The following is a 144,179-nucleotide window of genomic DNA, read 5'->3' on the forward strand; positions in this document are numbered from 1 at the left end:
TACCCATTGCCCAGCAGTTCCAGTGGTTCTGGTTCACCCTTGGCTGGCCTTTCACAATCCCACCATTGATTGGCGGTCAGGGGAGATTTCTCAATGGGGTGCCTTCTGTGATAAGGAATGTATTTCTTTTCCAGTCAGAATAGCTGCTGCAATTCCTGGACTCATTCAAGTGGAGTACCAGGAGTTTGCTGATGTGTTCTCCAAGGGCAATGCAGACCTTCTGCCTCCCCATCGGCCTTATGATTGCGCCATTGAGCTAATTCCTGGTGCCGCATTGCCAAAGGGAAGGTTATATGCTTTATCCGGGCCAGAAACTGCGGCCATGAATGATTATGTTAAAGAGAGCCTAGGGAAAGGATTTATCAGGTCATCTAAATCTCCTTTAAGTGCAGGCTTCTTCTTTGTGGAGAAAAAGGATGGCTTACTCAGACCTTGCATTGACTATAGAGCCTTAAATAAAATCTCAGTTAAAAATACTTATCCTCTGCCGCTGATTTCTGTCCTCTTTGATCAGCTGCGTTCGGCTGTGATTTTCTCCAAAATCGATCTAAGAGGAGCGTATAACCTCATCCGAATCAGGTCCGGAGATGAGTGGAAGACAGCCTTCAGTACTCAGTCGGGTCACTACGAGTACCTAATGATGCCGTTCGGCTTGTCTAACGCTCCAGCAGTTTTCCAGGACCTCATTAACGATGTGCTCCGTGACTTCCTAGGGAAATTCGTGGTCGTTTACTTAGACGACATCCTGATTTATTCTGACTCTATTGAACAACATGTTACCCAGGTGCGTCAGGTTCTTCAAAAGTTACGTGAGAATCATCTATATGCCAAACTGGAGAAATGCGAGTTTCATGTCACGGAGGTATCTTTTTTAGGATACATTATTTCCCCTCGGGGATTTTTCATGGAACCAAAGAAGCTTCAGGCCATCCTTAGTTGGGCGCAACCCACCAATTTAAAAGCAATTCAGCGCTTTTTAGGGTTTGCGAATTATTACAGGAGGTTCATTCATTCCTTCTACGACCTGGTTGCTCCCATTGTGGCCCTGACAAAGAAAGGAGCGGATCCTACCAACTGGTCGCGTGAAGCGGAGTTGTCCTTTCGGGCCTTGAAACAAGCTTTTGTCTCGGCTCCAGTCCTTAGACATCCCAATCCAGGATTGCCCTTCGTGGTGGAGGTTGATGCCTCGGAGGTTGGAGTAGGGGCTATACTATCTCAAAAGGATCCAGAGTCTCAGGAACTACATCCTTGTGCCTTTATGTCTAGGAAATTCTCCTCCGCTGAATCCAACTATGACGTTGGTAACCGGGAACTACTGGCAATAAAATGGGCTTTCGAGGAGTGGAGGCATTGGCTGGAGGGAGCAACACATACCATTTCAGTATTGACTGACCATAAGAATCTGCAATACATTGAATCAGCTAAGCGGCTGAATGCCCGGCAGGCTCGTTGGGCTTTGTTCTTTACTCGTTTCAAGTTTATTATAACTTTCAGGCCAGGTTCCAAGAATACCAAGGCAGATGCTCTGTCACGCAGTTTTCTTCCGGTTCATGATAACAGTCCTGTTACTCCCATACTTTCATCTTCAGTCATTTGGGCAGGCCTCACACAAGATTTATTTACCCAGTTAAAACAGCTTCAACACCAAACTCCTAGAAAAACTCCTGCTGGTCGTCTTTACGTCCCTGAGTTCCTGAGAGCTAATGTTTTGACTGAGTTCCATGATAACAAAGTTTCCGGGCATCCAGGGATCTCTAAGACATTGGAGTTAGTCTCCCGCTCAGTATGGTGGCCTGGTCTTTCTAAAGACGTTAAGGAGTTTGTTTCTTCATGTCAGGTTTGTGCACAGCATAAGGTTCCCCGTTCCTTGCCTATCGGGCAACTTATGCCTTTGAATGTCCCTCTCAGGCCATGGTCTCATATTTCCATGGATTTTGTGGTGGACCTTCCCCTTTCAGCTGGATGCAGAGTAATTTGGGTGGTAGTAGACCGTTTTAGCAAGATGGCTCATTTCATTGCCCTTCCCCGACTGCCATCTGCCCAAGGATTGGCAGTGTTGTTTCTCCGCCATATTTTCAGACTTCATGGGTTGCCCACTGATATTGTTTCTGATCGGGGTCCACAATTCGTTGCACAATTCTGGAAGTGTTTTTGTGCTTCATTAAAGATGAGATTGTCATTAACATCTGGTTACCACCCACAGTCCAACGGGCAAACCGAGCGAGTTAACCAATCATTGAAACAGTATTTGCGTTTGTACTCAGCCAAACTCCAGAATGATTGGTCCGAGTTTCTTCCATTACCGGAGTTTGCTTACAATAATTCTTGTCATTCCTCCACCAACGTGTCCCCATTCTTTTCAGTTTTTGGTTTTCACCCCAGAGCTAATTCTTTTTTTCAACATTCCTCAGTTTCCTCGCTAACCTTAACCTCCCATCTCAGAGCCATTTGGAAAAAAGTGCACCTTGCTCTCAGAAAAGCGGCCTTTCGTGAGAAAAAAATTTCTGACCGGCTCCGACGTCCTTGCAATTTTAAGGTGGGAGATAGGGTATGGTTGTCGACTCGTAACATTAGACTTCGACAATCTTCAGCTAGGTTGGGACCCAAATTTATTGGACCATTTCATATCATTAAAAAAGGTAACCCAGTTGCTTTCCGGTTACGTTTACCAAAATCTCTTCGGATTGGTAATACGTTTCATTGCTCCCTGTTGAAGCCATACATTTCTACCAATAAATTTCCTCGGAAGATCTCTCAGGGAAGATCTCCAGTGGATGTACAGGGACAACAGGAGTTCCTGGTGGAGAAGGTTCTCGATTCCAAGTTGTCCAGGGGCCGGCTTTATTTTCTGGTTCACTGGAAAGGTTATGGTCCAGAGGAAAGGTCCTGGGTCCTGGATAAGGATCTTCATGCCCCAAGGCTCAAGAGGGCATTTTTTCGGGAGTTTCCTTGGAAGCCTGGCTTTAGGGGTTCCTTGACCCCTCCTCAAGGGGGGGGTACTGTTAGGCGCCGGGGTCCGCTCGTCGGTGCGGCCCGGCGCCTAGCAACCAGGGACGCCGTATGCGGACAGCCGCCGGCTCCCTGGCAACGCTGGACGCCGGGCGCGCTGAGCCGCACGGACCCTAGCAACGGGGACGCCACTGGCAGACTGTGTTCCCCGTTGCTAGGTTTTAAGAGTTAATGTATTCTCCTGCTCTCTGGCCATGCAGCAAGGCAGCTGCACGGCATTTATTCTAATCAGCCTTTTGGCAGCTGATTGGAGGACTCCTTGTTAAATACACTCCCAGGGCTTCTCACAGACGCCGGTAATAGCTTCCTGCATGCTGTTTCTGTTTGCTGAGAGTCTGTTCCAGTCTTGCTGTATCCGGTCATTCCAGTATTCGGAAGTCCTGAACTCGGAAGTTTGTCATCTTATTCCTGGAGTCCTGACTAATCACCATATAACATCCAGTGGTGTTCGTGAGTCGCGGCCTTGCCGTGTGTTGCGGCTTGTCCGCTTTATTATTTATTATTTGTGTTTTGGAGCATTCTGCGGAGGGTTCCGCTTCCACAGGTCCACTCTGGTATCCGGCGGTGCTGGGTAGGAATATTGGACAAGTGGATTTTGGTTGTCCTTTTCCCTGGCGGGTTTCCGCACATACTTCTGTTTTTGTTAGTTAGCTTGTTGCCCCTGGCCTGTTGTCAGTCAGAGGTCCTCTTGTTATCATCCTGCCTCGGATTTCCCTTTGTCTCTCACTAAGACCGGGGGGCCCCGGAGTTGGGCAGACATAATCCGCCCTTCAAACGTGGCTGCCAGGGGCTCAAGAAACCATAGTCTCGCAGGGGATTTCCGATAGCACGGGTGAGACAATAGAGTTAGGGCGCCAGGGGCAACTAGTCTTCCCTGCTCCCGTTACCTGCATTCCATTCCAGCGCTCTGGTCCTTGTTATAAAATCTCCTCCGGTCAGGAGTGCTGGAATCATAACACCTGGTGGTATATGTTTCCGTCCGCAGTCTGTAACTATCTGCAGCCGTGGTCACATGATCCCACTGCACTCCTTATTTTACATTGGCTACAGAAGCCCTGTAGGGCCAGATTAAAAATGGGGTGGATGGAGCTCCAGGCCTCCACATAAAAACAGTCACCAGGACAGCATGATGATGACCAGCCATCAGCTGGCTATATATCATAAGGGTTAAAATTGCATTTCTATTTTCCACAGAAAACGGTGCAATTTTTGTACTTTTATATATTTAGGGAGACATTGTGCTTATAGTGTATGGTATCTACTTGCCTACATGGCACTGGCCTCGCCTCTGCTTCTCACAATAGGCCCTTGAACATTTTCAACCCCACGAGTATAAGGCCCCTCATCTGGCCCTGCCTGTAGGTCCACAATTAGCACCAAAGAAAGTGACGCAAACTCGCAATACAGCCCTACTGCCATGCATAGGCGGTGACACCCACCCCTCAGAGTAGAGATCTCTGATGTCCCCCCTGTGTACCGCGGATGGTGCTCGTTGTTAACATGCTTATCCTAGACTTGATGAGAACTCAATCAGGAACTGTGGGCTGGCAGCTTTCGCTTCTGGAGTGGCTAAAAGACTAGAACTGGGACAGGCTAGGGATGTTATTCTGTCTGGAGTGGTTAAAGGCTACCAGTAGCAGTTCCTACAATTTCATGTGCAATGCATCTAGCAGGGCTCGCGACCAGCGCATGTGCACAAACATCAGCTTCTGGGGACTGCATTGGCTGCAGCTCCTAGAAGCCTAGTACGGCTCACAAAAAGGCAGGGAGTGGCAGTCCCAAAGGAATAAAACACCTCCCCATAGGACTCCTGTCGGACAGAGATTAGCAGGCAGTGCTTCTAATAGGAAGTCACTGACACAGCCAGGAAAGTTTTACTGGGGGTTGTGGATTTTAGTGGGGTAAAATCCACCACTGGTTCAGGCTACAGTTTCTACTGGATTGTTCAGGATCCATACTGGAAGAGTGTTTGATCATAGGGAATATCTTGGTGCATTCCAGAGGAAACAGGTCTCAGCAATATCAGTTACAACCTGCCAGCTGCCGAAAATACAATTTATACCATACAGATGGAGCGTCCCTCATCGTTCAAGTTTCTCCGCCTAAACGGAGTATTTGTTGCGCCTTAGCTATAGCTAAGGTTGTTGAGGTGTTGTACGTAGAGGCTAATTGAGGTGCAACAATTTACACAGTATGCAATACACATCTTCACCACTGGGTGGCTAATGCTCCACTAATCCAGTATTGTAGAGTGAATAGCAGCGGATGAATATACAGTACAGTAATCGTACAGTAATAGTGTACTCTTCGCAAGCCCTGGCAAATGGCCAGTGACAACTGTAATGTTATACACACAGACCGACGGAGAGAGTCAATCAGGAATTTGAAGTGTATAGCGTACTGTAAATAAAGGGACGCTGTAGATAATATTCATTCTCTGTTGGGACCAAAAATAAATCAATCAATAAATAAAAAGTGTATAGATGCAAATTAACGTGTTAAAGCAATGGTCCATTGGCGTTAGTGTTATGTGAGTGTCCAAGTCCCGTAGACAATACATGTATGTGTTAGAACACAATGTGAGGTGACATTTTTGAAAAGTGCAGGGTGGCAAAACATGTGCTCTAATGTTACTATCGTAATCAGATGTTTCCTTTTCATTTATGAACTATGGGGGTCATTCCGAGTGATCGCTCGCTGACGTTTTTCACAGCTTACAGGTTACTACTGCGCATGCACCGCAATGCGCAGGCGCGTTGTATGAGTACAAAGCGGATCGTTGCTGGGCGATGGATTTAACGAAGAATCCATTCGCACAGCTGATCGCAAGGAGATTGACTTGAAGAGAGCGTTTGTGGGTGGCAACTAACCGTTTTCAGGGAGTGTTTGTAAAAACGCAGGAGTGTCCAAGTGTTTGCAGGGTGGGTGTCTGACGTCAATTCAGGGATAAAAAAGACTGAAGTGATTGCAAGGGCTGAGTAAGTCCAGAGCTACTCAGAAACTGCAAAAAACTTTTTTGTCCTGCTTGGCTGCACACATATTCGCACACTTGCAAAGCGAACCCCCCCATGGGCGGTGACTATGCGTTTGCATGGCTGCTAAAAGTAGCTAGCGAGCGATCAACTCGGAATGACCCCCGATGTTTTATGAGATAACCCCAATATGCATATAAACAGGATTTTAATTACCTACCGGTAAATCCTTTTCTCGTAGTCTGTAGAGGATGCTGGGGTCCATATTAGTACCATGGGGTATTGACGGGTCCACTAGGAGCCACTGGCACTTTAAGGGTTTAAGAGTGTGGGCTGGCTCCTCCCTCTATGCCCCTCCTACCAGACTCAGTCTAGAAACTGTGCCCGAGGAGACGGACAACTTCGAGAGAAGGATTTTACGCAGATAGTGGCGAGATTCACACCAGCTCACACACAAGGCAAACCAAGCTAACTAGCTTGAAATATCAGCAACGGCTGAACAAATAGGATTTTAATTACCTACCGGTAAATCCTTTTCTCATAGTCCCAGCTCTTCGTGATCCTGCAGTGGTTACTTAGGGGGTCATTCCGAGTTGTTCGCTCGGTAAAAATCTTCGCATCGCAACGATTTTCCGCTTAATGCGCATGCGCAATGTCCGCACTGCGACTGCGCCAAGTAAATTTGCTATGCAGTTAGGATTTTTACTCACGGCTTTTTCATCGTTCTGGCGATCGTAATGTGATTGACAGGAAATGGGTGTTACTGGGCAGAAACAGGCCGTTTTATGGGCGTGTGGGAAAAAACGCTACCGTTTCCGGAAAAAACGCAGGAGTGGCCGGAGAAACGGAGGAGTGTCTGGGCGAACGCTGGGTGTGTTTGTGACGTCAAACCAGGAACGACAAGCACTGAAATGATCGCAGATGCCGAGTAAGTCTGGAGCTACTCAGAAACTGCTACGAGGTGTGTAATCGCAATATTGCGAATACATCGTTCGCAATTTTAAGATGCTAAGATTCACTCCCAGTAGGCGGCGGCTTAGCATGAGCAAATCTGCTAAAATCCGCTTGCGAGCAAACAACTCGGAATGACCCCCTTAGTTCAGTACTGCTTAGTTCTTGGTTAAGTACTGTTGTTACTTGGTTAAGTAATATTTCTCCTACGTCCTAGAGGATGCTGGGGTCCACATTAGTGCCATTGGGGATGTACCAAAGCTCCCAGAACGGGAGGGAGAGCGCGGAGGCTCCTGCAGAACTGATTGACCAAACATAAGGTCCTAAGCGGCCAAAGTATCGAAATTGTAGAACCTTGCAAATGTGTTCGACCCAGACCAAGTAGCCGCTCGGCAAAGCTGTAAAGCCGAGACACCCCGGGCAGCCACCCAGGAAGAACCCATCTTATGAGTAGAGAGGGCCTTAACAGACGTAGGACACGGCAATCCTGCCGTAGAATATGCATGCTGGATAGTGAACTGGATCCAGCGAGAGATCGTCTGCTTAGAAGCAGGACACCCAAGTCTTGGGATCTTGGGATCATACAGGACAAACGGAGAGTACGATTTGCTGTGACGAGCAGTCCTCTTCACGTAGATTTTCAGAGCCCTTACAACATCCAAGAACTTTGATGAAATTGAGGAGTCAGTAGCAACTGGCACCACAATAGGTTGGTTGATATGAAATGTCGACAACTTTCGGAAGGAACTGCTGACGTGTCCGGAGTTCAGCTCTATCTTCATCTTACAAGACAAAGCCCCCAACTCTGACACAGGTCTAGCAGAAGCTAAGGCCAACAGAGTGACAGCCTTCCACGTGAGAAATTTGACCTCAACCTCCGGTAGAGGCTCCAACCAATCTGATTGGAGAAACTGTAACAGCACATTAAGATCCCAGGGCGCCGTAGGCGGCACAAAGGGAGGCTGGATGTGCAGAACCCCTTTCAGAAAAGTCTGAACCTCAGGGAGGGAAACCAACTGTTTCTGGAAGAAAATGATAGGGCCAAAATCTGGACCTTTACGGATCCCAACCTCAGGCCCATATCCACACCTGCTTGCAGGAAGAGGAGAAACCAGCCCAGTCGAAGCTCAACCGTAGGAAACGTCTGGGACTCACACCAAGAGACATGGGGGGGTCATTCCGAGTTGATCGTAGCTGTGCTAAATTTAGCACAGCTACGATCTTCTTCTCTGACATGCGGGGGGACGCTCAGCACAGGGCTAGCCCGCCCCGCATGTCAGTCCGGCCCCCCTCGCAGAAGTGCAAAGGCATCGCACAGCGGCGATGCCCTTGCACTTCAAGAGTAGCTCCTGGCCAGCGCAGCTTTAGCATGCGGAGGAGCTACTCTGTCAATCAGGCAGAGGCGATCGCATCCCTGCTACAGCCATCGGCCGTCTGCGCCGGTGCATGCACAGCAGGGACCCGTTCGCTCTGCTGCGTTAAAACGCAGCGAGCGAACGGGTCAGAATGACCCCCATAGGGTGTAATTCAGAGTTGATCGCAGCAGCAAATTTGTTAGCAGTTGGGCAAAATCATGTGCACTGCAGGTGTGGCAGATATAACATTTGCAGAGAGAGTTTGATTTGGGTGGGTCATATTGTTCTGTGCAGGGTAAATACTGGCTGCTTTATTTTTACACTGCAATTTAGATTTCAGTTTGAACACACCCCACCCAAATCTATCTCTCTCTGCACATGTTATATCTGCCCCCCTGCAGTGCACAGGGTTTTGCTCAACTGCTAACAAATTTGCTGCTGCGATCAACTCTGAATTAGGCCCATAGTTTTTCCAAATACGATGGTAATGTTTAGACGTTACTCCTTTCCTAGCCTGTATCAGGGTAGGAATACCTTGTTTGGAACGACCTTCCGAGCTAATATCTGGCGTTCAACCTCAATGCCGTCAAATGTAGCCGCTGTAAGTCTTGATAAGTGAACGGCCCCTGCTGCAGCAGGTCCTCCCGAAGAAGAAGAGGCCTCGGCTTTTCTAGCAGAAGATCCGCCTACCAAGTCCTTCTTGGCCAGTCCGGAGCAATGAGGATCGCCTGAACTCTTGTTCTCGTTATGAGTTTTAGAACTCTTGGAATAAGTGGAAGCGGAGGAAACAAGTACACCGACTGGAACACCCACGGAGTCACTAGGGCGTCCACCGTTATGGCTTGCGGGCCCCTTGACCTGGAACAATACAGCTGAAGCTTCTTGTTGAGATGAGAGGCCATCATGTCTATTTGAGGTACACCTCAAAGATCTGTTACCTCTGTGAACACCTCCGGATGGAGTCCCCACTCTCCTGGATGGAGATCGTGACTGCTGAGGAAGTCCGCTTCCCAGTTGTCTACTCCCGGAATGAAGATTGCTGACAGCGCCAACGCGTGTTTTTCTGCCCAGAGGATGATTCTTGTTACCTCTGACATTGCAGCTCTGCTCTTCGTTCTGCCCTGTTGGTTTATGTAAGCCACTGTCATTACATTGGCCGACTGCACTTGAATGGCTCGATCTCGTAGAAGATAGGCCGCTTGGAGAAGACCGTTGTAGACGGCTCTTAGTTCCAGAATGTTTATTGGAAGGCTGGATTCCAGGCTTGACCACCGTCCTTGGAAGGATTCCTCCTGAGTGACTGCGCCCCAGCCCCGGAGACTTGCATCCGTGGTTAGAAGGACCCAGTCCTGAATCATGAACCTACGGCCCTCCAAAAGGTGAGGTAGTTGCAGCCACCAGAGGAGTGAAATCCTGTCTTTCGGCGACAGACGTATTCTCTGGTGCATGTGTAGATGAGATCCCGATTACTTGTCCAGGAGATCCAGTTGGAAGGACCGAGCATGAAACCTTCCGTACTGTAGAGCCTCGTAAGAGGCCACCATCTTCCCCAGAAGGCGAATGCACTGATGAACCGAAACCCGGGCTGGCTTCAGGACATCCCGGACCATTGTTTGTATCACCAACACTTTCTTCTCCGGGAGAAACACCCTCTGCACTTCCATGTCGAGGATCATTCCCAGAAAAGACAATCTCCTGGTCGGCTCCAAATGTGATTTTGGAAGATTCAGGATCCAACCGTGATCCCTGAGCAGATGAGTCGTAAGAACAATGGACTGCAACAACTTCTCCCTGGACGATGCCTTTAGCAGCAGATCATCCAGATATGGGAGTATGTTCACCCCCTCTCTGCGGAGGAGAACCATCATCCCTGCCATCACCTTGGTGAGCACCCTCGTGCTGTGGAGAGGCCGAATGGCAGTGCCTGGAATTGATAGTGACTGTCTAACAGTGCAAATCTGAGATAAGCCTGGTGAGGCGGCCAATTCGGAATGTGGAGGTTCACATCCTTGATATCCAGGGATACCAGAAGCTCTGAGAGACTCCATTTTGAATTTGAACACCCTCAGGTAAGGGTTCAACGATTTCAAGTTCAAAATTGGTTTGACCGAACCATCTGGTTTCGGTACCGCAAAAAGGTTTGAATAATAACCCTTGTTTTGCATAAGAGGTGGAACTGGGATAATGACCTGTGACTTTTATAATTTTAGGATGGCTTCCTGTAGGATAGCCCGGTCAGCAAAGCTGGCAAACCTGATTTGAAGAATCAGTGAGGCGGAAGTTCTTGAAACTCCAGTCTGTACCCCTGGGACACAATATCCTGTACCCAGGGATCCAGGCCGGATGACACCCAGACGTGGCTGAAACGTCGGAGTCTCGTACCCACCAGCCCGTCCTCCAGGCTTTGAGGTCCACCATCATGCTGAGGATTTTGAGGAACCAGAAGCAGGTCACTGGTCCTGGAAGCCTGCGGGTGCAGGCTTTTTGGATTTTGCCCAACCACCTCTAAAGAAAGTGGTAGAAGGCTTGGGATTTTTTGTCTTAGCGGCCCGAAAGGACTGCTGCACAGCTGAAGTAAATGGTTCCTTCGTAGAAGGAGTAGCAGAGGGAAGGAAAGGTGACTTACCCGCGATTGCCGCGGAAGTCCACGCATCCAACGCTTCCCCAAATAGAGCCTGACCTGTGTAGGGTAGGCTCTCCACACTTCTCCTGGATTCTGTGTCTGCAAATCATTGGCATAGCCAGAGTCCCCTGTGAGCTGATACTGACATGGAGGATAGCCGTGCAGTCAGCGTACCCAGGTCTTTTATGGATTCCACCATGGACGCCACAGAATCCTGTATGTTATGTAAATACAATTCAATGTCACTACTATTCATTGCATCCAAATCCTCTAGTAATGTGCCTGACCACTTTACTATTGCTTTAGAAATCCATGCACAGGCAATAGTGGGCTTTAAGGCCACTCCTGAAGCAGTGTATATGGATTTGAGCATAGTGTCAATCTTACGATCAGCCGGTTCTTTCAACACGGTAGAACCAGGGACAGGTAAAATCACCTGTTTAGACAGTCTGGAGACAGATGTTCCATTTTCTCCTATCTTCCTCAGGGTAAGGAAAAGCAACCAGAACTCTTTTTGGGATCTGGAATTTTTTCTCCGGTTTTACCCAGGATTTTTCAAATATAGCCCTTAAATTCTTTAGACGCGGTAAAGGTTAGAGGGGCTTTCTTATTATCAGTGAAGTAAGCCTCCTCAACCTGCTCAGGTGTAGTGTCATTATTGTTTAACACATCTCTAATGGCCTTATCATGAGCTGCACCCCCCTTTGCAAGGGATGCCGCCCCCCTCAGCACGTCCCCATCACTGTCTGAAGTATCAGAAGCGGTATCAGTGTCATCTTGCATAATTTGGGCAAGTGCACGTTTCTGTAGGAACAAGCTAGGGGATTTCGCAGGAAGAGGGACAGAGCCTGACCAAACTGCCATAGACTTCTTCAACACCTGAGTTTCAGTCTCAGTATTAGCTTCAACAATAGGGATCTGAGACAAAACATTACAATCCTGTGTACATGGAATGGATCCCTCCTGAGAGGAAACACCTTCTGCAACATATGACACACAGTCCCTAGACATAGCTATGTGAGATAGTAAACACCCACACACACACAGGGAAATGTCAGACACCGTTTCCCCCCAAGTATGCCAGAGAGAGAGAGAGAGACAGACAGAGATTGGAGCCAACCCACACACAGCACTTTTTAAGGTAGAACTAATGACACTACCAGCGCTGTCTGTGTACCTTAATAGACTACACAGACTTTACACAGCCTCCCCCTCCCTTCTACAACCCCCTGGTACCGTACAAGATAGCTGGAGTTGACTTGGAGGGACAGCTCTCCATGTCAGCGCTTCTGCAGGCAGGAAGATGGCGCTGAACGCTGCTGGGTCGGCTCTGAGAAGCTCCGCCCCCTTTCATGGTGCTGCTTCCCGCTCTCCTGTAGTTTATACTGGCCTGAGGAATTGTGCTGGCAGCGATCCTGGGACCCTGACAGGCTTGTTGGACAGTGTAGGGTGTAGGCGCTGGCTCAGGGCGCCCCTCACAGCGCCGCACCATGTACCGCTGAGCCCCGGAGCGCAGTTAGTACAGCGCTCCCTACCCTGTTGCCGCTATCTTCACACCGGCTCCCCGCTTGCCAGGGGGGGCGGTGACTAACTCACCACTTAAGTCTTCTGGCTCTGTAAGGGGGTGGCGGCATGCTGCTTAGGTGACCAATCCCTTGTGGCGGCGAACTTTCGATCCCCTCAGGAGCTCAGTGTCCTGTCAGCGGAGATAGTGGCTCAGACCCCGCAGGACGGACACTACTCCCCCCCCCCCCCTTAGTCCCTCGAAGCACGGAGGCTGTTGCCAGCAGCCTCCCTGTGCCTAAACTCTAAAAAAACTAAATAAAACTAAAAGAACTCCTATGGATCTCACCTAGCTGTGACCGGCTCCTCCGGGCACATTTTCTAAACTGAGTCTGGTAGGAGGGGCCTAGAGGGAGGAGCCAGCCCACACTCTCAAACTCTTAAAGTGCCAGTGGCTCCTAGTGGACCCGTCTATACCTCATGGTACTAATGTGGACCCCAGCATCCTCTAGGACGTAAGAGAAATACCGTTTGTTGAGAGGTTATCTGAATTGGTCCCTGATTCAGATTACCTGTACTTGGAGGCACTGTTGCCCATCTCTGGGACTGATAAGTCTACCCACTCTTCATTCTGCTCAAGCATCCAGCAGTCATTTACGACCTCAGGCCTTGCACTCAGACTCCGTTTTCCTCTATTGGTCCACTCTGTGTAACAACTGCCACCCTACAAATATTCACCATTGCAGCCACTTTGCTAATACTCACACAGCTGCTACGAGCGCAAACCATCCGCACTCAAAGTCCATCAGATTGTGTAATTTACCCTTTATTTCACGAGTGATATACTTCATTATTTTCTGCATACTGTACCTCCGCCTTTCTGGTCTTATACAGATCCAGACAGTCTACGTCAGCATTATCTTGATGAGCTAATTGTATACAATGACACACAAAACATACAAATTGCTTTACTGTACGTTATGCAGCAAGTTACTGTTGCTTTTGGACTGAGCTCCATGTAACATTTTATTCCTTGTACTAAAGTGATCATTTATCTTGAAGTCACTCTGCCGCTGAGGTCCAAGGAGGCTAATTTAAGATCATCTCCTGCACTTTCCTTCTATTTGGCCATTAATATCATATCTAATCCTCATCATTTTATACATTCCCAGACTGTGACGCAGACAACATAGGATACTTACTTTGATCCTTCAGCAGAGCGAGAAAGAGACACAAGTTGGAGATTAATTAGTTGGGCTGCTGATCGCTCACTTCTAAGAACCCAGCTGGAGACCAGAATTATTTCAACGGCATGCCCCGTAGCTCAGGTAACACTTAAATGAGATATACTGTACTACACACATCAACATGTTAATACTGTAGCTACAAGGATATTCCTACGACTTTGCTCACAAGTGATTCCTCGTTAAAGCAATTATTCAACCGTTTTCCACACTGTAATAATAATGATAATGATAAATTTGGAAAAACTGTTGGAATTTTTTCACCCCATCAAATACATGGGAGATAGTTACGTGACCGGCGGTCACAATACCCGCCCCCTTACAGCCCCGACAGTCGGTATGCCGACTGACAGGGACTATTCCCACTCGTGGGTGTCCACGACACCTATAGAGTGGGAATATAACCTGTAGGCCCCACAAGGGGCTTCATTGCTCTAGCCCTCCCCCCGCCGGCCATCTAAAAGCTGGGATCACGTCATTGGCATGATGACTGGCGGTCTCCTGACCGCCGGTCACGCATACCCAACCCAAATAAACCAGAGAGTTGTGCAGAACCTTTGAGTGCTGATTATATCAACAACTTTAGGATTGTTATTTAAATAAGACACATTCGTATGAAATATACAGGATTCCTCTTTATTGTTAGGGATACAGTTTAGAAGTAACTGCACTGAATCACTGACACTCATTTAGGTAGTGAAAGTTTATTGTAGTCGTAGACTTCTTCTCTCAGATATGAAAGTTCTTCATGTTTCCATGTCATTATTCTTTGCTTTTAATTACTGGAAAGCAGAGTTTTCACACCTTGTATTTCTCTTTGCCTTTTTCATTGATGATGCATATATGCTGCAAAACAAATTATGAAAATGTTGTGAATATTCATTGGTTATTATATAGATCATAAACACGCACATAATCCATTCACAAGATCATCCTTGGACAGGGGCGTAAGTAGTCATTTGTGGGCCCCATAGCAACTTAGTAAGGGCATCATGTACAGCCCAATGGCATAGAGCTCAAATAGAAACATGGGACAGTCACAGAAGGCAGGTCCCATCAGCTGTGGGCCCCATAGCAGCTGCACCTGTTGTATTGATGGGCCCTTTTTTCACTGTACAGTGTCTAGGCATCATACAGTTACCTCCAGCTGCCAGGTTTAATTGCAGTCAGCAGTCACATTTCACTACTATTGACCAGTTTCACTGTAACCAAATTATAGGCACTGGCAGTGCTCAGTGTGCAGAAATTTGCACTGTCCCTGAAGCAGGCCCCTGAGGATGCCAACATCCTCCGAGTCTCTATTCTACAGCTGCTCCTCACACTGCCATTCAGCTCCTTGCTGTGACACTGCAAGTTGCCTGCTCCTCCCCTGGGTTAATCCCAAATAGGGATGGTCATTGACCATCAATATTTGTAATATATTGATGGTTGAAAGCCGATGTCAGATAGTTTTGCCATCGATGGTGGAGAACCAATGGTTCTCCGCTATCAATGTTTTTGTTTTTAAATCTTAACGACGGGACACAAAGCCTAGCTTCCCCCAACGCACCAGCAAAGCCCTGCCCCCTGGTTCATATTTTTATTCATTGCTAATTGGCACATTGTAACCAATATAGTGCGCCCAACATTGCTGCCTTAGGGGGTCATTCCGAGTTGATCGCACGTAGCAACTTTTTGCTGCTTGTGCGATAAACTAGACGCCGCCTATGGGGGGAGTGTATTTTAGCATAGCAGGGCTGCGATCACTTGTGCGGCCCTGCTATGCTAAAAAAGTTTTGTGCAGAACAAGACCAGCCCTGCAGTTACTTACCCCGTGCAATGGATCCAGCGATGAAGGTCCCGGAATTGATGTCAGACAACCGCACTGCAAACACCTGGGCACGCCTGCGTTCGGATCTCCACGCCCGGAAACCGGTGAATATCCGCCCCGGAATGCTTCCCTGCTGTCAATCTTCTTGCGATCGCGCTAGCGATCACTTTCTTCTTTCTTCTGGTCTTTGCCCGGCGACGGCTGTCGCTGGGCAACGACGCGTGAGCGCATTGCGGCCGCCGCGAATGCGTATTTCCGACCCATTAGCACCGCATCGATGAACCGCACCGAGCAAATGGGTCGGAATGACCCCCTTAGCCTGATGTGTAGAGTGAACAATGCATAGTCCTGATGAACATGCAAGGATCTTGCGGAGAATGCTTATCTCTCCTATTAAGTGTCATCTATTCCAGAACTGGACTATTCTGCTCAGGGTAATCCTACATAATGCACCTAAAATGACTGCCTTACCTGGACCCTGTATGGGAAGGATGAACAATCCTGCAACTGATGACCCAAAATGGCTGTCACAGCCTTTTTGGTACAGTATCTCCATGCTCTCTGTGCCTACGGAACCAATTTATTGTTTTCATTGTTTGTGTACTGTATTATGTACTTTATTATGTTCATACTGTCTGTTAAGTGCCTTGAGTCCTATGGGGGAAAAAGCGCTATATGAACAAAATTATTATTTTTATATTATTAATGTTCAAATAACGGAGTTATGCTTCAATAAATCATAACTCCCACCACATACAGAATGAGAACACGAACAATAACCTATGGCAATCGGACCATAATGCATTCTATTTAATAAATGGCTAATGCTGCTCCTCACATCTATGGGGGGTATTCAAGTGTTTTGCATTGACATTACTGTTATGTTGTTCCGTCATGTTGATGGGGTGGTAACTAGTTGAATTATAAGGGGATAAGAATTATACAACGTTTGCTACAAATGAAAAGAATGATTAGACCCAAAGTCCTATCTTGCAGGACCTATGGAGGGGTGGGTCACAGTTCCTTCTACAATGCTGTTCTTGGAGAAGAGCTGGCTGTGAGCAGTGGGCCTGCTGTCTCAGGTCTGCTCGTATTGACCAGTGGGTACGACAGCCCCAACGGTAATGGCCCATCAGGAACACTTGGAATATTTTGGAGCTTACTCTCAACACTTCTAATGGGAATGATGCTGTTGCACCTGTGGAATTAATGCAGCACTAATCTTCTAATCCACAGGTTCTCAAACTCGGTCCTAAGGACCCCACACGGTCCATGTTTTGCAGGTCACCTGTAGATTTTTAAAATGTGACAGTTGGTGATACACAGTGTACCTGTTAGGTGACATGGAAAACGTGAACCGTGTGGGGTCCTGAGGACCGAGTTTGAGAACCACTGTTCTAATCTATCTTATTATACTTTGCCACCCAAAGCACAAAGTCTCACCACTGATGGTTCTCCACCAATGTTATTTTTTTTCCTAAGTGCTAAGTTTCCCTGTGAATGGTTTAATACCATTGATGGTAAATTCATCAATGGTTAACCCACCGATAGCCACTCTTAATACCAAAACCTCAGTCTGGGCCAACTATTGTGCATTTGGTGACACGGCTGCTGACTGCCCCATGTCCTTTTTGAGTCAACTGACCAGACCCCCTCTGAACGCTGCACATAGATGGAGCCAGATGTTACCGCAGTCACTCCAAAGCTGGGATCCTGCTTTGAACTGATGCAATGACCCTGCCGTGATCTGGGTGTGGTACTGAAGACCTAGACAGTCTAGACATCCCGTCATTAGGTCAACATGCATTAGGTTAACAGGGATAAAAGGTCTACAGGTAAAAGGTAGACAGTGGGTAAAGGAAATAAGTGATTAATCAGTTCTGAAAGTCAGGGTGCTGGTGTCGGTCATGTGACTGCTGGCACCCCAACTGCCGGACACATGTATTATACCCGTGCGAGGTGCAGGGGGTAAGATGGAAGTATGTAGTGAGAGGTGCAGGGGGTAAGAGAGGAAAGGATGAAGCAAGAGGTGCAGGAAGTAAGAGTGGGAAGGATGAAGCAAGAGGTGCAGGGGGTAAGAGAGCGAAGGTGGGTGTGAGAGGTGCAGGGGGTAAGAGAGGAAAGGATGAAGCAAGAGGTGCAGGGAGTAAGAGTGGGACGTATGTAGCAAAAGGTGTAGGAGGAAAGAGAAGGAAGGAGTAAGGGAGAGGTGCAGTGAATGTGAGAGTAAATAAGGGAATGAGAGGGATGGAGGGAGTGAGGGCTGCAGGAAGTGAGAGGGAAGGAAGGAGGGGTATGAGAGGAAAGGAAAGAGTCAGAGGTGCTGGGGGGGGGGTGTGAGGGAATAATGAGGTGAGAGGTGTAAGAAGTGCAGAGGGTAAGAGGGAAGAAAGGAGGAGTGAGAGAGGGAAGGAAGGGGAAGAAAGAACAGGTGATGAGAGACCAAAGAAATTATTTTGGGTGTAAAATAGGGGTACATGGGATGTGTGATAAGGGAAACAAATAAGAAAAAGGAGAAGGGACACATAGAAGGCATAAGGAAGTGGTGCAGGATAGATATAGGAACATGTGAGACATGATTAAGACAGGAGCATATGGTGAAGAGATGGAATGACACACGGTGGATAGCCTTACATCAGAGAATATGTCTCATATTATACTACAAAGCGCTGGCAAAATTACCCTATTGTCCTGGGCTCCTGGAAATGTCACAAAGAAAAATTCAACAGGCTGTCGGGAATTATGGTTTAAAGCGGATATATGTTTTACGCTATTTATAGAGCACAAATCACAGAGCTAGACCACAACTTCCAGCAGTTCTCGCGATACTAAGCGACGCGCATCCAAGCTGTAATAGCAGCTATGCTGTACTAGAAGCCTCGTTGTCATGGTGTTAGTGTTCATGAGCTATAACCATACACTACATAAAAATAGGAGGTGACAATCTGGTTCTTGGTGTTAAAATGCACAAGCGAGACGAGTGAAAAATAACCTTATTTTAATAACACACACTTAAAATACTCCATCCATTTGGTTGAAAAATTTGCTCATAAAAATAAAAAAAAATAAGATTTTACTCACCGGTAAATCTATTTCTCGGAGTCCGTAGTGGATGCTGGGACTCCGTAAGGACCATGGGGAATAGCGGCTCCGCAGGAGACTGGGCACAACTGAAGAAAGCTTTAGGACTACCTGGTGTGCACTGGCTCCTCCCACTATGACCCTCCTCCAGACCTCAGTTAGGATACTGTGCCCGGAAGAGCTGACACAATAAGGAAGGATTTTGAATCCCGGGTAAGACTCATACCAGCCACACCAATCACACCGTATAACTCGTGATACTATATCCAGTTAACAGTATGAAATATAACTGAGCCTCTCAACAGATGGCTCAACAATAACCCTTTAGTTAAACAATAACTATATACAAGTATTGCAGACAATCCGCACTTGGGATGGGCGCCCAGCATCCACTACGGACTACGAGAAATAGATTTACCGGTGAGTAAAATCTTATTTTCTCTGACGTCCTAAGAGCTGGGACTCCGTAAGGACCATGGGGATTATACCAAAGCTCCCAAACGGGCGGGAGAGTGCGGATGACTCTGCAGCACCGAATGAGCAAACTCTAGGTCCTCCTCAGCCAGGGTATCAAACTTGTAGAATTTTGCAAATGTGTTTGACCCCGACCAAGTAGCTGCTCGGCAAAGTTGTAAAGCCGAGACCCCTCGGGCAGCCGCCCAAGAAGAGCCCACCTTCCTCGTGGAATGGGCTTTCACTGATCTAGGATGCGGCAGTCCAGCCGCAGAATGTGCAAGCTGAATCATACTACAGATCCAGCGAGCAATAGTCTGCTTTGAAGCAGGAGCACCCAGCTTGTTGGGTGCATACAGGATAAATAGCGAGTCAGTTTTCCTGACACTAGCTGTCCTGGAAACATAAATTTTCAGGGCCCTGACTACGTCCAACAACTTGGAATCCTCCGAGTCTTTAGTAGCCGCAGGCACTACAATAGGTTGGTTCAAATGAAAAGCTGATACCACCTTAGGGAGAAACTGGGGACGAGTCCTCAATTCTGCCCTATCCATATGGAAAATCAAATAAGGGCTTTTACATGACAAAGCCGCCAATTCTGACACATGCCTGGCCGAAGCCAAGGCCAACAGCATGACCACTTTCCACGTGAGATATTTCAAATCCACGGTTTTAAGTGGCTCAAACCAATGCGACTTTAGGAAATCTTACACCACGTTGAGATCCCAAGGTGCCACTGGAGGCACAAAAGGGGGCTGAATATGCAGCACTCCCTTAACAAATGTCTGAACTTCAGGCAGTGAAGCCAGTTCTTTCTGGAAGAAAATCGACAGAGCCGAAATCTGGACCTTAATGGAACCCAATTTTAGGCCCATAGTCACCCCTGACTGTAGGAAGTGCAGAAAACGGCCCAGCTGAAATTCCTCCGTTGGGGCCTTCCTGGCCTCACACCACGCAACATATTTTCGCCATATGCGGTGATAATGGTTTGCGGTCACTTCTTTCCTAGCTTTAATCAGCGTAGGGATGACTTCCTCCGGAATGCCCTTTTCCTTCAGGATCCGGCGTTCAACCGCCATGCCGTCAAACGCAGCCGCGGTAAGTCTTGGAACAGACAGGGCCCCTGCTGCAGCAGGTCCTGTCTGAGCGGCAGAGGCCATGGGTCCTCTGAGATCAGTTCTTGAAGTTCCGGGTACCAAGCCCTTCTTGGCCAATCCGGAACAATGAGTATAGTTCTTACTCCTCTTTTTCTTATTATCCTCAGTACCTTGGGTATGAGAGGAAGAGGAGGGAACACATAAACCGACTGGTACACCCACGGTGTCACTAGAGCGTCCACAGCTATTGCCTGAGGGTCTCTCGACCTGGCTCAATATCTTTCTAGCTTTTTGTTTAGGCGGGACGCCATCATGTCCACCTGTGGCCGTTCCCAACGGTTCACAATCAGCTGGAAGACTTCTGGATGAAGTCCCCACTCTCCCGGGTGGAGGTCGTGCTTGCTGAGGAAGTCTGCTTCCCAGTTGTCCACTCCCGGAATGAACACTGCTGACAGTGCTAACACGTGATTTTCCGCCCATCTGGGAATCCTTGTGGCTTCTGCCATCGCCATCCTGCTTCTTGTGCTGCCCTGTCGGTTTACATGGGCGACTGCCGTGATGTTGTCTGACTGAATCAGTACCGGCTGGTTTTGAAGCAGGGGTCTTGCCTGACTTAGGGCATTGGAAATGGCCCTCAGTTCCAGAATATTTATGTGTAGGGAAGTCTCCTGACTTGACCATAGTCCCTGGAAGTTTCTTCCCTGTGTGACTGCCCCCCAGCCTCGAAGGCTGGCATCCGTGGTCACCAGGACCCAGTCCTGTATGCCGAATCTGCGGCCCTCTTGAAGATGAGCACTCTGCAGCCACCACAGCAGAGACACCCTGGTCCTTGGAGACAGGGTTATCAGCCGATGCATCTGAAGATGCGATCCGGACCACTTGTCCAACAGGTCCCACTGAAAGGTCCTTGCATGGAACCTGCCGAATGGGATTGCTTCGTAGGAAGCTACTATTTTTCCCAGGACTCGCGTGCAGTGATGCACCGACACCTGTTTTGAGAGATGACAGCTCCTTGGCTTTCTCCTCCGGGAGAAACACTTTTTTCTGTTCTGTGTCCAGAACCATCCCCAGGAACAGTAGACGTGTCGTAGGGACCAGCTGTGACTTTGGAATATTTAGAATCCAACCGTGCTGTTATAGCACCTCCCGAGATAGTGCTACCCCGACCAACAACTGCTCCCTGGACCTCGCCTTTATCAGGAGATCGTCCAAGTACGGGATAATTAAAACTCCCTTTTTTCGAAGGAGTATCATCATTTCGGCCATTACCTTGGTAAATACCCTCGGTGCCGTGGACAGACCAAACGGCAACGTCTGGAATTGGTAATGACAATCCTGTACCACAAATCTGAGGTACTCCTGGTGAGGATGGTAAATGGGGACATGCAGGTAAGCATCCTTGATGTCCAGTGATACCATGTAATCCCCCTCGTCCAGGCTTGAAATAACCGCCCTGAGCGATTCCATCTTGAACTTGAATTTTTTTATATAAGTGTTCAAGGATTTCAAATTTAAAATGGGTCTCACCGAACCGTCCGGTTTCGGTACCACAAACATTGTGGAATAGTAACCCCGTCCTTGTTGAAGGAGGGGCACCTTGACTATCACCTGCTGGGAATACAGCTTGTGAATTGCCTCTAGCACAGCCTCCCTGTCTGAGGGAGTTGTTGGCAAGGCAGATTTGAGGAAACGGCGAGGGGGAGACGTCTCGAATTCCAGCTTGTACCCCTGAGATACCACTTGAAGAATCCAGGGATCTACCCGTGAGCGAGCCCACTGATTGCTGAAGTTCTTGAGACGGGCCCCCACCGTACCTGGCTTCGCCTGTGGAGCCCCAGCGACTTTTGTTCCTGTGAACTGGCTGTATGCTGCAGCTTTTTCCCTCTACCTCTGCCTCTGGGCAGAAAGGACGCACCTTTAACCCGCTTGCCTTTTTGGGGCCGAAAGGACTGTACCTGATAATACGGTGCTTTCTTTGGCTGTGAGGGAACATGGGGTAGAAAAGCTGACTTCCCAGCTGTCGCTGTGGAAACGAGGTCCGAGAGACCATCCCCAAACAACTCCTCACCTTTATAAGGCAAAACTTCCATATGCCTTTTAGAATCTGCATCCCCTGTCCACTGCCGAGTCCATAACCCTCTCCTGGCAGAAATGGACATAGCACTTATTTTAGATGCCAGCCGGCAAATATCCCTCTGTGCATCTCTCATGTATAAGACTGCGTCTTTAATATGCTCTATGGTTAGCAATATAGTGTCCCTGTCAAGGGTATCAATATTTTCCGACAGGGAATCTGACCACGCAGCTGCAGCACTGCACATCCATGCTGAAGCAATAGCCGGTCTTAAAATAATACCTGAGTGTGTATATACAGACTTCAGGATAGCCTCCTGCTTCCTATCAGCAGGCTCCTTCAGGGCGGCCGTATCCGGAGACGGTAGTGCCACCTTCTTTGACAGGTGTGTGAGCGCTTTATCCACCCTAGGGGATGTTTCCCAACGTGACCTATCCTCTGGCGGGAAAGGGTACGCCATTAGTAACTTTTTAGAAATTACCAGTTTCTTATCGGCGGAAGCCCACGCCTCTTCACACACCTTATTTAATTCATCAGATGGGGGAAAAACCACTGGTAGTTTTTTCTTCCCAAACATAATACCCTTTTTTGTGGTACCTGGGGTAACATCAGAAATGTGCAACACATTTTTCATTGCCTCAATCATGTAACGTGTGGCCCTATTGGAAGTTACATTAGTCTCATCGTCGTCGACACTGGATTCAGTATCCGTGTCGACATCTGTGTCTGCCATCCGAGGTAGTGGGCGTTTTAGAGCCCCTGATGGCTTTTGAGACAGTTGGGCAGGCACGAGCTGAGAAGCCGGCTGTCCCACATCTGCTATGTCGTCAAACCTTTTATGTAAGGAGTTGACACTTTCACGTAATTCCTTCCACAAGTCCATCCACTCAGGTGTCGGCCCCGCAGGGGGTGACATCACATTTATCGGCATCTGCTCCGCCTCCACATAAGCCTCCTCATCAAACATGTCGACACAGCCGTACCGACACACCGCACACACACAGGGAATGCTCTGACTGAGGACAGGACCCCACAAAGCCCTTTGGGGAGACAGAGAGAGAGTATGCCAGCACACACCAGAGCGCTATATAACACAGGGATTAACACTATAACTGAGTGATTTTCCCTTATAGCTGCTTATATGTATACTACTGCGCCTAAATTTAGTGCCCCCCCTCTCTTTTTTACCCTTTGTAGTCTTGAAACTGCAGGGGAGAGCCTGGGAGCGATCCCTTCCAGCGGAGCTGTGAGGGGAAAATGGCGCCAGTGTGCTGAGGGAGATAGCTCCGCCCCTTTTTCGGCGGACTTCTCCCGCTTTTTTATGGATATCTGGCAGGGGTATTTTTCACATATATAACCTCTAAGACTATATTATGTGAGTTTTATGCCAGCAATGTGTGTAATATTGCTGCTCAGGGCGCCCCCCCCCCCCCCAGCGCCCTGCACCCATCAGTGACCGGAGTGTGAGGTGTGCATGAGGAGCAATGGCGCACAGCTGCAGTGCTGTGCGCTACCTTGTTGAAGACCGAAGTCTTCTGCCGCCGATTTCCAGGACCATCTTCTTGCTTCTGGCTCTGTAAGGGGGACGGCGGCGCGGCTCCGGGACCGGACGACCGAGGCTGGGCCTGTGTTCGATCCCTCTGGAGCTAATGGTGTCCAGTAGCCTAAGAAGCCCAAGCTAGCTGCAAGCAGGTAGGTTCGCTTCTTCTCCCCTTAGTCCCTCGTAGCAGTGAGTCTGTTGCCAGCAGATCTCACTGAAAATAAAAAACCTAAAAGTATACTTTCTTTTCTAGGAGCTCAGGAGAGCCTCTAGTGTGCATCCAGCTCAGCCGGGCACAAGATTCTAACTGAGGTCTGGAGGAGGGTCATAGTGGGAGGAGCCAGTGCACACCAGGTAGTCCTAAAGCTTTCTTTAGTTGTGCCCAGTCTCCTGCGGAGCCGCTATTCCCCATGGTCCTTACGGAGTCCCAGCATCCACTTAGGACGTCAGAGAAATAAAAAAAAGCTTCAGGGCCCCTCCAGGACTAGGGGCCCTGAAGCTTCATTAGTTTCATAGTAGATCTGCCCCTGGGCATTGGTCTATTAATTTTGGGTATAAAGTTTTTGCATAGGCGACTTGTGGATGACCCAGGTATGCAATCAGGAATGCCAAGAGGGGGCTAGGCTAATATGGGATTTACCCAGGTGTGGGCTTGTCTGGTACCTGGGCCAGCCATTGATATAGGGGAGGAACGCCCTCCTCAGCCTGCCTCTTTGCAAAGCACAATCTTTATAGTTAATGATGGTCAGAATGGATGTGCCCATGTTCCCATGATTGTCTACACCCCATAAAATAATGGGGCCCTGTCAGCAATGGAAACACAGGTCATAGTAATAGCTTCTCCCAAATGACAAACCACTGGCAGATTCTGACAAAGCCTGTATTCAATAGTATAATAGTACGCAGTGCACAACCACATCGTTATAACATATGGATAAAGTGGCCGTCATCATGAGAAGCTCTTGAGAACTCTGAGTTAGACCACTGGATTGCCAACCCAGATTTTTGTAGCATCAGAACTGTGCCATTTTATTTTTATTATTGATTTCTATGTTTTTATTGTAATCAATGGGTAAAAATCTGATTATTTGTTACGGTCTTTAATGCGACAAAATATATCGGCTGCAGATAGGACTGGGAGGATGTTTGCAGAATAGACCCTTTTGGTTTAGCTTATACATATAAAACCTAAGAAGGTTCAGCCCACACCTCCAGTGCATACACATTCCTCTCCCTGACAGACAGTCACAGGTTCCAGCTGTGTAATATATATTTATACTGTAATATCCCAGTGCTCTAATTGGCTTATACAGAGAAAACTGTGAACCGAACACAGGCAAATTAACCACAAACCTTTTGGTGATGATTAAATCAGATACTTGTTATAGACATTTTTCCCAGTTGCGCTCAGTTTCCAAGGCAATTCTCAAATGTCAGCACTTACAGCCATAATTAAATACTTTTAACATATGGATGGCTGGAATTGCTTTATCTGTATCGCTTGGGTTTATGCTTCATATAAACACAGCAAGTGAAAAATCAAATAAAAATGTAACATCTAAAGTATTTATGACAAGTCTATATCCCTATGTCCAACTCTCGCAGCTTCTGGCCTAAACTGGATTGAGGGGGTCATTCCGACCCGATCTCTCGCTGCAGTTTGTCGCAGCGCAGCGAACGGGTTGGGACTGCGCATGCACCGGCGCCGCTGCATGGCAGCCGTCGGTGCCTAGCGAGCGCCTCCGAGACAGAGGCGGTCGCTGGGCAGGAGGGGGCTGAACGGCAGCGTTAAGCCGCCATTTAGGGGGAGCAGTCCGGCCAATGCAGGCGTGGCCGGTCCATTGGGGTGGTGGTCCGCGGCGGCTGCGTGACGTCACACGCAGCCGCTGCGGGCCGGGAAGCGACTAGTTGCTCCCGGCCAGCACGTTAAAGCTGCGCTGGCCAGGAGCTACTCTTGAAGTGCAAAGGCATTGCCGCTGTGCGATGCCTTTGCACTTCTGCGTGTGTGGGGGGGGGGGGGGGCGGCACTGACATGCGGGGCGGACTAGCCCTGTGCTGGACGTCCCCCCGCATGTCTGTGTGAATGATCGTAGCTGTGCTAAATTTAGCACAGCTACGATCAACTCGGAATGACCCCCTTAAATCCTTTCTTTTCTGGTAGTTTATTTTTAAGTGCTGCCGTCTCTAATAGACTATAGAGGCAGCCTCATAAATGCCACTAGATACTGGTAAAATGACAGGCTGCATTCTCATGGCTACAGAATGGCTGCCTCCAGTGGCGTTAAGGGGCCTACACACTAGCCGATTTCTGCATAAAAAAATAAACAATTAGGAGATTTATGTCGTTATTGTTTATTTTTAGCTTGAAATTGGCCAGTGTGTTTGGGGGTCAGATTGATGAACGATGCGCGCTCCTGCACGTCGCTCAGCAGTCATCAATATTGAGCTCACATGCAGCTAAACCCGTCAATGTCGGGTTGAGCTGCATGTTTGGGAATGGCGGCGATGACATCACTGAACGTTATCATTGAATGATAACGTTCAGTGTGTACTCGCTATATCGTTCGACGATCTAGTTGTCCATTGCCGTCGTTCCACCGTTGGGTAGTGTGTACCCGCCTTATGGTACACTGTCAAGAGAACCTGTCAGCAAGGATTGATGGTCATCGCATTTTTTCTATGTATAGGAGTAGACTGAAGATGTGTCTAATACACCATTTGATCTAGAACCCCAAGTATGTGTGTACACTGTACTTAGTACTACTGAATCTATATGGAGTGTGTATAATTGTTTTTCTGAGAAGGCCCAGTGGAAGAGTGATCAAGAGTGATGGATTATATATATAACAAACAGTCAATATGTGGCGACAAGTTCGCTACGAGGGTGGGATATCTATTCCAAAGCATTGTTAGAATTAAAATATGATTGTACTTTGCATTCCAACTGTTCATAAAGTAATGGGAATCATACTCTGTTTTGTCAAAAAATGATAATACTTGTACTAATAGCATTCATTAACAATTGTCATAGCTAGTTGAGTAGTGCCATTACAACCTACTGCCAGCAGATGGCACTGTTTCAATAACTTCCAGACAATGTAGGTCTAAAACTACTACAGTATATGATAGAGAATGAGCATCAGCACTGACATTAAAAAATTAGCATACTGTACCATACATGGTTAAATTACATTTCATTTAACCTGTTTAACTGCTACAGAAATAAATAGTGGAAAACTGCTACAGAAACCTGGAGTAGATCATTGTGCCCGAGAGAAAATGGATTATACCAGGAGTTAAGCTATCCTGTTGCTTGCATTGCTATATGAAATCTCTGAAGTTTTCACTGGTCCTTTAGTGGATTATTAGATACATTTGTAATAAAGTGAAAGGATTTTACTTTGTGTGTTTTATACTCGTAGTGCCTAATTCAGAGATATACCCAAACCTGATGGAATACATACATCTTCGATGGCGTGAGATCTGCACGTATGCTGATCTCATTCTGTGAAATCGGTCTCAGTGCCCCAAACGCAGCAGCCTCTCAATCATAGGCAGGGAGGCGGCAGCGTCAGGCAGCGTTACAGGAAATGTGTGTGTGTGTGTGTGTGTGTGTGTGTGTGTGTGTGTGTGTGGGGGGGGGGGGGGGGGGGAATGTCTTAGCCCTTTTTATTGGGCATGCTGAAGCCAGTGACCGGGTTCTTGGACGCTGCTGCAGTGGTTTCAGCAGCGTGAATTTCCCTGTCATCCTGAAGCTTACTCACACAGGTGATCCGATGCTGCACCCACAGACGTAGCAGCAAATCAGAGGAGCCGGCAGGAGACCTCCTGCGGCATTAGCATATTATCTCATAGCCACAGTGTACTAAGACACATCTCAAGTAGGCCCATAGTCTATAAATTTGTAACACAAGCTTTAAAATGTGTAATTGTGTTTCTAACATCACTAAAGTCTCTGGATGTGGCAACGATTAAGATCTAACCCTTCTTGTCAGCAAAGTGCACTCACCTGAAGATCTCGGAAGTGTTCATTGTAGTCGAGGGCATAACCAACTACGAATCGATTGGGAATTTCAAATCCGGTATCTGTAATAAAATGTTAAAAGTCAGTGGTAGATTGTAATACTGGTATAATCATTTTAAAACAATTGGACTAATTACTGGTTCTTTCAATAGGAAACTAGACAAAAAAAATGAATAAAAAATTGTGCAGTTATTGTACACTGTTGGGCACAAATTGGGTGCAATTGCAAATATATAAGATCTCCCCAATAACACAGTGGCGGTTCTAGGGGTGAGCAAGCAGGGCAGTTGCCCGGGGTGCTGCGTTCTGAAGGCGCAGCCAGAGTTACCCTGCTGGAGCCATCTAATTTGATGGTGCCCACCCACTCTTGCCCGCCGCTAACAGCCACTACTAGTGGGTGCCACACTGCCACCTAAGGCAGTTACTACAACTGCACGCCAGGTGGTAGTGATGTATCAGGAACTGCCGTGGCCAAATACATGTCAGAGACGGACAGGAGCCATAGACTCACTGCCTCTGCCACACCTGAAGTGTTTGTGCGCTGTGCAACCACCCATGCCGCAGGAAAAGGGACAGAGTGGAACATTTCCATCACACTAGGGAAGACAGAAGTACAAGTAGTTAGTGACTGTTCCATCACTCAGCAATCTGTTTGTTTAATTGTGCCATTGGTCCCTGTGCAGTCTGTGTGTGCATATAAATAGCTCTACTGTGGTGTAATGTGTATAAGGTATAAGTGATCCTACTGTGGTATAACATGTATAAGGGGCTCTACTGTGGTGTAATGTGTATAAGGTATAAGTGATCGTACTGTGGTATAACATGTATAAGGGGCTCTACTGTGGTGTAATGTGTATAAGGTATAAGTGATCGTACTGTGGTATAACATGTATAAGGGGCTCTACTGTGGTGTAATGTGCATCAGTGATCCTACTGTGGTATAACATGTATAAGGGGCTCTACTGTGGTGTAATGTGTATAAGTGATCCTACTGTGGTATAACATGTATAAGGGGCTCTACTGTGGTGTAATGTGTATAAGTGATCCTACTGTGGTATAACATGTATAAGAGGCTCTACTGTGGTGTAATGTGTATAAGTGGCCAAAGGAAACTTTCACCCTGAGAGCCACAAGCTCTAGAACACACACATTTTGCTATAGATATAAGTCATAACCAATTCTGCATAGGCAGTGTAGCCAACTGCATTTCTTTCAGGACAAATTTTACATTAGTAATTACTTGCTTCTTGCATCTATCTATTTAGATCCAGTAGTAATATACTTACCTACTTTAATTAAAACCCCCTCCTCCTCCCAGATGGGGTTGCCAGGTTGGCACTGCATGGGGGGCATAGCACAGCATAGATGGGGGATGCGCAGGTGTGATGGTGCAATCACGTGAACATGGCCCATTATTCAATACAGAGATTACAGGCATTGCCATCCCTTAGTGAAGTGGACAGCGCCAAAGTGACGCGGGTAGCAGCAGCTCCAGTCCAGGAGACTTTAATACTCTTATGGACAGCAAGAGCACCACCCGAGATTCAGTAGCCTCCTGGCCAATACAGGAGAGTAGGCAAGCCTGCACTTATGACTGCCTGTGCCTGAATGGGCAGTATGAGGTGGTATGCAGGCTTTCTAATGAAGGCTTGAGTACAATAATAAGAATTTACTTACCGATAATTCTATTTCTCGGAGTCCGTAGTGGATGCTGGGGTTCCTGAAAGGACCATGGGGAATAGCGGCTCCGCAGGAGACAGGGCACAAAAAGTAAAGCTTTTCCAGATCAGGTGGTGTGCACTGGCTCCTCCCCCTATGACCCTCCTCCAGACTCCAGTTAGGTACTGTGCCCGGACGAGCGTACACAATAAGGGAGGATTTTGAATCCCGGGTAAGACTCATACCAGCCACACCAATCACACCGTACAACTTGTGATCTAAACCCAGTTAACAGTATGATAACAAAAGGAGCCTCTGAAAGACGGCTTCCTACAACAATAACCCGATTTTTGTAACAATAACTATGTACAAGTATTGCAGAATAATCCGCACTTGGGATGGGCGCCCAGCATCCACTACGGACTCCGAGAAATAGAATTATCGGTAAGTAAATTCTTATTTTCTCTATCGTCCTAGTGGATGCTGGGGTTCCTGAAAGGACCATGGGGATTATACCAAAGCTCCCAAACGGGCGGGAGAGTGCGGATGACTCTGCAGCACCGAATGAGAGAACTCCAGGTCCTCTTTTGCCAGGGTATCAAATTTGTAAAATTTTACAAACGTGTTCTCCCCCGACCACGTAGCTGCTCGGCAGAGTTGTAATGCCGAGACCCCTCGGGCAGCCGCCCAAGATGAGCCCACCTTCCTTGTGGAATGGGCATTTACATATTTTTTGCTGTGGCAAGCCTGCCACAGAATGTGCAAGCTGAATTGTACTACAAATCCAACGAGCAATAGTCTGCTTAGAAGCAGGAGCACCCAGCTTGTTGGGTGCATACAGGATAAACAGCAAGTCAGATTTCCTGACTCCAGCCGACCTGGAAACTATATTTTCAGGGTCCTGACAACATCCAGCAACTTGGAGTCCTCCAAGTCCCTAGTAGCCGCAGGCACCACAATAAGCTGGTTCAGGTGAAACGCTGACACCACCTTAGGGAGAAACTGGGGACGAGTCCACAGCTTTGCTCTGTCCGAATGGACAATCAGATATGGCTTTGTGAGATAAAGCCGCCAATTCTGACACTCGCCTGGCCGAGGCCAGGACCAACAGCATGGTCACTTTCCATGTGAGATATATCAAATCCACAGATTTGAGTTGTTTAAAACAATGTGATTTTAGGAATCCCAAACTACGTTGAGATCGCCCAGTGCCACTGGAGACATCAAAAAGGGGTTGTATATGCAGTACTCCCTTAACAACTTCTGGACTTCAGGAACTGAAGCCAATTTCTTTCTGGAAGAAAATCGACCGGTCGAAATTTGAACCTTAATGGACCCCAATTTGAGACCCATATACACTCCTGCTTGCAGGAAATGTAGGAATTAACCTAGTTGAAATTCTTCCGTGGAGCCTTCCTGGCCTCACACCATGGAACATATTTTCACCTAAGCGGTGATAATGTTGTGCGGTCACCTCCTTCCTGGCTCTGACCAGGGTAGGGATGACCTCTTCCGGAATGCCTTTTTCCCTTAGGATCCGGCGTTCACCCGCCCTGGCGTCAACGCAGCTGCGGTAAGTCATGGAACAGACATGATTCTTGCTGAATCAAGATCCTTTCTAGTATCTCTTGAAGTTCCGGGTACCAAGTTCTTCTTGGCCCAAACCGGAACCCCGAGTATAGTTCTTACTCCTCTCCTTCCTATCATTCTCCATACACTGGGTATGAAAGGCAGAGGAGGGAACACATACACCGACTGGTACACCCACGGTGTTACCAGAGCGTCCCAGCTATTGCCTGAGGGTCTCTAGACCTGGCGCTTCATGTGGGACGCCATCATAACCCCCTTTGGTCTTTCCCAACGGTTTACAAACATGTGGAAACTTCCAGATGAAGTTCCCACTTTTCCGGGTGGAATTCATTTATGCTGAGGAAATCTTCCTAGTTGTCCACTCCCGGAATGAACACTGCTGACAGTGTTATCACATGATCTTTCGCCCAGCGAAGAATCCTTGCTGTCATTGCCCTCCTGCTTCTTGTGCCGCCCCGTCTGTTTACGTGGGCGACTGCCATGATGATGTCCTACTGGATCAGCACCGGTTGACTTTGAAGCAGAGGTCTTCCTAGGCTCAGAGCATCGTAAATTGCCCTTAGCTCCAGTATATTCATGTGGAGAGAAATCTCCAGACTTGACCACACTTCCTTGGAAATTTCTTCCTTGTGTGACTGTTCCCCAGCCTCTCAGGCTGGCATCCGTGGTCACCAGAACACAGTCCTGAATGCTGAATGTGCTGCCCTCTAGAAGATGAGCACTCTGCAGCCCCCACAGAAGAGACACCCTTGTCCTTGGAGACAGGGTTATCCGCTGATGCATCTGAAGATGCGATCCGGACCATTCGTCCAGCAAATCCCCCTGAAAAGTTTTTGCGTGAGATCTGCCGAATGGAATCGCTTCGTAAGAAGCCACCATTTTTCCCAGGACTCCTGTGCATTGATGCACTGATACTTGGCCTGGATTTAGGAGGTTTCTGACTAGGTCGGATAACTCCCTGGCTTTCCCCTCCAGGAGAAATACCTCTTTCTGGACTATGCCCAGAATCATTCCTAGGAACAGCAGACGTATCATCGGAAAACAGCTGCGATTTTTGGAATATTTAGAATCCACTCGTGCTGTCGTAGAACTACTTTAGATAGTTCTTTTCCGACCTCCAACTGTTCTCTGGAAACTTGTCCCTTTCAGGATATCGTCCAAGTAAGGGATAATTTAGATGCCTTTCTTCTTTTAAGAATCATCTTTTCGGCCATTACCTTGGTAAAGGCCCGGGGTGCCGTGGATAATTCAACGGCAGCGTCTGAAACTGATATTGACAGTTCTGTATCACGAACCAGAGGTACCCTTGTTGAGAAGGGCAAATTTGGACATGGAGGTAATCCTTGATGTCCAGGGACACCATATAGTCCCCTTTTTTCCGGTTCTCTATCACTGCTCTGAGTGACTCCATCTTGATTTGAACCTTTTTATGTAAGTGTTCAAAGATTTCAGATTTAGACTATGTCTCACCAAGCCGTCTGGCTTCAGTACCACAATATAGTGTGGAGGACTAATACCCTTTTCCTTGTTGTAGGAGGGGTACTTTGATTATCACCTGCTGGAAATACAGCTTGTGAATTTTTTCCCAATACTGCCTCCTTGTCGGAGGGAGCCGTTGGTAAAGCAGGCTTCAGGAACCTGCGAGGAAAAAATGTCTCGACTCTCCAATCTGTACCCCTGGGATAATACTTGTATGATCTAGGGGTCAACTTGCGAGTGATCCCACTGCGCGCTGAGACTCTTGAGACTACCCCCCCACTGGTGGAGGGCTTCTTTTCCTGGGAAGGGGCTGCCTGCTGCAGTCTACTTCCCTTTCCTCTATGTCTGGGCAGATATGACTGGCCTTTTGCCCGCTTGCCCACATGGGAACGGAAGGATTGAGGCTGAAAAGACAGTGTCTTTTTCTGCTGAGATGTAACTTGGGGTAAAAAGGTTGGATTTCCCAGCTGTGGCCGTGGCCCCCAGGTCCGACGGACCGACCCCAAATAACTCCTTCCCTTTATACGGCAATACTTCCATGTGCCGTATGGGATCTGTATCACGTGACCACTGTCGTGTCCATGACATCTTCTGGGAGATATGGACAACGCACTTATCTTGATGCCAGAGTGCAAATATCCCTCTGTGCATCTCGCATACATATATATAGAATGCATCCTATTAAATGCTCTATATCAATAAAATATTTTTAGTCAGGGAATTCGACCAAGCCAACCCAGCACTGCATCTCCAGGCTGATGGCGATCGCTGGTCGCAGTATAACCACCGTCTGTGTGTATATACTTTTTAGGATATTTTTCCAGCTGCCTATCAGCTGGCTCCTTGAGGGCGGCCGTATTTGGAGACGGTAACGCCACTTGATAAGTGTGTGAGCGCCTTATCCACCCTAATGGGTGCTTCCCAACGAGCCCTAACTTCTGGCGGGAAAAGGTATAACGCCAATATTTGCTATCGGGGTAAACCCACGCATCATCACACACTTCATTTTATTTTATCTGATTCAGGAAAAACTACAGGTAGTTTTTTCACTTCCACATAATACCCTTTTCTGTGGTACTTGTAGTATCAGAAATATGTAACAGCTCCTTCATTGCCCTTAACGTGTGGCCCTAATGAGGAATACGTTTGTTTATTCACCGTCGACACTGGATTCAGTGTCCGTGTCTGTGTCTGTGTCGACCGACTGAGGTAAATGGGCGTTTTTTATAAAAAAAAACCCTGACGGTGTTTCTGAGACGCCTGGACCGTTACTAATTGTTTGTCGGTCGTCTCATGTCGTCAACCGACCTTGCAGCGTGTTGACATTCTCACGTAATTCCCTAAATAAGCCATCCATTCCGGTGTCGACTCCCTAGAGAGTGACATCACCATTACAGGCAATTTCTCCGCCTCCTCCAGCATCGTCCTCATACATGTCGACACACACGTACCGACACACAGCACACACACCTGGAATGCTCTGACAGAGGACAGGACCCCACTAGCCCTTTGGAGAGACAGAGGGAGAGTTTGCCAGCACACACCAAAAAACGCTATAATTACATAGGGACAACCTTATATAAGTGTTTCTCCCTAATAGCATCTTTATATATATATTTATATCGCCAATTTGTGCCCCCCCTCTCTGTTTAAACCCTGTTTCTGTAGTGCAGTGCAGGGGAGAGCCTGGGAGCCTTCTCTCCAGCCTTTCTGTGAGAGAAAAAATGGCGCTGTGTGCTGAGGAGATAGGCCCCGCCCCTTTTACGGCGGGCTCGTCTCCCGCTCTTTAGTGAAGTTTGGCAGGGGTTAAATATCTCCATATAGCCTCTGGGGGCTATATGTGAGGTATTTTTAGCCAGTATATAGGTTTACATTTGCCTCCCAGGGCGCCCCCCCCCAGCGCCCTGCACCCTCAGTGACAGCGTGTGAAGTGTGCTGAGAGGAAAATGGCGCACAGCTGCAGTGCTGTGCGCTACCTTTAGAAGACTGTCAGAGTCTTCAGCCGCCGATTCTGGACCTCTTCTAACTTCAGCATCTGCAAGGGGGCCGGCGGCGCGGCTCCGGTGACCATCCAGGCTGTACCTGTGATCGTCCCTCTGGAGCTAATGTCCAGTAGCCAAGAAGCCAATCCATCCTGCACGCAGGTGAGTTCACTTCTTCTCCCCTCAGTCCCTCGTTGCAGTGATCCTGTTGCCAGCAGGACTCACTGTAAAATAAAAAACCTAAGCTCTCTAAGCAGCTCTTTAGGAGAGCCACCTAGATTGCACCCTTCTCGGCCGGGCACAAAAATCTAACTGGAGTCTGGAGGAGGGTCATAGGGGGAGGAGCCAGTGCACACCACCTGATCTGGAAAAGCTTTACTTTTTGTGCCCTGTCTCCTGCGGAGCCGCTATTCCCCATGGTCCTTTCAGGAACCCCAGCATCCACTAGGACGATAGAGAAATGGGGGTAATTCCAAGTTGATCGCAGAAGGATTTTTTTTAGCAGTTGGGCAAAACCATGTGCACTGCAGGGGAGGCAGATATAACATGTGCAGAGAGAGTTAGATTTGGGTGGTTTCTTTTATTTATGTGCAGGGTAAATACTGGCTGCTTTATTTTTACACTGCAAATTAGGTTGCAGATTGAACACACCCCACCCAAATCTAACTCTCTCTGCACATGTTATATCTGCCTCCCCTGCAGTGCACATGGTTTTGCCCAACTGCTAAAAAAAAAATCCTGCTGCGATCAACTTGGAATTACCCCCTATGTGCGGTAACATGCAGATCCGGAATAAGACGCACCTTACACCTAGGAAAACTGTATTATTGGCAAAAGCTACTGTTGCTCACTGCATTGCATCTCAGCCTCTGTCAATGGGTGGGAATACACCATTATTACAGCCAAATCCTTATTATTAACTAGAGTTACTTATATAGCACCAGCAAATTCCTTTGTGACCCCATAGTCACAGTGAAGAGTGACATATACTAGTAAACAATACAGTTTCCCTTGTTTTTACATTATGCTCTCTACGAATACAGGTGCATTTTTTTTAAATCTGTGTGTCCCTTTAAATCCCCATAATTAAAATTTACAGTTTTATATTAATAGATGAAATGTATGAAGAACCCTCCTTAACAAATATGGTTTTGATAAATTGAGAGGAGTTTTGTTATTTGCTTGCTCTGATAAAATCATCTTCTGATGGAAGTAAAATATGCTGACGGCGCGCTAATCTCTCTCCTTCCTCCGCTGCTTATAAAAATGCCACTACCAGCAATACACAGTTCTGCCTTGAGGGCAAATTGCATGACTAGAGCTAGGACTGGCCCTGCATTTACTAAGTAAGCCAGCAGTTTGGCAGTGTGTGCGTCTGGTGGCTTGGGGGAAAACAGAAAGCATATAATAAAATCATTGAAGAATGATTCAGTGGAGATCGCATTACATGTTTCAGTATAATGTGTTTTATACGGCTACACGTCAGTAAATCTATGGTGCTACTACGTTTTCACAAAAATATTTCACTCAAAGTTATTGCACATATCCTACCATGTTGTATCATAATCTGTCCACATGGGGCAATGTTCCATTGAAGCCTAAAGTTAAAGTTTCACATTGCACTGCCCAATATTACATATTAATTAAACAATCTGCAGAAAAACCCTCCTGGGGTGGTGTTTAGGGCTAACCCTCCCCCCTAGTACCTAACCCTAACACCCCCCCTTCCCCCTCCCAGGCGCTAACCCTAATAGTTACCCCAATACTTAACCGGCGGGATGTCGGCTGTCTGTGTTACGGCACCGGGTTCCGGTGTCAGTCACAGGACCACCGGCATCCTGTCCATCGGGATGCTAAACACATCCGTGAGAACACACCAGTCACCCATGCAGTAGTATGAATGGAAATATTCTAATGGACAGAAAATGTATCCATGGAATTCTTGGTATGTCTTTTTTCCCCACTGAAATAAAGAAAATAATAATAACAGCAAATCTATTATTATTTTCATTGTTGGAAACTGCTCTGGCTGTGGGGAGTACAGAGCTTCCAGCCAAAGTATGAAAACAGACAAGAGGAGCGAGTGTGGCTCACAGGGGATACTAGGACTTTAGCTAGGGAGTAATAATAATAGTAATAATTTTATTTATATAGCGCTCTTTCTCCAACAGGACTCAAGGCGCTTTACAGATATCAAAAACAATGCACATGATACAGAGGATTTGAGTAATACAACAATAGATAAGCCACACAGACATAAAAGAAAACCTGGAGCACACAGAAAGCATAATGCAGGATTGGTGTAGGCATTTTGGGTAATAACTTCCAAGAGTTGTGTATTCCACCCTCATAAGGTACCAGGTGCGGCAGCCATCTTGGGCGCTCAGCGTAGGATTACCCAGGGTGGAATAGTCCACCCCTAGAAGAGATGACACAAAATGGGGGCGATTTCAGAGTCCTACAGTTCAGAGTAGGGTTCCATCAAAACCATCAGGCCTATGTATTTTTCATCCCATCCACAAGTGTACCATATGGGGCAGCCATGTTGGGCGCACTTTGAAGGTTACACTGTGGGAGGTGAGCCATGCAAGGGCCAAGTTCATATATGGGAAAACTGATGCTTATGTAGTAGTATGATGTACCCTGCATGTAGGGCACAATGGAAAGGTGTGCAATCAGTGGAGGTAAACAGTAGAGTAAGGAGCATAGATAGGGGTAGGGTAGGTTCTAGTAGATGTGGGTTTTCAGAGAGAGTTTAAAGATTTAAAGGTCAACGTAGGGGTATATTTACTTAAGTGCAGGTTTATAGAAGTGGAGATGTTGCCCATAGCAACCAACCACATCTCCTATATAATAGCCCTATTCTGTGACCTTGTGATTCATTTTCTAACGCTGGGCGGAGTTACAACACTGGGCGGAGTTAGTCAAATGAGTCACAGAGATCTGGCCAAATCTACAGGAGACTAGGAGCAGAAGCAGATAGCATGGGCATTGGGCATGGCACAGGCAGGGGTGCATACCTCCCAGCTTAACGCAGGAGCTTTCTCCAGGCAGAAGGAGGGAAATACACTCGGCGAAAAGGGGGCGTGGCTTCACGGGAGGGCCCCGTTTTCGTCAGTGAGGGGGCATGCCCAGCGCTCTGTGAGCTGCTGGCATGCTCCCAGGGGCTGATTATGAGTCCGGGGGGCACAGGGCACTTGTGACAGGGGAGCCCTATCTCATTGCTGTGCCTGCTGTGGGTTGGGGGCGTGGTCTAATCGCGCCCGGGCGGCCACGCCCCCTTATGCAAATTTCGATTTTTATTTTTTTGATGGGATTTTGGCCCCTCAGCTAGGGCTACATCCAGAGGAGGTGGTCGCTCCCCCTACACACCCGCACAGGGAGAAGAAAGCAGGGAGACTGCTGCCTCCCTGCAACACCACAGACCTGCCAATACGCAGCAGCGTGTGCTGACTGTAGCACAATGCTGCTGTTGCTGGCAGGACGGGGGAGCTTCTGAGCTGGAACAGAGCTACTCGAGCCAGGGGGCCCCCTAAAACTGTGGGGCCAACGGTACGTACCCCCTGCCCCCCCCCTCTTAATCCGGCTCTGCTGCTGGGACCCCCCCCCTTAATCCGTACCCCCTGATGCCCCCTCTCCCTCTGTCTCCACTATTCACCGCTGCACTGCTAAGCAGAACAGCGAGTACAGGAGCTTTCCAACTGACCCTCCCCCCCATCCCCCCCACCACCGCGGGACACTGCGACCCGCGGGTGGGACAGCGGGACAGACCCCAAAAAATGGGACTGTCCCGCGAAAATCGGGACATTTGGGAGGTATGGGGGTGTGTGAGGGGTATGTCATACAGACAGACGGGCACCGGCTCACTGTGTGCTTGACCCCCCACATCGGCATACTCAGCATGGTCTCTTTGGTGCGGAGGAGCGTCACTTTCTGGCACACTCCACGCTTCTTAGCTGCAGTTTAGTGAAGCACCTGCCGCTGTGCAGGTTCCGTACTGCCTCTGTTATCTCCAGCCCCAGAAACCCCACCGCTAGCTGCAGCACTGCCACCCGCAGTGAGGTGCGCCCAGCTCCTTCACACACTTTAGCTGGCGGGTAGCGCTGCAGAAATCCGAGCTGCTTGCAGGCTCTGGCCCACTCTTCCCTCCAGCCGCAGCGTCTCCTGGGAGCTAACCAGTCACTCCCAGTCTTCCCTTACCACAGTGCCCGGAAGCCGTGAGGTCCGCGCCACGTGCATGCTATGACCCCCTCCTCCCTCCAGCCGCAGCATCTCCTGGGGGCTCATTTCCAGTCTCACCTTACCACAGTGCCCGGCAGCTGCGCGAGTTCTGCGGTGTGTGACTGAGGAGGGGGGGAGGGATGCGGACGGGCAGAGGAAGCAGGAATCCAGCCTGAGAGAGTCAGCCATGCCAAGTCTCCAGCAGCAGCAGATCCCAACAGGTTGGAGTGGAACAGCAGCAGCCAGCAGCAGTGACTCCGGTAAGACACATCTGTCTGTCACCACTGTTTTGTCCCTAATACCAATCTCTCCCGTGCCCTGTGTTCTGTCATGTCCCTGTCACCCCTGGCCTTGCCCTGCCACCCTTATCCTGGCCCTTTCACCCTTATCCTGGCCCTGTCACCCTTATCCTGTCCCTATCATTTCTGTCCTGGCCCCGTCACCCCTGTCCTGGCCCCGTCACCCCTGTCCTGGCACCATCACCCCTGTTCTGACCCTGTCACCACTGTCCTGGCCCCGTCAACCCTGTTCTGACCCTGTTACTGCATACCCTCCAACTACCTTTTATGGCATATACAGTACCCGCAGCGCCTCCAGACCTCTCCCCAATGCACCACACCTCCACACCTTCCCCTCCACCACATGCAGCACTCCACCCCTCCCCCACATGCTGTGCCTCCAGACCCCCTACACCACCCGTGGCTCCCACTCCTCCACCCCTTCACCACCCACAGCACCTCCAGGCCCCTTCCACCATTCACCCCCCTTATATGTCTCCCCCCACACCTGCCCCCCTCCACCCGCAGCATCTGCAGACACCCTCCTCCATCAGCGGTCCCCCCCTCACCCACCCCTCCCCCACCAATGGCACCCCCGCACCTGCCCCTCCACCACCTGCAGCACCTCCGGACCTCCTTTCCCATCCGCCGCAACACCCGTACCTGCCCCTACCCTACCCATGGTGCCTGCGGTCCCCTACCCCACCCCCGGCACTCCCGTCCCTTCCCATCCCACAGCACCTTCGGAACCCTTCATCCATCCACAACATCCCCACACCTGCCCCTCTCCCACCCGTGGCACCCCTGCCCCTCCCCCACCTTCAGTGCCTCCGGACCCCTCCCCCATCTGCATCCCCCACTCCTCTGCCCCTCCCCCACGCGCAGCACCTCCCGAACCTTCCCCATCCGGGCCCCACCCCCACTTCTGCCTCCCCTCCACCCGCAGCATCTACAGACACCATCCGCAGTCCCCCCCGCACCCGCTACATTCTGTACATCGTGCCCTGCAGGTGCTGTTCACGCCGTCGCAAGGGGCTGCGCCTCCTTCACCATCGCACGCCCTTTCATTGTGCAATATTTAACCACTAACAAAGGAATGCAGGTAATACTCCATATAATACAAATATTGAACCCCAGAAAGGCATGCAAGGGTTAAGGGGGCGTAGCCCCTTGCGACGGTGTGAAGAGCGCCCGTAGGGCGCGATGTAGCACCTAGTTCTACTTATTTATCTAGCACCTTCTAGAATACAATAGCTAGAATCTGATTAGTTGGCATGGGCAACATCTCCACTTCTTTAAACCCGCACTTTAGTAAATATAACCCTTAGAGTATTATCAGTAGGGGTTTGGTATGGAATCTAAGAGTATTTGTTATTTATTTATTTATTACCAGTTATTTATATAGCACACACATATTCCGCAGCGCTTTCCAGAAAATATTTGGCCATTCTCATCAGTCCCTGCCCCAGTGGAGTTTACAATCTATATTCCCTATCACATGTTCACGCACACACATTCACGCTAAGGTTAATTTTTGTTGGGAGCCAATTAACATACCAGCATAGTTTTGGATTGTGGGAGGAAACCGGAATACCCAGAGGAAAACCACGCAAGCACGGGGAGAATATACAAACTCCACAGTTAGGGCCATGGTGGGAATTGAGCCCATGACCTCAGTACCATGAGGCAATAATACTAACCATTACAATGTCCGTACTGGTGATTCAAATATCTGCAAAGGTGGCAGAGCAACATCACTCCATATACTATGGTGGTGAGAGGTAAAAGGCGCAATTCTGTGCATACTATGTGCTGACGTTACCAGCGTCCCTACGCCATTCAGACGACATATTATGACCACTGTTAAGTGATTGGGACTGAGCACTACAGGGAGTATTTTGAGATGAGGTATGAGATGTATGAATTTATTGTGTAGCTGAGAATAAACCATTTACATTGGATTCTGAAAGATATGGGGAGCTGTGTAGGATGCTGAGAGACGAGAGATCGGTCTTGCCGCTGCACAGGATGGACTGAGCTGGGACAGATGGGTGTGGGGAATGCCAAGTAGGAGAAGGTTGCAGTAGTCAAGGCGGGAGAGGATGATAGAATGGATAGATATGACTGCATCTTGGGAAGGAAAAAGGCGTACTCTAGCACTGCAAGAGAGATTGTACTATATGTTACTAAGCTGGCTCCTCACGTTGTGATAAGCCAATGAATTTGTATAAATGGTAGACACACTTAATTTATTTTTGTGGGTGTCATTTTGTATGTTTCATCATATGTGACAACAATCAGTGGAAACGTGTACTCTCGCGGCCTTGTTTCGCTCTCCACGCTTCAGGCAAGGTGGCTCGCTTCGCTACAGCTGCGCTCGCCACAGGTTACTAATCCCAATCGTAGTCCACGTGGATGGGAAATCAAGCAAAAGTTGTGAAAACGTGTAAAAGAAAACAAAATAAAAAAAATTGTGTCAACAATTTGTGCGGCGAACACTGTCACGTTCACCCTTTGAACCTGGCGACCATAATGCACGTCGACCTTTCATCTCACAAACTTTTGTACCTGTTGACCGATCATCCGGATACCATACTGAATGGCTATCCATGTGTGGTCATTGACTCATGTCACCTGTAGCCACCTACAAAAACCAATCATGTTCTGCGGTCAGGTGTTACTGTTAGGCGTCCACCTGTTACATTGTATTTAGTAGAAGTCCTTCTGGCCGGCAGTTATGTGCCCCTGGGCACTATATCAGTGCCTCCTAATATTTACACCTATGCAGAATAAACAGACACGAAGTACAAGGGAACGGCACATTCTGTGTACAAATGATCTCTTTGGAAATGACTCACAGTCTGGTCTGTATTTGTTGTTATCTTCAGATCTTTTCACTAACAAGCTGGAAGCAAAACAGATGACAGAGAGAGTGATTAAATAGGATACGTTTCTCATATAAAAAGCAAATAAACCCAACAAATAAAAAAAGAGTGCTTAATGGTTAGTAAAGAAAGACTACGTTTTCTGAATGCACTGGAGACACATCTATTTAAAACATGTCATTGTATTATCTTATTTAACATGTTCAATCTATTTAGACTTCTCAAATAAGCAAAACGTAATCAGATTAAATAAATCATTGTAAATCCTGCTGGAATAAAAGCTTTATCTTTAATAATAAAGCCTGATTACAGTGTACATGAACAACATTCTACGTGTGGCGTTTGAAGAAAAAAAAGATGCCTTCTGCCAGTATCACAGATCCAAGTGCTGTTTCCGAAGAACAGGGCCGGATTAAGGGAGGGGCGACAGGGGCAGCCACCCCGGGCCCCCCACACATTAGGAGCCTCCGACACTGCTTTTTCAATCGGAGAGCAGTCTGCCTCCGGCGGCTCAGCTCCTCAGTGTACAGTCCGTGTCATGGGATAGTGAAGGGAAATCCAGCATCTGCTGCTCCAACGCGCTGTCCCTGCTCAGGCTGCTGCTCCGTGAAGTGTGTGTGTGTGTGTGTCGCGTGGAGGGCAATCGGGGGGCGGGGGCTTTGGCAGCAATTTTAGTAGTGGAAGCCCCACCCATCCATTGCCCTGGACCTCCACTAGCCTTAATCCGGCACTGCCAAAGATATAGCATCAGTTCAGCATCAGTTGCAATGGCCACAGTCGCGTCGCCCATCTGAGCAGTGCCGGCACTAGCCGCTCAGCAAGGTCTGCAAAGCAGGGAGGCGCCTGGCACTAAAGGCGCTCTTCCTGCTCTGCTACTGTACCTTGCTGATGCGCAGTGTTGGTGCCAGCTGCCGCAGCCTGCGCCTTTCACACCATGTGACATGCAGAAGCGGTGCCGGCAGCATGAACACAGGATCCTCGGTCTCCTCCTGTGTCAGAGCCCTCCCCCTTCCCTGTCCGTCTTGCTCCTCCCCGTTGCACATGTCAAGCTGGGAGGAAGGAGTGTAATCCCCACCTCCTCTCTTTGCTCCCCTCTCACAGCAGTCTTCAGCAGCACCGCCCCTCCCCTGAGTCCCCTCTCATCAATGGTGGATTCAGGACCAGGTAGGGAGAAAGGGCATATTAGTGGGTGTGTAAAGTGACATTTTACTGTGTGCTGGGGAGGGGAGGATAAAGTGAAATATTACTGTGCACTGGGGTCGGGGGGAGGGGAGGGGAGAGGAGAGAGAAAGGGAGGGAGGGGAGGATAAAGTGGAATATTACTGTGTACGGGTCGGGGGGAGGGGAGAGGAGAGAGAAAGGGAGGGGAGGATAAAGTGGAATATTACTGTGTACGGGTCGGGGGGAGGGGAGAGGAGAGGAGAGAGAAAGGGAGGGGAGGATAAAGTGGAATATTACTGTGCACTGGGGTCGGGGGGAGGGGAGAGGAGAGAGAAAGGGAGGGAGGGGAGGATAAAGTGGAATATTACTGTGTACGGGTCGGGGGGAGGGGAGAGGAGAGAGAAAGGGAGGGAGGGGAGGATAAAGTGGAATATTACTGTGTACGGGTCGGGGGGAGGGGAGAGGAGAGGAGAGAGAAAGGGAGGGGAGGATAAAGTGGAATATTACTGTGCACTGGGGTCGGGGGGAGGGGAGAGGAGAGAGAAAGGGAGGGAGGGGAGGATAAAGTGGAATATTACTGTGTACTGGGGTCGGGGGGAGGGGAGAGGAGAGAGAAAGGGAGGGAGGGGAGGATAAAGTGGAATATTACTGTGCACTGGTGTCGGGGGGAGGGGAGAGGAGAGAGAAAGGGAGGGAGGGGAGGATAAAGTGGAATATTACTGTGTACTGGGGTCAGGGAGAGGAGAGAGAAAGGGAGGGAGGGGAGGATAAAGTGGAATATTACTGTGCACTGGGGTCGGGGGGAGGGGAGAGGAGAGAGAAAGGGAGGGAGGGGAGGATAAAGTGGAATATTACTGTGCACTGGGGTCGGGGGGGGGGGATAAACTAGTATGTTACTGTGTGCTGGGGTGGGGGGGATAAAGTGGAATATTACTGTGTACTGGGGTCGGGGGGAGGGGAAACTGGTATGTTACTGTCTGCTGGTGTGGGAGGGGGGAAGATATTACTGTGTACTGGGGTCGGGGGGATAAAGTGGTATGTTACAATTGTGCTGGGGTGAGGGGGATAAAGTGGAATAATAGGATTTTAATACCTACCGGTAAATCCTTTTCTCTTAGTCTGTAGAGGATGCTGGGGACACTTCAAGAACCATGGGGTATAGACGGGTATCCGCAGGAGACATGGGCACTTTAAGACTTTGAATGGGTGTGAACTGGCTCTTCCCTCTATGCCCCTCCTCCAGACTCCAGTTATAGGAACTGTGCCCAGGGAGACGGACATTTCGAGGAAAGGATTTATTGTTAAATTAAGGTGAGATACATACCAGCTCACACCACAAACACGCCGTACAACATGGCATTTAACAGAAATCCAGTCAACGCCATGAACAATGTCAGCAACAGGCTGACTACAACAGAAATACAACCTGTGTGTAACATAACCAAAACTTAGCAAGTAAGAACTGCAGAGTCCGCACTGGGACGGGCGCCCAGCATCCTCTACGGACTAAGAGAAAAGGATTTACCGGTAGGTATTACAATCCTATTTTCTCAGACGTCCTAGAGGATGCTGGGGACACTTCAAGAACCATGGGGTTTATACCAAAGCTCCAGAACGGGCGGGAGAGAGCGGATGACTCTACAGCACGGATTGACCAAACATGAGGTCCTCATCAGCCAGGGTATCAAACTTGTAAAATTTTGCAAAAGTGTTTGAACCCGACCAAGTAGCAGCTCGGCAGAGTTGTAATGCCGAGACTCCGCGGGCAGCCGCCCAAGATGAGCCAACTTTCCTGGTAGAGTGGGCCTTCACTGATTTCGGTAACGGCAATCCAGACGTAGAATGGGCCTGCTGAATCGTATTACAGATCCAGTGTGCGATAGTCTGCTTGGAAGCAGGCGTTCCAGTCTTGTTGGCAGCATACAGGATAAACAGAACTTCCGTTTTCCTAAGTTGAGCCGTTCTGACGACATAAATCTTCAAGGCCCTGACAACATCGAGAGATTTTGACTCCGCGAAGGCATCAGTAGCCACTGGTACCACAATAGGCTGGTTCATGTGGAATGATGAAACCACCTTCGGCAGAAATTGTTGATGAGTCCGCAACTCTGCTCTATCTTCATGGAAGATTAAATAAGGACTTTTGTGAGACAAAGCCGCTAACTCAGACACCCGCCTTGCGGATGCTAAGGCCAATAGCATGACCACTTTCCAAGTGAGAAATTTCAACTCAACCTTCTGTAATGGTTCAAACCAATGTGATTGAAGAAAATGCAACACCACGTTAAGATCCTATGGTGCCACTGGGGGTACAAATGGAGGTTGGATGTGCAAAACTCCTTTCATGAAAGTCTGAACTTCTGGAAAGGAGGCCAATTGTTTTTGAAAGAAAACAGATAAGGCCAAAATTTGTACTTTAATCGAGCCTAACTTTAGGCCCGCATGCACACCTGCTTGCAGGAAATGGAGAAAATGCCCTAGCTGAAATTCTTCCGTAGGAGCCTTCTTGGATTCACACCAAGACACATATTTTCTCCAAATACGGTGATAATGTTTAGACAATTACTCTTTTTCTAGCCTGAAGAAGTGTGGGAATAACTTCACTGGGAATACCCTTTTGGGCTAGGATCCGGCATTCAACCGCCAAGCCGTCAAACGTAGCCGCGGAAAGTCGTGGTACACACACGGCCCCTACTGTAACAGATCCTCTCGTAGAGGAAGAGGCCAGGGATCTCTTCTGAGTAATTCCTGAAGATCTGGATACCAAGCCCTCTTTGGCCAGACTGGGGCAATGAGGATCACCTGAACCTTTGTTCTTCTTATGATCTTCAGCACCTTTGGAATGAGTGGAAGCGGAGGGAACACGTACACCAACTGAAACTGTTATGCACACCAGTGCCAGCAGGAATGTACTGGTGTCTGAACGGAGAGGGATGCAAAACAAATGAACTCACAGACAGACTGGGAAATATGACATTACATACATAGAAGGTGATAGGGTAACAAAATAAACACAAAGTGAACAAAGGCTAAGAAACCTAGTATTAGGAATGCTCAGATGGAAAGAAGCGAGATGTTGTGATTTAATACGTAGAGAACCCGAAATGCTGTTGCTAAGGGCAACAGCAAAACCCTAAAGGGTTACCAACGGGTGTGGCAGTAAACTCCTTGGTCAGAGATGGAATAATAGACATAAGGAGAGTCTCCACAATCCTATACTTCCTAGTATTAGGAATTAGGAATGCTCAGATGGAAAGAAGCGAGATGTTGTGATTTAATACGTAGAGAACCCGAAATGCTGTTGCTAAGGGCAACAGCAAAACCCTAAAGGGTTACCAACGGGTGTGGCAGTAAACTCCTTGGTCAGAGATGGAATAATAGACACAAGGAGAGTCTCCACAATCCTAGTCCTCACTTGCAGTGCACTGGTTCAGCTTACTGCCACTAAACTGACACCTGAACACCTTGCACAGTGAGAAAGGATTTTGGCAGGCAAGTCTGAGAATACAGCCGCAAACTTGCTAGATTCACAGAGTAGCAAAAGAACCCCAGCAGGTTAAACGACTGACTCCAGTCTTACTGCTAGGTCTGGATTGGCAGAGTGTAATACCAAATCCCACGGCCTATTTGCAGTAAGCAACAAACAAATACAAAGTTTACACAGTACTACGGTAGCTAGCTTTCAGGAACTGACTAACCAACAAAGATTCAGCAGCATCTGCCTAACCTGAGAAGAGGGTTTATATAGCAGGTGCTGTCCACGCCCCACTCAGACCTCACAGACTGTGAGCACAAAAACCAGCACCGGATCCCCTGCCGTGCACAGAGCCTGTAACCACTGCACAGCAAAAGACCCGAACCGGAGTATCAGCTACGCTCAGGTTACTCCGCTAGCACTTGTCTCCCGGTTGCCATGACGACGTGGCAGCACAGAGCAGGAGACCCTAACAGAAACACCCATGGTGTTACCAGCGCGTCCACCGCTATTGCTTGAGGGTCCCTCGACCTGGAACAATATGTCTGAAGTTTCCTGTTGAGGCGAGACGCCATCATGTCTAGTTGAGGAATTCCCCAAAGACTTTTCACTTCTGTGAAGACCTCTTGATGTAGACCCCACTCTCCTGGATGGAGATCGTGTCTACTGAGGAAGTCTGCTTCCCAGTTGTCCACTCCTGGAATGAAGATTGCTGACAGAGCGCTTGTATGTCTTTCCGGACCAGCGGAGAACTTTTGTGGCCTCTGCCATTGCCGCCCTGCTCTTTGTTCCGCCCTGGCGGTTTATGTGCGCTACTGCTGTTATATTGTTCGACTGTATTAGGATGGGCAGGTTGCGAAGAAGACGTTCCGCTTGAAGAAGGCCGTTGTAAATGGCCCTTAACTCCAGAACGTTTATGTGTAGACAAACTTCCTGGCTTGACCATTTTCCCTGGAAGGTTTCCCCCTGTGTGACTGCTCCCCAGCCTCGGAGACTCGCATCCGTGGTTACTAGGATCCAGTCCTGGATCCCGAACCTGCGTACCTCTAGGAGGTGAGAGCTGTGCAGCCACCACAGGAGTGAGATTCTGGTCTTGGAGGATAGGATTATTTTCCGGTGTATGTGCAGATGGGATCCGGACCACTTGTCCAATAGGTCCCACTGAAACACTCTGGCATGTAATCTGCCAAACTGAATGGCCTAGTAGGCCACCACCATCTTCCCCAGCAACCGAGTGCATTGATGAATTGATACTCTCGCTGGTTTCAGAATTTGTTTGACCAAACTCTGAATTTCCAGAGCCTTCTCTTCGTGAAGAAAAACTCTCTGTAATTCTGTGTCCAGAATCATTCCAAAAACAACAGCCGCTTCGTCGGATTCAACTGTGACTTTGGCAGGTTTAGGAGCCAACCATGTTGTTGCAGAACTGTCCGGGAGAACGCAATGTCCTGCTCCAGCTTGTCTTTGGATCTCGCCTTTATCAGGAGATCGTCCAGGTAAGGGATAATTGTGACTCCTTGCTTGGGAAGGAGAACCATCATTTCCGCCATTACCTTGGTGAAAATCCTTGGAGCCGTGGACAGACCGAACGGCAATGTCTGAAATTGGTAATGACAATCCTGAGTAGCAAACCTCAGGTAAACCTGATGCGGAGGATATATGGGGATGTGTAAGTAGGCATCCTTTAAGTCGACCGACACCATGAAATCCCCTTCCTCCAGACTGGAGATCACTGCTCGGAGAGATTCCATCTTGAATTTGAATTTTCTTAGGTAAAGATTGAGGGACTTTAAGTTCAGAATTGGTCTGACCGAGCCGTCCGGCTTCGGGACCACAAACAGGCTTGAATAGAAGCCTTTTCCCTGTTGTGGCAGGGGAACCCTGACAATAACTTGATTCAGACACCTGTTCGGAAGAGAAGCTGGTAAGGCTGATTTGAAAAAACGTTGAGGGGGAACGTCTTGGACACTATTTCTAAAATCCATGGGTCTAGGGCCGAACGAGCCCAGAATTGACTGAAGATCTTGAGACGTGCCCCCACCGGTGCGGACTCCCGCAAAGGAGCCCCAGCGTCATGCGGTGGATTTGGCAGAAGCCGGGGAGGACTTCTGCTACTGGGAACTTGCCACGGCCGGAGATTTTTTACCTTTTCCTCTTCCTCTATTAAGGTTGAGGGGAGAAGAAGAAGAGGAAACTGTATGGTTGACGCACTGAAAAAGAATGCTTTATTTTAAAACGTAACCTTTATTAGATATATATTAAATTATGAATTATTACTCTGACTACAGTGAAACATAAGAGTTAAAATCAGACAAACTAACATATATGTGAAACCTTAAAGATAGGAAATTGTGAATAAAGAAATTTAAAAGGCGTGTCCGCGTGTATTCTGTACGTATGATACTGATAAGTTTATTAAATCTATTCAAATGAATCCGAGAGGGTCAGTTTTGTCCTATGTATACCTGTTCAGCCACCAAATTTATCTCATAAAAATTGGCCACAGGTATAGAAACTGTGAATATCACTCGGTGTATGTGTACACATTATTTGCACTAGAGAAGGGGTTAGATACTGTATATCATTAATTATCCCCGTTATGTCTCAGTATATTACATTCGCGAACCAGGCTCGGCTGGGGAGTGGGTATCTCTTTCAGGCAAGGTAAGTATTAGCTCGCACTCACTGTCTCAGCTGAAGAGTAGGTATCTCTTTCAGATAGAGTGGATATTAATTCACACTCATTATCTCTATTCATGCACAAATACACATTCCTGGGGCATATGTGAGGGGAAAGGTTGTATTAGGGAATGTAGCAGTCCCAATCTCGTGTGGATCTTTAAAGGATGTGGAAATCCCTAATTTTTATCCAATTCCACATGTATTAACAACCTAATTATATTTTACATATTCCATTATACCAGACCAGCTTAAGATCTTTCTCTATTAGGATATTCTATTCATAAATATACAGCTGTGTCATTCAGGGAGATTGCGCTCCTCTAGGAATATGTATCAACCCCATATAACGTGACCCTTATAGTGTTTCATAATATAATTGTGCAGATGGTAACTAATATCTTAACACAGTGGTGCTGGTAAAATTTGTAGCCTCCACAATTACCACACTCTCCCAATAATATTCACTGCTTTTCAATTCAGTATTATGTCTAATCAGATAGCCGTCCTCTGGTTGTTAGATCTTCCCAATAGGAATCAGTCAATACCAGCGTATAATATTTAATACATCAGTTGCTATCAGTATATGATACTTAAAGTATCTGTTGCAAACTCTAGTGTTTATCAGCATATAGTGTTCAGAACAGCAGCTGATGTCAGTTTAAATGCTTGGAGTCTTTATTTATAGACTCTGCTAGTAAGTATCTTATTCTCAAGTGTGTCATATTGAGAGCATCAGCGGCTGTCAGCAGATGGTGTTTGAAACATAGTTGCAATTTGTGTTACTGAGTATCCTATCTTCTAATACAGACAGCCGAATACAGTTTCTCTAGTGGATAACCACCCTTATAATATGAGTATCACTACGAACTATAACATAAAATATCTAATGCACATTGTTTTATAACATGTCTAATACACGCGGGCACGCTCAGCCCTACACGCGTGTTTCACTGCACTGAACGGCAGCTTCGTCAGGGAGCAACCTGTATTCGGCTGTCTGTATTAGAAGATAGGATACTCAGTAACACAAATTGCAACTATGGCCCTCATTCCGAGTTGTTCGCTCGCAAGGCGATTATAGCAGAGTTACACACGCTAAGCCGCCGCCTACTGGGAGTGAATCTAAACATCTTAAATGTGCGACCGATGTATTCGCAATATTGCGATCAAAACCGAGTTAGCAGTTTCTGAGTAACTCCAGACTTACTCTGCCTGTGCGATCAATTCAGTGCTTTTCGGTCCCGGCTGACGTCATAAACACACCCAGCGTTCGCCCAAGCACTCCCACCGTTTCTCCAGACACGCCTGCGTTTTTTCCGGAAACGGTAGCGTTTCCTGCCACACGCCCCTAAAACGCCGTACATCCGCCCAGTAACACCCATTTCCTGTCAATCACAATGCGTTCTCCGGAGCGACGAAAAAGCCGTGAGTAAAATTACTTTCTTCTTAGTAAAGTTACTTGACGCATGCGCAGTGCGAACATTACGCATGCGCACTAAGAGAATTCTCACTGCGATGCGATGAAAAATACCGAGCGAACAACTCGGAATGAGGGCCAATGTTTCAAACACCATCTGCTGACAGCCGCTGATGCTCTCAATATGACACACTTGAGAATAAGATACTTACTAGCAGAGTCTATAAATTAAGACTCCAAGCATTTAAACTGACATCAGCTGCTGTTCTGAACACTATATGCTGATAAACACTAGAGTTTGCAACAGATACTTTAAGTATCATATACTGATAGCAACTGATGTATTAAATATTATACGCTGGTATTGACTGATTCCTATTGGGAAGATCTAAGAACCAGAGGACGGCTATCTGATTAGACATAATACTGAATTGAAAAGCAGTGAATATTATTGGGAGAGTGTGGTAATTGTGGAGGCTACAAATTTTACCAGCACCACTGTGTTAAGATATTAGTTACCATCTGCACAATTATATTATGAAACACTATAAGGGTCACGTTATATGGGGTTGATACATATTCCTAGAGGAGCGCAATCTCCCTGAATGACACAGCTGTATATTTATGAATAGAATATCCTAATAGAGAAAGATCTTAAGCTGGTCTGGTATAATGGAATATGTAGAATATAATTAGGTTGTTAATACATGTGGAATTGGATAAAAATTAGGGATTGCCACATCCTTTAAAGATCCACACGAGATTGGGACTGCTACATTCCCTAATACAACCTTTCCCCTCACATATGCCCCAGGAATGTGTATTTGTGCATGAATAGAGATAATGAGTGTGAATTAATATCCACTCTATCTGAAAGAGATACCTACTCTTCAGCTGAGACAGTGAGTGCGAGCTAATACTTACCTTGCCTGAAAGAGATACCCACTCCCCAGCCGAGCCTGGTTCGCGAATGTAATATACTGAGACATAACGGGGATAATTAATGATATACAGTATCTAACCCCTTCTCTAGTGCAAATAATGTGTACACATACACCGAGTGATATTCACAGTTTCTATACCTGTGGCCAATTTTTATGAGATAAATTTGGTGGCTGAACAGGTATACATAGGACAAAACTGACCCTCTAAGATTCATTTGAATAGATTTAATAAACTTATCAGTATCATACGTACAGAATACACGCGGACACGCCTTTTAAATTTCTTTATTCACAATTTCCTATCTTTAAGGTTTCACATATATGTTAGTTTGTCTGATTTTAACTCTTATGTTTCACTGTAGTCAGAGTAATAATTCATAATTTAATATATATATCTAATAAAGGTTACGTTTTAAAATAAAGCATTCTTTTTCAGTGCGTCAACCATACAGTTTCCTCTTCTTCTTCTCCCCTCAACCTTATTGTTTACATACTGTAATTGACAGAACCCCCTTGCCATACCAAGCATTGTCTCGTATAGGGGAAAAGGGGTTCAGACCAGTGATGGTATGATGATGATTCATATACACTCACGATATTAGTAATATATAATTGAGTGTGCAGATACCCAACCTGTTTCTCTTCCTCTATTAGCAAGGAAGGAATAACCTCGGCCTTTTTTGTATTTATTCAGCCGAAAGGACTGCATCTGCAAGTGGTGAGCCTTCTTTTGCTGTGGAGGAACATAAGGCAAAAATTACGACTTACCCGCCGTAGCCGTAGATACCAAATCAGCGAGGCCTTCACCAAACAATACACTACCTTTATACGGTAGAGACTCCATAGCTTTCTTAGAGTCAGCATCAGCATTCCATTGATGGATCCATTATGCTCTTCTAGCTAAGACCGCCATGGCATTGGCCCTTGATCCCAAAAGGCCAATATCTCTCGCAGCTTCCTTTAGGTAGGCTGCAGCGTCCCTGATATAACCCAGCGTTAAAAAGAGGATTTTGGTACTTACCGATAAATCCATTTCTCTGAATCCTCTAGGGGACACTGGAGTCTTATACAGTAGGGGTGTGAAGCTTGCAACCGGAGGTGTGGCACAATCTAAAAATTAGCATTGTCTGCACAGCCGGCTCCTCCCCCTTCACATCCCTCCTCCCTCAGTTTGGAAAATTGTGACAGAGAATAGGACATGATACTATAGCACCTGGCGAGGAACCGAACCGTACAACAGATCAAACAGCATCCAAGAAACTCTTAACAGTAAAACTAACGCTGTTTGCATGAACTGTTTGAACAAGAACTTTGAACACAGCAGGTTGACAGCACCGAGGCGGGAGTCCAGTGTCCCCTAGAGGATTCAGAGAAATGGATTTATCGGTAAGTACCAAAATCCTCTTTTCTCTTTCATCCACTAGGGGACACTGGAGTCTTATACAGTAGGGGACGTCCCAAAGTTATCCCCCAGGGAGGGAGTGCTGTCGGTGGCCTGCAAAACCACATGTCCGAACTTAAAGCCTCCGGACGCAAAGTTATCAAATTTGTAAAATTTCGCAAACGTGTGGGCTGAGGACCACATCGCCGCTCTGCAAAGTTGAGTAGTGGAAGCACCTCTGGCAGCTGCCCCTGAGGCACCCACTGATCTGGTGGTATGAGCACCCGTCTGAACCGGAACCTGTTTGCCACAGGAAATATAAGCTTGCCGAATGGCAAGTCCAATCCATCTAGACAAAGACTGCTTAGATGTTGGCCAACCCTTCTTTGACCCATCATAAAGAACAAACAAATGGTCTGACTTTCTAAAGTACGACCTAACTTGTACTTATACCCGTAAAGCTCAGACAAGATCCAAGGACACGTCCCCATCTGCGAGTCCCTGGAAAGATGGGACCACAAATGGCTGGTTTACGTGAAACCCCGAAACAACCTTAGGAAGGAAAACTGCTCTTGTACAGGGTTCTGCCGTATTCTCATGAAAAATTAAAAAGGGATTCCTACGCGTTAAGGCGCCCAACTCAGAAACCCTCCTGGCCGAAACCAAGGCAAGTAATAACGCGACCCTCCAAGAGAGATATTTCGGGTCTGTTCTTGCTAACGGCTCAAAAGTTTATGATCTCAAAAAATCCAACCCAAATTTAAGTCCCACGGCGCAGTGGGAGGACGAAAAAGGGAGTAGTATCCTCAGAACCCCCTGTAAAAAGGTTTGAACCTCTTGCAAGGATGCTAACCGCCGTTGAAAGAGGATGGAAGAGCCGAGATTTGAAACTTCAGGGAGCCCAGCCTCAGTCCTCCATCTAGACCGGGAGAAATAACTGAAAGATACCTTTATGAGCATCATTCAATCTTCTCAAACGTGAGTCGGGTACGCTCCACTAAGAGATATTCTCCACGCTCTCTCTATCTTCTTCACCTGTTAAAATATACCTTTATGTGGGGATCCATATAGGTACCTATGTAAGTTGGGTACGTTTGGGAACCTTCCAATTGTCCCTATAGTCTCCAGTTATTGTCATAACTCACTTCCCACACACTGGTTGAAACCTATTACACTATTAGTGTCTCTACTGTTTATATTTCCGGGTCCATATGGGAGATCGAACATTGACATGAAGAGGTTCCATCCAAAGGACATCCATTGAACAAAAGTCCCAACCGGAGAAAGAAACCTTTATGAGCATTGAACAGCCTGCATCCACGTGAGTACGGTGTGTACCCCGTGAAAATCTCCTCTTTGTTTTCAAGAATACTCCACTCGACCTTTCATCATATCGAACTATATATATATCAGAACTTTTGAAATATCTGATCTGAAATATTTGTTTGGGAATACTACTTTGTTTACCATTTGTGATATCACAGTTTTTTGAAAATTATTCCATCCCTACCTCATGTATTGTATTGTGTTGGATAGCGCAAAAAGGTGGTAGAACTTTTTTCTTCTCCATCTAGACCGGCCTGAAGGAAAAGTAGAAGTCTGGATAAGTGGAAGTGTGACGAATTCCACCCACGTTCCTTACACCAGTCTATGTACTTCTTCCAAATCCTGTAGTAGTTCATGGCTGTGACCGGCTTCCTAGCGGCAATCATTGTAGGAAAGGCCGTTCTTGGTATCCCTTTGTTTCTGAAGATCCGGGTTTCAATAGCCACGCTGTTAAACGCAGCCTGTTGAGGACTGGGGTTAGGAACGGTCCCTGAGACAGCAGGTCCTCTTTCTGAGGTAACCACCAAGGAACCTCCGCAGGTCTGAGTACCAACTCCTGCTGGGCCAATCTGGTGCGATTAGAATTGCCCACACTCATTCTCGTTTCACCCTTTTTAGAACCCTGGGTATGAGTGGGAAAGGTGGAAAAATGTAAACCCTTCCGTAACACCAAGGAAGTGTCAATGCGTCCACTCCTTCTGCTGCTGGATCGCTTGTCCTGGACACATATCCAGGCAGCTGATTGTTTTGCTGAGACGCCATTAGGTCCACTTGAGGTAGACCCTATCTCCTCACCACCATGTCGAAAATTCGTGGATGTAGGCACCACTCTCCCGGATGCATGTCCTGGCGACTGAGATAATCTGCTTCCCAGTACTCCACCTTGGAATGAACACTGCCGAGAGGATGATGTTTCGCCTTTCTGCCCACAACAGGATCTTTGTGGTTTCCTTTAACGCCATTCTGCTCTTTTTTCCACCATGTAAGATGACGTTGTGACATTGTCCGACTGTATCTTTATGTGTTGACCCATGACTAGGTCTCCGGCTAAGGGCAGCGCATTGCAAACTGCTCTCAGTTTGAAAATATTTATGGGTAGAACGCTCTCTTGTGGCATCCAACTGCCCTGAAAACTGACGGTCCACTAGAACGGCACCCCAAACTCTGAGACTGGCATCCGTTGTAAGGGTCCTCCAATTCTAATTACCGAATCTCCTGTCTGCTGCGAGATTTCAGTGTAATGATCATCAAATCAGCGAGGTACGGACCTGTATCGACCACCTGAGTCCGTGATTTAGAGGACTGTGTGAATCTGTTCCCTGAGCAATGAGGCTTTGGAAAGGTCTGGAGTCAAGACTGCCGTAGTGTAGTGTCTCAAAAGACGCCACCATCTTCCCGAGAAGCCGTACTCATAGATGTAAGGACACCGTTTGGTTTCTTAATACCTGATCCACCAGCTTCCTTATGTCCTGGATCTCGTTCTCTGGTACAGACCTCCTCAATTGTAATGAGTTCAATATGAGACCTAGAGACTGAATCCTCTGCGTTGGTCTCAGGTTGGATTTCTTAAAGGTGACAATCCAGCCGTGTGGAATAAGAAATTGATGAGCCATGTGAGCATCTCAGATCAGCTGTTCCTGCAATGGGGCCATGATCAGCAGATCTCCAGGTAAGGTACAAACGTAGTACCAAACGCTCTCAAACCTGCGACCATTATTTACCTTGAACTGGTAGTGATTTTTCTCCAGTGCAAAACGCAAGTAGGCTTGGTGAGGGGTCCAAATTGGAACATGAAGATATGTGTACAGATGTGGATAAATCCACAGGGAACCAGCGCTCAAACCCTATTTGTAGTGGTGAATGATACGGTTATAAAGTGAAACTAAAATCAATAATGAAAAAGCAGGTGATATACTTAAGGTTGTTTATTCTAAGATGCTGAGATACTTTCTTTCCCAACAGGTATAAATTCGGTTTAAAAGTCAATCAGTGATTGGGGCACGCTCCTGGTTTGAGCTTAAATTCTGAAGTGCAAGGTTCAATTGAAAGAACAAATGCTGTAATCTTTGTAAAGTCGAAAAAAAGAAAAAGAAAAAATGCCACAAAAAAATATTAATGATAATATGTACTAAAGTCCAAACGGTTTACAAGTCTATACAGACAGCGGCGTCCCGCTAATCTGTGCTCTGAAGTGAAGGATTCTCTTGTGAAGTGATGAACAGTTGACAGCGGTAGTGTATGCTTTGGTTAGAGTGGAGAATAAGGACCCTGGACTGGCGCTATTCCTCCTGCAGCACGTCCCACAGTAGAGCGCCCGAATCAGGCCCGCTCTGTGGGGCCGCTGACCTGGGGTGTGCGCCTGTCACAGAGACGAAGTGGACCCGGCCGGAGCTCTCCGAGCGGCTGGCCGCGCCTCTCCTCCTCCTACAGGGACTTACCTTCTCCCTTCCCCTCCGCCTTCCACTCTCCGCTGTCTCGGGCTTCTTCCGTCGCCTGGCAACCGGTTGCTTCCGGAACTCCGGATCACGTGACCGGATGGTTTGCGGAAAGGATTAGCAGTACTGTCCTTCTTTGTAGTGAATATTCGTCCTCAGTCCATTCGTCCTCAGTCCAATGTAGTATAGATGGGTAGCTCCAACGCGTTTCGACCCGTTAGGGTCTTCCTCTGGGAGTCAATGACAATCCAGCCGTGTGGAATAAGAAATTGATGAGCCATGTGAGCATCTCAGATCAGCTGTTCCTGCAATGGGGCCATGATCAGCAGATCTCCAGGTAAGGTACAAACGTAGTACCAAACGCTCTCAAACCTGCGACCATTATTTACCTTGAACTGGTAGTGATTTTTCTCCAGTGCAAAACGCAAGTAGGCTTGGTGAGGGGTCCAAATTGGAACATGAAGATATGCATCCTTTATGTCCATAGACACCCTGAACTCTTCTTTGCTATAACCGACTGGATTGATTCCATTTTGAGTCTGGAAACCGTTAGAAACTGGATTAAAACTGTTAAATTGAGGATTGGTCTGACCGACCCGTCCTGCTTTGGTACGGCCAAAAGATTTGAATAAAACTTTGTTTGTCCTCGAGAAAACAGGACTGGCAGAATTACCCTTGTGTGGTAATTCCTGAATTGCCCTGTGTAATGCCTTCTCCTTCTGAGGGCACCGAGGCAACTTTGTAGTAAAAAACTGACTGTGATGACGCTTGAAAATGTATCTAACCACCTGTGCACCCACCAGGGGAACCCCAGGTGGTCTGGGAGACCGTATGCCCCTGTTCTGTCAGCCAGCTTGAGGTCTTGCATTTTGGTCTCTGGGAACGATCTCTACCTCTTGACTCGAAAGGACTGTGATCCAAATGAATTACCACTCGACCTGAGTAACCTATTCTAACCTGTGGAGAGGTACTCGTCTGTTTGGTATGTGAAATCCACTTGTCAAAGTCAGGGCCAACTAACCTTTCTCCCCCAAAGAGAAAAACCTCTACAACTTTCTTGGAGTCAGAGTTCATCTGTCATTCTCCGAGTCCCATAATCCTTCTATACGATATGGCTGCCATTGTTGTGTGACGCTATTTTGCTAGCATCCTTTGAAGCCTGGCGCATATATGTAGCCGACTCTCGGATATTCTCCGCTAGGTGAGCAATGTCCTTCTGGCTATTCTTCTTTCAAAAGTCTGTACAATATATCCAGTCCATGCTACTATGGCCTTGTTTACCCAAGCACTGATATTGTAGGCCCGTGATGCACCTGCCGTCCAAATTAGTTTCAAGTAATTTACCTTCCATTGGTATAGGTAAAATAGCTTATGATAGGCTTACCGAGATAGTGTTTGACCTGCACTCTACCAACTGAACTAGGCAGTCTGCCCTGGAACGTGAAAGCATTTATCGGGCTGCTTCCATGCTACCCCCATCTGAGCTGGAGAGCTGGAGGAATTGGAAAAACTGCCGACAGCAGTATCTTGTTTTTTATTTTTATTTTTTCGAATTCGAATAAATCAAACCTCTCTGGTTCCTTAATTTCTTACTCTTTGAAATTGAGGACTTCAATTACCAAAACATTTCCCCTCCTCCTGTTGGATGTAGAGGGGTCTCATAACCGCCTTACGGACATTTTTTTATAAACTGCCTGTGTAGGTGGGGTTAATTTGATCTGAAAATTCCTACACCTTCTTGGAAAAAGATCCCACAGCTCCTTTTGAATGCTGTTTGCGAGATTCCGCCATCTGAAAATATCTGCCAGGGCATGTTCCCATAAACCAGATGGAGTACCGCTCTCGGGTTGAGCATCTTTGTCATTTACAACATGGATCGCACACCCCAGGGCAGAGCCGGATTAAGATCCCGGGAGGCCTGGGGCACTAAAGAGCAGGGGGCCCCCATGGACTAAAAAAAATAATATATATATATATATATATATATATATATATATATATATATATATATCCACATCGCTCTAAGAATCCCTCCTCCTTCAGTTCAGCGTGCGGCACGCCAATGACTGAGCCGCAGGCTTGCTGAGCCGGACAGCAATTGGACAGCTGAGCCGTCGCTCAGCTGCCCTGACTACAGCTGTTAGAGCACGCTTCTTAGAGCTGTAGTCAGTGCAGCTGAGCGACGGCTCAGCTGTCCAATTGCTGTCCGGCTCAGCAAGCCTGCGGCTCAGTCATTGGCGCGCCGCACGCTGAACTGAAGGAGGAGGAGGGACAGGGCAGCGGGGAGCCGGGGCTCGTGAGCGCAGCACCGCAGATCGGATTGAAGAGAGATCCGATCTGTGGTGTGGCAGGGGGCCCTTTTGGAAAGGGGGGCCCGGGGTACGTATCACCGGGAACCCCCCCTTAATCCGGCTCTGCCCCAGGGCCTTTAACGTTCATATTACATTTTGGGCAAACGTAATCTGTTCTAGAGGTCTAGGCTGGTGCTTTAAACTGGAACAGCACACACAGACACACCGAACAACTCACCGGTACTTTCCCCCTTTAAAATAGGAAGAGAAAGACCGTGTGGATGGTGGAAGCAAAGGTAAACTTTACCTGGCTGGGTTATTGAAATATATATATTGCTAAAAACAAAACAAAAATTTTTAACAAAAAATATAAGTTTACACCAGCCTTCTTACAACCCTCGCACACCCAACTGTGATTCAGTTTTGATGATCGGGGTTGATCTTCAGTCGCTTCTCTTTATTTTCTCAGGATCTTTTAAATAGAAGTCCTTGAAAATATAAAGCATAAAATGCATCATTAAAATATTGGAGGATCCTTTGCAGCAGAGACAGCTATTCACCAGAAGAGGGAGCAATTACCACGTTCTATCAGTAGAGGGAGCAAATCATCTATTTTAAATAAGATCCCTCCCTCTGTTGTGACTGGCCAAAATATCAAGTCCCCACTAAGAGGGGAGTGTTCTGTTCACATCTAGATTCGGCGCCTTTTATTTCTTGAAAAATGGCAGCCATTGAAAAATTTTAGAAACATCCTTTAAACTCCACCGGCGTTCTGGCCGCTGGAGCCCCCTTACTGTCCCAGCGCTCGTTGGTTAAGCTGCTCCCCGGCTGTAAACGCTGGAGCCCTCGGTCGGTGCTGCTCTGCCGTGACCTCGCAGCGCATCCCAGTGAGACGCTGCTGCCGTGAGTCACCCCCTGCCGCAAATGTAATCCTCTCCCCCGGCCTTTCTAATGCACTCCTCTACTGAGCGTGGATCTGATTACCGGGGGGCTGGAGGTCTCCTGCACCGCTGTGAGCGCTCTATCGCCGCGTGCGCCATCGGAGGAAGGAGGGAGTAGTGGATGGCTGCGGCTTGGGAGGCTAGAATCTCTATGTGCTGGCGGAGGGAGGGGGGCAAGCAGGGGACACCCCCCGCTGTCTGAACGCTGCTGCCGTGTCTCTGCATAAGCTGGGAGCCGGGAGTAATAATCTTAGCACCGCAGTTTTTTTTGTTTTTTTTATTTTTTTAATCCCTAACCTCTTTCTGAAAGGAAGGACATCGGTGTTAGGGAGGCGAGGGGCAGGATTGCAGTTATTAGAGAAATGTGCAGATTGCAGGATTCTTAAACTAGGGCCCTTTTGTACAACCAGTACTCACTCTGCCCCATTACACCATGGAACCCTGCCTTGCTCTGCTGCTCCGGATCTCCTGTAGAGAGATGCAGGTCCCCTTTATTAGGGACCATTGTCTCTCCAGTCTTAAGACTTTTGTCCCCCTTTTAATTAGGTTGACTCAGTCTCATTTTCTTTTCCTTTTGAAAAGGAGCAGGAGCTCCTATCTGTACTTGCACTTCCTAGGCACAATTTTTCAAACTGAGGGAGGAGGGATGTGAAGGGGGAGGAGCCGGCTGTGCAGACAATGCTAATTTTTAGATTGTGCCACACCTCCGGTTGCAAGCTTCACACCCCTACTGTATAAGACTCCAGTGTCCCCTAGTGGATGAAAGAGAAAGGATGTTATCCCTATCTAGGGAATCTATATCAGATGACAAGTTATCTGCCCATTTTTCGATAGCACTACTCACCCACGCAGATGCAATAACTGGTCTGAGTAGTGTACCTGTGGTGACATAAATGGATTTCAGCGTATTTTCCTGCCTACGATCCACAGGATCCTTAAGGGCTGCCGTGTCAGGAGACGGTAAAGCCACCTTTTTAGACAAACGGGACAGCGCCTTGTCTGCAACGGGAGATGACTCCCACTTTCCTCTATTCCCAGAGGGGAACGGATACGCCATTTGAATCCTTTTGGGAATCAGAAACTTTCTGTCAGGATTTTCCCACATTTTTTCAAAAAGGGCATTCAGTTCATGAGAGGGAGCAAACGTTACCTCAGGTTTCTTTCCCTTATACATACAGACCCTAGTATCAGGAACAGCAGGGTCCTCAGTGATGTGTAACACGTCTTTTATTGCCACAATCATGTACTGAATGCTCTTTGCCAATTTTGGGTCTAACCTGGTATCACTATAGTCGACACTGGAGTCAGAGTCCGTGTCGGTATCTGTGTCTGCTAACTGCGCAAACGAACGTTTATGTGACCCCGAGGGGGTCTGTACCTGTGATAACACATCCTCCACGGATTTTTTCCATACCTGGTTCTGAGACTCAGATTTATCTAATCTCTTATTTATAAGAGCCACATTAGCATTCAAAACATTCAACACATTTACCCAGTCAGAAGTCGGCGGTGCCGACAGGGTCACTCCCACAGCCGTTTCTGCCCCCAACACAGTCTCCTCCTGGGAGGAGCACTCCGCCTCAGACATGCCGACACACCTGTACCGACACTCACAGACAGACTGGGCCAAAAGGGGGACAGACCCACAGTAAAGCCTGTCAGAGAAACACAGGGGGAGTTTGCTAGCTCACAACCCAGCGCCTTCCCCGGTTCTGAAACGCTATTATAATGCCTCAGACCCTGCAGCGCTTTATAATCACTTATATTGCACCAAATATGCTGTGCCCCCCCTGGTTTGCACCCTGTTACTTGTTTTATCAGTGGTGAAGAAGGACCAGCGTCTCTGCATGCTCTGGAGAGAAAATGGCGCTGATGTGAGTTGTGAGGGCTAAGCCCCGCCCCCTACATGGTGCGCTTCAGCCCGCTCGTTTTTAAAAAATTATGCCGGCGGGGGTATGAATTTAGTGCCCAGACACTTACATTTCAGTCTGCCAGCCTAAAAAGAGGTTTATAATGCTGCCCAAGGCACCCGCGCCCCCCCCCCCCCCTGCGCCCTGCACCCTACAGTGCCGGTGTATAGGAGTATGGCGCGCAGAGCGATCGATGTGCGGTACCTCAGAAGCCGTCACTGAAGTCTTCTTTCACGATGCAGGGAGACCGTTGCCAGCAGCCTCCCTGAAAATAAAAAACCTAACAAAGTCTTTTCCGAGAAACCCAGTAGAGCTCCTCAGTTGTGCATCCAGTCTGCCTGGGCACAGATTCTAAACTGGAGGAAGGGCATAGAGGGAGGAGCCAGTTCACACCCATTCAAAGTCTTAAAGTGCCCATGTCTCCTGCGGATCCTATCTATACCCCATGGTTCTTGAAGTGTCCCCAGCATCCTCTAGGACGTCTGAGAAATTACTGTGTACTGGGGTGGGGGGAAGGGGGGGATAAACTGGTAGGTTACTGTGTGCTGGGGTGGGGGTGGGGATAAAGTGGAATATTACTGTGTACTGGGGTCAGGGGGGGGGATAAACTAGTATGTTACTGTGTGCTGGGGTGGGGGGGATAAAGTGGAATATTAGTGTGTGCTGGGGAGGGGGGTGGATAAAGTGCCATATGTGTGCTGGGTAGTGGTGGTAGTGTAGTGTATGCGGGGACTGGGCTGCAGAGTAGCTGTGGTGTAGCGTGTGGGGAGGGGGGAGTAATTGCTTAATTAGTCGTTGGGGGGAGGTAGATGAAAAAAAATCCCTTATAAGCCATGTCTCGCACAGCCTTATCAGGGCTAATTGAATAGCCCCCTGGAGACACAATTACCCGCGATCAATCACCGTGGGTAATAGGATACCTCCATATATTGTGTAAAGGTCACTAGGACTGACAGATTTTACTTATGGACTACAGGGCTGCATCCCCCCAGTACAGTCTGCCACCCGCAGGGACTGCCTAGTGTTTCTCTTCATGGGACTGTAAGTCCGGACTTGTTATGTTCCTATTTTTTTTAAATTTATGTTAAATGCAGTTTCTCCGCTGCCTGCCACCCGCTGCCTCTCCACAGCCGTCACCCACTCACTCTCATCCTCTCACCATCACCTCTCTCTCCAGTCACACTCTCCCCGTCAACCTCCCTCCACATCACCTCTCTCTCCTGTCACCCTCTACCTGTCATCCAACCCTCTCCCCGTCACCTCTCTTTCCTGTCACTCTCTCCCTGTCATCCAACCCTCACCCCGTCACCTCTCTCTCCTGTCACCCTCTCCCCAGAGCCGGATTAAGAGGGGGTTTAAGTACCCCAGGCCCCCCTATTTAGAAGAGCCCCCACTGCCGCCACAGATCTGATGTCTAGTCCGATCTGCGGTAATGCGCTTCCGACTCCCGGGAGCCGGTGCGGCGGCTCCACATGCAGAGCACCTGAGCTATGGCTGTCCTCAGTCCCTCGGCGGCTCAATACTGCATTAAAATGCTGGCGGCGGCGCCGCACGCAGGGAGTGTGTACAGGAAGGACAGCTGAACGACGGATCAGCTGCCCAATTATCTGTTGAGTAGCAGCCTGTGGCTTAGCCATTGGCTGGGCGTGCAGGCTGCAGGGAGCAGGGAGGACAGCGTGTGGAGCCAGCCTACGCCCAGCCAGCACCCCTAAACATTAGATGGTGACCTACAAGCATCAGAGCAATAGTAAGAGTTGTATTAGGTTCTGGGTTATTATTTTTATTATATATATATATATATATATATATATATACACACACACACACACACACATACACACACACACACTGTATCCGGAGGTGTGGCACTCCTGGCGGCTTGGAAAATGACTTTTATTCTGTCATTTTCATCAGGTATGAAAATGACGGAGTAAAAGTATTTGAAACGTTGTCTTCACATGCTGCTATACGGACTTTTTTCTCCAAGCTGCAAGGAGTGCCGCACCTCCGGATACTGTATGTAATATATTGTGAGGGCACCTGATGCATTTGACTGCTTATTGGGAGAGCCGGGCAATATGGACATATATATATATATATATATGTATATATATAGAGTGTGTGTGTGTGTGTGTGTGTGTGTGTGTGTGTGTGTGTGTGTGTGTGTGTGTGTGCCCTCCAAATTGGTAGCAACATTTGAAAAGAGACAAGGCGGCACTCAGAATCTTTAAAGCAATTCACAAAAGGTGTATTAAACACTCATCTTATACACCGACGTTTCCGGGCTTCTCGTGCTGCCCAGTCGCCACCCTCAGTCCTTCTCTGCACCTCCGCCTCCTCCGCACCATGCCGGCCACAGCCTCCTCATCCACCGCACCACAGACCACAGCCTCCTCATCCACCGCACCGCAGACCACAGCATCCTCAGCACCGCCGCTGATAAACACTATAGGTAATCTTACCCTGCTGCCTTTCTATCTCCCTAGTCCCTACTGTATGCCCTTGCTGTCCCTCTCCCTGTCCCTATGTCTCTGCTGTCACTTTCCCTGTCACTCTCCCTGTCCCTGCTGTCACTCTGTCTGTCCCTATGTCCCTGCTGTCACTCGCCCTGTCCCTCTGTCACTCTCCATGTCCCTATGTCCCTGCTGTCACTTTCCCTGTCCCTCTGTCATTCTCCCTGAGTTTTCTCTCATTCCATGTGCTATAATGTGAATTTTGGCTCATACCGTGTGCTATAATGTGAATTTTGGCTAATACCGTGTGCTATAATGTGAATTTCGGCTCATTCTGTGTGCTATATTGTGAATTTTGGCTCATACCATGTGCTATAATGTGAATTTTGGCTCATTACCGTGTGCTATAATGTGAATTTCGACTCATACCATGTGCTAGGTAGTATAAGGGGTCCTACTATTGTGGTGCATAATGTGTATAAGGGGTATATAGTGTGGTAAACTACACTGAAGGACGCACTTTCTTTTGAGTGGCCACGCCCCCTTCCCTAGAGGCGCTTGCATAATTGCAACCTTCACTTTTCCATACCCCCACTTCAAAATTTCCGCTTCGACCACTGTACATATGTAAATATATATATATATATATACACACACACATACACACACACTGCTCAAAAAAATAAAGGGAACACTAAAATAACACATCCTAGATCTGAATGAATTAAATATTCTTATTAAATACTTTGTTCTTTACATAGTTGAATGTGCTGACAACAAAATCACACAAAAATTATCAATGGAAATCAAATTTATTAACCCACAGAGGTCTGGATGTGGAGTCATCCTCAAAATTAAAGTGGAAAAACACACTACAGGCTGATCCAACTTTGATGTTATGTCCTTAAAACAAGTCAAAATGAGGCTCAATAGTGTGTGTGGCCTCCACGTGCCTGTATGACCTCCCTACAATGCCTGGGCATGCTCCTGATGAAGTGGCGGATGGTCTCCTGAGGGATCTCCTCCCAGACCTGGACTAAAGCAATCGCCAACTCCTGGACAGTCTGTGGTGCAACGTAGCGTTGGTGGATGGAGCGAGACATGATGTCCCAGATGTGCCCAATTGGATTCAGGTCTGAGGAACGGGCGGGCCAGTCCATAGCATCAATGCCTTCGTCTTGCAGGAACTGCTGACACACTCCAGCCACATGAGGTCTAGCATTGTCTTGCATTAGGAGGAACCCAGGGCCAACCGCACCAGCATATGGTCTCACAAGGGGTCTGAGGATCTCATCTCGGTACCTAATGGCAGTCAGGCTACCTCTGGCGAGCACATGGAGGGCTGTGTGGCCCCCCAAAGAAATGCCACCCCACACCATTACTGACCCACTGCCAAACCGGTCATGCTGGAGGATGTTGCAGGCAGCAGAACGTTCTCCTTGGCGTCTCCAGACTGTCACGTCTGTCACATGTGCTCAGTGAGAACCTGCTTTCATCTGTGAAGAGCACAGGGCGCCAGTGGTGAATTTGCCAATCTTGGTGTTCTCTGGCAAATGCCAAACGTCCTGCACGGTGTTGGGCTGTAAGCACAACCCCCACCTGTGGACGTCGGGCCCTCATACCACCCTCATGGAGTCTGTTTCTGATCGTTTGAGTAGACACATGCACATTTGTGGCTTGCTGGAGGTCATTTTGCAGGGCTCTGGCAGTGCTCCTCCTGTTCCTCTTTGCACAAAGGCGGAGGTAGCGGTCCTGCTGCTGGGTTGTTGCCCTCCTACGGCCTCCTCCACGTCTCCTTATGTACTGGCCTGTCTCCTGGTAGCGCCTCCATGCTCTGGACACTACGCTGACAGACACAGCAAACCTTCTTGCCACAGCTCGCATTGATGTGCCATCCTGGATGAGCTGCACTACTGGAGCCACTTGTGTGGGTTGTAGGCAGGTCATACAGGGACGTGGAGGCCACACACACTACTGAGCCTCATTTTGACTTGTTTTAAGGACATTACATCAAAGTTGGATCAGCCTGTAGTGTGTTTTTCCACTTTAATTTTGAGGGTGACTCCAAATCCAGACCTCCATGGGTTAATAAATTTGATTTCCATTGATAATCTTTGTGTGATTTTGTTGTCAGCACATTCAACTATGTAAAGAACAAAGTATTTAATAAGAATATTTCATTCATTCAGATCTAAGATGTGTTATTTCAGTGTTCCCTTTATTTTTTTGAGCAGTGTATATATATATATACACATATACACACACACACACACACACACACACACACACACACACACGTATATATTATATATACATGCATGTGCTCCCTATATGAAAGATTCTTTCAAATATACCACCGAATTGTAATTTTCTTTGTAGTAATTAAAGATGTTATGATTTTAATTTTAGATTTTAGGGCCCCACTGTCTTAAGTACCCCGGGCTCCCCGAAACCTTAATCCAGCTCTGCCTCTCCCTGTCACCCACCCCTCTCCGCATCACCTCTCTCTCCTGTCACCCTCTCCCTGTCACCCACCCCTCTCCGCATCACCTCTCTCTCCTGTCGAACTATCCCTGTCACCCACTGATTCTCACCCTTTCCCTATCACCTCTCTGTCCTGTCACCCACTGACGCTCACCCTCTCCGTCATTCTCTTTTTTCACCCTCTGCTTGTCACCCTCTCATTGTCACCTTCCGCCTCTCACTGTTGCCCACGGCCTCTCCCTAGCTTCACTCAGTGCCCATCTCCCACTATCTCTCACTGTAGTTACCCTCTCCCTGTCACCCACTGACATTCCTGTTACCCACTTACTCTCATACTCTACCCATCACCCTTTCTCTCCTGTTATCCTCTCTCACACACCCGTGATCCATACGATCGCATGGTGTGTGCACTCCCACTAACCAGATGCAGCTAGTCGCAAGCACAATGTGGCTGCTTGTGGGTAGGATGAGAGCGGAGTAGGAGGACGCAAAAGTTAGAGTTTGCAGGAGGGTGCCGAACACCCTAGCACCGGCCCTGCATCTGAGTACATCTAATCTTACTTAGAATGGGCATCTGATCTTCTCTTGCCCGGGCCAGAAAGTCTGGACATTACCTTATTAAAAAATGTGTCATATAAAAGATAAATTCACCAAATGATGATGTTCTGTCTACTCGTGATCACATACACCCATTCAGGACATGATATAGAACAGTCATGTTTTAATTATATCCTCTTTTTTTCCATATGAACCACCTGTCAACAATTTTGAACTCTGATGGAGATCGCTTAAGGTGCGTACACACTGGTCGATATATTGTGGGTCCGTCGGCCAGAGTGTACCAGCGATATGTTCTAATGAGGTCGTTCACAGACAAATCGCGTTGGCCCCGCAGCACAGCTGATGGGCGATATATCCAAAAAGATACTGGCGCATCGAGCTGTGTGCATGGGCGGTCAGCAAACCGCCTGTACACTCGCTGCACAAGCCAGACGTGATTGACAGCGCAACTGGGCGGTGCATGCAAATGCCCGCCCAGTTTGTGACGTCAGTCACAACGGATCAGGCAGCGTGCATGCACAACACACTGCCCGGTCCGTCTGTAGATATATCTGTAGATCTATTAATCTGCAGATAAAAGTGTGTACCCAGCATTAATCAAGATTATTGAATTATCATATGTGTCATTATATATGTATTATGCTTTTGTTATGTTAGCAATTTTTTATCCTGTTCATTTCATCTCCACAGTGAGATTATTACACTTTCTAGGCAGCGCCAGTAAAATACAAACCATTCTGTTGCTAGCAAATTACAGACATCTATTCTCTCAAAACAGCCAAAGAAAGAAAGAAAACAACTTCAACCGTAGAAACTTTCCCATCCTTACATAAAATAGTACAGCAGTAATGAGCGAGGTTGCCATGGACACGAGAATCTTTTACAGATTTGATTTATGATAATAATATGAGTTAAAATACTGTGCTATAAGTACCAACCTTGCCACCTTCACCATCTTTGGTTTGTATATTTCCAACTGGTCGAGGAGAGCTTTTATTGTGCGTCCAGTTCCTATAACATCCTACAAATAAAGAGATAGAAACATTAGCACATATACTGCAAATCTCCCTCAGCCTTGGGGGTATATTTACGGGTTTAGCCTTAAATACCGATGCTCGGGATGCCAGCGGTCAAAATACCGACCACAGCATCCCGATTGTTAGAATACAGACGGGGTCGGGAAACAATTTTAACTGACCCCGTCTGTACCCTTCCTTCCCGCATCCTAAACCTAACCAACCCCTTCCCGCAGCCTAAACCTAACCAAACCCTTCCCGCATCCTAACCCTAACCCTCCCTCCCCCACCCTCTGCAGCTGAACCTTAATCTTTCCATGATGTGCCTAACCCTAACCCCACTCCCTGCTGCCTAACTCTAACCCTTCCCCGTGGCTTACGTCTCCGGCATTCCCTCGATCAGGCTGTTGGGATGCCGGTGCCGCCAGTCCTATTTTGCACTTAATTTCAGTGCCACATATATATTGTGAGGTAAAACCTGTCAAGAGGCAGCGGCTTTTGCTTTGGAAATATAGTTGGTGAATAAACGTATTGTCACTGAAACAACAAGGAGATGAAATACAGCACAAGTCTCAATAAGGTAAAGCACAAGTATTGTGCATAGGAACTAACCTACAGACAAAATGGGCCCTCAAACTGTAATATGCAAATCCCAACTTGTTTTGCTATATAGATTAATTTAGCATAAAAGGATATTGTATTTGATGAAATCTTAAAATGTGGATTTTTTACATATTTACTAAGAATACATCTTTTGGGTGTGATTTTGGGTCCGATTTTAGAGCAGAGCAGTGATTTGAGTAATACTTAGTTTTTGTATGAAAGACAGCATTCCTCAAAAAATGTATCTCTACCACTATGGGGGTGGAGGGTTTTTGAACATGGAGGAGAGGAGAGATTAGCAGCCACACTGCATGCTAATGATACATCTCATTGCCATGCTTGTGTGTCCTAACTGTGCCCTGACTCCTCCTTTGGGTATATCTCTCTCTGTATGGGCACACAGAGGCTGTGAGGAGGTAACTACGAAGCAAGCAATGAAGTGAAACGCGTCACTCTTTCCTACATATTTGCAGTAATTAACAAACCCCTTTATTTGCTGCTTATATTGTTTATACATAATGTTATTCCTTTGCAGTTTAGTTTGTACAGGACTAGGAGGGGTCAGTCCGAGTTGGACGCTCGCTAGCTAGTTTTAGCAGTCGTGCAAACGCTATGCCGCCGCCCACTGGGGAGTGTATTTTAGCTTAGCAGAAGTGCGAACGCTTGTGCAGCCGAGCTCTGCAAAAACAGTTTGTGCAGTTTCAGAGTAGCTCTGAACCTACTCAGCGCTTGTGATTACTTCAGTCTATTCGTGTCCGGATTTGACGTCATACACCGGCTCAGCGAACGCCCAGCCACGCCTGCGTTTTTTCAGACACGCCTGCGTATTTGCAAACACTCCCTGAAAACGGTCAGTTGACACCCAGAAACGCCCCCTTCCTGTCAATCTTCTTGCGCCCATCAGTGCGAAGAAATGCAGTTTTTTCACCTGATTGCTGCGCTGCGAAAATCGGCAGGGAGCGATCAACTCGGAATGACCTCCTAGGTGCAGATGTTAGGACGGAGATCTATTTGGTCCTTTTATCTTGCGTTGCCGGACTATCTGTTACTATATGATGGCTGATTGATCCCTCTGTATAAGCTCTTCTATCTACTCACACAGGAAGAGATATTTCAACCATACTACAGAGCTGATCCATAGGTGATGCCCCCTACAGTAAGTACCCCGATAAATGGCTACAGGAGGAGTATATTTACTAAAGTGCGGATTTATAGAAGTGGAGATGTTGCCCATAGCAACCAATCAGATTATGGCTATTATCTTCTAGAAGGTGCTAGATAAATAAGTACAATCTGATTGGTTCCTTTGGACAACAACCCAACTTCTATAAACCTGCATTGTAGTAAATATACCCTTAGGAGTGTGACGTAATGAGGGGGTGAACGTCCTTTCAAAAAGGTGAACAATGTTTAACGAAAGCCAATACTTGCATCATCAATAAAATGGCATTTTAAGCAGGCACACAAAAACTGTATTATTTGCCTGGATCACGTAGACAAGCTAACATGCAACACAGAACTTTATGCTCCACTGTCAAACAGTACATGCAGTTGCAGTCACGTTGCTATTACAGCGATAAAAGCTGCTAATCTGCAACCAATTCAACACCTGTTTTAGCTTCACTCCATATTGGTCTACACTCCCAGAAGTTATTTTTTGGGTAACCCCACGCACCCCCAGACGAGGAGGATGTTCTATATCCAGCTTACTTCCTAATGCAGTGGGCAGGATGGGAAGATAATACAGGGAATTTCGGGTTCATAGGGAAGGGGTGGGGCTACAAATTGTGTAATTTTTGCCCCACTCTCTACCCGCGAAACGCAGCATTTTGTCATGATGGGGGCGGTGCCTGAGGACGTGACTTCTCATGGAGAGGGAGATCAATAAAGCAGGCAAGTATGCTTCATTTAAAAATCTTAGCCTTAGTAAATAGACCCCTTAATGTCCAAAGATGGAAATAAGAACTTCAAATACATCATATTACTGTACTTACCTCTACAACCAGTACATTCTAAGAAAGAACAAAACAAAAACAAAAAAACACAGAGAAATAGAGAATGTTACTGAAGTGGCTGAAATAGACATTTGTCTCACAGGAAAACTACCAATTAAAGAATAAGATGGTTGCTATGGGCAACACCTCCAGTTATACTTTTTAGATGGTTTTATTAGATTCAGTAAAATAAATGTTCACACTTGGCTGGCAGGAGGGTGTGACACCAAAAGAATGGGGAGGTGGGCGGAGTAGGTTATGGGGTCTCTGTAGTCCCTTGAATAATAACGTACCCCGTCGGAGGAATGTCCTTGGTAGTAAATAGCACTTTACAAAAAACCCTAACAAAGTTCAAAGCTGCAAATATGCAGTAACCTATGGCAACTAACCAACAATATTGTCCTTTATTGACTTAGGGTGTAATTCAGGTTTGTTAGCAAACCAAAAAAAGTAAACAATTGGGCAAAACCATGTTACACTGCAGGTGGGGCAGATGCAACATGTGCAGAGAGAGTTAGATTTGGGTGGGTTATATTGTTTCTGTGCAGAGTAAATACTGTCTGCTTTATTTCTACACTGCAATTTAGATTTCATTTTGGACACACCCCACCCAAATCTAAATCTCTCTGCACGTGTTACATCTGCCCCACCTGCAGTGCAACATGGTTTTGCCCGGTTGCTTACATTTTTGGTTTGCTAACAAACCTTAAGAACACCCTAAGTTAGAAAAAAGAAAGAAATTGTCTGATATTTTTGTTTCTGTATATTAGCACTAAACTACTGTACTTTACACGTTTTGAGAAAACGACTAACATGTGACAAGTACAGAGCAGACGGCCGCATCAGTCAATGGAAAATGCTCTTAAAATATTCTTGTGTAGCTGCTGATGGATGTGACAGGTCTGGTCTCCTGAGCTTGTCTGACAGCTGCCTTCGGGACTCACAAAGTTACAGCTGCCCTCACTAGTTTTGCTAATATAGCAAACTGCTACTGCTGGGGGCCACCCAGCACAGGGAAAAACTGCCCAGAATGCTAATGGTGGCCAGCAATGCGGTCGCAATTCAATTGTGATCACATCGCTGAATAAGGGAAGCTCTCCTGCCTGTGCAGCCTGGCTGCGAAGGCAGTCAGGCCGCCGCCATTTTCCCCATTGCAGCGGCCGCCACAAAAGCGGAACAGACCCGTCCCCGTCAACATAATGCTGAGTTACCATCATTTTTAAAGTTACAGTGCAATGCTTTAACTAACATTGCTATTGTGTCGGCATACTGTGCACAACATTGCGCTGCTGAAAATGTGACGGCACATAATATCGATTCTCTAATAACTATATTTAATTACTAGAGGACATTATGGTTACCACCCTCGACTAAGGTTAAATTAGCAACTGTCACAGTAGAGCATAACCTAGCACATGGCTCTCCAGCGGTTGTGAAACTACATATGCCAGCATGCCATGCCACAATTTTAGCATTCCCTAATAGAAAGCCTGCTGCAGGACATGCTGGGACTTGTAGTTTCACAACAGCTGGAGAGCCACAGATTGACCAGGCCTGCCCTAGAGTCTTGTTGTTTCCTAGGTACCAAGTCATTAAACTGGTGAAACCATATAAGTGGAGTCATTTCTTGAAAAGTCAGTGATACATTAAATACCTTTCCGCTCAGTTTTGACAGGTCCTCCCCTCCAATTATCTGCAGGTCTTCTGTGGACTTGTCATTCTGAAGAATTTAAGAAGGGGGGGTGTGGGGGGATAAGTGAGAATTACAGGTACACTCACACTTTTGTTGCATCAATTAGCCACTAAGATTTCCCAAATGTAACATTTATTTAATCTTACTAAAAAGTGAGAATAGAATAAATTTTTCAAAAAATAGTGAACAGCAGGAAATTAAGGGGGAGATTCATCAAGCCTTGGAGAGAGATAATGTATCAACCAATCACCTTCTAGCGGTCATTTTTCAAGCACAGCCTGTAAAACTAAAGTTAGGAGCAGATTGGTTGGTACTTTCTCTCTCTCTCTCCAAAGCTTGATACATCCCCCCTAAATGAAAGCTACATATGTAATACAACACCTTTTAAAATGATAAATTAATCCCCGGCAATTCTGCCAAACAAGAACCAGGGGGGTAATTCAGACTGCGATCGCTGCCGGGCGCACTGCGCATGTGCACCCCGGGAGCACAGTGAGATGCTATCAGCATCTCACTGGTGCTATCGCCTCTGACTGATTTACAGGTAGAGGCAGTCACGGGGCGGGAGGGGGCGTGCCAATGGTGTTAGAACGCAGTTAGGGGGGTCGCGGTCAGGAAAACGGAAACATGTCTGGACTGTTGGGGGGGCGGACCGCGGCGGCTGAATAACATCACATGCAGCCTATGCGACCCGGGACGCGGCAAGTAGCAGCTTGCCAGTGTGCAGGAGCTGCGCTGGCAGGTAGCTACTCGTCAGGTACAAAAGTAACTTACACAGTAACTTCTCAGCCTGATGAAGTCCACTCTCATGGAGATAAACCTTTCGGAATTCCGGCTGAGGTTCTTGATGTGTTCTACAAGATCAGTACAGAATCTGTATCCTCCCTTCAGCACACAAAGGACGGTAATGCTATTGTCCCCAATGTCTTTCATTATGTCACTGGCCAGTCGTTCTATCCTGCAACACATACAAGTGAAAGGTCTGTGGATGCAATAATCTACCCATCCCAGAAGTAGTAGGAGATAACTGGTCATCAGTGGATGCTATAAACATTAAGGGGCAGATTCAACCAGCTGCAAGCTCCCTCTAGACTCAAGCCGTACGCACCTCCGCATATTACAGTATGTAAAAAATTTCACTATACGGCGAGAGCAAAATTTAGGCCTATTTTTTACCTACACTATCCCTTTGAGTGTCGTGGAGCAAGGTTCTGTACGGCCAATTGATTCGCCCTCCTGTATGTGAGCTACATGTAACTGGAATATATCACAGTTTTATTCTAAGAGATTAGGGGGGAGATGTATCACGCCTTGGAGACAGAGGAGGAGTTGGCAAAAGCAACCAATCAGATTCTGTCATTTATCCAGCACAGTCTATTAAATGACAGCAGCTGATTGGGTGCTTTGGTCATCTACTCCACTTTATCTCTCTCCAAGGCTTGAAACATCTAGGGTAGATATATCAAAGTTACTCAAGAGTGGAGAAGTTGCCAACAGCAACCGATAAGTTTCTAGCTGGCATTAACCAAGAACATTCAATACATTTCTTAATGATTACTTGTTATGGATAACTTATCCACGTCACCTTTTTAAAAGCCTTAATAAATCTCCCCCCTTAAGCAGCTTCTTGAAAGAACATCAGAGCTCACTATTATTTCCCCAAGAGATCTCCGCCAAAGTACATTAGTGTATGGAACAGAACTTTGCACAGGTGGAAGGGAGTAGTGTGCTGACAAGAGGATGCTCCCTGCACAGTGCGGAGCTGTGCAAAAATAAAATGTCCTTTTACAGAGCGTAATGGACATGGGATAAAGAGGTGTAGAGAGAAGTCTTCACAGATTGCTCTACACTGTGTGGAGGGGTGTACGACCATTTACACTTCATATAATGGAACTGAATTATTGGCAAAGAGATTGCTCTTGTTATTTTAAATGTAACTCATTTTACACCTCCATATTGCGCTGGGCAGAGAGGCACTGTTATAGGCGCACTCATAGAAATGTCATATACAAAGTGCAATAAAGCGACATGTATAACAAAATAATAAGTGTAAGAAGTTTTATACACTGTAACTAATCAAAATGTCATCTTGCACTCATGATTAAGTCAAGGGATCAAAGTTGTACAGGTAAGACATTCATTTGATTCCACTGAGAATTCTGTTGGCTATGGGGGTTATTCAAAGATGAACGCATATGGCTACATACGCAGATAGATCTGCGTTCATCTCTGCGCATGCTGGGGGCCGCCCAACACAGGGCAAGGTCACCCAGCATGTGGGAGGCCGCTTCCCGATGCGTCCGCAATCCAATTGCGAATGCATCAGATCTACGGTTGACCCCTGCCAGCGCTCAGGCGGTCAGCGGCCATTTTTATTATTGGTCGTGTTGCGTGTGATGTCACACAGCCACCCCGAAAAATGGTCCCGTATCGCCATGCCCCCCAATGCCGCCCCAAAAACACCCACTGCTCTCATCCATCAGGGATGTGACCACAATAAGTGTGTCCTCGCAACCGCTGTGCACCCGCTGCGCATGCACAGTTTGCCATCATCGGATGGGTCTGAATGACCCTCTATGTCCGGGATTAAGTTCTTAAAACAATGTAATAAAAAAAAAAAAGATTATATAGTATATCTGTATATATACACACAGGGCCTGATTCAGAATTGTATGCAAACCCAATTTGATTTTATATTTAATTTCAGTTTATACTGTATGTAACATGTGACTTTCACATTTACTTATAACCCTGCCAATACTACAGTATAATCTCTCCAGTGTTAGGACACATATATTATATTGTATTGTTTAGAATAGGGGAATGCAATTTTAGCATTAACTACCAACAGCATGTCTGGAAAGGGGTGTGGCATAACACATAAGGGGTGTGGTCTCACAGTATGCGCCCTGTATTCGTAACTCTGGGGGTACATCTAGCACTCCTGTAAATGCTGTGCTGCCTCCAGGCTCTCCCCCACACTGTGAACAGATGCCAACACTACCAAGCCACATCTCTCCCCTATCTCTACACACGCGATACATGTAATGTACGTGTAATACCCTGAAGTGTTTTTTTTTTAATGGGGACCCCTTGGTTTTTTTTTAAATATTGAAAGTCTCCATACTGTCCCTATGCAGCCCTATAGTATGACAGGGCTGAACTTTATGTGACTCTGTCAGCCTTTCTGACAGGGATCTTGCCGCCAATTCTCTGGTCCTGTCACCTCTTACCCTGCAACATAAAAAGTCCGGGAAACATGTCCCCAGCTGATTGGGTCCCCTGGGTTGTAGGGCAGAGTGACCAGGGGGTGGTCTGTTGCTGGGGCCCCGGGAGCCAGTCATCATAGAGGAGAGGGGAGGTGGAGGAGCACCAGGACCCTTAAAAGAAGCCTCACAGCACAGGAGAGGAGCCCCTGGAGGAATGGGAATATGTACCTGGGGAAGTGGAGCCATGTAGTGTCCAGAGCCTGAAGACTGGAGTATGCAGCGCTGGGAGGATCGCTGCCAGAGGAGCCCCCTGGGAGGAATGGGAAGATTACCTGGGGAAGGTGTCGCCATGTAGCCCCAGGAGCCGCCTGCCAGCGTGTGAGGGCCGTCTGCGCAGAGAAGAAGCCGAGGGGAGAACCAGCGACCGGAGCACCAGTGCCAGGAGAATGCCGGAGACCCTGCCTGAGGAGAAGAGCTGGTCGCGTCAGTGCCAGCGGGGATGGAGCGCGGAGAAGAGCCGCCGCTGCCGAGAGACTGGAGCGCTGGGCCGGAGGAACCGCAGCCCGTCCAGCAGAGCAGTGATGACATCCGTCCCCTGGATTCCAAGGAGCGGCAGCGGGTGAGAGAGCAGGCATCGCGGAGGACGACCCTGCAAAGAAGACCCCCGGCGAGGACCCATGGCTGCAGAGTGATGACGGCGCAGACGGACGGCGGGAGCGCGGTATGGAGGAGGGGATCCCGTGGCCAGTGACGGGGAGAGCAGGCATCGCGGAGGACTACCCCGGATGTGAGGACCCCTGTAAGGACCCCGCTCCCCCGGCTGGATGAGGAGGACAGCGCGGTGCGGAGGACAGCGTAAAGAGGACCTGCGACAAGGACCCCATGCCACTTGACAGCACCGCGGCTGTAAAAGAGGACCCCAGGCTGCTGAGAAGGACGATGTGCATCGGCGCGGCGGCTGGAGGACGACGAGGACCCGGATAGCCAGTGAGAGGTAAAGCAGGTCTGCCGCTCTGATCACCCGAACCTGATTCACATCAGCACCCCACAATTTAATTTAAGTTTTCGGCACCGTAAATATTATGTGTTATGGGTTTGTTGGGTGTATTACATATGCCTAGTGCTAATGCTAGTTTTTGAGCTGGACCATACAGAGAGCTATTCCACTATACAGTACTTCCCAACTGCTTAGGTGGCACAGTCCAGATCGCTCCATCCTCATGAAATCCAGGGTGGCTGTGAGGTATGTTGCACTATAGCTACTGTGGTGAGGAGGTGCACTGTGCTCTTGCCACTGCTGCTTGTACCAATACAAGACCCTATCTAGTGCAAGGGGCAGCCTAGCGCTTCAGCAATGCATTGCTACCTGCTGTGCCTGTGGTTCTCCTCCATACAGACATGGGCACAGTCCCCAGAGGCGTGCAGTTATCATTCTTATAATTGTAAGGTCGGGAGATGTAACAGCGCTGCAAAATGATCATGCAGAAAATAAGATTTTACTTACCGATAAATCTATTTCTCGTAGTCCGTAGTGGATGCTGGGACTCCGTCAGGACCATGGGATTAGCGGCTCCGCAGGAGACAGGGCACAAAAATAAAAGCTTTAGGACTAAGTGGTGTGCACTGGCTCCTCCCCCTATGACCCTCCTCCAAGCCTCAGTTAGGATACTGTACCCGGACGAGCGTACACAATAAGGAAGGATTTTGAATCCCGGGTAAGACTCATACCAGCCACACCAATCACACCGTACAACTTGTGATCTGAACCCAGTTAACAGTATGACAAACGTAGGAGCCTCTGAACAGACGGCTCACAACAATAACAACCCGATTTTTTTGTAACAATAACTATGTACAAGTATTGCAGACAATCCGCACTTGGGATGGGCGCCTAGCATCCACTACGGACTACGAGAAATAGATTTATCGGTAAGTAAAATCTTATTTTCTCTGACGTCCTAGTGGATGCTGGGACTCCGTCAGGACCATGGGGATTATACCAAAGCTCCCAAACGGGCGGGAGAGTGCGGATGACTCTGCAGCACCGAATGAGAGAACTCCAGGTCCTCTTTAGCCAGGGTATCAAATTTGTAGAATTTTACAAACGTGTTCTCCCCCGACCACGTAGCTGCTCGGCAGAGTTGTAATGCCGAGACCCCTCGGGCAGCCGCCCAAGATGAGCCCACCTTCCTTGTGGAATGGGCCTTGATAGATTTAGGCTGTGGCAGGCCAGCCACAGAATGTGCAAGTTGAATTGTGCTACAAATCCAACGAGCAATCGTCTGCTTAGAAGCAGGAGCACCCAGCTTGTTGGGTGCATACAGTATAAACAGCGAGTCAGATTTTCTGACTCCAGCCGTCCTTGAAATATATATTTTCAATGCCCTGACAACGTCCAGCAACTTGGAATCCTCCAAATCGCTAGTAGCCGCAGGCACCACAATAGGCTGGTTCAGGTGAAACGCTGAAACCACCTTAGGCAGAAACTGAGGCCGCGTCCGCAGTTCTGCCCTGTCCGAATGGAAAATCAGATATGGGCTTTTATACGATAAAGCCGCCAATTCTGACACTCTCCTGGCTGAAGCCAGGGCCAGTAGCATGGTTACTTTCCATGTAAGATATTTCAAATCCACCGATTTGAGTGGCTCAAACCAATGGGATTTGAGAAAATCCAAAACTACATTAAGATCCCACGGAGCCACTGGGGGCACAACCGGGGCTGTATATGTAGTACTCCTTTTACAAAAGTCTGGACTTCAGGAACTGAAGCCAATTCTTTCTGGAAGAAAATCGACAGGGCCGAAATTTGAACCTTAATGGACCCTAATTTGAGCCCCATAGACAATCCTGTTTGCAGGAAATGTAGGAATCGACCCAGTTGAAATTCCTCCGTCGGGGCCTTCCTGGCCTCACACCACGCAACATATTTTCTCCAAATGCGGTGATAATGTTGTGCAGTCACCTCCTTCCTGGCTTTTACCAGGGTAGGGATGACCTCTTCCGGAATGCCTTTTTCCCTTAGAATTCGGCGTTCAACCGCCATGCCGTCAAACGCAGCCGCGGTAAGTCTTGGAATAGACACGGTCCCTGCTGAAGCAGGTCCCGTCTTAGAGGTAGAGGCCACGGATCTTCCGTGAGCATCTCCTGAAGTTCCGGGTACCAAGTTCTTCTTGGCCAATCCGGAGCCACGAGTATCGTTCTTACTCCCCTTTGCCGTATAATTCTCAGTACTTTTGGTATGAGAGGCAGAGGAGGAAACACATACACTGACTGGAACACCCACGGTGTTACCAGAGCGTCCACAGCTATTGCCTGAGGGTCTCTTGACCTGGCGCAATACCTGTCCAGTTTTATGTTGAGGTGGGACGCCATCATATCCACCTTTGGTTTTTCCCAACGGTTCACAATCATATGGAAGACTTCTGGATGAAGTCCCCACTCTCCCGGGTGTAGATCGTGTCTGCTGAGGAAGTCCGCTTCCCAGTTGTCCACTCCCGGAATGAACACTGCTGACAGTGCTATCACATGATCTTCCGCCCAGCGAAGAATCCTTGCAGCTTCTGCCATTGCCCTCCTGCTTCTTGTGCCGCCCTGTCTGTTTACGTGGGCGACTGCCGTGATGTTGTCCGACTGGATCAACACCGGCTGACCCTGAAGCAGAGGTTTTGCCAGGCTTAGAGCATTGTAAATCGCTCTTAGCTCCAGTATATTTATGTGAAGAGACATCTCCAGGCTTGACCACACTCCCTGGAAGTTTCTTCCCTGTGTGACCGCTCCCCAGCCTCTCAGACTGGCATCCGTGGTCACCAGGACCCAGTCCTGTATGCCGAATCTGCGGCCCTCTAACAGATGAGCACTCTGCAACCACCACAGAAGAGACACCCTTGTCTGTGGAGACAAAGTTATCCGCTGATTCATCTGCAGATGCGATCCGGACCATTTGTCCAGCAGATCCCACTGAAAAGTTCGTGCGTGGAATCTGCCGAATGGAATCGCTTCGTAAGAAGCCACCATTTTTTCCAGGACTCTTGTGCATTGATGCACAGACACTTTTCCTGGTTTTAGGAGGTTCCTGACAAGTTCGGATAACTCCCTGGCTTTCTCCTCCGGAAGAAACACCTTTTTCTGAACCGTGTCCAGAATCATTCCCAGGAACAGCAGACGTGTCGTCAGGGTCAATTGAGATTTTGGAAAATTCAGAATCCACCCGTGCTGTTGCAGCACTACTTGGGTTAGTGCTACTACGTCCCCCAGCTGTTCTCTGGACCTTGCCCTTATCAGGAGATCGTCCAAGTAAGGGATAATTAATACGCCTTTTCTTCGCAGAAGAAACATCATTTCGGCCATTACCTTGGTAAAGACCCGAGGTGCCGTGGACAATCCAAACGGCAGCGTCTGAAACTGATAATGACAGTTTTGCACCACGAACCTGAGGTACCCTTGATGTGAAGGGCAAATTGGGACATGCAGGTAAGCATCCTTGATGTCCAGGGACACCATAAAGTCCCCTTCTTCCAGATTCGCTATCACTGCTCTGAGTGACTCCATCTTGAACTTGAATTTTTGTATGTACAGGTTCAAAGATTTCAGATTTAGAATAGGTCTTACCGAGCCGTCCGGCTTCGGTACCACAAATAGTGTGGAATAATACCCCTTTCCCTGTTGTAGGAGGGGTACCTTGACTATCACCTGCTGAGAATACAGCTTGTGAATGGCTTCCAATACCGTCGCCCTGTCTGAGGGAGACGTTGGCAGAGCAGACTTTAGGAACCGGCGAGGGGGAGACTTCTCGAATTCCAACCTGTAACCCTGAGATACTACCTGCAGGATCCAGGGGTCCACCTGTGAGTGAGCCCACTGTGCGCTGAAATTCTTGAGTCGACCCCCCACCGCCCCTGAGTCCGCTTGTAAAGCCCCAACGTCATGCTGAGGGCTTTGCAGAAGTCGGGGAGGGCTTCTGCTCCTGGGAGGGAGCTGCTTGGTGCACTCTCTTACCCTTTCCTTTGCCTCGGGGCAGATATGACTGTCCTTTTGCCCGCTTGTTCTTATAGGAACGAAAGGACTGCGGCTGAAAAGACGGTGTCTTTTTCTGTTGGGAGGGGACCTGAGGTAAAAAGGTGGATTTCCCGGCTGTTGCCGTGGCCACCAAATCCGATAGACCGACCCCAAATAATTCCTCCCCTTTATACGGCAATACTTCCATATGCCGTTTGGAATCCGCATCACCTGACCACTGTCGCGTCCATAAACTTCTTCTGGCAGATATGGACATCGCACTTACTCTCGATGCCAGAGTGCAAATATCCCTCTGAGCATCTCGCATATAAAGAAAAGCATCCTTTAATTGCTCTATAGTCAATAAAATACTGTCCCTATCCAGGGTATCAATATCTTCAGTCAGGGAATCCGACCAAACCACCCCAGCACTGCACATCCATGCAGAGGCGATGGCTGGTCGCAGTATAATACCAGTATGAGTGTATATACTTTTCAGGGTAGTTTCCAGCCTCCTATCAGCTGGATCCTTGAGGGCGGCCGTTTCAGGAGACGGTAACGCAACTTGTTTTGATAAGCGTGTGAGTGCCTTATCCCCCCTAGGGGGTGTTTCCCAGCGCGCCCTAACCTCTGGCGGGAAAGGATATAATGCCAATAACTTCTTTGAAATTAGCAGTTTTCTATCGGGGTTAACCCACGCTTCATCACACACTTCATTCAATTCCTCTGATTCAGGAAAAACTACAGGTAGTTTTTTCAGACCCCACATAATACCCCTTTTTGTGGTACTTGCAGTATCAGAGATATGCAAAGCCTCCTTCATTGCCGTGATCATATAACGTGTGGCCCTACTGGAAAATACGTTTGTTTCTTCACCGTCGACACTAGATTCGGTGTCCGTGTCTGGGTCTGTGTCGACCGACTGAGGTAAAGGGCGTTTTACAGCCCCTGACGGTGTCTGAGACGCCTGGACAGGTACTAACTGGTTTGCCGGCCGTCTCATGTCGTCAACTGATTTTTGTAACGTGCTGACATTATCACGTAATTCCATAAACAAAGCCATCCATTCCGGTGTCGACTCCCTAGGGGGTGACATCACCATTACCGGCAATTGCTCCGCCTCCACACCAACATCGTCCTCATACATGTCGACACACACGTACCGACACACAGCAGACACACAGGGAATGCTCTTATCGAAGACAGGACCCCACTAGCCCTTTGGGGAGACAGAGGGAGAGTTTGCCAGCACACACCCAAGCGCTATAAATATATAGGAACAACCCTACAGAAGTGTTGTTTCCTTTATAGCAGCTTAATATATCAATATCGCCAAAAAAGTGCCCCCCCTCTCTGTTTTTTTTACCCTGTTTCTGTAGTGCAGTGCAGGGGAGAGTCCTGGGAGCCTTCCTCGCAGCGGAGCTGTGCAGGAAAATGGCGCTGTGTGCTGAGGAGATAGGCCCCGCCCCCTATTTCGGCGGGCTCTTCTCCCGGTGTTTGTGAGACCTGGCAGGGGTTAAATACATCCATATAGCCCCAGGGGCTATATGTGATGTATTTTTAGCCAGAACAAGGTATTATCATTGCTGCCCAGGGCGCCCCCCCCCCAGCACCCTGCACCCTCAGTGACCGCTGGTGTGAAGTGTGCTGACAACAATGGCGCACAGCTGCAGTGCTGTGCGCTACCTCATGAAGACTGAAAAGTCTTCTGCCGCCGGTTTCTGGACCTCTTCACTTTTCAGCATCTGCAAGGGGGTCGGCGGCGCGGCTCCGGGACCGGACTCCATGGCTGGGCCTGTGTTCGATCCCTCTGGAGCTAATGGTGTCCAGTAGCCTAAGAAGCCAATCCATCCTGCACGCAGGTGAGTTCACTTCTTCTCCCCTAAGTCCCTCGTTGCAGTGAGCCTGTTGCCAGCAGGACTCACTGAAAATAAAAAACCTAATATTTCTAAGCAGCTCTTTATGAGAGCCACCTAGATTGCACCCTGCTCGGATGGGCACAAAAACCTAACTGAGGCTTGGAGGAGGGTCATAGGGGGAGGAGCCAGTGCACACCACTTAGTCCTAAAGCTTTTATTTTTGTGCCCTGTCTCCTGCGGAGCCGCTAATCCCATGGTCCTGACGGAGTCCCAGCGTCCACTAGGACGTCAGAGAAAAGCTGCATGTATCTTCTTACACTGCATGTATCTTCTTACACTGCATGTATCTTCTTACACTGCATGCATCTATTCTGCCCTTTTGACCTCACTGCCAAGCAACAAGATAAAGGAGAAGTCAATTGTGGGAGAACGGATTCACCTGTCCGAATTAGCGCGGCGCCCACTTTACGGGGGTGGAATCTTGCATCAAAAGTGTTTGCCCACAATTACATTCCCCCATAGTTTGAACAGCATGACTGAATTGGGCCTGTACATCGCCGACAGTTGTAGAGAAAGTAATGGGCAGAGGGTGGGAGCAATCCCAAGTCTGCTTAGAAGTATCCCTTGCCCAAAGCATCCCAACTGAATACGAGGTCGATTCCATTTACAGCGGAAATTCCGAAGTTGATGTATGTTCTATGCAAAAGCTCACCGACACCGCACATGTGGGAGCAGATGTGAAGAAGGGCTGTGCTAATCAATTTAATGGAATCAACTTTTTCAAAAGTGTAAAATGTCCTTTAAATATACAATATGACCCAGTGGATATAGAACATGGGCTGCTTGCCAGTACCTGTCCACAATGATTCCATGAGGTATGAACACACATTCTAAATCTTCACAGTAGTGGTTGGGAAGCATAAATACATCCAGGTTGTATCCAGTCCAACTGTCTTGAATCTGCAGAGTAACCATTTTATTAAACAGAAAAGAAACAATTACTACAAATGTAAATGTGAGTTCAGTGTTGGCTAGTTTTGGTAAATATCCATTACACACATCTAGAACAGGTTTCAGAAACATATGGCTCTATAGCTCATGCGGATCTAGAGGTGCCTGAACATGTGCCTTACTCAGATCTAGATCAGTGGTTCCCAAACTCTGTCTTTGAGGACCCCCAACAGTTCGTGTTTACAAGGTCACCAGCCAGGTGCACAGGTGTATTCATTACTGACGGACACATTTTAAAAGATCCACAGGTGGAGCTAATTATTTCACTTGTGATTCTGTGAGGAGACCTGGAAAACGTGAACTGTTGGGTGTCCTTGAGGACTGAGTTTGGGAACCACTGATCTAAACCAGGGATGGGGAACCTACGGCCCTCCAGCTGTTGTTGAACTACACATCCCAGCATGCCCTGCAACAGTTTTAGCATGGCCAAATAGCAATACTGTAGCAAGGCATGCTGGTATGTGTAGTTCAACAACAGCTGGAGGGCCAAAGGTTCCCCACCCCTGATCTAGACCATTGGTTCTCAAAGTTGGTCCTCATGTGTACAGACTCCAGTTGGGCCAGGGAGTGTACAGCCATAGCCTCCTCTGCCTGAGCAGGGGGAGGGAGGGGGAGCAATCACAATGATCACCCTCCCTCCTGGATTTGCACCTGGCTGAGCGTCCTCCCTTTTCAGAGTGCAAACATTTTTTTTCTATTTTTTCCCTAAAGGGGAGCGGCCACGCCTCTTATAATTAGGCCATGCACAGCTCTCTATGGCCCAGGGTGCGCTATATAAATAACTTAATAAAATATTAGTTGTTCAACACAATGGGTGATTTGTCTCTGCTACCTTGATTAGATGGTTTCAATTCGCAAACATGGCTGACAGGTAATCACTTGCATTTGGTGAAATGACCTTTACAGTACAAAGGATTTAGCTGAAATTAGTGTTCTCTGGCCTGCCGCTTCAAGGCAGAAGGCCAGATGTGGCGCAATATCCCCTATTTTAGGCTGTGCAGCCTATCTGTGGCTTAGGGCCTCAGTCACTACCACAGCCAATGCCTCTCCACTTCCTGTGGTGGGTTCTCCTTTCACGGATAAAAAAATAAAAAAATAAGATTTCAACCACAGTATTTTCTTGCGTTACTACGGTATACCAAGTTTCCATTTCCGTTCTCAAAATCAAAACGTTTAGTAAAGTAGGGTGAAAGTAGTGGACTGTGTGATATTATTTGATGGCTTACAAAAATAGGGTGAAGCAGTAGTGAAAAAACAAACTTGTGTTCATATCTGGCAGCACACGTGGCATTCTCAAAGTGCTTGGCTCCTTCAGTATATTGGGCATGATTCCCATGCATTTGCTGAAGACATTTGTATTTGTATACTGACTCACTACCCACACATAAATCAAGTGTAATCCTTAGAAGCTGGTGGAAAAAAAAAGAACACAATGCACTAAGGTACAGTTAGGCAAGTAGCAGCACTTCATCTGCTGGGGAACTACAAGGCTCAGCATGCATTGCCAGCTGAAGAACCACAGACCTCCCAAATGTATACATATGCATTATATTACCCTCTTCCCAGATAGTAAGTTGGTGTGGGTGTACCTAAATTAGGTATAATCTTGTTTTTGCTATTCTAGAAATGATAGCAACCAAATCAGAATTGCTTGGGTAGCATATCAGTTTGGGACATAATTTTTCACAACCTGAGAACTGACCAGCAATACCTAGGCCAGGCATTCCCAACCGCGGTCCTCAAGGCACACTAACAGTGCAGGTTTTAGTGATATCCAGGCTGCAGCACAGATGGTTAAATCAAAATAAGTGATCTACTAATTAAGTCACCTGTGCTGAAGCCTGGATATCACTAAAACATGCACTGTTAGTGTGCCTTGAGGACCGTGGTTGGGAAAGCCTGCTCTAGAGGGTGGCAGGATGCAATATAACCATACTTATGGTGTGGAAGCTTAAAGCTGAGAACCTAACTTTAGCCTACTTAGGGGTCTATTCATGAAGCAGTGAAAAGTACGGAGAAGTGAGCCAGTGGAGAAGTTGCCCATGGCAACCAATCAGCTGCTCCGTAAAATTTTATAGAAGGCATTTTACAAATGTTATGTAAGCACTGATTGGTTGCCATGGGCAACTTCTCCACTGGCTCACTTCTCTGCACTCTTCACTGCTGCATGAATAGACCCACAAGACATAGAATATATCAAAGATACTTTACTTTTATATGTGGACATCTGTATGAGAAGGATCTTGGTGGATGCAGTACGGATGGTGTAATGGTTAGCATTACTGCCTCACAGCACTGACATCATGGGTTGGACCCACCCTGGTCCTAACTGTGTGGAGTATGTATATTCTCCCCGTGCTTGCGTGGGTTTCCTCCAGGTACTCTGGTTTCCTCCCACAATCCAAAAATATACTGATAGGTTAATTGTTTCTTGTTTTTTGTTGGGAACCAATTAACCTTATTGTGTAAGTGTAAGATTGTCTATGTGTTTAGGGCGGCATGTAGTTATGTGACCGGCGGTCAGGAGACAGCCAGTCACGTTACCTCCCCCTACATCCCGCCCCCTCACAATCCCGATGGTCGGCATGCCAACCAACAGGGACTATTCCCACTTGTGGGTGTCCACGACACCCATAGAGTGGGAATAGAACCCGCAAGGGACTTGTTTCGCTCGTCCACTCCCCCCGCTGGCATTATGCAACTGGGATCCCGGCGTCAGGATGCTGCCCGCCGGGATCCCGGGGGCGATGGTAACCCGATACACACCCTTTAGGGTAAACTACATGGGCCAAGTGATTATTATCTGCCATCAAAAATCTGTTTCTATGTAACTATATGGTGTTTCTATCTTAGCTACAATGATAGTGGTGGTGGTGGGGGATCCGGATAAAGAAGCTTAGACATGTTACTGTACCTGTATAGTTATAAAATCTAAAATTAAAAAAGCAATAAATGTCTAAGAATCACAGACACCAGTGAATCTTCTAGGCGGCAGTAATCCCTGTTGCCAACTGCAGTGCCATCACTGACCTCTTGATATATTGGGGCAGATGTATTAACCTGGAGAAGGCATAAGGAAGTGATAAACCAGTGATATGTGCAAGGTGATTAACGCACCAGCCAATCAGCTCCAATATGTAAATTAACAGTTAGGAGCTGATTGGCTGGTGCGTTTATCACCTTGCACTTATCACTGGTTTATCACTTCCTTATGCCGCCTCCAGGCTTAATACATCTGCCCCAACGCATACCTCCCAACTGTCCGGATTTTCACGGGACAGTCCTATTTTTTGGGGTCTGTCCCACTGTCCCTTCCGCGAGCCGCAGTGTCCCGCGGTGGGGGTGGGGGGTGGCAGTTGGGAGGCTTCTTATCACTCACTGCTCTGCTCAGTTCAGAGCAGAGCAGCGGTGAATAGGCGTCTATTCCAGTGAGGCAGAGGGACTGGGGACATGGCCAGCAGCTCACAGAGCGCTGGCCGTGCCCCAACTGTGACGGAAATTGAAGGCGTGGCTCGCGATTGCATCATCTACACAAGTCCACGCCCCTTTCAATAGGCCTCGCCCCCTGTTTGGCGCCACGCGGCTTCGCTGCGCCCAGGAGTCCCGATTTCAAAAATCTAAAAATAGAAATGTTGGGAGGTATGCCCAACGGATGAAGCTCCATACCAGTAGCAATGTATATGGTTTGCAGTGATTATAAGTCTGACATTTTCCTCAAGAGCAAAAATCTCTCTCTCTGAGGAACATTTTGAACAATCATCCCAATGAGCTACACATTTGTCATTACTGGTAATTAAAAACACAAATAAATGTGAAACCTTACTTACCACCATTCCTTGGCCCTTAAGGCTGGGAGACCGAGAGACATTATTATCCATTTAATCATATGGAACTTGTCACAACTGCAGGAGGGATAAACAATAAGTGTGAGCGTTAGAGAACCGGGACATAATCACAGCAGGATAAGGAGTGTAACTGTACATAGGGCCTAATTCATACCTGATCGCAGCAGCAAAGATTTTCTCTAATGGGCAAAACCATGTGCACTGCAGGGGGGGGGGGCAGATATAACATGTGCAGAGAGTGTTAGATTCGGGTGCGGTGTGTTCAACCTGAAATCTAATTATGCAGTGTAAAAATAAAGCAGGCAGTATTTACCCTGCACAGAAACAATATAACCCACCCAAATCTCTCTCTGCACTTGTTATACTGTAGATGTTCCCCCAGCTGTACACATGGTTTTTCCCATTAGAGAAATATTTTGCTGCTGCGATCAGGTCTGAATTAGGCTCCTAATGGGGAGTATGGAAAAGAAAGTACTTGCACACCTTTCTCATCTTGGTTTTTCCAAATTTTATTTCAATTGATGTGTAAATAGCTTAGTTATTACCATGGCCAAGGTGCATACCAACAAGTTTATCTACAGTATAATAAATGTTATCTTTCATTTTACAGCAAGTTACTAACTATACCTTTATATGTAGCCTAGGGTCGCATATGGATGTACACCTTACTTTAGTCCAGGGTTTCACAGCCCCAGTCCTCAAGGAACAATTAAATTCCAGGTTTTAAGGCTATCCATGAATAAGCACAGATAGTTAAATCAAAATAACTGAAGTACTAATTTAGTCACCTGTGCTCAAGTGTGGCTATCCTTAAAACCAGGCCTGTTAAAGGCCCTACACATTTAAAGATCCGCCACCGAGCTGCCCGACGGCGGATACGGCCGACGGGCGACCCGGCGGCAGGGGAGCAGTGACGGGGGAGTGAAGTTTCTTCACTCCCCCCGTCACCATACAAGTGCAGGCAAATATGGACAAGATCATCCATATTGGCCTGCATGCACAGCCAACGGGGCACCAGCGCATCGTTCATCGCTGGTGACTCCACACTCAAAGATATGAACGTTATCTCGTTCAATAATGAACGAGATCGTTCATATCTATGAGGATTGTCGGCCAGTGTGTAGGGCCTATTAGTATGCCTTGAGGACTGAGGTTGGGAAACACTGCTTTAGAACGGGATTCGGACTATAGATCTACAATGTGTAGATCGACATGTATTAAGTCGACTTTGACAAAAGGTCGACACTGGAAAAGGTCAACAGGTTCAAATGATCGACACACATATGGTCAACTTTTTTTTAGTTAGGTTTTTTTCGACCTTTTGTCCATGTCAAATTTTTGTCAATGTAACCATATGGGGTCGACATAATGACTGTTGACCTACACATTGTAGATCTTCTATACCACACCCTTTTACTCCAAGGCAAAGCCATTCACTACTGACCCTTGGTGTATATCAATTATACCACAGCCTAAATAGGTCCCATTTAGAATGATCAGAGCCGGCCCTAACCAATATGATGCCCTAGGCAAGATTTTGGCTGGTGCCCCCTAGCACCGCTGCTAGTTCTGCAAGAGATGCCTGGCATGAGTCAGCTGGCAGTTCTGCTAACGTCGGGCGCCTTTTTTTTATGAAAATGCATCTTATTTGCATTACTATGTGGCTAGGATGTACAAGCAGCTTCTGCTGATTAAAATTATATACAGCATGCCTATATTCTGTGTGCGACTGCGGCTGTATCTGCATACGAAATGCTACATTTCAGTGATTTCCAGGAATACACACAGAATATAGGCATGCCGCATATCATTTTAATCAGCAGAAGCTGCTGGTGCCCCTAAGCATGCCAAATGCCCTAGGCATTTGCCTAGTTTGCCTATGCCTAAGGCCGGCTCTGAGAATGACCCTGTCTTCTATCCTTCGACCAGTTCATCTATGTACCAGACATCCAGCATGACCCCCTTCCTCCAGGTACAGAATGCTGTACTCCTTGTTATGTTATTGCTTACCTCCCAACTGTCCACATTTTTGCAAGAGAGTCACTTTTTTGGGCACTGTGCCGCTGTCCCACTCGTGGGCCATAGTGTCCCGTGATAGCGGTAGCGGTGGTGGTGGTGGTGGTGGTGGTGGTGGTGGGGGGGGGGGGTGTTGAGAGGCTCAATGTCATTCGCACAGCATCTATTCACAGGAGGCAGAGGGGTTGGGGGCATGGCCAGCAGCTTACAGAGTGCTGGGCATGCCCCCACAGTGACGAAATCGGGAGGCATGTTCCCATGAAGCCACAACCCCTTTTGCCAAATCCAGGCCCCCATTTCAGGTGAGGCCTCGAAAGTCCCGAGTTGCAGGTCCAGAATGCTGGGAGGTATGTAATTAGTAAAAAAAAAACAACAACATTCATGCAGGGAAAATACTTTGTCCCTTGCAAACACTTAAGGGCCTGTTTATGAAGCTCCTAAACCATCCCTGAAAATCATGTGGGTACAGCAGCTTTCTTATCATTTCAACTGAACTTCTATTTACAGGAGATATTGGGCCTGATTCAGTAAGGATTGTATTTGCATAGCACCTCCATCCTGCATTTGAAATCTGTACATTGTGATGCGATCACAGTTCTTGATGAACATCGCGACCACTGTGATTTAAAAATTGGCGCCGTGGTGCCATTTTTAAACTTTAAGATGGCCGCAGTGAGTCAATCACGGCTCATTGGGTCATCACCCCACTTCTTTCTGCTGGCTAATATTAGACAGCGCGAGGTGTAAGCTCCTGAAGATGGAAGATGCAGTGGAAGTCCTGGATGGGCAGCGACCATGCAAGAGCTTAAAGGCCGTCGCCCTACAGGTGAAGACGCTGGGGAATTCCTGGAGGAGATGGCGGCCATGTGAAAGAGCTTAAAGCTCATTACACCCCCCCCAGGTCAAGGTGCTGACTAATAAACTTTTAAAAGCTTTGCTGTCTTGTCTTTATTTAAATATTTATTTTACAGGGGGACTAAAGGTACCAACGGGCCCTTAATGAACTGCCTGCTGGTACTTGTGGTTCTCCAAGTACAAGCATGCGAAGAGGCTTGCTGGGACCTGTATTCATCTTGTAAAAGACAATATTATTCTATTTTTCACTAATACACTAACAATTCGGCACCCACAGCCCAGGGATGCCGGCGTCCTGGGGAGGGGTGAACCCTTTACTGGTGGGGAAGGGGAGTCCCCACTTCCCCAGGAATCCCCAGCCTGGCTGACTAATTAGGGGGATGAATGCTTCGGCCATGGGACCTTGTCAAGAGTGACCCCTGGCTGCGGCATTACCTCCCTGCTAGTGAAGCCTGGTGCTGGTTGTCACAATACGAGGGACCACTACTTGTTTTGTTCCCCGTATTTGTAGAATCAGGATCGTCTCCAAGAGCACGGTGCTGGTTCATTACATATGGGACCAGGGCTGGCTTAAAGAGCCCGATGCTGGTTACGCCTTTATTGGGGACCTCACACCGTGTGTAGGGCCCTTAACTGTGGATGGATGGGGGATTTATTAATGAGGAATATAATCATAATGGTGGGAGGGCGAAGATAAATAACATCATTGGGGTTGGGGACATATCGTGCAGTGTGTATGCACCAATGATTAACGATGCGCGGCCCCGCGCTCGTTAATCGTCGGTGCCCCATTGCTTATGCATGCAGGCCAATACGGACGAGATTGTTCATATTAGCATGCCGTGCTATGGAGCAGTGCTATGGGTGACGGGGGGAGTGATGAAACTTCACTCACCCCACGCCGCCGAGTCGCCCAGCTCGGTGGCGGATCGGTAAGTGTGTAGGGCCCATAAGATGTATTTTTTTCAGCAGATGCAGATTGGTGGTCTGATGAAAAACTGGACAGTGAGGATTGGATGCAGAATCTGCAAGCAGGTAAGCAGTAGGATTGTATATAACAGTCTGATCTGTGGTCTGACTGCGGAGGATTGGACAAGTGTGTACCCAGCTTAACTGTCATTTTTCAAACAGCCTGTAACATGACAGGATTGATCATTGTCTGCTGCATGTCGACAGTTCAATCATGTTGACATTCTCACCCTACACAACCACTATTTTTTTTAAACAAATGTTACTTGAGCACATGTTAAAAATGTCTGACATACTATTAACCAACCCTCTGGGAAAACAATCCACTTTTTCCTATTAAAAAACAAAACAAAAAACCATTTAACCTTAAATATTACATATTAATAACAATCAGTGATTTGTACAAATTACACCCACATGCAAAAAAAACAACAAATAAAGCCACACCCCTTTGAGTCAGTGTATGGGCACTGCCAGGAGGTATAATTATCTGCGCCACATTATAATTGTAGGCTTTGTACTTTTATTACTCATATTTTTAATTATTATTAACATTTATGTATCTAGTGCCAGCATATTCCATTGTACTTTACAATTGGGATCAAAACAGTAATAATACTAGTCTGGGTAAATACAGACAGAGGTGTCTATTTACTAAGCCTGTGAGAGAGATAAAATGAACGGAGATAAAGTACCAACAAGCTCCTAACTGTCATTTTTCAAACACAGCCTGTAACATGGCAGGAGCTGATTGGCTGGTACTTTATCTCTCTCCAACGCTTAGTACACAGACCCCAGAGAGGTAAAGGGGCCTACAGTACTTGCATGTTGTTACAATGGTCTTCCTTTCATTAACACTACACTCAGTCTCATCCTATACGGCAGGGCTGGCCAAACCAGTCCTCGAGATCTACCAACAGTACACATTTTCCAGATCACCTAGCTGGTGCACAGGTGTAGTCATTACTAATTAAGATGTGCTGCATTCATTCCCAACTGACAATTCTACAGATCTCCAGGAGGCCTGGAAAACATGAACTGTTGGTAGATCTCGAGGACCGGTTTGGCCAGCCCTGCTATACGGCCAGAGCTCGCACATGCCCAAACAACAAGTACAAAACACATGCAGCTCCATGTGCTCGGGAATTCACTACAAAGCATAAAGTGACTCAACCCTTATATCTGTTGCAGCTGAGCTAGCACTTCTCTTGGTCCCCTTCGAGCCACTAGTCCCCAGCTCACCTCAACTTTCCTTCCAGGTCTTTACAGCAACATAAGAATAAGGGGCGAAGGGGAGGCAGCTTTGCTGTGAGCTGTGGGGGAAGGAGGGCTGAGGCTGGGCTGAAAGACTCTGCTTGTTTCTCTGTAATTTGCTGGCATTCTTAGAGACCAGGGTTAACTCTCTCAGCCCTGGAGTGGAATGCAATGCATAGTAGTTACGTAATTTGAGCCTACTGCTAGTTTTGGAGAGATGATTACACGCTTCCTACTGAGACTGAAGAGCGTGACCCTCCTCAGACCAGTAAAACCGGATGGTAGCCAGTCTATAGATCTATACTAAAAAGGTCTACAGTCATTGGGTCGACCACTAAATGTCGACATGCATTCGATCGGCAGGGTTGACAATCAAAATATTGACAGGGTCAAAAGGTCGATAGGGTCAAAAGGTCGACACATTTTTTTAGGGATTTTTACATTTGTACAATTTTTGCTGCATTTACTATCCATGTCACAAACTATTACCATTAGTAACCTTGTGGCGAGCGACAACACCCCCAAAAAAATTGTTGTGTCGACATTTTGACCCTGATGACCTTTTACTGTCTATCTTTTTAATGTCTATCTTCTGTATCAGAACCAAAATACAGACATATACAATCGTCGGGCTGTTCTATAATTTCTAACTCGTTTATGCAATATCTTACGAGTGTGTATATCAGGTTTTATCGGAAGAAAACTGGACGCATCTGGAGATAAGGTTTTATTTGCAGTTTGATTTTTATCAGATGCGATGACACAATATTGGACATACAGTAAAGTGAAGTGAGGGCATGATTCAGAGATTCGCAATGAAAATGTTTATGCAAACGGACAATATTTTTTTAATGCGCACGCATCTGAGTCACACTGCGCAGATGCCACGATGGATTACCCACGACACTTGCAGGGAGCATTGGGACACTGAGTGACTGACAGGGAGCATTTGCGAGAGGTAACAGGGTGTGATGGCGACAGAAATGCAGGCATGTCATAACCGTTTTGGAGGCGTGTCACAGCCAGCAACACCCATTCTGAGAGAGTTACTCATAAGTCCGATGGTGCCACTGATCCGATGGTGTAACTGATGCACATTTGTACACAAGCGGTGGATCTGCTCAGTGGGCATCTCAGTACAAAATCATTTACATTGGTTCGCACAGGATTAGTCTACACTTCCTAGAGCTCTCGTGTTGACAGGAAACCGCAGTTCAGCACAGCACTTACATCAAACAGTTTCATCGCAGCAGGCCTCTCGGCCGATTCTACCAGGTGGGGAGAGAGAGACTAGCAACACAGACACATCTTTCATCAGACTGTCACACGTGGTGTGGCAGTCAAGGTAGCTGACTGTGAGCCTGGGACATACACATCTCCCCTTGTAACTCTCCCAGTGCTTTTGTGACTATTGCCATGATGCATGTTTGTAAGTAAAGCAACAACAAAAAAGCAAGCAATTAACTGTGTCTGGAACAATGCATGTTGCCATGCAGGGTAAATTGGCTGCTTTTGCATGTAGCCCATAAATGTTTGAACACACCCCACCCAAATCTAAATCTCTGCACATGTTACATCTGACCCACCTGCAATGCAGCATGTTTTTGTCCTCGAGTAACCTCACCGCTGACCGCAAAGTTCCCACCATTGAAAATAATGGAGCGGCAGTGCTATGCGCCGTCTGACAGCTCAGACGCGCACAGCCAATCAGGAGAGTGCCACTACGTGGCGCTCCCTGATTGGCTCAAGGGACCCTTTGTGACAGGAGTCACGGGGAGTCTCAGCAGTCGGGGAAAGGGGTCCTATGTGTAAACATGGGACCCCTTTCAGTGCGTGGATCGGGTTATCCGGTTTGTTTTTTTTGCCAAGTACGTGGATTACAAAAAAGAAGAGGACAGATCTACACTGGATTATGGTGAGTATAATTTTATTTTCAGCTACCCCGTGGATTCTAGTTGGAGAAGTGGACAGAGTCGGCGTGTGAACATAGGTAAGTATGTGTGTGTCGGCGACGGCGTGCATGTATGTAACAAAGTTTTATTTTCACGGTGTGCGTGTACTGTTTTTATTTGGGTATTTTTTTTGCTGTAGAACTACAGGTACCAGCGGGCCCGTTCCCCCCCCCCCCCCCCCCCGCGCATGCTGGTACTTGTGGTTCTCCAAGTACCAGCTTGCGGGGGAGGCTTTCTGGGACTTGTAGTTCTGCTACAAAAAACAATATTCTTTATTTTTGTCACTTGGCTATCAGCCCCCCATCCGCAGCCCTCGGATGGGGGGGACAGCCTCGGGCTTCACCCCTGGCCCTTGGGTGGCTGGAGGGGGGGACCCCTTGATTTAAGGGGTCCCCACTCCTCCAGGGTACCCCGGCCAGGGGTGACTAGTTAGTGATTTAATGCCACGGCCGCAGGGACCAATATAAAAGTGTCCCCCGGCTGTGGCATTATCTCTCTGACTAGTGGAGCCCGGTGCTGGTGTGAAAAATACGGGGGACCCCTACGTTTTTGTTCCCCCGTATTTTTTGGCACCAGGACCAGACGCAGAGCCTGCTGCTGGTTGTTAAAATACGGGGGATCCCCTGTCATTTTTCCCCCCGTATTTTTACAACCAGGACCGGCTCAAAGAGCCCGAGGCTGGTTATGCTTAGGAGGGGGGACCCCGCGCATTTTTTTTCACGATTTTTTACACAGTTTTGTGATGTCCATGAAGTCGAATCCAGGACGCACACTATCGTCAATTGGTCCGTTTTTCGACAGCGGGACTGTCGAATCCGTTTTTTTATTGAATATGTCGAATTCGGGTCCCGGCAGGAGGGTGTCTGACTGTCGAATTGTGTAGAATTTAAAAACGGTCGAATTCCAGCCGGAATTCGACCGCAATTGCATATACCCCTATGTCTGATGTTATTTTACTGATGCTGTAATTTTTAACTAATGATTTTTATATATTTATCAGTTTCTTGTCTGTATATAGCAAAAACTTTTATGTTTTAATATTACGTTTGTCCATGAGAGAAATTGTTTCGTACTTTTAATGCCACTATAAATTTATAGATAATAAATGTCAGCACCTAAAGGTATAGCCTTCATTACTGAATTAAGGACCTCATTCAGGTTGGATCACAACTAACGATCAAACCGCAAAAATTACTAAGATGATGCGGGCGCAGGGCGGGAGGGGGGCGGTAACACTCTGTTTCCTAGGCGGAGAGGGAGTGTTGCGGGGACGGTGTCATGGGAACGGGGGGCGTGGCATGGGCGTGATCGGGGCAGCTGCGTGACATCACAAGCAGTCGCAGCCAGAAAGCTCAGGAAAGATGGCGGCGGCCCTCCTGCCGTCGCAGCCAGAAAGCTACCGTACTTTCTGTGATCACGCTGAAATTGCGGTGCCGGTAGCATGCTGGGCGGCCTTGTCCTACGATGGGTGGCCCCCAACATGCGATCAAAAGGATTGCAAATTCTGCTGAAAAACTGAATGTGCAATCCTTACTGAATAGGGTCCTAAATCCTTTATTAATAATTAAATGTGTCACCCAATTGTATAATGGGTGGCACTCGATATCCCGGCTGTCGGGATACCGGCGCTAAGCATACCCGCGCTGGGATCCCGACAGCCGGGATACCGACAACTATTTTCCCTCTTGGGGTGTCCACGACACCCCTGGATGGAGGCTCTTTTGCGCTCGCCCCGCTGGGGGGCACTAGTTCTCTTTCTGGCATAGGGCACCAAAATGTCTTGTTAGGGCACTGTCCTCTGGCTCCGTCCAGAACTATTTATTTTATTTACATGCATTTTATTAATAACATCAACCCGCACTCTGATAACTGAAATTATCATTGCAGCTTATCTATGGGGGTCATTCAGACCTGATCGCTGCTGTGTATTTTCACACAGCAGCGATCGGGTCTGAACTGCGCATGCACCAGCGCCACAGTGCACTGGCGCATGGCAGGCAGCCGACGGCTGTCTCAGGATAGCGATTGCCTCTGCCTGATTGACAGGCAGAGGCGGTCGCTGGGTGAGAGGGGGCAAGCCAGCGGCGGTTTAGGGGGCACGGTCCGGGCAACGCAGGCGTGCCCGGACCGTTGGGGGGGGGCAGACCGCGGCGGCTGCATGACATCACACACAGCCGCTGCGACCCGGGCAGCGATGAGTAGCTCCCTGCCAACGCGCAGTAGCTGCACTGGTTAGTAGTTACTCCTACAGTACAAAAGCATTGCCACTGTGCGATGATTTTGTACTTCTGCGACGGGGTAGCGCCTGACATGCGGGGTGGACTAGCCCTGTGCTGGGCGTCTCCCCGCATGTCAGTGTGCCTGATCGTAGCTGTGCTAAATTTAGCACAGCTACGATCAACTCTGAATCGCCCCCAATGTCACAGTAATGTAATCTTTCCATTGTAATAGCAAACACAGCGCGCATGCATGGGAGACACAGGGGGTGATTCCGAGTTGTTCGCTCGCTAGCAGATTTTAGCAGCATTGCACACGCTAAGCCGCCGCCCTCTGGGAGTGTATCTTAGCTAAGCAGAATTGCGAACGAAAGATTAGCAGAATTGCGAATAGAAAATTCTTAGCAGTTTCTGAGTAGCTCCAGACTTACTCTGCCATTGCGATCAGCTCAGTCCTTTTCGTTCCTGGTTTGACGTCACAAACACACCCAGCGTTTGCCCAACCACTCCCCCGTTTCTCCAGCCACTCCTGCGTTTTGCAACTCGAACGCCTGCGTTTTTCCGCAGACTCCCATAAAACAGCCAGTTTCCGCCCAGAAACACCCACTTCCTGTCAATCACACTACGATCAGCACAGCGATGAAAAAGCTTTGTTATGCCGTGAGTAAAATACCTAACTTTTGTGTAAAATAACTAAGCGCATGCGCTCTGCGAACCTTGCGCATGCGCAGTAAGCGACTAATCGCAGTATAGCAAAAATCGTCAATGAGCGAACAACTCAGAATGACCCCCCCAGCGCGTATGCCTTGTTACAGCTGGGATGTCGGCCGCAGTGCCATGTGAGCCGCAGCCTGATTGACAAGCAGCAGGGAGGGGACGGGAAACATTGCAGAAAACAGGTCCAATGTTCGCGATGATGATCAAATACTGCGTCTTCGGACACAGCCAGTGGCTCACAGAAGCTGGCAGCGGGGATCTGTTCGCAAGAGACACCTCCTGTAGCATTTGAATAATCCTGCAAAGACACAGCGGCTGCATTCCCTCCCACCTCTGCATGATTATACCATGTTTCAGGGAAACCTCGTCTGTTTGGAAATAAATCTGGTTTCATTATAATAATTGGCATATGTACAGATATACATATCATAAAAAAAACTGTTCACCATACTCATTAGATTGTAATTCTTCATATGAATGTATTATCTTTGGTGATTTATTAATTATTTTGTATAAATGTTAAGTTTCTGCAGCGGGGTACACTGGGATTCCACAGGGAATACATCGGGGGTGTAGAGTTGGATCTTGATCCGAGGCACCAACATGCTAAAGCTTTTGACTGTTCCCAGGATGCACTGCACCGCCTCCTCTATATCCCCGCCTCCAGGCACTGGAGCTCAGTTTGTAAGTTGGTTCCTGCAGTGCAGGCAGCTAACAGGGAGGGATGCGCTAGGCAGCCCTAATAAGAGCTTTTCTTGAGAAAAAAGAAGACTTCAAAAGCTACAACTACACAGGCACTAGATGCTATATGTCATACTGACATATCGTGCTGCGGCTCTATCACCTCCCCCAGCGGCGCTGTATACTCCCGCGCCCTGGTTGCCGGGTACTTGCAGCGAATGCGCTCCGGTCTTCTCAGGCACATACACATCGCCGCTGCTCTCCTGGATCGCCTGGCCGCAAGCTAGGGAGGAGGTACGAGGGTCCCCCAGACGGGACCCGCCGAAATCACGATCCGGTCGTGGTCCCCGGAGATGAACCGCGCCGCTGGCGTGGACTCTGAGGCCGTGCAGGGACCCCACTATATCCACCAGGGCAAGGAGCACAGGTTGGATTTACTAAAATCCGTTTCACGTAGGCTCCATAGTACACGGTGGTGAAGTCCAGCAGAGGGGATAAGGCTTTGACCTGTAGCCCCTCCCCCAGCCCCAGGCGCCATCTACAGCAGATGTTCCTGCCCTGGAGCTGCATCTCTCTCTCCCTCACTCCCTGTCAGAGTTTGGACACCATTACACAGAGCTGCGCTGATTCTGGGACTGCTGGGCACTGTCTCCTCTGTAAAGCCGCCTGCCTCATCAGCGCTGTGCATTTACAGGACACTTAAGTATTCTACATGTCATTTAGACATTGTTAGTTAAGAACAAGTGCATACCTCGACAAGTACCTATTGCAGGACATAACTAAAATGGCATTAAAAGGAGAGGTAATAATCATGGGAGACTTTAATCTTCCTGATGTAAACTGGGAGGTATCTGTTGCTAGTTCCACTAGAAGTAAGGACATTTTAAATTCCCTTCAGGGAGCATCCCTCCACCAATTGGTGAGGGAGCCCACTCGGAAAGACGCAATATTAGACTTAATACTTACAAATGGAGACAGAATATCGGACGTAAAAGTGGGTGAAAACCTGGGATCCAGTGATCATCAAGCAGTATAGTTCAGCATAAAGACAGAGACTGACTCATCCCATACAAAAACAAAGGTGTTGGATTTTAGGAAGGCTGATTTTGTAGGGATGGAAAAATGTGTAAGCGATTCTTTGGCAGAGTGGAGGAACTTGGAAGCCGTGCAGGAGAGGTGAGAAACATTAAAATGTGTAATATTAAAGGCAACAGACCTTTGTATCAAAAGTGTTAGGAAAAACACAAGGAAAAGGAAGCGCCGGTGTGGTTTGCAAAAGAAGTAGCAAATATTGTGAAAGCAAAAAAGATGGCTTTTAGGAAATATAAGCAGACACAAAATAATGAAGACAAAGAGATATATCTTGTTAGACAGAAGGAGACCAAGAAGGTAATCAGATATGTAAAGGCACAAGCTGAGGAGAAAATGGCCCACTCAGTGGGTAAAGGAAGCAAAGCTGTTTTAGGTATATAAGCGAAAAGAGAAAAACAAAAGGCGGAATAATAAAACTAAAGACAGACACTGGGAGTCTTGTTGACGGAGACAATTTAATAGCAGATCATCTTAATAATTATTTTTGCTCAGTATTTACTACTGAAAGAGAGGGGAAGGGGCCACAGTTAAGTTGCAGGGATATTCAGGAAAATGACACAAGTACATTTACAGAGGAGAAGGTCCTAACAGAACTCTCAAAGATGAAAGTGGACAAATCTATGGGGCCAGATGGGATACATCCAAGGATACTAAAAGAACTTAAAGAGGTGCTGGTAGCACCATTGACAGAATTATTCAACCAGTCATTAGCTACAGGAGTAATTCCAGAGGACTGGAAAAGAGCAAACGTAGTCCCACTGCACAAAAGTGGAAGCAAGGAGGAGGCAAACAACTATAGACCAGTGAGTCTTACATCAGTAGTAGGGAAATTGATGGAAACACTCTTAAAAAAAAGAGTTGTAGATTATCTCAAATCTGGCAATTTACAGGATCCCGAACAGCATGTCACAACTGAGGGCCTGAGCTGACGGGAGGCAGCCTCAGTTGTAGGGGCTGAGGTGTAGAGAAACCGGGGAGGTTGTATCAGACCCCTGGACATGTAAGTTACACGTAGAAGAATTGCCCGAAGGCGTGACCACGACAACCAGGATAAAAGTCAATGATGTTTATTTGACAAACTCCATGCATCACAGCAGTAATAAAAGAGAAACATAAAATCAGCAGAAATATAACACAGTTCCTGGGTTCTACAGGATGGCAAGGGCCACAGGGCTCTGGTAGTATGAGACAGTTCTTATTATCTTCTAGATGGAAAGTCCTTACCAGGCCCGACTGTAGTAATGGAGGTAGCCCAGGATCATACCAGCTGATGTTGCAAGGGAAGCTGGACTGCCGTAGATAAAGTGGCTGCTGTGGGTACTGGTTGGAACCAGACAGATGTTAGCACGGAGTGAATTGCTGGATGGAACCAGCCAAATAATAAATGAAGCTTGAGAGCGATGAAATATGTTTGATATATGGAGCTTGAGAGCGGTGAAATAATAATACCGGTAGTGAATGGGAATCTGTAGAAATGGTACCGGCACTTTAAGAAGAGCTGATCTCTGCTGGAAGCTAAGTGCTGGAAGCAGGTGAATCTGTAGCTGGAAACAGATGAGTCCCAGAGGACTGGAGAGTCAGGCTGCACCGCAGGTGGTAGACTGGAGCGGGTCTCTTTAGTGGAAGCTTGGAGACAGGAACTGGAACCTGGAAAACAACCACAGGAGAGAGACAAACTGGAACTAGGTTTGACAACCAAAGCACTGACGCCTTCCTTGCTCAGGCACGGAATACTTATACCTGCAGCAAGGAAGAGATTGGCTAGGCAATTATGCAGATTTCAATGGAGCAATGGATTGGTGGAAATTGAACAGGTGACAGAATCCAACATGGCTGCGCCCATGCAGTCACCTGGAGGGAAAGTTGGTTTGGTATTCCATGTGAGAACTTAGCAGCAATGGCGGCACCGGCCGCAGAGGACAGGAGACGCCAGATTGATGACTGCACAGTAGAACCACGCGGACAACAGCGGAGGCCGCGGCTGGCATGAGGCGCCACTCTGATATCCTGTATACTGAAACACAGGAACGGCGGCGGAGGCCGCGGAGGACGGGAGACGCCATTCAGGAAGTAAACATGACGCCGCTGTGACAGCGTCTCAGGATGACAGGAGTGGGAAGCAGAATGTGGACATAAGTATTACAGATGAAATCCGGCCCTGGAACGCTGAGCCAGCCTCAGAAGACATCTGAAAGGCAAGTAATGGCGTCCAGATACCCGGATCGTGACAGCACCCCCCCCCCTTTAGGAGTGGCCCCAGGACACTTCTTCGGCTTTTGAGGAAACTTGGAGTGGAAATTCCGGACCAAGGCAGGAGCATGGACATCTGAAGCATTGGTCCAAGAGCGTTCCTCAGGACCATAGCCCTTCCAGTCAATGAGATACTGTAATTGACCGTAACAGTGACGCGAGTCCAGAATCTTGGCAACTTCATACTCAACTCCTCGTTGAGTCTGGACTTTCGGAGCCGGAGGAAGTGCAGAATGAAACCGATTCAGGATCAGCGGTTTCAACAGGGAAACATGGAATGTCCTGGGTATTTTCAAGAAGGGAGGTAACTGAAGTCTGTAAGCAACAGGATTGATGACTTTTTTAATTTTGAAAAAAACGATGTAACGAGGTGCAAACTTCATGCTGGGAACTCTTAACCTCAAATTCTTCGTGGACAACCACACACGATCACCCACCTTGAGAGCAGGAACCGCTCTACGCTTCTTATCAGAAAACTTCTTGTACCTGAACGATGCTTTGAGCAGAGCCGCTCGTACATTCTTCCAGTTGTTTACAAACTGACGCAAGGTGATATCCACTGCTGGAACAGAAGTTGCTGGAAGCGGTTGGAATTCTGGAACTTTAGGGTGGAATCCATAGTTAGTGAAGAATGATGTTGAAGAAGATGAGTAATGATATTGGTTGTTATGACAGAACTCGGCCCAGGGAAGTAGTTGAACCCAGTCATCTTGAGAGGAAAACACATAGATGCGGAGGAAGGCCTCCAAGTCCTGATTCACCCTCTCAGTCTGACCATTGGTCTGAGGATGGTAAGCTGTGGAAAACTTTAGTTTGACTTGGAGGGCTTGACACAAACTTCGCCAGAATTTGGCTATGAATTGTACTCCTCGATCTGAGATGATCTCTTCAGGAAGACCGTGGAGTCGGAAGATCTCTTGTATGAACACTTGAGCCAACTTGGAAGCTGACGGAAGACCGGTGAGAGGAATGAAATGTGCCATCTTGGTGAACCGGTCAACTACCACCCAGATGGTATTGAACTTGTTGCACATAGGCAGGTCTGTAACAAAGTCCATCGACAAATGAGTCCACGGTCGACGAGGAACAGATAATGGAACCAGTTGCCCCGCAGGAGACTGGCGGGATACCTTGTATTGGGCACACTTTGGGCAAGATGCAATAAACTCCATGACGTCCTTCTTCAGAGTTGGCCACCAATAGGACCTAGAGATAAACTCAAGGGTTTTTTGAATGCCTGTATGTCCGGCAAAATGGGAAGTATGGGCCCAATGCATGAGCTTCTTCCTTAACACCGGCTTCACAAAACTTTTCCCTGGTGGGGGCGTAGAGTCCATCCCTACCATGGAGAATGCCAACGGATTAATAATAGGATGTTTGTCCGAAGACTCTGACTCATTTTCTTGCTCCCATGAGCGGGAAAGGGCATCGGCCTTGCGATTCTGAGAGCCCGGACAGAACTGGAGTTTAAAGTCGAACCTGGAAAAAAAAAGTGCCCATCTGGCCTGACGAGGGTTAAGACATTGTGCGCTTTTCAAATATAAAAGATTCTTGTGGTCGGTAAGTATAGTAATTGAATGAGAAGCTCCCTCCAACAGATATCTCCACTCCTCTAGAGCGAGCTTGATAGCTAGCAACTCCTGGTCGCCAATGGCATAGTTGCGCTCAGCTGGGGAGAACTTCCGGGAGAAGAAACTGCAAGGATGTAGATGGCCATCTTTAGCCCTCTGGGATAACACCGCTCCTACTCCAACGGAGGAGGCATCCACCTCTAAGATGAAAGGAGAGTCGATGTCGGGCTGTTTCAGAACTGGTGCAGAGATGAACCGTTGTTTTAATAGATGAAAAGCTTGCGTAGCTTCTTCAGACCACTTGGACGGATTAGCACCCTTCTTAGTCAACGCAGTGATAGGCGCCACAATGGTGGAAAAGTCTCGTATAAACTTTCTGTAGTAAGAACCTCTGGACCCCTTTAAGGGTTAAGGGTATCGGCCAATTCTGGATTGCTTGTAGTTTCTCAGGATCCATCTCTAGTCTGGAACCGGACACAATGTAACCTAGAAACGGAATGGATTTGACTTCAAAGACACATTTCTCTAATTTGCAATAGAGATGATTGACACGGAGACGGGACAGAACCTCCTTTACCCAGAAACGATGTTCCTCTAGATTATTGGCAAAGATAAGGATATCATCTAGATAGACCACGACATGGCAGTATAAGATGTCCCTGAAGATCTCATTCACGAAATGCTGGAAGACAGCTGGAGCGTTGCTCAATCCGAAGGGCATGACGAGGTACTCATAATGTCCATCACGGGTGTTAAAAGCAGTCTTCCACTCGTCACCCTCACGGATCCGGATGAGATTGTAGGCACCCCTCAAATCCAACTTTGTAAAGATGGTTGCTCCGCTAACTCTATCGAAGAGCTCTGTAATCAGGGGTAAAGGATAACGGTTCTTAACGGTAATGTCGTTCAAACCTCTGTAGTCGATGCACGGCCGCAGGCCACCGTCTTTCTTCTTTACGAAAAAGAAGCCTGCGCCAGCTGGAGAAAGAAGAAGGTCGAATAAAACCCTTCGCCAGATTCTCTTTGATGTACTCCTCCATGGAATGCGTCTCTGGTAAAGACAACGGATAAGTTCGGCCTCGAGGTGGAACCTTCCCTGGGATGAGATCAATTGGACAGTCCCATTCCCTATGAGGAGGAAGGACATCAGCAGAAGCTTTACTGAACACGTCCGTGTAGTCTTGATATGGAGGAGGTGGAACATCAGACGACCTGGAGGAGGAAGAACAAACAGGAAGTACCTTAAACAAACATGTCTTAGCACAGGAGTGACCCCATGCCAGTATTTGCGTAGTCGTCCAGTCAATCGATGGATTGTGGAGACGGAGCCATGGAAGGCCCAAAACCACTGGATGTGTGGCTCTTGGAATCACTAGAAAAGAAATATATTCCGAATGAAGAACTCCCACTCTCAGACGAACTGGTAGAGTCCTTAGAGAAATAACTGCATCAAAAATCTTACTGCCATCCACGGCAGTCAAGGAAATGGACGAGGGAAGTCTCTCGGTGGGTAGGGACCACCGTTTAACATATGCTTCAGTCATGAAATTCCCAGCTGCTCCGGAATCTAGGAGGGCAATGACGTTCCTGTAACGTTGAGCAATTTGAAGCGAGACTGGGAGGTTACAATCATGAGGAGATGGAGAGGAGATCATTACTCCTAGCCGGCCCTCTCCCTGGCGAGCTAGGGTTTTGAAGTTTCCCGGACGTTTGGGACAGGCATTGATGGTGTGAGACGAAGCTGCACAGTAGAGACAAAGAGACTGAGAAAGACGTCTTCGGCGCTCAGCAGGAGATAGACGAGAACGACCAATTTGCATGGGCTCATCTTTGGATGGAGACGGTTGACGAGGAGGAGGAGCAGAAGATTTTGGAGGAGATGATCTTCCTCGCTCAGTTGCTCTTTCTCTGAACCGTAGATCAACTTTCGTGCATAGTGAGATTAGCTCATCCAACTTAGAGGGCAAGTCTCTGGTAGCTAACTCATCCTTAATGCGCTCTGATAAGCCATGCCAGAATGCAGCATACAGGGCCTCGTCGTTCCATGCCAGTTTGGATGCCAGGATCTTGAACTGTATAAGATACTGTCCCACAGTATGCGATCCCTGGCGTAAACGGAGAATCTCAGATGAAGCTGAAGTTATCCGGCCTGGCTCGTCGAAGATGCGCCTGAATGTTGTCACAAAATCAGTATAGGAGGACAGCAGGGTATCAGACTTCTCCCATAATGGTGATGCCCAGTCAAGGGCTGAGCCACTGAGAAGAGAAATAATGTAGGCAATTTTAGTACGATCACTGGGGAAATTGCCAGGTTGTAGCTCAAAATGGATTTCACACTGGTTGAGAAATCCCCTGCAGAATCTTGGAGATCCATCAAATTTTGCTGGCGTTGGAAGATGAAGACGTGGAGCAGAAATGGGTAAGGTGGGTGGGGTTACAGCTGGAGTCACTGTGGGTGACGCACCGGACGCGCCTGATCCACGGAGGGTTGTCTGAATCCCATCCAGCCGAGTAGAGAGATCCTGGAGACAGCGGATGATGTGGCCCTGTGCAGCCTCCTGATGTTCGAGTCTGGCTGCCAGTTCTTGCATCGGCCTGGCCGCTTGATCCTGGTCTCCGGCTGGATTCATATGGTCAGTGCTTACTGTCACAACTGAGGGCCTGAGCTGACGGGAGGCAGCCTCAGTTGTAGGGGCTGAGGTGTAGAGAAACCGGGGAGGTTGTATCAGACCCCTGGACATGTAAGTTACACGTAGAAGAATTGCCCGAAGGCGTGACCACGACAACCAGGATAAAAGTCAATGATGTTTATTTGACAAACTCCATGTATCACAGCAGTAATAAAAGAGAAACATAAAATCAGCAGAAATATAACACAGTTCCTGGGTACTACAGGATGGCAAGGGCCACAGGGCTCTGGTAGTATGAGACAGTTCTTATTATCTTCTAGATGGAAAGTCCTTACCAGGCCCGACTGTAGTAATGGAGGTAGCCCAGGATCATACCAGCTGATGTTCCAAAGGAAGCGGGACTGCCGTAGATAAAGTGGCTGCTGTGGGTACTGGTTGGAACCAGACAGATGTAAGCACGGAGTGGATTGCTGGATGGAACCAGCCAAATAATAAATGAAGCTTGAGAGCGATGAAATATGTTTGATATATGGAGCTTGAGAGCGGTGAAATAATAATACCGGTAGTGAATGGGAATCTGTAGAAATGGTACCGGCACTTTAAGAAGAGCTGATCTCTGCTGGAAGCTAAGTGCTGGAAGCAGGTGAATCTGTAGCTGGAAACAGATGAGTCCCAGAGGACTGGAGAGTCAGGCTGCACCGCAGGTGGTAGACTGGAGCGGGTCTCTTTAGTGGAAGCTTGGAGACAGGAACTGGAACCTGGAAAACAACCACAGGAGAGAGACAAACTGGAACTAGGTTTGACAACCAAAGCACTGACGCCTTCCTTGCTCAGGCACGGAATACTTATACCTGCAGCAAGGAAGGGATTGGCTAGGCAATTATGCAGATTTCAATGGAGCAATGGATTGGTGGAAATTGAACAGGTGACAGAATCCAACATGGCTGCGCCCATGCAGTCACCTGGAGGGAAAGTTGGTTTGGTATTCCATGTGAGAACTTAGCAGCAATGGCGGCACCGGCCGCAGAGGACAGGAGACGCCAGACTGATGACTGCACAGTAGAACCACGCGGACAACAGCGGAGGCCGCGGCTGGCATGAGGCGCCACTCTGATATCCTGTATACTGAAACACAGGAACAGCGGCGGAGGCCGCGGAGGACGGGAGACGCCATTCAGGAAGTAAACATGGCGCCACTGTAACAGCGTCTCAGGATGACAGGAGTGGGAAGCAGAATGTGGACATCAGTATTACAGATGAAATCCGGCCCTGGAACGCTGAGCCAGCCTCAGAAGACATCTGAAAGGCAAGTAATGGCGTCCAGATACCCGGATCGTGACACAGCATGGATTCACTGGGGGGAGATCATGTAAAACAAATCTTATTGACTTTTTTGACTGTGTGACTAAAGTGATGGATAAAGGTGGAGCCATGGATATAGCTTATCTAGACTTTAGTAAGGCTTTTGACACTGTTCCACATCGCAGACTGCTAAATAAACTTGAAAGTTTTGCATTGGATATTAGGATTATTGAATGGATAAGATCTTGGTTGAAGGATAGAAAACAGAGAGTTGTGGTAAATGGAGTGCATTCACAGGAGGGAAATGTTACCAGTGGAGTACCCCAGGGATCTGTACTTGGACCAGTGCTTTTTAATATCTTTATTGGTGACATTGCAAATGGCATTAAAGGGAAAGTACGCCTTTTTGCAGATTACACAAAGGTATGCAAAAGGGTAGACACACCAGGTGGGGTAAAACAAATGATTGAGGATCTAGGTAGACTAGGGGAATGGTCAAGAGTGTGGCAATTACAGTTTAATGCCAAGAAATGCAAAATCATGCACTTGGGTCTCAAAAATCCAAAGGCTAAATATAGTATTAATGGCACTATACTGGAAACTACTGAGGAAAGGGATCTAGGAGTCACTATTTCAGATGACTTAAAGGCAGGTAAGCAATGTAACAAAGCAATGAGGAAGGCTAGTCAGATGCTTGGCTGCACTGGGAGAGGAATCAGCAGCAGAAAGAAATAAGTAATAAGGCCACTGTATAGGTCATTGGTACGGCGTCATCTAGAATAATATGTTAAATTCTGGAGGCCATATCTTCAAAAGGATATTAATACATTAGAAACTCTGCAAAGAAGGGGAACTAAAATGGTGTATGGCCTACATCACAAAACATACCCAGAAAGACTAAGAAATCTCAATATGTATCGTTTGGAGCAGGGAAGGGAAAGGGGGGACATGATAGAACCTTTCAAATATATCAAGGGTTTTAACAAAGTCCAGGAGGGAAACATTCTCCAAATGAAGAGAAGCAATAGGACACGAGGACATGCACAGAGACTGGAGAGGGGGAGGTTCAGGGGAAATTTGCGGAAAAATTACTTCACAGAAAGGGTAGTGGACAAGTGGAATAGCCTCCCATCAGAGGTGGTAGAGGCTAAGACAGTAGAGCAATTTAAACATGCATGGGATAGACATAAGGATATCCTTACAAAGAAATAAGGATCAAATAAGGTTAGAGATAAAAAAAAATAATGTAAAAAAAGAAAAAAAAAAGGGGCAGACTAGATGGGCCAAGTGGTTCTTATCTGCTGACAAATTCTATGTTTCTACCTATATGAATATTTAGTACAAGTATTCTGTAATATACATCCAGTGTTTACTGTGCATTGTTATATCTGTATACATACATAACTATATGTAGTATTACTAGTCCAGTACAGTCTTATTGTTGTATGTGATCATCTCTGCATTGTACTTGTGACTGTGTGTGCCTATAGCTGCTGTGTGGTTTCCATTCTGTGTATCCCCACATATTGCTATCACTATATTCTGTACCCTGGAAGGGGCTAAGTGCATCAGGGTCCCATATATTATATAGTGTCCCACAGGATATACTATTTTGTATTTTTCTTTGTGTGTTTCAGTCACCCTATACCGCTTAATTCCTCTGTTTGTGCTCAGCATTTGCAGTCACTTTACACAGGGTTTTTTTGTCCGGTACTGTGTTTGTCTGGCTATATTGTACTGTTACGCCCTACGGCTATGTTCCCAATAATGTCTGCTGCACAGGGCGGGAAATCCGTGGGCGCTCCTGAGTCATGTAGTGCTGACGCCACGGATTTATCTGTGGAAAATATTTCAGCTGAGGGTCCAGGTACTGTGTGCGATCCATGATTAAGGGCAGTGCGACTGAAACGCGTCGGAGGAAAGACTGGGAAAAGGACTTTTAACAAAAAAACAAGCTTTTCAATCTATTTGCTTCTCCTCGTCAGCACGCAGCTGACCCTCTGGAAGCCGTTATCACAGCCGTTTGACAGACCGGGATTGCGATGACTCACTGAGCGCCGCACAGCGCAAGTGAGCGGCGGCCGGAGAAGAGGACAAGTCGGAGCGGGGGAACCAGCCGGAGAAAGACGGACATCACCAGCAACAAGGTTGGTAGTATAGGGAGAGTCAGGTGTTCGGGACGATCCATACACAGACCTGCCTACACGGCAAATTACGGAACCCCTGCAATCATTAAGCACCGCTTGGAGATCTCAGCAAATACACAAAAGGGCTGTAAACATCAGTATCTTTTGTTTGATTTTAAATAACGTTTTATTCACAGGTATTGCACTAATTTCTACATTGTTTATTTGGCTACAATATAGCCATTCACCGCACTCATTGTTGCATTTACATAATTTTCAAGCGCTTTGGTTTATTCACTTACTGTGTGCTCTGCACCCCCCAGTCAGCCTGCAGCACCGGTAGCACACCAAGACCCACCTTGGGCTGGTTTTTCTAATATGCTGACTATGCTGGTAACAAGACTTACGCCCCCTGTGGGACCTCCTGTGCCATTACAGCCACATATCGTCCCTGTAGTTAATCCGCCATGGGTAGATACTCTGTCGTCTCAGTTATAGCAATTACATCAGTCTTTGGTTAAACAAAAGCCTAACCCTCGCCCTCCTAGGACTAAAGGGTCATCTAAACGGGCCATTTCTTCCTCGCATGTTTCAGATACTTCTTCCGATGAGGATGGGGAATATACTGACCTCTCAGACACCGATTCAGCTGCTTCTGATGAGGAATCTGCAACACAGGTTGATGTTCCTGACTTAGTGGAGGCTATCAAACTGATTCTTCAGATTGATGATGAGACAGACCCTCCTGATACATCTAAGAAACCTGATAAATTCAAACATCAGAAGGTTACTAAATTAGTTTTTATTACATTCTCATTTAATTGACATACTGTACGTCCGGAATCCTGGGAGTCTCCAGGAAAGAAATTTTCCCTGTCTAAAAAGTTGCTAGCTCATTATTCTCTCTCGGCAGAGTGAAGTAAAAAGTTGGAAACCCCACCACCAGTGGACTCACATGTAGCCCGTCTTGTGGTGTCGTCTACTCTGCCTGTCACCACCGTCACTTCTCTGAAGGAATTGACGGATAAGCGTGTGGAAGGATGCTTGAAGTCTATTTACACTTTTGCGGGTGCTCTACATTAGGGTGCATCAAACGCCCCGACATTCGGAATGCTTGCTGTCCCTATTCTTAAAATGTAGCTTTTTAGCATAGAAACAACTGTGCAATTTTTTTTTTGATGTACGATTTGACTTAGGTGGTCCACCTCCACACCCAAAAATTGTCTGTACTGTATTGTATTGTACTGTACTGTATTGTATTATACAAAACAACTAACTTTAGCAAAACGAAGCCAACTTTTGTATGTGTGCCATGAATGCGTGTCTTACATTGATTTAAGAACATAAGAAGATAACAAAGAAAGGGAACAGCATAAAGCCTCATGGGCCTATCGTGACTGTTCCCATCCAAATCACAAATCATTAATCAAATCATTGTTTCTTTTTCAGATAAAATAAATAGAAATTTATAGAAATAAATAGAAATAAAATAAATAGAAAAATAGAAATTAATAGAAATCTTTAATCTTCAGGGGCATGGTGGGCCACATAAATATCATCTCAGATTCTTCAAAATTGGTATGCAATATATCCTTAACAATTCAAAAAAATGTAGCATGGGGACAAATAATTTTTCTTACTTTTAAAAATTCATGGGGCGTTTGATGCACCCTACTGTACATAGACCCACTATGGCAGCCTCTTGGGCTGCAAAAGGTATTGAAGCATGGGTTCAAGCAACAGGGGATAGTTGAAGCAACAGGGCTACCTCTGAATTTTCCTGATAGTGCCAGACAATGTCTATCACATATTACCACAGCCTCCCATTACATTCAAGAGGCGGCCTCTGATGCCGGTGTTATGGCGGCCAAAGCGTCTACTACATCCATTCTGGCTCGCCGGATTCTGTGGTTGCAGTCCTGGTCAGTGGACCTGGACTCTAGAAAGAACTTGGAGCTGCTTCCCTTTAAGGGAGATATACTATTTGGGGAAGATCTTAACAAGATTGTGACTGACTTGGCTTCTGCCAAGACTGCTTGTCTTCCAAGTACTAATCCTTCGGCTCCAAAGGCTAAGAGTATCACCTTTCGTTCCTTTCTACCTCCAGGTACAGCAAAGGGTCAGGCGTACCTGAGACAAGCTTGCGCTTCCAAAACCTCTAAGTCCAAACCTAAACGTTCTTGGGCCGCCCGTCAGCCTGCTTCCAAACCTGACAAGCCTGCTGCATGACGGGGCGGGCCTCCCCCTGGAAGACCCCAGGGTGGGAGGCCGACTTCTACAGTTCACCCAGGAATGGTTACGGACCACTTCGGACGCTTGGGAAGTTGTCTCTCACGGATACGCCATCTCTTTCAAAAAAACGTCCCCCTCTCAGGTTTTGCTTGACGGTTATCCCTTCGGATCCGTTAAAAGCAAAGTCTCTACATTTGGTTGTGCAATCCCTCCTGGACACTGAAGTGATAGTGCCGGTGCCTCTGTCTCAGAGAGGCAGGGGGTACTATTCAATGCTGTTCCCAGCCCATTCTCAACCTCAAATCATTGAACAAATTTGTGAAGGTATCCAAGTTCCGCATGGAAACGATTTGCTCTATTGTTCTGGCTTTGGATCCCAAGGATTATATGGTATCCCTGGACATACAGGATGCTTACCTACACATACCTATTGCCGTGTCGCATCAGCAGTATTTGTGGTTTGCTATTGGCAACCTACATTATCAATTCCAAGCCTTGCCTTTTGGACTGACTACAGCTCCTCGGATGTTCACCAAGGTCATGGCAGTCATGACGGCCATTCTCCGTTGCCAAGGCATCAGGATCCTGCCATATCTGGACGACTGGCTGGGCTGATCCTGGTGAACTCCCCAGAGGTTCTCATCTGTCATCTGGAACCGACGGTCCAATTCCTACAAGCCCACGGGTGGTTCATCAATTGGAATAAATCCTCGCTGGTCTCTGCTCAGAGCATGGTGCACCTGGGGGCACTACTGGACATACACAACCGATTGTTTTTGTCTCTGGAGAAAGTCCTGAAACTTCAGGACAGGATAAGATGCTTCCTCTCTCGCCCCAGAGTGTTGATACACTCGGCGATGCAAGTGTTAGGCCTCATGGTGTCGGCTTTCGACATGGTAGAGTACGCTCAATTTCACTCTCGCCCTCAGCAGAGGTTAATCCTTTCCAAGTGGGACGGCCTGCCTTACCGGATCAGGTTTCAAATGATCTACTTGTCTCCGGAGGTCTGTCTGTCACTGTGCTGGTGGCTACAGAACCAACAATTGAGCAGGGGTCGTCCCTTCTGGATCTCCAACTGGGTCCTTTTAACGACGAATGCCAGTCTGCGGGGTTGGGGCGCGGTGTTGGAGCAACACTCTCTCTACAGGGTCGGTGGACCAAAGAGGAATCTCTCCTCCCGATAAATATTCCGGAGTTGCGGGCAGTGTTCAATGCTCTGAAACTGGCCCTGCCTCTGGTACAGAACAGGCCTGTTCAAGTACAGTCAGACAACGCCACCAAGGTGGCTTACATAAATCATCAAGGCGGTACTCGAAGTCGCATGGCTATGATGGAAGTGTCATAGATACTCCAATGGGCGGTACGCCATCTGCCAGCCATATCGGCAGTGTTCATTCCGGGGGTCCTCAACTGGGAAGCAGACTTCCTCAGTTGTCAGGACGTACACGCCGGAGAGTGGAGTCTTCATCCGGAGGTCTTTTAACTCGTAGTGCACAAGTGGGGCCTACCAGACCTGATGGCGTCTCAACACAATCACAAGGTTCCGGTCTTCGGAGCAAGGACAAGGGATCCTCAAGCAGTGTTCGTGGACGCACTGGCAATTCCATGGAACTTTCGGCTGCCATACATGTTCCCTCCGGTGTCTCTCCTGCCCAGGGTAATTCAGAAGTTCAAGCAAGGAGGAATACTGCTTCTAATCGCACTAGCGTGGCCCAGACGGCATGGGTTCTCAGACCTGCAGGTTCTCTCAATAGAGCGTCCTCTTCTACTTCCTCAACGCCCAGACCGCCTCGTTCAGGGCCCTTGTGTCTACCCAGACCTGGCCAGACTGGCTTTGATGGCGTGGTTCTTGAAGCTTCGCTCCTGAGGGCCAAAGGATTCTCTGAGGCGGTCATTCAAACTATGTTGAAAGCTCGTAAACCAGCTTTGGCTTGGATTTATTATAGGGTCTGGAATTCTTACTTCACCTGGTGTGCTAATAAGAATTACGATGCATACAAGTTCAGCACTACCAGACTTTTGGCTTTTCTGCAACAAGGCCTGGATTTAGGCCTTCGCTTGGCCTCCCTCAAGGTTCATATATCTGCCTTGTCGGTGTGGTTTCAGAGAAAAATTGTGTGTTTTCCTGACATTCATACTTTCACTCAGGGTGTTTAACGGATTCAGCCTCCCTATATCCATCCTGTGGCGCCATGGGATCTGTGGGTTGTTCTTAATGCCCTGCAAGAGTCTCCATTTGAACCTCTTGAGTCTGTGGACCTTAAATGTCTTACGCTTAAGGTCGTTTTTCTGTTGGCTATTGCCTCTGCTAGGAGGGTGTCAGGCTTAGGTGCTTTGTCCTGTCATTCACCCTTTTTGATTTTTCACAACGTGACCGGGCAGTTCTTAGAACTCGCCCTGGTTATCTACCTAAGGTGGTGTCATCTTTCCACCTTAATCAGGAGATTGTGATTCCGGCCTTTATCTCTCCTGGTTTGTCCTCCAAGGAGCGGTCTTTGGATGTGGTACGGGCTCTCCGTATCTATGTGGAGAGGACTGCCTCCATCAGGAGGTCTGACTCTCTTTTTGGTTTTCACAAACGTGGCTGGCCTGCGAATAAGCAAACTTTGGCCAGATGGATTAGAATGGTAATTGCACAAGCTTATGCCCCTGCTGCTTAAGGCCCATTCTACTCGGTCTGTTGGCCCTTCTTGGGTGGCCTGACGTGGCGCGGCCCCAGAACAATTGTGCAAGGCGGCTATGTGGTCCTCAGTGACCACTTACATTAGGTTCTATGCCTTTGATACTTCCGCCTCCCAGGATGCTTCCTTTGGACGCTGGGTTCTTGCGCCCGCTACAGTACGTCCCCTCCCATGAGGAACTGCTTTAGGACATCCCCGATGTATTCCCTGTGGAATCCGTGTACCCCGCTGCAGAAAAATAAGATTTTACTTACCGGTAAATCTATTTCTCGTAGTCCGCAGTGGATGCTGGGGACTCCGTAAGGATCATGGGGAATAGACGGGCTCCGCAGGAGACATGGACACTTTAAGAAAGAATTTAGATTCTGGTGTGCTCTGGCTCCTCCCTCTATGTCCCTCCTCCAGACCTCAGTTAGAGAAACTGTGCCCGGAAGAGCTGACAGTACCAGGAAAGGATTTTGGTAATCCAGGGCAAGATTCAAACCAGCCACACCAATCACACCGTATAACTTGTGATAAACTTACCCAGTCAACAGTATGAACAACAACAGAGCATCAGTTCAACCCTGATGCAACAATAACATAGCCCTTATTGCAGCAATAACTATATACAAGTATTGCAGAAGAAGTCCACACTTGGGACGGGCGCCCAGCATCCACTACGGACTACGAGAATTAGATTTACCGGTAAGTAAAATCTTATTTTCTCTAACATCCTAGTGGATGCTGGGGACTCCGTAAGGACCATGGGGATTATACCAAAGCTCCCAAATGGGCGGGAGAGTGCGGATGACTCTGCAGCACCGAATGAGCAAACACAAGGTCCTCCTCAGCCAGGGTATCAAACTTGTAGAACTTTGCAAAAGTGTTTGAACCTGACCAAGTAGCCGCTCGGCACAGCTGTAATGCCGAGACCCCTCGGGCAGCCGCCCAAGAAGAGCCCACCTTCCTAGTGGAATTGGCTTTAACTGATTTTGGCAGCGGCAATCCAGCCGCAGAATGAGCCTGCTGAATCGTGTTACAGATCCAGCGAGCAATAGTTTGCTTTGAAGCAGGCGCACCAAGCTTGTTGGAAGCATACAGGATAAACAAAGAGTCTGTTTTCCTGACTCTAGCCGTTCTGGCTACATAAACCTTCAAAGCCCTGACCACATCAAGCAACTCGGAATCCTCCAAGTCAGTAGTAGCCACAGGCACCACAATAGGTTGGATTATATGAAAAGATGAAACCACTTTTGGCAGGAATTGTGGACGGGTCCGCTACTCTGCTCTATCCGCATGGAAAACCAGATAGGGGCTTTTATGTGACAAAGCCGCTAATTCTGACACACGCCTATCCGAAGCCAACGCTAGTAGCATGACCAGCTTCCACGTGAGATATTTCAATTCCACCGTTTTGAGTGGTTCAAACCAGTGGGATTTCAGGAAACTCAACACCACGTTAAGATCCCAAGGTGCCACTGGGGGCACAAAAGGGGCTGAATATGCAGCACTCCCTTCACAAACGTCTGAACTTCAGGTAGAGAAGCCAGCTCTTTTTGAAAGAAAATGGATAGGGCCGAAATCTGGACCTTAATGGAACCCAATTTTAGGCCCAAAGTCACTCCAGACTGTAGGAAGTGAAGGAAACGGCCCAGCTGGAATTCCTCCGTAGGGGCATTCTTGGCCTCACACCAAGAAACATATTTTCGCCATATACGGTGATAATGTTGAGCTGTCATTTCCTTCCTAGCCTTTATCAGCGTAGGAATGACCTCATCCGGAATGCCTTTTTCCGCTAGGATCCGGCGTTCAACCGCCATGCTGTCAAACGCAGCCGCGGTAAGTCTTGGAACAGACAGGGCCCATGTTGCAACAAGTCCTTGTTAGGTGCCGCGGTCCACGGCGCCGCCCGGTCTGTTTCCGAGCGACACTCACGGCCGCCGCACTTCCTTCCCTGGCCGCCCGGCGCCTAGCAACGCTGGGACGCCGTGCGCGCTGAGCCGCCGGGTCCCTAGCAACGCTAGGACGCCGTGCGCGCTTAGCCGCCGGACCCTTAGCAACGGGGATGCCACTGACTACCGCGTTCCCTGTTGCTTCCAGCCAATCATTACACCTGTTAGCTCTGGTCGTGCAGCAGGGCAGCTGCACGACATTACTAATCAGGCTTCGCTGCAGCTATTGGAGGGTTCCCTGTTAAATTCTCCCTCAGTACCTGGCACAGACGCCGGTGATAGCTTCCTGTATGCTGTTCCTGCCTGGTAACGTCTGTTCCTGGTTTAGCTGTATCTGGTCGATCCTGCTCCCTGTGCTCCCGTGTCCTGGAGTTCTGAAGCCGGTCCTGGGAATACTTCCTGTCCCAAACGAACCTATTGCAGTCATCCGTGGGTTCTCGTTACTTGGGGTTCTCTCCCGGTTTGTGAGTAGCGGCTTCTGCCGCGAGTTGCGGCCTAGGCCGCTTAATCCTTGTATTTCCTTTGTGTTGGTGGTTTTTGCGGAGGTTTCCACTTTTCACTGTCCTCCCCGGAACTCGGCGGTGCCGTGTGGGGGAACGGACAGTGGTATCTTTTGTTGTTCTTTTCCTTTGGCGGCGTGCCGCACATATATTTAGTTTCAGGGTAGTTAGTAGCCCCTAGCTTTTGTTTGTTTTAGTTAGAAGTCCCCTTGTTATTATCCTGTCTCGGTTCACGCTTTGTCTCACTTTAAGACCTGGGGGCATCGGAGTTGGGCAGACCTAATCCGCCCTTCAAACGCGGCTGCCGTGGGCCCAAGAAACCATAGTCACTCAGGCGTGAATTGACCACATGGGTAAGACAATGGAGGTAGGATGCTAGGGGCTATTCCCGTACCACTCCTTAGTTCAGCGTCACGTCCTGGTGCTCTGAACTCACCTCGCAACATCTCTTCAGTTCTGAGCATCAGGAACGTAACATTATCACCGGCCCAAAATAAACAACACAAAAAAAAAAAAAGTTGTTTTGTATTTGGTGGGCCTAGAAATTCGGCCTCATCAATCCGGCAGTTTTAGGCCCAAATCCCAGCCAGGTTTTGGCCAACCAGATTCAGGAACTAACTCAGATGGTTCAGGATCTTATTCTTCGGGTGAGATCGCAGGAAGATCTTTTGCGAGCCTCCCCGAGTATGATTCCAGAACCAAAAATGCATTTACCCGACCGTTTTTCGGGTAACCGAAAGGATTTTTTTAATTTTAAGGAAGCTTGTAAGCTTTATTTTCGTTTAAGGCCCCGTTCCTCTGGTACTGAGTCTCAACGGGTCGGGATTGTGATGTCATTACTACAAGGTGATCCACCGACCTGGGCTTTTGGGCTAAAAGCGGATGATGTTGCCTTGCTATCGGTAGATGCCTTTTTTAAGTCCTTAGGCCTTTTGTATGATGACCCTGATAGAGAAGCATCAGCTGAGAGCCACCTGCGTGCACTTAAGCAAGGGAAAAATCCAGCTGAGGCGTATTGTACCGAATTTCGCCGTTGGTCGAACGACTGTGGCTGGAATGACCCGGCCCTGCGCAGTCAGTTTCGCCTCGGTTTGTCTGAAGTTATTAAAGACAGTCTCCTTCAGTACCCCGCTCCTGAGACTCTAGACAAACTCATGGAGCTCGCTATTAAAATTGATCGACTTCTCCGTGAGCGGAGGGCTGAAAGAGGAGCTAGTTTCAGGCCTAGTTCATGTGTGTATACTTTCCCTGAGGACGTTGTGGAGCCCATGCAAATGGGTCTCTCCCGGCTGTCCCCAGAGGAAAGAACCAGAAGGCTAAATTCTGGTCTTTGCTTGTATTGTGGTGGCAAGGGACATATCGCACGTAATTGCCCGAATAAGCAGGGAAACGCTCTGACCAAGTGAGTAGTGAGGGGGTTCACTTGGGTCTGCAGTTAATCTCTTCTAACGATTCCTTATTAGTTCCTGTAAAAATTTCCTTTGGTAGCCTCAGTTCGTTGGTGTCGGCCTTTGTCGACAGTGGAGCTGCGGGAAATTTCATGGATCTTGGTTGGGCTCATGCTTTAGGCGTTCCACAGATACCTTTGGATAGACGTATCACCATGCACGGCTTGGATGGTGGTCCGCTTTCTAATGGGGTTATCACTCACCGCACACCTCCAGTACAACTGACAGTAGGGGCCCTACATTCAGAGAAAATCGAATTTTACCTTACTCATTGTCCGGCTGTCCCCATAGTTTTGGGTCACCCCTGGCTTGCCTTTCATAATCCTACCATAGATTGGCGGTCTGGGGAGATTTCCCGATGGGGTCCCTTTTGTGTCAAAGAGTGTATTTCCCGTCCAGTCCGGGTTGCGGCCGTCACCTCAGAACTTAATCCTTTGGAATATCAGGACTTTGCCGACGTTTTCTCCAAGGGTAATGCGGATATACTGCCTCCTCATCGGTCCTATGACTGTGCTATTGATTTAGTTCCCGGTGCCCCTTTACCTAAGGGGAGACTATATGCCCTGTCTGGGCCGGAAACCACGGCAATGAATGATTATGTACAGGAGAGCCTAAAAAAAGGCTTCATTAGACCCTTGAAATCTCCATTGAGTGCAGGGTTCTTTTTTGTTGAGAAAAAAGATGGGTCGCTCAGACCATGTATTGATTTTCGGGCTCTGAATAAAATTTCTGTTAAAAACACCTACCCCTTGCCATTGATTTCAGTACTCTTTGATCAGCTCCGGTCTGCCGTTATCTTCTCCAAGATCGATCTTAGAGGGGCTTACAATCTCATCCGAATAAGATCTGGGGATGAGTGGAAGACGGCTTTCAGCACACAGTCAGGACATTATGAATACCTGGTGATGCCGTTTGGGCTGTCAAATGCTCCTACAGTGTTTCAAGATCTCATTAACGACGTCCTTCGTGACTTTCTTGGAAAGTTTGTAGTCGTTTATTTAGATGACATTTTGATTTACTCAGAGTCTTTTGAACAACATATTACCCATGTGCGACTAGTCCTTCAGAAATTACGGGAAAATCATTTATACGCCAAACTGGAGAAATGTGATTTCCACATCACAGAAGTGTCCTTCATGGGGTATATTATTTCTCCTAAGGAGTTTTTCATGGAACCTAAGAAACTCCAGGCCATCCTGAATTGGGCACAACCCACGAACTTAAAAGCAATTCAGCGCTTTTTAGGGTTTGCAAATTACTATAGGCGTTTTATTCATACCTTCTCTGATTTGGTTGCTCCTATAGTAGCATTGACTAAAAAAGGAGCGGACCCAGAGCCGTCTTAACAGCAGTGTAGGCCCCTGGGCACAGCAATGCACTGGGGCCCCTACCCATCCATCAACGGTAGGGGTGGGGGTTCTATCTTTCACTCAGCATGTAGGACCTGGAGAAATAATTTCTGTTAATTATTCCTTTACTGCACAAATGGGGCGAGAAGGAGAACGCTAAACTGTAGAAGGGGACATTGTGCTGAATGAAGGGGCCCTGGTACATGACCTCCAGGGGGTGTTTAATACACAGGGGAGGAGTGGATAGTGGAGTGGGCTTAATATTCATCATTTTCCGGGGGTCAGGGCAGCTTGCTTTACTGCAGATATCTCCAGTTCCTGGAAATAGATTTCTTAGCTTTAATGGGATAAAAAAAAACGATAGAGTCCCGCCTTTCAGGAGGTACTAGGCACTTGGGAATCAGACTTCAGTAGCCAGAGCAATCCACCAACAAAAATATAAAACTTCATATTTGGTGTGTGGAGGTGTAGCAGGGACCAGCTGCTTGAAGGCTGATATCTCTGGTTCTGGGCATAGTAGAGACAAGCTGCCAGTGTCCACTGAAAGGGGATAGTCCCAGCTTTTGGAGTATACCCTCAGAAAAACTCTAAATCAGACAGAACCCGAGATATCTGGCTGGGAAGAACAATTAACAGGCTTGGATGGGGACCACTGCTTTGAAGTCGGATATCTCCAGTTCCACAGGGCCGATTTTCAAAAATCTAGTACCCCTGGAAAGAAGGGACCCTCAGCTATCAGCCTTGGGCCCTATTACTCCTGGGGCCCTTGGGCAAGAGCCCATTGAGCCCATACGAAAAGACGGCCCTGAGCGGACCCTTCCAATTGGTCGCCTGAAGCCAAGTCTGCCTTTCTGGCCTTAAAGCAGGCCTTTGTTTCAGCTCCAGTACTCAGACACCCTAACCCGGAGCTCCCCTTTATTGTCGAGGTAGATGCCTCAGAGGTTGGAGTGGGGGCTATTCTTTCTCAGGAAGAACCGGAGTCTCAGGAATTACACCCATGTGCCTTCATGTCCAGGAAATTCTCTTCCGCAGAATCCAACTATGATGTTGGTAATCAAGAATTGTTGGCAGTTAAATGGGCTTTCGAGGAGTGGAGGCATTGGCTGGAAGGAGCTAGGCATACCATTACGGTGTTTACTGACCACAAGAACCTGCAGTATATTGAGTCTGCTAAACGGCTTAATGCCCGACAGGCACGTTGGGCGCTGTTTTTTACTCGTTTCAGGTTTATTATCACCTTCAGGCCCGGTTCCAAGAATACGAAAGCTGATGCCCTGTCACGTTGTTTTCTTCCGGTTCACAATAACCATCCGGCTACTACCCCCATAGTTCCATAGTCTGTCATCCGGGCAGGCCTCACACAGGATTTATTTACACAGCTAGTCCAGCTTCAGCAGCAGGCTCCCAAAGTTACTCCTGCAGATCGTCTCTTAGTCCCTGAATTTCTGAGAGGCACTGTTCTAGCTGAGTTTCATGATAACAAAGTTTCTGGTCATCCGGGTATCACTAAGACCTTTGAGTTAGTCTCTCGCTCAGTGTGGTGGCCTAATCTTTCTAAAGATGTAAGGGAATTTGTCCGTTCCTGTCAGGTTTGTGCTCAGCACAAGGTATCTCGATCATTGCCGGTCGGGCAACTCATACCTTTGGCCGTTCCTCTCAGGCCATGGTCACATATATCCATGGATTTCGTGGTGGACCTTCCTCTTTCAGCCGGATTTCGAGTCATTTGGGTGGTAGTAGACCGTTTTAGTAAGATGGTCCACTTCATTGCTCTTCCCCGATTACCCTCTGCTCAAGGGTTGGCAGTTTTGTTTCTCCGCCATGTGTTCAGGCTCCATGGTTTACCCAGGGATATTGTCTCTGATCGGGGACCGCAATTCATCGCCCGTTTCTGGAAACGTTTTTGTGCCTCATTAAATATGAAACTCTCTTTAACATCTGGGTACCATCCACAGTCTAACGGACAGACTGAACTGTTAATCAGTCGTTAAAACAGTATTTACGGTTATATTCGGCCAAACTTCAGAATGACTGGTCTGAATTTCTTCCTTTTGGCCGAGTTTGCCTATAATAACTCTTGTCATTCTTCCACCAAGGAGTCCCCATTCTTTTCGGTCTTGGGCTTTCATCCTAGAGCCAATACTTTTTACCCTCATTTTCCAGTCTCCTCGTTGACCTTAACTTCCCTCTCAGAATGATTTGGAAAAAGGTGCACCTTGCCCTTAAGAAGGCTACCTTCCGAGAAAAAAAAATTTCTGATAGGTTCCGACGCCCCTGCACTTTTAAGGTGGGAGATAAGGTGTGGTTGTCAACCCGCAACATCAAGCTCCGACAACCCCTTGGCTAGATTGGGACCCAAATTTATTGGACCGTTCCTTATCGTTAAGAAGGTCAACCCAGTTGCTTTTCGGCTACGCTTGCCTAAATCACTCAAAATTGGCAATACTTTTCACTGTTCCCTTCTGAAGCAGTATTTTTCTTCCAGGAGATTCCCTCGGAAGATTTCCCAGGGTAGACTTCCGGTGGATGTTCAGGGGCAACAAGAGTTCTTGGTGGAGAAGGTTTTAGATTCCAAAGTTTCTCGGGCCGGCTTTATTTTTTGGTTCACTGGAAAGGCTATGGTCCGGAGGAAAGGTCTTGGGTCCTGGATAAGGATCTACATGCCCCTAAACATAAGAGATTATTCTTTCAGGAATTTCCTCAGAGACCCGGCTTTAGGGCTTCTTTAACCCCTCCTCAAGGGGGGTACTGTTAGGTGCCGCGGTCCACGGCGCCGCCCGGTCTGTTTCCGAGCAACGCTCACGGCCGCCACACTTCCTTCCCTGCCCGCCCGGCGCCTAGCAACGCTGGGACGCCTTGCGCGCTGAGCCGCCGGGTCCCTAGCAATGCTAGGACGCCGTGTGCGCTTAGCCGCCGGACCCTTAGCAACGTGGACGCCACTGACTACCGCGTTCCCCGTTGCTTCCTGCCAATCATTACACCTGTTAGCTCTGGTCGTGCAGCAGGGCAGCTGCACGACATTACTAATCAGGCTTCGCTGCAGCTATTGGAGGGTTCCCTGTTAATTTCTCCCTCGGTACCTGGCACAGACGCCGGTGATAGCTTCCTGTATGCTGTTCCTGCCTGGTAACGTCTGTTCCTGGTTTAGCTGTATCTGGTCGATACTGCTCCCTGTGCTCCCGTGTCCTGGAGTTCTGAAGCCGGTCCTGGGAATCCTTCCTGTCCCAAACGAACCTGTTGCAGTCATCCGTGGGTTCTCGTTACTTGGGGTTCTCTCCCGGTTTGTGAGTAGCGGCTTCTGCCGCGAGTTGCGGCCTAGGCCGCTCAATCCTTGTATTTCCTTTGTGTTGGTGGTTTTTGCAGAGGTTTCCGCTTTTCACTGTCCTCCCCGGAACTCGGCGGTGCCGTGTGGGGGAACGGACAGTGGTATCTTTTGTTGTTCTTTTCCTTTGGCGGCGTGCCGCACATATATTTAGTTTCAGGGTAGTTAGTAGCCCCTAGCTTTGTTTGTTTTAGTTAGAGGTCCCCTTGTTATTATCCTGTCTCGGTTCACGCTTTGGGGTATATTTACTAAGGTCCCGATTTTGACCGAGATGCAGTTTTTTCTTCAAAGTGTCATTTCGGTAATTTACTAAGCAAAAATCTCGGCAGTGATGAGGGCATTCGTAATATTTTGGAAGTGTTAGGAAAAAATCACGAATCAATACACCATCGGTCAAATACGCCTGCAATTTGGTAGAAATCGGTAATTTACTAAAAAGTGCAAATCACAAACACTGCCGACAATAGCCAAACACTGCCGTGCAGAAATACAATTCGTGAAAAAGTGCTAAAAAAAACCAGACCTGCTTTTTTATCCCGTGTTTGGATAGGCATGCACGGATCCATGAGATCCGTGCATGTTTATCAGTGGGAAGGGGATGGGAAAGTGTTTATTTTTTGAAAAAAAATTGCGTGGGGTCCCCCCTCCTAAGCCAAACCAGCCTCGGGCTCTTTGAGCCGATCCTGGTTGCAAAAATATGGGGGGAAAAATGATAGAGGTTCCCCCATATTTAAACAACCAGCACCGGGCTCTGCGCCTGGTCCTGGTTCCAAAAATATGGGGGACAAAAAGCGTAGGGGTCCCCCGTATTTCTGAAACCAGCACCGGGCTCCACTAGCCAGATACATAATGCCACAGCCGGGGGACACTTTTATATAGCTCCCGGCGGCCCTGGCATTACATAACCAACTAGTCAACCCTGGTCGGGGTACCCTGGAGGAGTGGGGACCCCTTCAATCAAGGGGTCCCCCCCCTCCAGCCACCCAAGGACCAGGGGTGAAGCCCGAGGCTGTCCCCCCCATCCAAGGGCTGCGGATGGGAGGCTGATAGCCATTGTGTAAAAAACTGAATATTGTTTTTAGTAGCAGTACTACAAGTCCCAGCAAGCCTCCCCCGCAAGCTGGTACTTGGAGAACCACAAGTACCAGCATGCGGAGGAAAACCGGGCCCGCTGGTACCTGTAGTACTACTACTAAAAAAATACCCCAATAAAAACATAAGACACACACCTTGAAAGTATAACTTTAATGCATACATACACACCTCCATATACACATACTTACCTTATGTTCACACGAGGGTCGGTCCTCTTCTCCATGTAGAATCCATGGTGTACCTGTTGAAAAAATTATACTCACAAAATCCAGTGTAGAAGGCTCTTCTTCTTGTAATCCATTTGTAATCCAGGTACTTGTCAAAATAAAAAAACGGACACCCGACCTCGCACTGAAAGGGGCCCCATGTTTTCACATGGGACCCCTTTCCCCGAATGCCAGAAACCCCCTCTGACTTAAGTCTAAGAGGGTTCCATCAGCCAATCAGGGAGCGCCACATTGTGGCACCCTCCTGTTTGGCTGTGTGCTCCTGTACTGTATGACAGGCGGCACACGGCAGTGTTACAATGTAGCGCCTATGCGCTCCATTGTAACCAATGGTGGGAACTTTGTGGTCAGCGGTTGACCGAAAGTAACCTCACCGCTGACCACAAAGTTCCCACCATTGGTTATAATGGAGCGCATAGGCGCTACATTGTAACATTGCCGTGTGCCGCCTGTCATACAGTACAGGAGCACACAGCCAATAAGGAGGGTGCCACAATGTGGCGCTCCCTGATTGGCTGATGGAACCCTCTTAGACTTAAGTCAGAGGGGGTTTCTGGCATTCGGGGAAAGGGGTTTCATGTGAAAACACGGGGCCCCTTTCAGTGCGAGGTCGGGTGTCCGTTTTTTTATTTTGACAAGTACCTGGATTACAAATGGATTACAAGAAGAAGAGCCTTCTACACTGGATTTTGTGAGTATAATTTTTTCAACAGGTACACCATGGATTCTACATGGAGAAGAGGACCGACCCTCGTGTGAACATAAGGTAAGTATGTGTATATGGAGGTGTGTATGTATACATTAAGTTATACTTTCAAGGTGTGTGTCTTATGTTTTTATTGGGGTATTTTTTTAGTAGTAGTACTACAGGTACCAGCGGGCCCGGTTTTCCTCCGCATGCTGGTACTTGTGGTTCTCCAAGTACCAGCTTGCGGGGGAGGCTTGCTGGGACTTGTAGTACTGCTACTAAAAACAATATTCATTTTTTTACACAATGGCTATCAGCCTCCCATCCGCAGCCCTTGGATGGGGGGGGACAGCCTCGGGCTTCACCCCTGGTCCTTGGGTGGCTGGAGGGGGGGACCCCTTGACTGAAGGGGTCCCCACTCCTCCAGGGTACCCCGGCCAGGGGTGACTAGTTGGTTATGTAATGCAAGGGCCGCCGGGAGCTATATAAAAGTGTCCCCCGGCTGTGGCATTATGTATCTGGCTAGTGGAGCCCGGTGCTGGTTTCAGAAATATGGGGGACCCCTATGCTTTTTGTCCCCCGTATTTTTGGAACCAGGACCAGGTGCAGAGCCCGGTGCACGGTTGTTTAAATATGGGGGAACCTCTATCATTTTTCCCCCCATATTTTTGCAACCAGGATCGGCTCAAAGAGCCCGAGGCTGGTTTGGCTTAGGAGGGGGGACCCCACGCAATATTTTTTTTAATTTTAAACATTTTTTTATTTTTTTACAAGGTGCACAATGAAGCCCAGCACGGATCTCTCAGATCCGGCCGAGATTCATTGTATTAAAGTCGGCAGTGTTTTACAAGTCACTCACGTAAAACACTGCCTAAAAAAACTAATTTCATCGACACCGGTAAAACCGAAAATGCAGAATACGGCAGCTTAGTAAATTAGTCGTAATAAATTCAAAAAGTTGCATATTTACACTTTCGATGTCATTCGTGATTGAACTTTGACCTCAAACGGGAAAATACGAATTTTAGTAAATATACCCCTTTGTCTCACTTTAAGACCTGGGGGCATCGGAGTTGGGCAGACCTAACCCGCCCTTCAAACGCGGCTGCTGTGGGCCCAAGAAACCATAGTCACTCAGGCGTGAATTGACCACACGGGTAAGACAACGGAGGTAGGGTGCTAGGGGCTATTCCCGTACCACTCCTTAGTTCAGCATCACGTCCTGGTGCTCTGAACTCACCTCGCAACATCTCTCCAGTTCTGAGCATCAGGAACGTAACAGTCCTGTCTTAGAGGAAGAGGCCATGGGTCCTCTGTGAGCATTTCTTGCAGATCTGGATACCAAGTCCTTCTTGGCCAATCCGGAACAATGAGTATTGTTCTCACTCCTCTTTTTCTTATGATTCTCAACACCTTGGGTATGAGAGGAAGAGGAGGAAATACATAGACCGATTGGAACACCCACGGTGTCACCAGGGCGTCTACAGCTATCGCCTGAGGGTCTCTTGACCTGGCGCAATACCTCTGTAGTTTCTTGTTGAGGCGGGATGCCATCATGTCCACCTGTGGCAGTTCCCACCGACTTGCAATCTGTGCGAAGACTTCTTGATGAAGTCCCCACTCCCCCGGGTGGAGGTCGTGCCTGTTGAGGAAGTCTGCTTCCCAGTTATCTACCCCCGGAATGAACACTGCTGACAGTGCGCTTACGTGATTCTCCGCCCAGCGAAGAATTCTGGTGGCTTCGGCCATCGCCACCCTGCTCCTTGTGCCGCCCTGTCGGTTTACATGAGCCACAGCGGTGATGTTGTCTGACTGAATCAGAACCGGTTGACCGCGAAGCAGGGTCTCTGCTTGACGTAGAGCGTTGTAAATTGCCCTTAGTTCCAGGATGTTGATCTGAAGGCAAGTCTCCTGACGTGACTACAGCCCTTGGAAATTTCTTCCCTGTGTGACTGCTCCCCACCCTCGGAGGCTTGCATCTGTGGTCACCAGGACCCAGTCCTGAATGCCGAATCTGCGGCCCTCGAGAAGGTGAGCACTCTGCAGCCACCACAGGAGAGACACCCTGGCCCTGGGGGATAGGGTGATTAACCGATGCATCTGAAGATGTGATCCGGACCATTTGTCCAGTAAGTCCCATTGAAAGGTCCTCGCATGTAACCTGCCAAAGGGAATGGCCTCATATGATGCCACCATCTTTCCCAGGACTCGAGTGCAGTGATGCAACGACACCTTTTTTGGTTTTAATAGATCCCTGACCAGTGTCATGAGTTCCTGAACTTTCTCTATCGGGAGATAAATCCTCTTCTGGTCTGTGTCCAGAATCATGCCCAGGAACCAACTGCGACTTTGGAATATTTAGAATCCAGCCGTGTTGCCGTAACACTTCCAGAGAATGTGCTACGCTGATCAGCAACTGCTCTCTTGACCTCGCTTTTATGAGGAGATCGTCCAAGTATGGGATAATTGTGACCCCCTTGCTTCCGCAGGAGTACCATCATTTCCGCCATTACCTTGGTAAATATTCTCGGAGCCGTGGAGAGACCAAACGGCAACGTCTGAAATTGGTAATGACAATCCTGTACCACAAATCTGAGGTACGCCTGATGAGGTGGATAAATGGGGACATGAAGGTATGCATCCTTTATGTCCAGAGACACCATAAAATCCCCCCCTTCCAGGCTTGCAATGACCGCTCTCAGCGATTCCATCTTGAACCGGAACCTTTTCAGGTACATGTTCAGGGATTTTAAATTCAATATGGGTCTTACCGAACCGTCCGGTTTCGGTACTACAAACATGGTCGAATAATAACCCTTTCCTTCTTGAAGGAGGGGAACCTTGACCACCACCTGTTGAAGATACAATTTGTGAATTGCAGTTAACACTATTTCCCTCTCTAATAATACCGCTTTCACATCGCAAATGCCGGATCCCACCCGGTAAGAGAAACGTGTCCTTACCGGGTGGGATCCGGCATTTGGTCTCCTTTGACGGCTTTCCGACCCGGCAATATACCGGGTCGGTTGCCATAGCAGCGGGGATGGGGGGGGGGGGGGCGCAGCAGGGGCAGGGGTGGAGGCGGCGCTGGGAGATGAGATCATCTCCTGTGCCGCCTCTCCCTATGCTGTGAATGGGAGCCGTGTCGCATCGACGTGGCTCCCATTCACACTGCGCTTCACCCGGTATTCAACCCGGGTATAATCCTTCTTTTATACCGGGTTGAATTACCGGGTCAGGCGACCCGCTAATTCGCCGAAAGTGCTTTCACATCGCACACTGACCCGTGTCGACACGGCAATATGCTGTGTCGATACCGGGTTATTTGTGCGATGTGAAAGGGGTGTAAGGGGGAAGCTGGCAGGGCCGATTTGAGGTATCGGTGAGGGGCATCTCCTCGAATTCCAGCTTGTATCCCTGAGACACAATATCTATTGTCCAGGGAACCAACTGGGAGTGAACCCACTTTTGGCTGAAATTTCGGAGACGCGCCCCCACCGGGCCTAGTTCCGCCTGTGGAGCCCCAGCGTCATGCGGTGGATTTAGTGGAAGCCGGGGAGGACTTCTGTTCCTGGGAACTAGCTGTGTTGTGCAGCTTCTTTCCTCTGCCCCTGCCCCTGGCAAGAAAGGACGCACCTCTGACTTTTTTGAATTTCTGTGATCGAAAGGACTGCATTTGGTAATACGGTGCTTTCTTAGGCTGTGAGGAAACATATGGCAACAAATTTGACTTTCCAGCCATAGCTGTGGAGACCAGGTCCGAGAGACCCTCCCCAAACAAGTCCTCATCCTTGTAAGGTAAAACCTCCATGTGCCTTTTTGAGTCGGCATCACCTGTCCATTGTCGAGTCCACAGGACCCTTCTGGCAGAAATCGACATAGCATTTATTCTAGAACCTAGTAGGCTAATGTCTCTTTGAGCATCTCTCATATAAAGGACAGCGTCTTTAATATGCCCCTGGGTCATTAATATAGTATCCTTGTCTAAGGTATCAAGTTCCTCAGATAAGGTATCCGTCCATGCTGCTACAGCACTACACACCCAGGCCGACGCGATTGCCGGCCTCAGTAAGGTACCTGAATGTGTATAAATAGACTTCAGGGTACCCTCCTGTTTTCTATCCGCAGCATCTTTGAGGGTAGCCGTATCCTGTGACGGCAGGGACACCTTCTTGGATAAGCGTGTCAACGCTTTGTCCACCCTAGGGGAGGATTCCCAGCGTAACCTGTCCGTTGGCGGTAAAGGATACGCCATAAGAATCCTTTTGGAAATCTGCAGTTTTTTATCTGGAGATTCCCAAGCCTTTTCACATAACTCATTGAGCTCGTGTGAGGGGGGAAAAGTTACCTGCGGCTTCTTTTCCCCATACATATGAACCCTCCTGTCAGGGACTGGGGTTTCCTCTGTGATGTACAACACATCCTTAATAGCTATAATCATATAACGGATGGATTTAGCCAATCTTGGCTGTAACTTTGCATCATCGTAATCGACACTGGAGTCAGAATCCATGTCGGTATCCGTGTCAATAATTTGGGATAGTGGGCGCTTCTGAGACCCTCTCGGCCTCTGCGACATAGGATCAGGCATGGGTTGGGACCCTGACTGTACTGAGGCTTCAGGTTTTTCTAACCTTTTATGTAAGGAATTAACATTATCATTTAAAACCTTCCACATATCCATCCAATCAGGTGTCGGTGCTGTCGGCAGAGACACCACATTCATTTGCTCCCGCTCTGCTTCCACGTAGCCTTCCTCATCAGACATGTCGACACAAGCGTACCGACACACCACACACACAGGGAATGCCCTTTTTGAAGACAGTTCCCCCACAAGCAGGGCCGGCGCTTCCATTAGGCAGCTTTAGGCAGCTGCCTATGGGCGCCTGGACCTGAGGGGGCGGTACGCTGAGGCTGCCAGGAGCCGCCCCCCCTCCCCCGCCATATAGCCCCCACGCAATAGCAGCAGCAGGGCACCCGGCGTCATAAACACACATAGCAATGCTGCGGGTAGTCCTGCAACGCTGCTAAGTGGACTGACAGGCAGCTGATGCACTATACACTACCCTGTGTCCTGGGATCCACCAGTGATTTTCTTTCATTCACCACCGCTCCACTATGCAGTGTGAGCAGAGAGGTGGTTTCCCCCTCGGCCAGTCCAGTGTTTCCTCTCTACCGGGTAGCTCCATAGCCTGCTGCTTGATGGTTTTTTTAAAAGGGGCGTGGCCACACCTCTGTGATTAGGCCACGCCCCCGAGTATGCTAGGTTCTCCGTAGTCTGTCTCTGTGGCTCTGCTGCCTGGCATGCCTACTCTTTCGGAGACTGGCTCCTGTGATCTGAGCTGCCTGAAGGTTACTACTGTGCTACTGTGTGTGTGTGTGTCTCTCAGTATAAGTGTGTGTATGTGTGTCTCAGTATGAGTCTGTGGGTGCCTCTGCCTCAGTATGTGTGTCAGTGCGTGTGTGTCTCTCAATATCAGCGTGTGCCTCAGTATGAGTGTGTGTGCCTCAGTGTGAGTGTGTATTTGTGTGCCTCAATGTGAGTGTACGTGTGCCTCTGACTCAGTATGAGTGTCAGTGTGTGTGTCTCACTCTCAGTATCACTGTGTGTGTCTCAGTATGAGTGTGTGTGACTCTTCCTCAGTATGAGTGTCAGTGTGAGTGTGTCTCAGTCTCAGTTTGAGTGTGTGTGTGCCTCTGCCTCAGTATGAGTGTCAGTGTGTCTCAGTATCACTGTGCGTGTCTCAGTATCACTGTGTGTGTGTCTCAGTATGAGTGTGTGTATGCCTCTGCCTCAGTATGAGTGTCAGTGTGAGTGTGTCTCAGTCTCAGTATGAGTGTATGTATGCCTCTGCCTCAGTATGAGTATCAGTGTGTGTCTCAGTATCACTGTGTGTGTCTCAGTATGAGTGTGTGTGTCTCTCTGTCACTGTGTGTGTCTCAGTATGAGCGTGTGTGCCTCTGCCTCAGTATGTGTGTCAGTGCGTGTGTGTCTCTCAATATCAGTGTGTGCCTCAGTATGAGTGTGTGTGTGTGTGTGTGTGTGCCTCAGTGTGAGTGTGTGTTTGTGTGCCTCAATGTGAGTGTACATGTGCCTCTGACTCAGTATCACTGTGTGTCTCAGTATGAGTGTGTGTCTCTCTCTGTCACTTTGTGTGTCAGTGTGTATCTCAGTATCACTGTGTGTGTCTCAGTATGAGTGTGTGTGTGTCTCTCTGTCACTGTGTGTGTCTCAGTATGAGTGTGTGTGTATGTGTGTGCCTCTGCCTCAGTATGAGTGTCAGTGTGAGTGTGTCTCAGTCTCAGTTTGAGTGTGTGTGTGCCTCTGCCTCAGTATGAGTGTCAGTGTGTCTCAGTATCACTGTGCGTGTCTCAGTATCACTGTGTGTGTGTGTCTCTCAGTATGAGTGTGTATGCCTCTGCCTCAGTATGAGTGTCAGTGTGAGTGTGTCTCAGTCTCAGTATGAGTGTATGTGTGCCTCTGCCTCAGTATGACTATCAGTGTGTGTCTCAGTATCACTGTGTGTCACAGTATGAGTGTGTGTGTGTGTGTGTGTGTGTGTGTGTGTGTGTGTCTCTCTGTCACTGTGGGTGTCTCAGTATGAGTGTGTGTGCCTCTGCCTCAGTATGTGTGTCAGTGCGTGTGTGTCTCTCAATATCAGTGTGTGTCTCAGTATGAGTGTGTGTGCCTCAGAATGAGTGTGTGTGTGTGTGTGTGTGTGTGTGTGTGTGTGTGTGCCTCAGTGTGAGTGTGTGTTTGTGTGCCTCAATGTGAGTGTACATGTGCCTCTGACTCAGTATCACTGTGTGTCTCAGTATGAGTGTGTGTCTCTCTCTGTCACTTTGTGTGTCAGTGTGTGTCTCAGTATCACTGTGTGTGTCTCAGTATGAGTGTGTGTGTGTGTGTGTGTGTGTGTGTGTGTGTGTGTGTGTCTCTCTGTCACTGTGTGTGTCTCAGTATGAGTGTGTGTGTATGTGTGTGCCTCTGCCTCAGTATGAGTGTCAGTGTGAGTGTGTCTCAGTATGAGTGTGTGTGCCTCAGTATGAGTGTCAGTGTGTGTCTCAGTATCACTGTGTGTGTCTGCCTCAGTATAAGTCAGTGTGTGTCTACCTCAGCATGAGTGTGTGTGTGCCTCTGCCTCAGTATATGTGTCAGTGTGTGTGTGTGTGTGTGTGTGTGTGTGTGTGTGTGCCTCTCAGTATGAGAGTGAGTTTTCCTCAGTATTAGTATCTGTGTTCCTCTGCCTCAGTATGAGTGTCAGTGTGTGTGTGTCTCAGTATCACTGTGTGTGTGTCTCAGTATGAGTGTGTGTGTCTCAGTATGAGAGTGAGTTTTCCTCAGTATGAGTATGTGTGCCTCTGCCTCAGTATGAGTGTGTGTGTATGTGTGTGTGTCTCAGTATGAGTGTGTGTGCCTCAGTATGAGTATATGTGTGCCTCTGCCTCAATATGAGTGTCAGTGTGTGTGTGTGTGTGTGTGTGTGTGTGTGTCTCAGTATGAGTGTGTGTCTCAGTATCACTGTGTGTGTGTCTCAGTATGAGTGTGTGTGTCTCCGTTTCACTGTGTGTGTCTCAGTATGTATGTATGTGTGCCTCTGCCTCAGTATGAGTGTCAGTGTGTGTGTCTCAGTATCACTGTGTGTGTGTGTGTCTCAGTATGAGTGTGTGTGCTTCTGCCTCAGTATGAGTGTGTCTCAGTTTGTGTGTGTGTGCCTCTGCCTCAGTATGAGTGTTAGTGTGTGTGTGTGTGTGTGTGTGTGTGTATCAGTATGAGTGTGTGTGTGCCTCTGCCTCAGTGTGAGTGTATCTCAGTCTCAGTATGAGTGTATGTGTGCCTCTGCCTCAGTATGAGTGTCAGTGTGTGTGTCTCAGTATCAGTGTGTGTCTCAGTATGAGTGTGTGTGTGTGCCTCAGTATGAGTGTATGTGTGCCTCTGCCTCAGTATAAGTGTCAGTGTGTGTGTGTGCTCCAGTATGAATGTGTGTGCCTCTGCCTCAGTATGAGTGTCAGTGTGAGTGTGTCTCAGTATGAGTGTGTGTGCGTGTGCCTCTGCCTCAGTATGAGTGTCAGTGTGTGTGTGTCTCAGCATCACTGTGTGTTTGTCTCAGTATGAGTGTGTGTGTGTGTGTGTGTGTGTGTCTCTCAGTATGTCCTTTGTCGCCTCCTCTACAGAAAGTGCCCTAGTGGTCCAGTGGTTTATGCGTCTGCAGCCTGCTCCCACTGTCACTGTGGGACCAGCACCAGCATGTGATCCTACTACAGACTTTTTTTTACTTTGTCCTACAGAGCTACGGAACACCTGTAGGTCCATAGGCTGTGATGGATGCTGACTGATTGCTTCTCCATCTGATGGTTTCTCCTCCTTACAAGTAGGTAGTGGAGTTTTTTTTCCATGTGTCACCTGTAGCTAATGTGTAACTACATTTCCCAGTATGACCTGCTTCTTTTTAGCAGGATATGCTGGGACTCGTATTTCCACATTGGCTGGGGGGGCACATTTCCCAATATTTGCAAATAAAAACTGTTTGTTAATGAACCAACATAGTATATCACCAGATATATAGTGTATGGCTGAACAAGACATCCGTACCTGTTGCTTAGAAAACGCATTTGTCAGTTTGTCGTGTTCTATTTTTTTGCCATATATTAGTACTGAAATCTAACTGCACACACTAAAAAAAGGTGCCGCCCGACAACGCTCAGAATCCCAATGCCGGAATCCCAAGAGTCAGCATACTGAATGTAAGTGTGCTGGGGAGGGTTACAGTTAGGCTGTAGGGGGTTGGAGGAGGGGGATAGGGTTAGGCACCAGGGGGAGGGTTAGAGTTAGGTTGCAGGGGGGGAAGTTAGGGTTAGACTGCAGGAAGGGGAGGGGAGAGGATTAGCATACTTTCCAATGAGGTGTTGGGATTCTAAGCGGCAGGATCCCTTTCCCAACCTGCTGTAGGGTGTATTCTCTATACAGCCCGCAACACTTTTTATACGTTATAATCCAATCCGCGGGACAGTGGCATAGGGTAAGCATTACCGCCTCAGCACTCAGGTCATTAGTTCAATTCCTGGTCATGGCCTGAATGTGCAGAGTTTGCATTTTCTTTTTGTGTGGGTTTCCTCTGGTTATTCCTGTTTCCTCCCACACTCCAAAAACATATAGGAAGGTTATGTGGATTTGTCTGTGTGTGTTTGTATTTTAGGGAATATCACTCTCATTCCAGTGGGACAGGGAGTGATACGAATTCTGATGTTCTGTGTACAGCGCTGTGCAAATTAGTGGCACTATCTAAGTAAACAATAACAATAGTTTTGATACTTTAAGATAGGGCCTTGCACACATGTTAGAGAAGCCATCACATTTTCCCTTTGTATTTAGCAGGAGGACATTAATTTGCTGTTCTGTCAATAATAAAGGGGTAAATGCAAATTATGTACTGGGGAGCATTGTAGTATTTTTTCCTGTCAGGGCAAATGTGTATGTTTTTTTATTGTGTGGAGGCCAAAGTGTTTTTTTCCTGAAAGGGGCCAATGTATTTGTTATACATTTTCCTGTGGATGCCAATGTGTTTTATTTTTTCCTGTGGTGCCCAATGGTGGTGGTGGTGGTGGTAAGGGCGGGAGGGGGCGGAGGGAGGGAGGCTGAAGTTTTGCCTAGGGTGCCGAGAAACCTTGCACCGGCCCTGCCCACAAGGCCCTTTGGTGAGACAGAGAGAGAGTATGCCAGCACACACCCCAGCGCTATTTAACCCAGGAATAACACAGTAACTTAATGTTAACCCAGTAGCTGCTGTATATTGTGTTATTAGCGCCTAATTATGTGCCCCCCCTCTCTTTTTACCCTTTTCTACCGTGAACTGCAGGGGAGAGCCTGGGGAGCTTCTTCTCAGCGGAGCTGTGGAGAGAAAATGGCGCTGGTGAGTGCTGAGGGAGAAGCCCCGCCCCCCTCGACGGCGGGCTTCTGTCCCGCTAAAATACATCCCTTTGTGGCGGGGGCTCATACATATATACAGTGCCCAACTGTATATATGAGTACTTTTGCCAACAGAGGTCCATATGCTGCCCAGGGCGCCCCCCCCCCCCCCCCCCCTGCGCCCTGCACCCTGCACCCTTACAGTGACAGGAGTATGTGAGGTGTGTTTGGAGCAATGGCGCACAGCTGGCGTGCTGTGCGTTACCTCATGTGAAGAGCGGAGTCTTCTGCCGCCGATTTCGAAGTCTTCTTGCTTCGCATACTCACCCGGCTTCTGTCTTCCGGCTCTGCGAGGGGGACGGCGGCGCGGCTCTGGGATCGACGACGAGGGTGAGATCCTGTGTACGATCCCTCTGGAGCTACTGGTGTCCAGTAGCCTCAGAAGCAGGACCTAGCTTCAAAGAGTAGGGCTGCTTCTCTCCCCTCTGTCCCACGATACAGGGAGTCTCCCTGAAAATAAAAAACCTAACAAAATACTTTCTTACAGCAAGCTCAGGAGAGCTCACTGAACAGCACCCAGCTCGTCCAGGCACAGATTCAAACTGAGGTCTGGAGGAGGGACATAGAGGGAGGAGCCAGAGCACACCAGAATCTAAATTCTTTCTTAAAGTGCCCATGTCTCCTGCGGAGCCCGTCTATTCCCCATGGTCCTTACGGAGTCCCAAGCATCCACTAGGACGTTAGAGAAAGGAGATTTATGGTAAGACTTACCATGGTTAAATCTCTTTCTGCGAGGTACACTGGATTCGACAGGGTGCCCACCCTGACGCACTTAGCTTCTTTGGGTTTGTATGGCATTAGCCGCTGGTACTTTCTCCTGTCGTGAGAATGTGGTTCTATGTGGCTAACATCTACCGTCTCTATTTTACCTGCTACTGCATTGGACTGGTTAACGAAACTGAGTTCCAGTGCCTGGAGGCGGGGATATAGAGGAGGCGGTGCAGGGCATCCTGGGAACAGTCAAAAGCTTTAGCCTGTTGGTGCTTCGGATCAAGATCCAACTCTACACCCCCAATGTATTCCCTGTGGAATCCAGTGTACCTCGCAGAAAGAGATTTAACCATGATTAAGTCTTACCATAAATCTCCTTTTTTTAAATAGTAATGTTATAGGAAGTGCACGCCAGATTTTACCTTTAATAACATTACAGTTTTCAAAACAGTCATAAAATCTCAAAGAATTATTGATTTTGAAAGCAGGCAGGTCAGTACATTCACCCGAATGTCTGTGGATTTATATGGAATATCACATTCTGTTCTTTTGGATTAATAAGCTTGTAACCAGCAATGCATGGCAGTCATTCATCTTATGTTTACAGCCTGGAAATGTGACTAATGAGAACCCTCATCCTGTGACCGTTTGCTGGACTTCCTGCAGACTAGTAATGGGCACATTTCTTCTTTTAATGAAAGCTGACAACAGTGACTGAAAATTAGGTAGGATTCTGGGTAGCCTACAAGATGATGCACCTAGGCCAGCACTGCTGCTCACTGTCTATAGCGGGCGTAGACTGCATTTGTAACTACCAGGGCCGTAACTACGTGTGTGCCAAGTGGGCTTGGCACACAGTGCAGTTGCCCTGAGGGCGCACGGACAGCGGCATGTAATGAGTCAAATTGACTCATTACATGCTGCCTCTGAAGTCCGCGCCGTGCGCCGCTGCCGCGCTGGAGGAGAGAGTAGCGCCGGAGGCAGCTGAGAAGGAGGAGGAGGGAGGGGGACTGGAGCCGCAGCAGCGCTATGTCATTGGTAGTAAGCGCCGCTGCAGCATCCCCCTCTCCTTCCGTATTGGCTGCCCGGCGCTGCTGTGGATGCTGGGATGCGGCCAGCACGAGGAGCCTGTCAGCGGGGAGAAGGTAAGTATATCTCTCTCTCTCTCTCTCTCTGGGGTACACCGTCTACCTTAATGTGTAAAAAGGGGTCCTGGCTGCCGCAATGTGTAAAAAGGGGGACTGGCTGCCGCAATGTGTAAAAAGGGGGCCTGGCTGCCGTAATGTGTAAAAAGGGGGACTGGCTGCCGCAATGTGTAAAAAGGGGGACTGGCTGCCGCAATGCGTAAAAAGGGGGCCTGGCTGCCGCAATGTGTAAAAAGGGGACCTGGCTGCCGCAATGTGTAAAAAGGGGGCCTGGCTGCCGCAATGTGTAAAAAGGGGGCCTGCCTGCCGCAATGTGTAAAAAGGGGGACTGGCTGCCGCAATGTGTAAAAAGGGGGCCTGCCTGCCGCAATGTGTGAAAAGGGGGACTGACTGCCGCAATGTGTAAAAAGGGGGCCTGCCGCAATGTGTAAAAAGGGGGACTGGCTGCCGCAATGTGTAAAAAGGGGGACTGGCTGCCGCAATGTGTTAAAAGGGAGACTGTCTGCTGTAATGTGTAAAAAGGGGGCATGGCTGCCGCAATGTGTTAAAAGGGAGACTGTCTGCTGTAATGTGTAAAAAGGGGGACGCTGTCTGCTGTAATGTATAAAAGGGGGACGCTGTCTGCCGTAATGTGTAAAAAGGGGGCCTGGCTGCCGCAATGTGTAAAAAGGGGACCTGGCTGCCGCAATGTGTAAAAAGGGGGCCTGGCTGCAGCAATGTGTAAAAAGGGGGCCTGCCTGCCGCAATGTGTAAAAAGGGGGACTGGCTGCCGCAATGTGTAAAAAGGGGGCCTGCCTGCCGCAATGTGTAAAAAGGGGGACTGGCTGCCGCAATGTGTAAAAATGGGGCCTGGCTGCCGCAATGTGTAAAAAGGGGGCCTGGCTGCCGCAATGTGTAAAAAGGGGGACTGGCTGCCGCAATGTGTAAAAAGGGGGACTGGCTGCCGCAATGTGTAAAAAGGGAGACTGGCTGCCGCAATGCGTTAAAAGGGAGACTGTCTGCTGTAATGTGTAAAAAGGGGGCCTGCCTGCCGCAATGTGTAAAAAGGGGGACTGGCTGCCGCAATGTGTAAAAAGGGGGCCTGGCTGCCGCAATGTGTTAAAAGGGAGACTGTCTGCTGTAATGTGTAAAAAGGGGGACGCTGTCTGCTGTAATGTATAAAAGGGGGACGCTGTCTGCCAAAATGTGTAAAAAGGGGGCCTGGCTGCGGCAATGTGTAAAAAGGGGACCTGGCTGCCGCAATGTGTAAAAAGGGGGCCTGGCTGCCGCAATGTGTAAAAAGGGGGCCTGCCTGCCGCAATGTGTAAAAAGGGGGACTGGCTGCCGCAATGTGTAAAAAGGGGGACTGGCTGCCGCAATGTGTAAAAAGGGGGACTGGCTGCCGCAATGTGTAAAAAGGGGGACTGGCTGCCGCAATGTGTTAAAAGGGAGACTGTCTGCTGTAATGTGTAAAAAGGGGGCCTGCCTGCCGCAATGTGTAAAAAGGGGGACTGGCTGCCGCAATGTGTTAAAAGGGAGACTGTCTGCTGTAATGTGTAAAAAGGGGGCCTGCCTGCCGCAATGTGTAAAAAGGGGGACTGGCTGCCGCAATGTGTTAAAAGGGAGACTGTCTGCTGTAATGTGTAAAAAGGGGGCCTGCCTGCCGCAATGTGTAAAAAGGGGGACTGGCTGCCGCAATGTGTAAAAAGGGGGCCTGGCTGCCGCAATGTGTAAAAAGGGGGACTGGCTGCCGCAATGTGTAAAAAGGGGGCCTGCCTGCCGCAATGTGTAAAAAGGGGGACTGGCTGCCGCAATGTGTAAAAAGGGGGACTGGCTGCCGCAATGTGTTAAAAGGGGGACTGTCTGCTGTAATGTGTAAAAAGGGGGACGCTGTCTGCTGTAATGTATAAAAGGGGCTCTACCTGGTGTAGACTACTGTGCACCGTAGTATGAATTGCTATTATTTTGTGGCCACGCCCCTTCCCCACGAAGCCACACCCCTATATATTTTTCACGCGCCTACGGCACGCACTGCCCCTGTCTTGCATGGGGGGGCGCCAATGTCGTTTCTTGCACACAGCGCTAAAATGCCTAGTTACGGCACTGGTAACTACTACCACAAGTGGGCACTCGAAAATGTTTTAAGTGACACTCAAGGGATCAGTCCCTATCCTACGATGTGCACTGCACTGCTGCTCCCCTCCTGTGCCTCCTCCTTCCCTCACAGAGGAAACTTATTTTGCTGCACTGAACTTGGAGATCACTACTGCTCATACTCCATATTGGATCCCTCAGGGAGGCTTCAATCCTTACCGAAGTTGGCTGCCATCTGTATTTCTGCACATATACAGCGCCATCTTATTTCTGTGTTAAAGTGTTCCACTTCGATCCAGATACATCCTGTATTGCTACCCACATACAGTTACCGGCTGGTGACGTATGCTCCGCTCCATGCTAAGAGTGCTATGAGTCTAAGGGGCAAATTTATTAAGATGGGAGTTCTATTTAAGATGGAATGTTGCCCATAGCAACCAATCAGATTCTACTTCTCATTTATCTAGCACCTTCCAGAAGATAATACCTGGAATCTTAACTAGAACTCCCATCTTAATAATAATTTACCCCTATGGGGGGTATTCAATTGTAGTCAAATACTGCCGTCTTGTCAGAAACACAGCATTTTCTGATTTTTTTTAGGACAGAAACTGTTCTGACCTGTTCAATCCTGGCCGCGGATCCATGTGTTTTGTCAGATTCCGCAGCCAAATCCACAGGTTTTGGTCCCGTTTCCGACAATGACAATACGACTTTAAAAGGCATGGTCGCGAACGGCCAAATCCGTCCACCCTGCAATGTGCCACCCGTTCTGTGCCCCTTCATTCATTCATTGCCAAAGCCAGTACCTCGCTTGCTGGAGCTGGGTGGACGCCAAGTGCCGTGAAGTCTGACTGTGGCACCCCATGTTCCTGCTACACTGCTGCATAGCCGCAGTGCTCCCTGCTCTCCCCGCCGCAATGACCTGCTAGCTGAACTGAGACGCATCTTTACTGGGAGGGCGCCTGTTGCCCGGATCAGAGTGGCGACCTACATGCTTCAGGCCCACAGCTGCACGGTGCTGGAGTCTGCTGGCTGGTGTTGGGGTGCTGTGTGGTAAAGTACAGGTGTGTGCCTTTCTCAATTAATATGGCTGCCTGTTATTGCTGGCACCCTCATATCCCTTTCCATATTCCCTTGCCATACTCAGTGTACAGGAGCATATAGGGACATTTACATGCTGGGATTCATATCTGTGTCCTTTCCGACAATGTCAATCCGACTTTTAAAAAAGTTGGATTGGCATTGTTGGGAACGGCCAAATCCTGTCGGATCCTACTGGGGGCACAACTACTGGGGGCACAGCTACAGGGGGATAACTGTGGCTATGCCCCTTCCCTATGAAGAAGCCCCGCCCCTATTTTTGACCGTGTGCCTTCGGCGCGCACCAACTCTATTTTACCTAGGGGGGGCCGCCACAGGAAACTTTCGCCCTGGGTGCCACAAGGTCTAGAACCAGCCCTGACACCCATATCCCAACATCTAGGCCCTCTCCAAACTTTAGAAGCATGGCCTGCCCTGCATGCCCAATCTGCGTCTGTGGGCCACAGTTAATCCTGGTCACGGAAGAATAAAAATACAAACTTCTGCAACTTGCTTTGTCTCCAGACCACAAATTATCAAATTAAACTAGTTTCAAAAAGGAAAGGGCAGGGAAGCTGCTAACATTTTAAGTATCCATCTATTACTTCTGTCAGTGTTTGTATATGTTGTAATAGCTGTGAAGTTCTTTGGCTTGTAATGTTGAACCTCTGCCACCCAAAGAGAAATACATTGGCTACCCATCGTCTACACAGTATGCTGAAAGTAATTTAGAAAGCACAAAACAGATGTTCTGCAGCGCAAAAGAGGCCTAGATTTGCTGGTGGAAAACTGAAGTCATTTTGCGTAGAATGTGCCGTTCTCCCCTCTGCACAGCAAGGAGCACTCCTGAAAATTCATCAGTGAGCCTTGTAGTACAGCGGGCCGCAAGGGCCTTTCCGTTCCACAAAATGATCTTTGCTCCAGCTCTGAGCTGATAGAGATCAGGTCATTACATTTAATGCTACCTCTTTTCTGTTTCCATGTTGCACTTTAACGGAAGAATGGATTTCATACTTGACTATTATTGGGATGTTTTCTTGGTTATATGTTAAGTGTGTGCATTCAAAGGGCCCCACACCGCACAACCTGCTTCTAGAGTAGCCCTTATAGCGTGTCTGTAGTGGGTCTCCCCTATTTTATCTGACTTTTTTCCTTTTTAATATGGGTTGTTACTGTAAAGACACAAGATCATTCTACCCCGCGGCCCCGCCTCCTAGAAAAAATAGGATTTTGATAACCTACCGGTAAATCCTTTTCTCCTAGTCCGTAGAGGATGCTGGGGACGACATCAAGTCCAAGGGGTATAGACGGGATCCGCAGGAGACATGGGCACTCTAAAGACTTTTCATTGGGTGTGAACTGGCTCCTCCCTCTATGCCCCTCCTCCAGACCTCAGTTGTAGGAACTGTGCCCAGGGAGACTGACATTTCGAGGAAAGGAATTACTTAACTAGTGGTGAGATATCTACCAACTCACACCCTCAACCATGCCGCACACATGGCATTCAACATAACACACGCCAACAGGAATGAACTAATTGCAGCAACATGCTGAAACCAAAATAACACAACTTGTGTAACTGTAATAACTAAACTGCAGGTAAAGTACGCACTGGGACGGGCGCCCAGCATCCTCTACGAACTAGGAGAAAAGGATTTACCGGTAGGTTATCAAAATCCTATTTTCTCATACGTCCTAGAGGATGCTGGGGATGACATCAAGACCATGGGGTCTATACCAAAGCTCCAGTACGGGCGGGAGAGTGCGGATGACCCTGCAGCACCGATTGACCAAACTTGAGGTCCTCATCGGCCAAGATGTCAAACTTGTAGAACTTAGCAAATGTGTTTGACCCTTACCAAGTAGCTGCTCGGCAAATTTGTAATGCCGAGACCCCCCGGGCAGCCGCCCAGGATGAACCCACCTTCCTAGTGGAGTGGGCCTTTACCGACGTCGGTAACGGCAATCCAGCTGTAGTTTGAGCTTGCTGAATCGTTTTTCTAATCCAACGTGCAATAGTCTGCTTGGAAGCAGGACAGCCAATCGTGATCATACAGGACAAACAGAGCCTCTGTTTTCCGTATACGAGCTGTTCCAGCAACATAGATTTTCAAAGCTTTAACCACATCTAGAGACTTTGAATCAGTGAATGTGTCAGTAACTACTGGCACCACAATAGGTTGGTTTATGTGAAAAGCAGAAACCACCTTAGGAAGAAAATGTTGTCGAGTTCGCAACTCCGCCCTATCTTCATGGAAAATCAGGTAAGGGCTCTTGTGAGACAAGGCCCCCAATTCAGACACCTGCCTTGCGGATGCCAATGCCAAAAGCATCACCACTTTCCAAGTGAGAAACTTCAACTCTATCTTTTGTAGAGGCTCAAACCAATCCGATTGAAGGAACTGCAATATCACGTTAAGGTCCCATGGTGCCACTGGAGGCACGAATGGAGGCTGGATGTGCAGAAACCCTTTCACGAAGTTCTGAACCTCTGGAAGAGAGGCCAATTGTTTTTGGAAGAACACTGACAAGGCCGAAATCTGGTCCTTGATTGATCCCAATCGTAGGCCCGCCTCCACACCATCCTGCAAAAAATGGAGAAAACGTCCTAAGTGAAACTCTTCCGAAGGAGCCTTCTTGGATTCACACCAAGACACATATTTTCTCCAAATACGGTGGTAATGTTTTGACGTTACTCCTTTTCTGGCCTGAATAAGGGTGGGGATGACCTCTGTAGGAATACCCTTCATGGCTAGGATACGGCGCTCAACAGCCATGCCGTCAAACGTAGCCGCGGTAAGTCTTGGTACACACATGGCCCCTCCTGCAGCAGGTCCTCCCGAGGAGGAAGAGGCCGAGGATCTCCTATGAGTAACTGCTGAAGATCTGGGTACCAAGCCCTTCTTGACCAGTCTGGGGCAATGAAGATTGCTCGAACCCTTGTCTTTCTTATGATCCTGAGTACTTTTGGGATCAGCGGAAAGTGGAGGGAAATCATACACTAACGGAAACACCCACTGGGTCACCAGTGCATCCACTGCTACTGCTTGAGGGTCTCTCGACCTGGAACAGTATCTCTGAAGCTTCTTGTTGAGACGAGACGCCATCATGTCTATTTGAGGAAATCCCCAAAGACTTGTCACCTCTGCGAAGACTTCTTGGTGGAGGCCCCACTTTCCTGGATGGAGATCGTGTCTGCTGAGGAAGTCTGCTTCCCAGTTGTCTACTCCCGGAATGAATATTGCCGACAGAGCTTGTAGATGTTTTTCTGCCCAGCGAAGGATTTTTGTCGCCTCTGCCATTGCCGCTCTGCTTTTCGTTCCGCCCTGCCTGTTTATGTATGCGACTGCTGTTACATTGTCCATCTGGATCTGCACGGGACGGTCTTGAAGAAGATGTACCGCTTGTTGAAGGCCGTTGTAAATGGCTCTTAGCTCCAGAACGTTTATGTGAAGGCAGGCTTCCTGTTGTGACCAACATCCCTGGAAGTTTTCTCCCTGAGAGACTGCTCCCCAGCCTTGGAGACTTGCATCCGTGGTTACTAAGACCCAGTCCTGAATCCCGAACCTGCGTCCCTCTAGCAGGTGAAAGCTGTGCAACCACCACAGGAGCGAAATCCTGGTTTTTGACGACAGGATTATCTTTCTGTGCATGTGCAGGTGTGACCCCGACCATTTGTCCAACAGGTCCCACTGGAATACTCTGGCATGGAACCTGCCAAACTGTATGGCCTCGTAGGCCGCCACCATCTTCCCCAACAACCGAATGTACTGATGGATCGACACACTTGATGGTTTCAATATCTGTTTTACCATTTTCTGGATTTCCAGAGCCTTTTCCAGCGGAAGAAATACTCTCTGAACTTCTGTGTCCAGAATCATCCCGAGGAAAGACAACCTTGTCGTCGGTTCCAACTGTGACTTTGGGTAATTTATGATCCACCCGTGTTGTTGGAGTATTGACAGGGAGAGGGATATGTTTTGTAATAACTGCTCCCTGGATCTCGCCTTTATCAGGAGGTCGTCCAGATAAGGGATTATATTGACTCCTTTCTGACGAAGGAGGACCATCATCTCCGCCATCACCTTGGTGAATACCCTCGGCGCCGTGGAGAGACCAAAAGGTAACGTCTGGAATTGGTAATGGCAATCCTGAATCGCAAATCTCAGATAAGCCTGGTGAGGAGGATAAATGGAAACATGCAGGTAAGCATCCTTTATGTCCACCGACACTAAGTAGTCCCTCTCCTCCAGACTGGCAATCACCACCCGAAGTGATTCCGTCTTGAACTTGAACCTTTTCAGGAAGAAATTTAGATCTTTTAGATTTAAGATCGGTCTGACCGAGCCGTCCGGCTTCGGAACAACAAAGAGGCTTGAATAAAAACCCCGCCCTTGTTGTGACAACGGTACCAGGACTATGACCTGGTCTTGACATAATTTTTGGATTGCCGCTGTTACTGCTTCTCACTCTGGCGGAGAAGCTGGCAAGGTCGATTTGAAAAATCGGCATGGGGGAACATCTTGAAACTCTAGTTTGTATCCCTGGGATACTATTTGCAACACCTAGGGGTCCAGGCC

At 47.9% G+C, this 144,179-nt stretch overlaps 1 protein-coding gene across 6 annotated transcripts; it reads right to left on the reverse strand.

Annotated features, from left to right (window-relative positions):
* Positions 1 to 14,272: 14,272 nt before the first annotated feature.
* Positions 14,273 to 109,883, reverse strand: PRTFDC1 (phosphoribosyl transferase domain containing 1). 6 transcript variants are annotated; one of them, XM_063921628.1, is made up of 10 exons: positions 109,778 to 109,879; positions 87,499 to 87,573; positions 83,514 to 83,620; positions 73,372 to 73,555; positions 72,559 to 72,624; positions 70,905 to 70,922; positions 68,230 to 68,312; positions 41,804 to 41,850; positions 27,722 to 27,798; positions 14,273 to 14,503 (listed from the first exon to the last, which is right to left on the reverse strand). In XM_063921628.1, the coding sequence occupies exons 2-10, from the start codon at positions 87,547 to 87,549 to the stop codon at positions 14,456 to 14,458; spliced, it is 681 nt and encodes a 226-aa protein (XP_063777698.1). In that variant the 5' UTR covers positions 87,550 to 87,573; positions 109,778 to 109,879; the 3' UTR covers positions 14,273 to 14,455. The 6 variants fall into 6 exon arrangements, with proteins under 6 accessions (XP_063777698.1, XP_063777696.1, XP_063777697.1 ...); XM_063921626.1 differs by lacking the exon at positions 109,778 to 109,879 and adding an exon at positions 92,599 to 92,746; XM_063921627.1 differs by lacking the exon at positions 109,778 to 109,879 and adding an exon at positions 92,531 to 92,746.
* Positions 109,884 to 144,179: the final 34,296 nt, after the last annotated feature.

Source organism: Pseudophryne corroboree, chromosome 5 (assembly GCF_028390025.1).
Source record: "Pseudophryne corroboree isolate aPseCor3 chromosome 5, aPseCor3.hap2, whole genome shotgun sequence".
Lineage (NCBI taxonomy): Eukaryota > Metazoa > Chordata > Amphibia > Anura > Myobatrachidae > Pseudophryne > Pseudophryne corroboree.

Coding starts and splice junctions, on each gene's coding strand:
- PRTFDC1 (XM_063921625.1), bottom strand. CDS start 85,951: ATGCTAACCATTACACCATCCGTACTGCATCCACCAAGATCCTTCTCA. Junction 83,621..85,882: donor ACAGATGTCCACATATAAAA/GTAAAGTATCTT, acceptor GTTACTCTGCAG/ATTCAAGACAGTTGGACTGG. Junction 41,851..68,229: donor AAGATGGTGAAGGTGGCAAG/GTTGGTACTTAT, acceptor TTTTGCTTCCAG/CTTGTTAGTGAAAAGATCTG.